Source organism: Eulemur rufifrons, chromosome 4, assembly GCF_041146395.1.
Source record: "Eulemur rufifrons isolate Redbay chromosome 4, OSU_ERuf_1, whole genome shotgun sequence".
NCBI classification, from domain to species: Eukaryota; Metazoa; Chordata; class Mammalia; order Primates; family Lemuridae; genus Eulemur; species Eulemur rufifrons.
Genome location: NC_090986.1, coordinates 84,248,567 through 84,365,308, shown reverse-complemented (window position 1 = coordinate 84,365,308; position 116,742 = coordinate 84,248,567). Strand labels below are relative to the sequence as shown.

The 116,742-nt window shown below is 63.1% G+C and overlaps 1 protein-coding gene across 1 annotated transcript; it reads left to right on the top strand.

Annotated features, from left to right (window-relative positions):
* The first annotated feature begins 591 nt into the window (after positions 1-591).
* RASA3 (RAS p21 protein activator 3) lies at positions 592-88,486 on the top strand. The gene is made up of 24 exons (XM_069467493.1): positions 592-623; positions 25,920-26,037; positions 37,005-37,108; positions 52,650-52,744; positions 57,218-57,294; positions 62,618-62,698; positions 63,395-63,467; positions 66,518-66,594; positions 68,269-68,373; positions 69,354-69,510; positions 70,200-70,348; positions 70,915-71,029; positions 71,937-72,011; positions 72,752-72,875; positions 73,767-73,873; positions 75,349-75,426; positions 76,575-76,652; positions 77,469-77,542; positions 79,796-79,902; positions 80,372-80,454; positions 83,575-83,783; positions 84,384-84,487; positions 86,978-87,161; positions 88,360-88,486. The coding sequence occupies exons 2-24, from the start codon at positions 25,961-25,963 to the stop codon at positions 88,433-88,435; spliced, it is 2,409 nt and encodes an 802-aa protein (XP_069323594.1). The 5' UTR covers positions 592-623; positions 25,920-25,960; the 3' UTR covers positions 88,436-88,486.
* Positions 88,487-116,742: the final 28,256 nt, after the last annotated feature.

Genomic DNA, 116,742 nt, shown 5'->3' with positions numbered 1-116,742 from the left:
CAGCCCCCGCGCCCGTCCCCCCAGCGCCCGGACCCCGGCCACTCCCGGTCCCCAACCCCAGCCACTCCCCGCCAACCCCACGGCCACAGCCCCCGCCCCGCGGCCACTGCCCTCACCCCCAGCGCCCGGACCCCGGCCGTCCCCAGCGCCCTGCTCCCCTCCGGGTCCCCTAACCTCCCGGCCCCCAAGTCCCCACTCTGCGCCCAGCCCCCAGGTCCCCTCCGCACCCGGCCCCAAGTCCCCACTCTGCGCCCAGCCCCCACGTCTCCTCCGCACCCGGCCCCCAAGTCCCCACTCTGCGCCCAGCCCCCAGGTCCCCTCCGCACCCGGCCCCAAGTCCCCTTCGTGGGGCGCCGCCCGGGCTGGCCCTTCGGATCCCGCCCCCGGGCCTGGGCCAATCGGGAGCTGGGCCCTCCGTAGGCGGGGCTGCTGGCCGGCCGGTGGGCGGGCCCCGGTGGGCGGGCCCGTGGGCGGGCCCGTGGGCGGGGCCATGGGCGGCAGGCGGGCGCGGGCGGCTGCGGCCGGCGCAGGGGGCGAGGCGCCGCGGGCCGGCTGGCGGGCGCGCAGCATGGCGGTGGAGGAAGAGGGGCTCCGGGTCTTCCAGAGCGTGAAGATCAAGATCGGTGAGTGCCCGCGGGGCCGGCGCGGGCGGGGGGTCTCGCGGCTGGGACGCCCCGGCCGCCCTCCCCGCGCGCGCCCCTGACCCTAAGCCTACGCGCTGCGGGGCGCGGCGGGCGACGGCGCTCGCGGAGAGCGGGCGGGCGGGCGGGGCGGTGGGTCCCCTGCGCGGGGCGTCTGTTCCTGTGTCTGTGCGCGCGGGACTGCGCGCGTCTCCGCTGGGGCGCTTGCACTCGGGTGTCCAGCCCGCCGGCACGGGGTCTCCGCGTCTGCCCTGTGGGAGTGTGGGGCCTTCTGCTCGGTCGCCAGGCGCGGCTGGCCGGGGGGATGCGCGCGCGTGTGCGTGTGTCTGCGTGTGCACGTGTCTGTGTGCGTGTGCGCGCGTGTCTGCGTGTGCACGTGTCTGCGCGCGCGTGTGCGGCGAGCGCTCCTGCGGGCCGGGGGCCTCCGGAGCCGCCAGCGCCAGCCCCTTCCTGAGAACCGGCCGCGGAGCCGTGGCCTTTCTCCCGGGCTGCGGAGCTGGGGAGGGAGAGGAAATGCGGTTGTGAACCGGGCTCCAGAGGAGTTCCTGGAGACAGAGGCTGCGTCTGGACTTCATGGTTTATCTGGAGGGACGTGCTTTTCCCCAGTTGTTTGATCTGGAGAGAGCGATGTCCTCCCCCTCCCCCAAGCAAGGTCCTTTCCCGAGTGACTGTTGCGCATGAGGCCCCCAGTGTGCCGGAGGAGAGCCCGTCAGTGCCGGGGAGGGCGCTGGGGACCCGGACCGCGGAACTGCCCCACATCCTGGGGTATTCCCATGTGAAGAAAGGCCTCCGGGAACAGGCACCAGGGACTGTTGGAGAGTCAGTTGTTGATGACATTCGATGCCGCCTGAGGAATTCCAGCTACCCTCAATCAGCGAGTTGTTTCCTGTCGGCTTTATTTGGGTTTACAGATCATCGCTGAGACACTGTTTTGATATTTGGCTCAGAAGCGCTGCAGATAGGATGTGGCAGCCCTTCAGCTCTGAGCAGTGGGCGGGGAGGATCTCGCTTGTTTATGTGGTTGAAATGTGTTGTCACTTTCAGACCAGGAAAGCCAGCCTTGCGCTCTGCCTGAGTGTCTCCGAGGGTCAGCTGGCCGCAGTTTACTTTCAGCCCCATCCCTTGGCTCAATGAATTATTCCGGTGAGGTGTGAGGAATGCTGTGCTTCCTTAATCAGGGGACCCGCGGGACCGTGGGCAGGGTGTGGCCACGATCCTGCAGGTGCAGGTGGGTCTCAGGCTCTGAGGTTTCAGACCAGCACAGCCAGCCTCAGCACCGCAGGCCCAGCGCTGTTTTAGGGGAAGAGTCACTTCTTGCCAGACAGCATAGGAAGCGGAGTGGAGGGAGCAGCTTCACCGGCCTTCCAGGGTGCTCAGCCCGACATCCTGCGTTCTTGGGAGGGTCTGTCACCAACACTCCCAGAGGAGGCTGGTGGAAAGAAGGAGGTTTGAAGAAGCTGCTTGATTAGGCTGTTTTCACTCCGCCCCCTCTGTGCTCCACTTTGAACAAGCGAGGAGGACTAGCTCAGCTGAGGCTTAGACCTCTAATCCAGCGTGGGGACTGGTATTATCTGAACCTTTAACCCCGCTCCCCCAGCGTTTAGGGGCCACAGTAAGGCGCAAATGCCCATGCACCAGCTGCACGACTCCCTGGCCGGGGCTCTGGCTCGGAGAGGCCCGAGTCTCTCCCCTCCGGGGGTGTTTGCCTGCAGGGCTGGCTGCAGGAGGGACGTCTGTGTCCCCTTCTGTAGCTGGGAGCAGCAGGGAGCACAGCAGTGCACACAGAAAGGCAGGACCCCCTCCGAGTTTGAGCAGAGAATGGTGCAGGGTGTGCTGTTCCTGGAGACCCAAAGTTGGTCTGTGGGTGAGCTGGTTTGGGGTTTAGTCTCCTTTAACTGTCCCACCCTCCTGACACCTCGGGCCCAGAGGGAAAGCCTGTCTGTAGGACAGAATCGGAGGATGCCCAGGGCACAGTAGGTGGAGCGCTGAGCTCCTGTGAAGTCTGGCCCTGCCTTGCCCGCTCCGGAGGCAGACAAGACAGTAGCGCTTAGTTGCCTTGAGGGCAAATGTGCGTTAATCAGACACTGCACAGTCTCCTCTCCTGGTCACTCACCTCGCCCAGCTCCAGGCTGGCCAGCTGTGCGCCTGAGTCTGCGGGTGACCGGGGCGAGCGTCTTCCCCTCTTAACCTCGTTTTTCCATTTGCAGGCAGTTCCTGTCTGCTGTCTGGTGGGAACTTACAGGGCTTGTTGTTCAGGCTTAGGTCAGTGCCTACCCTTCACGCCCAGAAAAAGAAAGATTCTCCCTAAAGTTATGCCATAAGTAATATGCTACTATTGCTAAGAAAAAAAGGCACAGCATTGTTGGGGGCTTGGAAGGTTTTTTTAAAGATGTGTGGGAGGGGTATTGGCCTTTTTCTTTTCTTTTCTTTTTTTTTTTGAGACAGAGTCTTGCTCTGTCACCTGGGCTAGAGTGCAGTGGTGTCAGCTTAGCTCACAGCAACCTCAAACTCCTGGGCTCAAGCGATCCTCCTGCCTCAGCCTCCCGAGTAGCTGGGACTACAGGCATGCGCCACCATGCCCGGCTAATTTTTTCTATTTTTAGTAGAGACGGTGTCTTGCTCTTGCTCAGGCTGGTCTCGAACTCCTATAATTCTTAAATAGTTTTGGAAGGTATATGGGTACTTGGTCTCATTTGGAGGCTGAAGTTGGAATGAGTGGGGAGAATCTCTTCCTCTTCCCTCCCTCTTTCTTTTTCCTTCCACCTTTTGCAAATGAGATAATACAGAAGAAAGAGATAGTTCTGTACACTGAAAAATCTTCCACGTTGTGTATCTTTGGTAACAGTTACGACTTTTTACAGTAGCCAGTGTACTGTGACTGAGCACACACTTCCTGTGCGATCGCTGTCTGAGGAAGTGTGCGGCTCTGACTTCCCATGAGTCAGGCCGGGACGAACCCCAGCGAGGGCACTTCTGCCGGCAGCGTCTGGCCGCCCTCCCCAGCCCTGCCCTGCGGTGCTGTTTCCCTTCCCACAGTGTTTACCGCTTGTTTTCAAAGTGTGATCTTATCTCGATAAATGTGTTCGATAAAGAGCAATACACAAAGGTGTTTCTCTTAATCTATAAAAAATAAAAAAATCCCAGCCTTGCATTCTAGGTTGAGAAAAGTCCTCTGGAACTCTTGAGACTTTGCTCATTTGCCGTCATGGTGTGGGTGGCCGGCGGCCCTGCGTCATGGGAGCCAGGCTCTGCTCCCGAGTCCTTGCTGTCCGGCCTCCTGGGCTCTCCCCCCACCCTTTCTTCGTCCTCGATGTCAGCACTGGCTGCTCCACTGGGCTCTCACGTTCCTTTGCGGCAAGATCAGAACTTGTCCACGTAGAAGGGCTGTGGCCATCGGGGTCCAACGTGGGACCTCAGCGCTGACAGCGTTTGCAGACCTCTGGGCGGCCCCTCCAGCCTCTCGCTCTCCGATCGCAGACGGACTCTCTCCAGAAGCAGGAGGGGCCGCGTGAGAAGGGAGCGGGGACAGTTGCAGTGTGGGGTGTGCAGGCGTCTCTGGACTGCACCCCTGGGCCATTTGGGTGCCCGGAGAGGCTGGCAGCTCCCCTCCTGGCCCTGGCCCTGCTGCAGGTGTGATGGTTGACACTTGTGTCAACTTTTGGTTGAGGGATCTCACCTGATTTCCTCCTCCCGGGGGGAAGGAGCTGCCGTCATGGGATGTTGTAGGCGTCAAATTGGGTGGTGGCCCTAAGTGTGGAGAATCATCTGGTTAAAAAGTTAAAATACTTATCATAGGACGGTCTTCACGGGGCTAAGGCTGACCTCAAATAAGAGAAACATTTTGTGGGTGTACGGGAGTGACATCAGTGACGTCCTGGCTTTTCCTGCGTGTCTGTCCAGCCGCGTAAGGAAGGCCCTGCTGGCCACAAACGGCCCTCGGCATCGGGGATCCTAGACTTTCCTAGTGCTAAAATTAACTTGGCTATTCTCTTAACCGAGTGCAGCTAAGCTGTCTGTGCTATTTTTAACTCCTGAAGACTAATGTGGGTAGCTGGGCTGTACCTGGGATCCCGGGTGGGTCTGCCGGGCGTGTGGGGGCCGGGAGGGATCCAGCTCTCATGCGGGTAGTTTTCATGTTTTATTTGCGGTCTCACAAGTCCATGACATTCAGGCTGAGGAATGAGACTCGTAGGACTTAACCTGGCTGGAGCTGCCCAGCCTGTGGGAGCCACGCTGGGATCTGAACCCTCGTGTGTGTCGCCGGCGTTCCCGTCCTTACCCCAACCCTGTCGGTTCAGAGGGCTCTTTCCTTTCTCCGTGACCCTGGACTTGAACGGGAGGCGGATCGTGGAGGGCTGGAAAGGGGAGACTTGGGACTTGAGGGCCACGAGGCAGTCGGTGAACAGGGAGGAAGGGGCCGCTGGTGGGTGGGCATTGGCCTTGGAGGTCCCAGACACGCGCTCCGACCAGTGTGGGCTGGGACAGAAGTCAGAGGGGAGAGGACTTGGGAAGACGTGGTCTTGGGGTCGATGGCCAGCCGTGCAGCCTCCGGACACGTTCGAGGGTCCCGGCAGGCAGACCCCGCCAGGGTGCTCGCCCGTGGGCAGTGCGGGCTTTGGGCCTGCGCTGGAGAGAGGGGGCGTCCGAGAAAGGGGAGAATCCCCTCGGTGGGCTGGCGGGAAAGGTGGCCGGGGCGGCCAGTGGTGCGTGTGGGCAGCCTCTGGGCTCCAGGTGGGCGGGAGGGGGCCTTCAGGGGGGCCACGTGGGGACTCGGACGTCACGTCCTCGCAGGTGCCGGTGGCCGGTGGCCCGGAGGGTGCGAGGCGAGACAGCAATTGGGAGATCACGGGTGGGGAGGCCGTCATGCCTCTGTCTGGGCCCCCGCCGCCGCCGCCGGCCAGAGTGGCAGTCTGTGCTTGCGCAGCCAAGCGCGAGCCGCACAGCCAGATGCCCGGCTCCGACCGGAGGCAAGGACGGCGAGCAGGAAGTCGCCGCGCAGCACCGGCCAGCGGCTAAGTGAGCAAAGCAAAGCAGGTGCCGCCAGACAGAGTGATTGTGTTGTGGGGCGTCCACACGTGACTGCTCCGTGGCTGGGGAGGAGTGGCCGCCCAGGCCAGACCACGTGACGTGCAGGAAGCGTGGGGTCTGGCCAGAAAGAAAAGCAAAATGCCAGGACTGCATCTGATGTCGGCCCTGAAAGAATCCCAGCACACAGGTAAGTTCGTGCCGATTCAGAAGCAAAGACCCACAGGCGTCCGCCCCTGGTGTCCGCTGGGAGAGTGTGGGAGCGCGCGTGGGGACAGCCGGGGACAAACCGGGCGGGAGCGGTCTGTTCCGCCAACGGCGGCGCGTCTGTCGTGCGTAGACATGGCGTCCTGCGTAGACGTACTGTCGTGCGTCGATGAGCCGCCGTGCGCCGACGTGGCATCGTGCGCAGACGTGGCGTCGTGCGCCGACATGGCGTCATGCGTAGGCGTGCCGTCGTGCGGAGACGTGCCGTCGTGCGCCAACATGGCGTCCTGCGTCGATGTGGCGTCGTGCGTAGACATGGCGTCGTGAGCCGACGTGGCATCCTGCGTCGACGTGCCGTTGTGCGCCCACATGGCGTCCTGCGGAGACGTGCTGTCGTGCGCCGACGTCGCGTGGCGCGGAGACATGGCGTCCTGCGTCGACGTGGCGTCGTGCGCCGACGTGGCGTCGTGCGGAGACATGGCGTCCTGCGTCGACGTGGCGTCCTGCGTCGACGTGGCGTCGTGTGCCGACGTGGCGTCCTGCGTCGACGTGGCGTCTCGCGGCTGTGCGGGTGAGTGAGAGGAACAAAGAGCTCGGAAATCCCAGCTTCAAAAACGGAGAGCGCCGCGTACGGCGGAGGACGCCCGGGCCAGAGCGGACATGGCCTCCCCGCGGAAGGCGGCGCGTGAGTGGGCGCCGGCGTGTTGCGGGCCGGGGTCCCCGCCTGGCGCGGGACGGGGGAGGCTCCGGTCACGCCGTCTGCGGCGGACGGTCGGGTTCCCGCAGGCGGGAGGCAGAGTCCGGGTGACGGGGCTTTGCCGTGTCCTGGGGCCCCAGGGCCGGTTCTCACCCCGGGGTTATTACGTCAAACTCAGGGCCCCCCTCGGGGAAGCAGAGTGTGTGGGAGACTTGGTTTGTGTATATTTTATCAGAAAGTGATTCCTTCTCCTGTCAGAGTCTCTGCGTGGAGGGCGGTTCCAGTTTTCAGGTACACTCGAGCCTCACCCTTGGGACCGTCACCAGGATTTAAGGCTCCATTTGACGCCTCTGGGACAGCCGGTGTCCTGACGGTCTAGACGCGGCTGGGCTCCTGCGTCTCCAGCCCGAGCGCCCTCAGGTGTGGGGGCGCCTCCTCTCCGGGGGCAGAGGTCAGCGCTGCGCCCCAGGTCGGCCGGGGACGCTCCTGTGCCCTTCCTTCCTCCCAGGGTTCTCTCCGTGTCACCCGAATCATTCTCAAGACGGGAAGGGTTGCCCGACCTTGGACCTGATTGCAGAAGGGACGAAACTCCAAAGGCAGATTAAGGCCGGTGTCTTCCTCCCACTTAGGGGACTCGGAGTGGGTCTCTAGTGACGCCTTTCCTGCCCGCGTCCAGGCCCTGCTCGGGGCCTCCACGGGGCCCCCTCACCGGCCGCAAAGACCCGTCCGTGGGCGCCAGGACGGGCCCAGGTCAGGAGCCCCCGGCCGGGAGCCCCCGTCTCTCCCTGTGCCCGCCTGGTGCAAGAGGGTCCCGGGACGGCTCGAGGCTTCCCTGGGAAAGTTGCAGAGTTTGAGGTGCCTTGTGTGTCCCCCGGAGCCTGGTTTGGACCCCGCGGTTCCGTGAGCTGTGCCGAGCGGGAGGCCCGCGTGTGAGCGGGCTCGGCCGGCGTCTGGGCTGGTGTCTGCGTCTGTTTGGGGCCGTTGCCTTTTGTGTTCAGCGGCGACTCGGCGCCCCCCGCGCAGCCAAGCCCCCCGTCGCTGAGGGCCGTCCGCACCCCTTCTTCTCTGTAGCTTTCTGCGCTTTGCTTTTCCCTTCTCAGGAAGAAAATTTCACTTTCCTTTTTAGCGCTTGCGGTTTTTCTTTATGGTTCTGGAAGTTACTAGAACAGCTAATTTAATTTGCTTTGATTTTGTGTACCTCCCCCGCACTCCCCTCCACCAGAATCGGTCACTGCTCGGGGGCCCAGACACGCCATGCGAACAGCATGTGGCTCTTGCAGGGCGAGGCCACGCCACCGCTGGTCACCACCATGCGCAGGACAGATTTTGTTTAGGAGACGGAGTCTTGTGGCGTCGCCCAGGCTGGGGCGCGATCACAGCTCGCGGGGCCCCCACGCCGGGGCTTGGGCTGCGCTGTTGGCTGGGACTGCCCGTGTGAGCCCCCCGCCCGGCCAACACTTCCGACTCCCCCAGTCTGAGGCTCCCAGGAGCAAAGAGACTGTCGGAGTCGCACCTGCGGCAGGAGTCTCCGCACGGCCAGTGCCGAAGCCGGCGTTTGGCTGTAGGGACCTGGCACCGCGTTGCCGTGAGTGCTGACGCCGTCCCGGCCCAGGCGCTCCTGTGGGGAGCAAGGAATGGCCTGTCCTGGGTGTGTCATCGAGTCACTTCCGCACACGGAGATGTCCAGCCCCCATCAGAGGCCCCGTCCTTCTTAGCGTTCCTTTAGGCGCCACGCTTGCGGGGCCCGTTCAGCAGAGCGGCAGACGGCGCGTGAGCCTGTGGTCCTTGCTCACAGCAGGGACGGCGCACAGTGTCCAGGCCTGACCCGCCAGAGACCGACCTGAACCACCTGGAACACCTGAGCATCCCCCGAGACAGCTGCAGGCCAGGGCCGGGGGCCACTCCGGGTGACAGAGCTCGTGCTCTGCACTCAGCGCCTGCCCCCCCCCCCCCCCCCCCCCCCCCCCCCCGCACCTGGAGGTTCCCGCCTGTTGGTGGGGCGAGGCCACCCTCCCCGCCAAGTCCAGGTGCTGCGGGCGGCCCCCGGGGGAGGGGCAGGCAGTTCAACCCTGGCATTTGGGGGTTCAGCACCCCACGCCTCCTGGCGGCTGCCTTATTTGGGCCCAGGCTAAGCTGGGCCTTCCCGAGGCGAGTGGAGCGGATGCAGGGCTGTCAGCAGAGACCCAGCCTGGGCTCTCGGAGGGCTGGGCGGGCTGCTCTGGCAGGCCTGGCTGTCCCATGGCCGTTGGGAGGAGGGCTCTGCGGGGAATTGCTGATCCCTCAGGCTGCAGCTGGCAGGCACGGTGGCCTGGGCTGGGGCCGACCCCCCGGGGCCGCCAGGCTGGAGCAGCTTGGGAGGGCTCTGCCGCCAGGCCCGGGAAGTCGCCGCTCTCTCGGACTGACCTCCAGGACTCCTGCTGCGCAGATTCTGGGGTTCGTGGGGCGATTGCTCGAGGGAGGGGCCTCCACCTGCTGGGAGGGCTGGTTATGTGGGTGGACGCAGCCCCCCAGCCCCCTGCAGGCAGAGGAGCCCCTGCTGTGCACGCCGGTTGCAATGGCGTCATGGCAGCTGTGGCGGTTTGGGGTGTTTACTGTGCCGGGCTGAGCCTGACGGGCAGCAGGCTCTGCCCACGTGATGTTCACGTGGAAAACTCGCCCACCCGGGGCAGCGTGTGCAGGGACCGCCCTGGGCCTCGTGTCCCCAGCTCTTGCAGAGGAGTGAAGTGTCGGTCTCTCCCGGGACCGGGTGGTCCAGCCGAACCCGCGAGGAGGGTTCAGGGTGAGGAAGGGCCTCGTCTTGTGACACGGTTGTGCACACAGAAACGCACACGCGCGCACACATGCCCTTGCAGCGTCGCCGCTGGGACAGACGCCTGAGGGAGGCCCCTGCCGGCTCCCGCTGACTTTCCCGTCAGCCGAGACTCTGGCGGGAGAAATGGGCCGGTCCGAGCTGAGAAGGATGCGCAGAGTTTAAAAATTGTTCCCGTTTCTCAAGCAGCTCTTACATTTTTCTTCTCTCCACCTGACACGCTGAGGCTGGGAACACGCCCCGCATGACCCCGGGAGGCACCTGGCGTCTGCGAGCCCTGGCGCTGCGCGACCCGGCCCGTGTCCCCGCTGTGTCACACCTGCCTTTGCACAGCTGGCCGTCTGTCCCCACGGCCCTTCCTGATGTTTGCTATTTTGTAAGTGTAAGAAATTCTCATTCTTAGGGCCACAACTTTTCTCTTATAGCTCATTGTTTCCCACCTGTCCTCTCAGGGGGCTGCGTGACGGGTGGAGTCCCCGATCCGTGACCTGCTGGGGAGCCCGAGACCAGCCCCGGCGCCACCGGCCGTGCCACTTGGAAACCGTGCCGGAGTTCAAGTGGGGGCGTCATTCCGGGGATAAACGTGAATCCTCTCAGATCTGTGTGCGAAGAAAACCTCAGAAAACGCTGGTGGTCAAGCTGTGACGAGTGGGAATACCAGGTTCCCTCTCCCCAGACGCAGGGAGTGGGGGCAGGACGGAGAGTCCCCACCGCCGCCGCCTCCGAGCAGGCTCCTGGGTTTCTGTGTGGGGCCTGCTTGGTGCCAACCGTGACATGGCCGCCTCCCTGCCCTGCAGCATCCCAGGGGACCCTGTCCTCTCCCGCCATGGCGGGTGCATGGCTTCTGCTTTTCCCTGGTTCTGGTGGTTCCACAGCGATTCCATCAAGGAGCCGCGGGGGGAGGTGATGTCCCGAAGGCCTTGGGGTGGTTTCCTGAGTCCCAGCTGGCCACGTCTGGGGCCTGTGGCATTCCTTTCTCTGCTCATCACTTCCTGCGGCCGCGGGCAGTGCTTGGACCCAGGAATGTGCCTGTGTGGATCCTCAGCGGAAATAACGGCCGTGTGGAGAGAAAAATACTTTTCTGTTTTGCCTGGGAACTTTCATTTTGAACTTTGTTTTGTTTTATGAAGTACGTCTCTGTGTTTCCTTCGGGGAAGCCTTTTCTGCCGTCCTAGTACCCTTCCTGGGCCCCAGAAACCTTCAGTGGAGAGAGTGGGGCCGGGCGTGCAGGGGGAGAGGGCACGGAAATGTCTCGTCCAGAGTAAATGTCCCTGATTTCTCCTCTCCAGACCCTCGTTCTGGCCCCTCCCCGGCGCTCCGCTGGCTCCCACCCCAGGCCGGGTGCCGCGGGCCTCGGGGCCTTGTGCACGTGTCGTAAGAACCTTGGTGTTTTCACAGCCGGACGCAGGTGCCGACTGTCGGCAGAGAAGGCTGGCGGGGCAGCCTGGTCGGTTAAGGCCAGCACAGACTGTGGACGGCCGCAGTGAGCCGCTCCCCAGAGCTAGTCCAGGCTTCAGTGGCACCGTGGCTTAAAAGTGGTGGCAGCATTGTTTTTCCAGTGAAATATTTCAGAACTATTTCAGATACTTTTCTATGGATCTGGTCTGGGAAGTGTCGTGAGGCTTGTAAACACGGTGTGCAGTGCGGTTTTGATTCTCCGTGTTCGGGTTCAGGGTACAGTTAGGATGGGACACAGTCCAGAGGCACTATGGGATAGATAACCTTTCAAGGTCACCAAGGAAAAGGCAGAGACATTCGGTTTTCCTTGATGTGTGCATCACAAACGCTGGTTCATAGAGTAAAGCTGTTTTTGATGCTTCCCCTCCTGGGTGTGCGGAGGCGGCGGTGGCTGTGTGGGTGGACACACCGGCAGGAGCCTCCCGGCCGGAGACCAGGCACGAGAGGTCCACGGTGAGAGGGAAACGTAGCCCTCGCCTTCCAAGGCTTTGCAGACTGAAGGAAAACTAAGACACATTCACCACGGGGTCGTATATTATGACAGTAACAACAGGAATGTTGACGTCCCTTGCAGGGGTGAGCTCTGCGCTGTGCTGAGAAAGGCTGAGATAACCTGGCCTGCCGGTCACCGCACAGGTGCTTCGTGTGTGTGTGTGTGTGTGTGTGTGTGGCTGCTCACCCCCCCCACCCCCCCACACACAGCTTGCTTCTGTTCACCCAGGGCGGGTACTTAGGTGGATACACTCACACACACACACACACACACACACACGCACACACACACCTGGGGGAGGTGGGGTGGGTGGGGTAGGTGCTGTTCAGCACCTGCCTGGCGCCTCCTGCCCCAAACGCCAGGGGTCCCAGGGCCGATGCCCTTGTGTAAGGGCGTTCCTGGACGACACAGTTTGGGGAGAGAAGACATTTGGAGACGCCTGTCGGGCACCCGTGAGCACCGAGGGTGTCTGGCCGCAGCTCACCGCACCTGTGCGAAGGTGCAGCACGACAGCCACGTGCTGGGGCAGAGAGCAGGTGGGGCTCGTGCACGTTGGCTGAGGACACTCCAGGGGCACCGACTGCGGAGGTGCTGCCTGGGAGTCTGGGGTGTGGGGCTGAGAGACAGGCACGAGGGACCACGGTCCACACCAGCTTACCAGCTGTGTGACCTCGGGCAGGTTACTCAACCTCTCTGTGCTCAATTTTGTTTTGTTTTGTTTTGTTTTTTTGAGACAAGTTCTCCCTGCGTTGCCCAGGCTGGACTGCGGTGGCTGATCACAGGTGTGATCACGGCTCACGGTAGCCGTGAACTCCTGGGCTCTGGCCGTCCTTCTGCCTCAGCCTCCTGAGTAGCTGGGACCACAGGCAGGTGCTGGGGTGGCCGGGAGGCGCGTGTGGAGGGAGGTGTCGTGCCTGGCGCAGAGCACGCTTGCCTGGCTATTCCCACAGGCCGAGCATCCGCGCCTGAAGTGCCCGGGACCAGAAGTGCTTCAGATTCCGGAACATTCATGTGGCGCTGACCGGTCAGATCCTGGTGGCAGGTCCGGCGCCCTCCAGCGCGGCCGAGAGGGCAGGGCCCACCCCAGCCCCCAGCTCCGCGGCCGTTTCCGCGACTGGCAGGAAAGACGCCTTGAGCTGTGGCTACACGGGGCGGGGAGGGCCGGCCCCGGCGCCAGCCCCCAGGCCCAGGGTTCCCGCCTGCCCGTCAGGGCCACAGCAGCCGCCGAGGGGACCCCGCAACGTCCCGGCCCGCACTGCAGGTGGGCCCTGCGCACACGCGTGCTGGTCAGTGTGTTTGGGTTTCTTCCGGCGTGCTCGTCGTGACTGTAAAGTGAAATATTAACCAGGAGGAACGATCTCATGCAAATGTGGCTTTACACGGACCGGCGGCCAGGAGGGTGGGCCGCTGCCGTGTCAGGCTGTTTCCCCGCGGGAGGCGGCCGGGGCCGAGCTGTCTGGCTTCTGCGCCCGTCGTCACTCGCGGCTTTTAGTGTAGTGACGACACGTTGGAGCCTGCGCACGGGGGACACTGGACAGCAGTGCCACCATGGGGCGTGGGCCGAGCCGGCAGCTGGAGCTGGTTCTCCTGTGCCAGCGGCGACCCTCTCGTCCTGGCGTCCCGTGGTCTCTCTGTGCCGGGTCTCGTGTGACAGGAAGTGGGCAACGAGGGATCAGTTGACCGCCTTGTGAGCTGCAGGAGGCCATCTTGTGACCAGCCCCTGCGCGCTAGGACAAGCCCGTCTGACCCACGCCGCCGGCCGCTCCAACCCCGGCGCCCTTGGCGCGAAGGTTCTGTTTCATTTGCTGACTTGCATCCAGCCCGACCTACGCCCGGCGGGCGGTGCCAGCACGTGGGGCAGGGAGGACGTCGGACCTGCAGGTTTGCGCCGAAACGTGCCCAGGTGTCGTTAATAGGGAAGAGCGGACAGAGGTTGGTAAAGAGTGAAGAAAAACAAGCTGCTTTTACAGCAAATTAAACCCATAACAGTGTTCGACTGCTTTGGGCCTGTGCGGTGTCAGGGCCAGACGAGCGTGAGGGGCTACTGGTTTGCAGGTGCGTGAGGGTCTGGGCCCACGTCGCACGGCTCGGCGAGCCAGGGCTGGTGTTTACGCGCCGGAGCTCGTGTGGCTGCCAGAGCTGGGCCTCGGGGGGCATCTGCTGATTAATTGCCGTCTCCCCTCCCCCTCCTCACCCCCAGTGTGCAAGGCTGAGATATCCCAGAGTTGTGTCCGAGACAGTTTTGGACTCAAGTCTAATAAAGGAAACCCCAGGGTAGAAAGTTAGCACGTGACAAGAAGAAATTCATTTTAAGCTCCGCAGATAAATGTGTGGTTTGTAGTATCGCATGTCGGCCTGTGGAGGGCGGGGGCTGCCCCCCTCGTCCAGGGGTCCCCGGCGCTGGGCGCAGACTCCGCTGGGCCCTGCTGCGTGCTGGATGACGACTCGCGGGCAGGTTCGTGGACAGGGCACACGCCAACAAACTCCGGTGTCAGCTGTTTTACGAGCTTGGAATTTAGGTGACAGATGCTGCCAATCTGGCTTTATTAGCACGTTAGTCAAAAGCAGCTTGGTTGTTCCAGACGAACTCAGCCGTGGCCTGCGTGGCACTCGAGACCCGTCCCCCACTCCACAGACACGGCAGCGCCGCGTGCTGGGCCGTCTCGGGGCACAGGGGTGTCTGCCTGTGTGCTGGGCCCACCCAGGAGCCGTGGTCCCTGCAGTCTCCGTGGGGGCAGGTGCCCAGGCCCGAGGCTGTGTCCCAGGACGGAGGGGGACGTGCCTCAGCACAGGCTTGATTCAGCCACACGGTCCCTGGAACACAGCCCGTGGGGAGGGGGCAGCGGGGGTTCTGGCTGAGTGCCCCTCGGTGGGGCCCTGCCATGCCCCGGACCCTGCCCAGGTTGGGAGAGCTTCCTGCCCACTCCGGCCGCCTGCGCCAGGGTGGCCTGGGCTTCTCTGCTGCCCGGAGGCCTCACTGCCGACCCGGGCTCCTCCCACCCTCCCTGTCCCTGCCTCCTCTGGCTCTGGGTTTGCTCCCTGCGGGGCAGGGCTGCTTCTCTGCTGCGGGTTATCCCTGGACCCCTTTGAGCCGAGAGCTGAGCCCGCAGCTGTCCCTGGGACCCTGGCATTCTCAGTCCGGGGTCTGGGAGCCCTGGCCGTGGGAGCGAGGCCTCTGTCCGGCTACGCGGAGTCCGGGTGTGCCGGGCAGGCAGCAGGCAGGGCACAGGTGCCCACCGGCCCGTCCGCTGTGCCGCACCCCTGCCCACGGCTCTCGCAGTGGGGCCGCCACCCGCGGCACCTCCGTCACCCGGGAGTTGTGAAGTGCAGGTGTCAGGGTCCTGCCCCAGAACACGCATCGGTGGCTCTGGGCTGGGGCTGGAGGCGTCGGTTCGGCAGGCCCCGCGGGGCTCGGCACGGCTGCCGAGGAGAACCCTGGTAAGTGTAAAGCGCCCGTGCTCTCAGAGCAGAGCTTTCCGAACCCACGTCCCGCGCAGGCTCCGGGCTGGAGTGCGGATCCGCCCGCCGGGGTCCTGGGCTGGACTCTCCGTGTGCTGTGCCGCCATCCTGTGGAACACGTGTTCCTGGAAAGGACTGGGGCGCAGCCACAGGGAGTGACGGGGTGATTTCCTTCCCAGTGTGAAGAGGAAAAACCCAGTTGAGTGGCGTGTGCCGCAAGGTCCAATTTCAGTAAGAAAGTTCCGGGCTCCCTCCCGTACGCAAGGACCTTTGCCTGAGAAAGGCTGGTGGTGAACACGCCAGAGGGTCTGCGCCAGGGCCGGCGGGCGAAGGCGGGAGGGACGGTCGGCCTTTCCCACCAGCAGCCACAGGGAGTAACTGCTGCAGGGAGCAGAGATCTCTTTGTGATTACAACGTTTTAAAACACAGAAAATGGGTTTTCTTTAAAATAAGACTTTTAATTTTAAACATACTCAGAGTTTTCTAAAAGGGACGCGGTTTATAGTTCACTTGCGATGGATTATCTGCCTGCTGTGGACCTGGCGGGGGGACAGGTGATCTTGTAGCGTGTGGCACAGTTCGGACCCGGCTGGTTTGGGAGTTAAACCAACACCGGTTAACTAGTGAAGTAACTGTGGTGATCACTCACCAGACAGATACTGAGCGCTCACTCTGGAGAGGGAGGCGCCCAATCGGAGTGGGATTTGTGAGTGAATTTGTAAATTTAAGCTAAATAAAATGGGCATTTATGCACAAGTTCTGAATTACATTGTCTCATTTTACATTTAAACTTAATTGACAAAAGTGCCTTTGTTATTACACATAATAATTTGGTTCTGTCAATATTTACCATAAAGGAAGGAATTGTTGGCAGAAGAGAAATTAGACCTGACATTTTAATTTAAAATAAATTAAATGCATCTCAGATGCTGTTACATTTGTAACTGTTTCTATTTAATCATAAACGTAACGCATGCTTTGTAGAAACTTTGGAAAAGCCAATTTGCATCTTCAAGCAGAGGAAAAGTGACTCATCCCCCTCCTGGGAGGTTTGTCTGTCCGCACTTCTGTTCCCCGCTCGTTCTCATGTCAGGTGTGCGTGTGCACTCGTGTGCGGTGTTAGACACACATGCATGAACATACATACGTCATCCTCAAAAATCACACCCAGGCTTTTACGTGTCACTGAGAGTTCTTTGCGAGGCTGCGGCGCGCTGTGGGTGCGGGCGCCCGGGTTTCTCCCAGCCCGACCCCGGCCTCCCCTCCCGTCCGGGCACCGTGGGGTCGGGCTGTCCTGCTCTGCCGCCCCCGTCTGCGCCCAGGGCCGGTGGGAGGCGCCCGGGTGTCGGACTCTCCCGTGGCTGGACGTGGTGTCTTTGCCCTGTGTCATGTGACCACGCTGAACACCGGTCTTTCATAAGCTCTGGGCTCGGCTGCCGCAGGGGTCAGCCGAGCGGTGGGTGCACAGGTGTCTCAGGCGTTTGGTGGCCGCTGGGGACGAGGCTGGAGCGCGTGGGAGTGGCGGGGCTTGGCCACCTTGCGTGGAGGTCGTCCTTCAGGCCCTGGCCACCCCCACCAGGAGGGCCTGAGCCCTCGTTCCCGGGTGGCGCCGACCGGCGGGGCCTGCCCTGCGTGGGCGCAGGACGCGGTCTCCGTCCCCGTGGGTCCTGGGGCAGGTGGATGAAAGAGCGTGTTCGTGGCCCCGCACGGAGGCCGGACCACGCGGTGGCCACTCCGCCCCGTGCAGGGGTCTGTCACGGCGGGGGACGCACGGGGACCGACGCCGCCCGGGCATGCGCGCTGGGAGCCTGACGTGCCTCTCGGCTGCCCAGTCCCGAGCCGTCACTGAGCAGGGAAAACCAAAGCCGCCGTGTGCCGTTTCCCCTGTTTTGAGAGATCGCATCTCCGGGCGGTGCGGGATCTCGGCTGTGGGTCCCTGGAGGGGACAGTGACCGCGGACGCTCTTTGTGGCCGGCCCCCCCTTGTGCCGCTGCGCCTGCCATGGCCGCCCCTCTGGGCCGCTGCCCTGACCACGGGGTCTGGCGAAGGGGCCCGTTTCTGCCGCCTGGAGGTTCTGCCCGGAAGGACCCCAGGGGCGGCGGCTGTGGGCGCGGTGCCTGTGCCGCGGGGGCTGCGGCGGCCCGTGTCCCGTGGGCGCAGCGTGTGCTCCGAGCTGTGCCCGCCGGGGACCTGGCGCGAGGCTGGGGCTGCGGGGCGGGGGGCGGCCGGGGGAGCCAGTGCGCGCTGAGTTTCTTCTTTGGGTGATGAAAATTCTTTGGAATTGACGATGATGGTCGTTCAACTCTGTGAATATACTAAGAGGATGAGTTAACTGTATGGTATGTGAATTATATGTCAATAAAAAATGATGATTGCAAAAAAATCCCCCAGTTATTCACCTTCTCCGGATGATAGGGAGCCAGTTCCTTATTTGAAAACCCAGTAAATTCGGGGGAGAATCAAGTGTTTCCCTGACTTCCTTGTGGGAGCTTCACCGGTGGGTCACAGGGCGGCACCTTCTCATCATAGGGCGGTTCCAGCCTGTACCTGAGAGTGAGGGAAGAACCAGAACAGCACCGTCTTCCAGCCCCTGATGGATTGACAGGTACGAGCACGTGCTGCGTGGCCTCACACGGCATGTGAGAACAGGCAGAGCTGGTGGGTGGTCGTGGGGCTCCGAGGCGTGCGGAGCCTGGGGCAGGAAGGGACGACGGGATGCTGGAGGCCTGGGGCCCCCGAGCCGTGGTCTTGGCGACCCTTACACTGCCGTGCACGTGTGTCAGAATTCACTGGGCTGTATTTACTGAATGTATGTTACAGCCCAACCAAAGGTGTAAATAAAAATAATAAAATTAAATATAAACTCCCCCAAAAGTATTTATTGACACCCTTTCCTGCTCCAAGCAAGGATGCCGGCGGAGCGTGGCGCCTGTGCCGTGAGCAGTCGCGGTTGCCAGCACCGGCCTCCGCGGATGCCCGGGTAACCACTTTAAAAAAAAAAGCTGTAAAATACACACGACGTAAAATTCACTGTTCTAGCAATTCTGACGTGCACATTTACCGGCAGTCCGTGCTCGCGCACGGTTTCGCAGCCGTCTTCTCTCTCTCCACGCGGGACTCTGTGACGCCCCAGAAGAGCAGCCTGTGCCCTTCGATCACCCCATCCCCCCCCCCCCTGCAGCCACTAACCACACGTCACACGTCTGCCAGTTCACGTGTTCGTAGACGTTGGATCGTTTCCACCTTTGAGTGTTGTGAGCCTTCGACTGTGTTTTTGTGTGAATTCCTGCTTTCAGTTCTTGTGAGATATGCCTGGGAGTGGTATTGCTGGACCACATGGTAGCTCTGTTTAAATTGCCGACTAGCAGAACAGAAGGGAACCGGTCACCTCCCCTCCAGTGACAAGGATTCTCACCCGTCCACAGCCACGTCTCCGTGGAGGAGCCTCAAGATCCAGACGTCACTGTCAGTCCACAGCACAAGGAACGTTGGGGAACTAGGACCTCCCCAAATGCACAGAACAAGGTGTCAGAGAACAGCCCAAGAGTGGTGGAGACGTGTGATCTCTCAGACAAAGAATTCAAAACAGCTGTTTTAAGGAAGCCCAGCAAACTTCAATAAAACATAGAGAATCAATTCTGAAATTTATCAGAGAAATTTAACATGCAAATTGAAATAATAATAAAAAACCCCAGAAATCCTGGACTTGAAAAACCCGAAGACTCCACTAAAAACTCTTAGAACTGATGGACAAACTCAGTAAGGTTGCAGGATACAAAGTCACATACGAAAGCCAGGAGCGTTTCTCTATGCTAACAGCAAACAATGTGAACAAGAAATCAAGAAAGCAACCTCATTTATAATCGCTACAAAGACATAGCTAGGAACAAATATGACCAAAGCGGTGAAAGATTGCTACAAGGAAAACTATAAAATACCGATGAAAGAAATTGAAGAGGAAACAAAAAAACGGGCAGATGCCCTAAGCCCTTGGACTGGAGGTTGATGCTGTCGAAACGCCGCGGCACCCAGAGCCGCGTGCTGAACCCGCCGAGGAGCCGCCAGGCTGTTCCCGCCGCGTCACAACTTGCCGGCCGCACACGGCGGCTCCAGCCTCCACACACGCCGCCAGGACTCGCTACTTTCCTTCCAAATTACAGCCACCCCGTGGGGGTGAGGTGGGACCTCATTGTGCTTTCGATTTCCCTTTTTCTAATGACCAGTAAAGTTGTCAATTTGTATACTTTCTTGGGAGAAATGTCTGTTCAGGCCCTTTGGCCATTTGTAAATTGGATGATTTGTCTCTGTGTTGCGGAGCTGCAAGAGCCCTGTATGTGTTCCGGTGCCAGACCCTCACCAGACACGCAGTTTGCACGAGTCTTCTGCCACTCTGGTGGTGACTTCCCTACTCGGCCTGGCCATGCCTGAGACTTCTGCTAAGACCTCAAGAGCTGCCGTCTGTTCCTCTCCGGGCACACAGGCTTCCTGTTGTCACGAGGAAAGGAGAAGAGGACTCAGCTGACAGTGGGGGGGCCGCCCAGCTCTGTGGGGTCCTGGTGCTGCGCTCAGGGGCCACTTCCCGCCCAGGGCCCCCGCGCTTGGCCGCGGTCGCGCCACTGGTGTGCGGGGCGGCTGGACGGCTCTCGCCTGCCTCCTGTGCTGCTCCCTGGCCTCTGGCTGCCAAGAGCAAGGCAGAGGAGCACGGGATTGTGGTGGTCTGCAAGGAGGGAGCGGCCTGTCCGCTTCCTGCAAGTGGGCGCGGACTGCGGGGGCCCCCGGCCACGTCGGCCTCCTCACAGGTGCCGTGGCAGGCGCTGCCTGTGCGTGTTCACAGACGTCACGCTCACGCCTGTGGGAGCGCACGTGGACAGAGAGTCTCACGGCAGGCTGACCGCAGGCTCCCTGCCTTCCCCCTCGGGGAGACCCCAGAGGTCCAAGACCACAGAGCGCACAGCCTGAGAAACGAGGCCTGTTGTGCAATCGGCCAACGGCAGGGGTGACAAGTTGCATGTGAGAAGTTCAGGCTTTGGTCGGGACGGCCTCTCAGGGTCCCCTCTGGCCCCAGAGTAACAGGAAAGATGTCTGATCCCACGCGAGCATTTTAATCATGGGCTGGGGACACTTTATGGTGTATCTAAAAGCATTTAGGCAGTTTTCCCCGTGAGTCAGATGAAGTCTTTCTAGAATTCAGTGTTTTTTTAGGTGTCTGAAGGGCAGGTTCTGAGGAAGAAAACGATTTTTCTAATCTTTTGTGAACATCCAAGAAATTTTCTTCCCCCAGTTCAAGCCAGGGCCGGTTCAGAGAACGGCGTGGGGAAGGGAGGAGAAGCAGCGGTGCCCACGTACGGCGGGCGGGAGGCGCAGGGTGCAGCGTGCGCTGGGGGTTTCTGAGAAGCAAACCGCGGTGTCCGAGGAGAAGGTTTCTCCCCCCAGGTCGGGAGCGCCGTGTCGCGTTCTTGCTGCTGACCGCCAGGAGTCCCTGCAGCCCCTCCCGAACTCCGTGTTTTCCAGATTGTCTTTCTTTCTGGACTCCAAAATGACAGTTAGTGCAAGATATGAAGACGTTTTTGCTGTTCACGTACAGAAACAGCAGGTCCTAAATCGGCCGTGACTCGGCCGTGGCCTTCTCACCAGGAAGGGCCTGTGGGGAGGTGCGTGGACCCCGCGGCGCCGGGCGAGGGCTCAGCCCCCGCGGGACCCGCCGGTGCGGGGTGTGCTCAGTCAGTCGGCCACTGCCGGAGAAGTCAGGATTTTGACAACAGATGATTCTGCTCCCCGTGGCTGTGGCTCCGGGCGGGGCCGGCTGGTGGGGACTTTCTGCTGGGACCCGCCCCCTGTCTCGGGAGGAGGGAGAGGACGGAGGAGGGTGGGCATGAGACGGGAACCCCGCAGGAGGAGCTCTTGGCAACGCAGAGGGTGAGAAACACAAACGTCCCATTTTCACCTGTCTGCCTGGCGAGGACCCACAGTTCCGTGGCCCAGCACGAGCCCAGGGTACGGGGCGCAGTGTGGCGTGAGTGCAGATTGCTGTGATACTACGGGAGCGGTTGGCAATGTGATCAATGTGTATGAAAAGTACGAGTTACCTCTTCTGCCAGAAATTCCGGTTCAAGGCCTTCAGTGTTTATCATACAGAGATGGAACCTGTGTCTGTGTGCACCGTGGAGCACTTACAGCCATGAGAACGAGTTAATTGCTTTTGCAACATTCGGGATGGAGCTGGAGACCATCGTCCTAAGCGAAGTGTCACAGGGATGGAAACACACGCACCACACGTGCTCACTGTTGATGTGGAACCGACCGGTCGGCACTCGCGCACAGGCGGAAGTGAAACCAGGCGGGAGTCGTGCAGGTGGGGGCGGGGATGAAGTCACACCTGACGGCACAGCGATCCCCAGCTGCGTGACGGGCGCACTTGTGACTTTGACTCGAGCAGTACAGAAGCAAACACGTGACCAGAACATTCGTGCCCCCGTAATATTCTGAAATAAAAAAAAAAAGAAGTTGAATCGGCACAAAGCAAGTCACTGCAGTGTTCTGGCCGATGCAAAAGGCAGAATGGCCAGGCGCCGTCACGGGGGCTGAGCGGCGGCGTCGCTCAGTGAGCTGTGCCGTCGGGAAACGGGCTGTTCTCAACACCCCGTGGTCTCAGCGTCGTCTTAAGTGTTCTCCACACAAGGTTGGGCCAGTTACGCCTGCCGACGGGGCCGGTCCCAGCGTCATCGTGATGTCGTAAGGGACATTCTGTGGGGTGAAGATATTTAGAATCAAGCTATAAAAAATAGGTGAGACAATTACAGGACAGAATGACAGTGTCAGATCCTCCACAATGCCAACAGCAGAGATGGCCGGGAGGTGAGGGACCCGTGTGTCCCCAGCCCTTCGTCTTTCACAGCAGATTATTATTATTATTATTTTTTGAGACAGAGTCTCACTCTGTTGCCTGGGCTAGAGTGAGTGCCGTGGCGTCAGCCTAGCTCACAGCAACCTCAAACTCCTGAGCTCAAGGGATCCTCCTGTCTCAGCCTCCCGAGTAGCTGGGACTACAGGCTTGCGCCACCATGCCCGGCTAATTTTTTCTATATATATATTTTAGTTGGCCAGATAATTTCTATTTTTAGTGGAGATGGGGTCTGGCTCTTGCTCAGGCTGGTCTCGAACTGCTGACCTCAAGCGATCCTCCTGCCTCGGCCTTCCAGAGTGCTGGGATTACAGGCGTGAGCCACTGCGCCCGGTCTTCACAGCAGATTTTACATTGACAAGCCCAGGGACAGCAGTGAGACTGTCATTTGAGGGTGTGACACTTGCTGGAAGAACAAGGAGCAGAACTCGGTGGCTGTGGCCATTTCTGGAGGGCCGGTGGGGGCTCCAGGGAGACCCGTGTTTTCATCCTGGACCACTACAGCTGGAGGTTTTCTGCGATGCATTCCTGGGGCTACACAGACATGTTTACATAGTAAAAACATTTCGTAGGGAAACCTACACAAGCAGGATGTTCCCACCCCCTACCCCTCCACGTGAGGGTCTGCGCCGGAGTCAGGTCAGGGCCCAGAACCCCTCGACTCTTCCCGAGAAAAAGGGAACTGTTGTTCGTGCCCAGCCCTGACGACGCCAGGGGAAGCAGAGGGTCTCGCTCACACACCGGCACCTCTGCGCCTGCCGCGGGGAGGCCCGTCCCGCTCCAGGGCGGCGGGCGGGTAAATGCAGAGTCTCCCACGCTGGGCGTCGCGAGGAGCAAGCCTGTGCCCTGTGCTGGTGGTGGGGGGGGGCTCGGCCTGTTCCCTCCAGAGACGGTTTCTTTATCTGCCTGGTCTTTTGCCAGAAATGGTAACTGCCTGGGGCTGTTGCCAACATCACTTCCCCCCTGTTTTGCCATCATAAAAAAAAATAAAGGTGGACATTTCTGTACTCACAGTAAAGGCACAGTCGGGAACAGACAGCAGCTCGAGCTGCGGGGACGGGGAGGCCGGTGGCCCTGGCGCTGCCAGCGGCTCGGCCCCGGGGGCAGCTCGGCAGTCCCTCGAGGGGGTGGGCGCTGAGCTGCCTGTGACCTGCGGCCCCACTCCCACGCGCAGTCGAGAGAAGTGAAAGCAGGTTCACCCCGAAACCTGCGCACGGAGGCCACGGCGGCGCTGTTCTCACTGGCCGGGAGCTGGAAACGGCGCAGACGCCGCCCGCGCTGAAGGAATGAGCAAATTGCGCTGCGTTCGCACAAGGGAGCGTGAACCGGCTGGGAAAAGGCTGATGTGTGATTCCTGCCCCAGCGTGGACGAACCGTGACGACGCCGTGCTCAGTGGAAGAAGCCGGTCACAGAAGGCCACACGCAGCATTAATGCTGTATGACTCCATCTGTATGAATGTCCGGAGCAGGCGACTCCACGGGGACAGAAAGCAGACCAGAGTCCAGGGCCTGGGGGAGGGGGCGCGGCAGGACCCCACTCGGGGGCAGGGCCTAGGGGAGGGGGCGTGGCAGGGCCTGGGGAGGGGGCGTGGCAGGACCCCACTCGGGGGCAGGGCCTAGGGGAGGGGGCGTGGCAGGACCCCACTCGGGGGCAGGGCCTAGGGGAGGGGGCGTGGCAGGACCCCACTCTAGGGGGCAGGGCCTAGGGGAGGGGGCGTGGCAGGACCCCACTCTAGGGGGCAGGGCCTGGGGGAGGGGGCGCGGCAGGACCCCACTCGTGGGGGCAGGGCCTGGGGGAGGGGGCGCGGCAGGACCCCACTCTCGGGGGCTTGTGCTACAGGGTGGGGTGTTGCCTAGGCCTGAGAATATGCTGAACGCCATGAGTTGTGTGGTGTGCAAATACTCTCCCAATCCACACACACACACACACACACACACGTGTTCTCAACACGTTTATTGCAGGCTGTGCGCACGTGTGGGGCTGGTGTCCGCGGTGGGGCCAGCCCAGGCACCTCCCCATGTCCGGCTGCCTCCTGGCCACGGCTGGGAGGTGTCCAGGCTGGGCCCGCGTGGACCGTTGGGCCAGACTGCGTCTGTCTCTCTCCGAGCTTCCCGGGCCCCCCAGGTTGCTGTCCAGCTGCTCAGGGATCCCAGCCTCACTGCCCTTGGGTGCAGGGAGGGCAGCTTTTACTCAAATCCTCCTCCTCAGGCTTCTGGAAGCTTCTGCTGTATCCTCACCTCAGTTTTCTGCAGCTTCTTCTTAACCTCAGAACACTCCTACCATCTCTGTCTTGTGTGTTCTCTACTCTGCTACCTTGAAATTCTCATTCCCACCCCTTTAATGATAACCTGTTAGAAATTGCTGTGCAGTGATCCAAAAACAAAGCCTAAAACAGCAGGAGGCTTGGGGGACCCTGTGGGAGGGGGAGGAAGCAGAGTCCTCACGGGGGTTTTATTACTTACGAGTCAAGTTGCTTAGTAATTGCGATGTCACACACGGTGACATTTTCAATCCCTATTTATTGATATTTCTCACGCGTCTTCTCTCCTTTGCGTTCCAGATGCTTGTTCGTTGATTTTCGTAGCCAGGTACCATTGCACCTGTGAGAATTCGCCTGGGAGTTTGCGCATGCAAATCTGGCAAGTGCCAGCCGCAAACCAGGGGGCGCAGAGTGTGGCTCTCTGGGGGCTTCGTGGCACTCCCGACCCTCTCCCTTCTGTGGGGGTTCACACTTTCCGAGGGACACAGACTATTTCAGGCGACGCAGACCCGTGCTGTGGGAGCTCGCGTGGGGGGAGCGCGCGGGCTGGGCTGACACCCAGGGCTGCGCCGGGCGTGTGTGGTCCGTGCGGCGTGAGCAGAAACCCTGCCCGGGGTGCCCGGCACCGAGTTGGGTTGTCAGAAAACAAAGCCAATCGCACAGTGGTGTTTTTTTTTTTTTTTAAATCTAGAGGCATGTTAATCGTTTACATTCCAAAGCAGCATCCATTCATCACGTGGCCCCTGCAGGCATGTTTCAGGCGTGTGCGTGTGAACATGACACACACGGCCCGCTGTCCCGGTGAGCAGTCACAGCAGCATCACTGACACGTAGCGTTTGAAATGCGCCGAAACCTCGCTCGGGCGTCACACGTTTCGCTCGCCCGTCTAGGTGTGGCCACTCGCGACTCTACGCCCGATCGGGAGAAAGCGGAGGCCCCGGGAGGCCACGCGGCGTGTGCCGTCGCCGGGCGCGGGTGCTGGGCCTGCTCCGGTCTCTGCTCACTCTCGGTCCGCGATGCCGGGCGGCCGCTGGGGCTCGCTGGTGCTTCCAGCAGGGGGCGCTGGCAGCGGGGCTTTGCCGCGACCTCTGGACAGACCCAGCCGAGTGTGGGGCCGTGACGTCGCGGGCACTTGGCGGGGCCAGCGGGCACCGGCTGCCTGGACACTCCCTGCGTCGTCTGCACGCGTGTTTGGACGCTTCCCGGCGACTGCAGGAAGGGGCTTGCGGGAGGGAGAGGGACCCTGGCCAGGACCCCCCAGGGCTGCCCTCCCCGCCGGCAGGTGGCTCTGAGCCTGGAATAGCTGGAGCCCCGGTTCCATCTCGTTGGTGAGGAGCAGCCTGCTCTTTAGTCACTGCCCCGACTGTCACCCGGTGCTGCAAAATCCAAGATAAAAGGGACCCGGGGGACGAGCAGAGAAGCGGCAGGTAGAAAATGCACACGAGCGTTGCTCGGCCTGCTCCCCCGTGGTGCCCCGAGGACGCTGCGCTGGGTGACACCCGCAGGACAGGAGGGGACGGTGGTGCCGGGCTGGGCGGGGGGCTGGGCTCGGGCTGGGCGGGAAGGTCGGGAGAGGACGGTGGTGACGGCTGTGCGGAGACAGGCGCACCTGGCGCTGCTGAACTTACGCTCAGAAACGGGTGAGGCGGCCAACTTCATGTGACGTGTATTTTACCACACTCAAAAAATTAAAGGGCCTAATGTGGGTAGAAACTCCAAGGCAGACAGGTCCCCGCTTTGCTCCCTCTGTCCTAGAGGTTGGCGTGTTAGTTTGCGTGTTAGTTTGCGTGTCAGCGGCACGTGTGGTGTTCGGGAGAACCCAGGCTGCCTGTGGCGCGGTGAGCGTGGGGTGGTGGGAGCAGGCGCAGCCCTGTGACGTGAGCCTGGCGTTTGGACACGGGTCTGACTGGCAGGGCGACCAGACGCTTCCCTGCTAACGATGACATGTGTTTCCTTTGCTTTTTAGGTGAAGCCAAAAACCTTCCCTCCTACCCGGGGCCAAACAAGATGAGGGACTGTTACTGCACCGTGAACCTCGACCAGGAGGAGGTTTTCAGGACCAAAATCGTGGAAAAGTCGCTCTGGTAATGTCCCCTCACCTTTCTGACACTGGTACGGTTTTCCTCTCCTGTGTGGGAAGGATCCTGCCCACGCGTGTGTCTCGCCATTTTCCACGTTGCCGTGTCTGAGCGTGGAAGGGGAAGCGCTTGCCGGGCTCCGGCTTGCGGGACAGCGGGGGTCCCGCTCCGTCCGGGTGTGGCCTCTGACCACCCTGACTCCAGGGCTCCCTCACCCTCCTTCACCCTCACCCTCCTCGCCCTCCTCACCCTCACCCTCCTCGCCCTCGCCCTCCTCACCTTCGCCCTCCTCACCTTCGCCCTCCTCACCCTTGCCCTCCTCACCCTCACCCTCCTCGCCCTCCTCACCCTCGCCCTCCTCTCCCCCACCCTCCTCACCCTCGCCCTCCTCACCCTCACCCCTGTCACCCTCCTCACCCTCATCCTCCTCGCCCTCGCCCTCCTCGCCCTCACCCTCCTCACCCTCACCCCTGTCACCCTCCTCACCCTCACCCTCCTCGCCCTCACCCTCCTCACCCTCCTCACCCTCGCCCTCCTCTCCCCCACCCTCCTCACCCTCGCCCTCCTCACCCTCACCCTCCTCACCCTCGCCCTCCTCGCCCTCACCCTCCTCGCCCTCCTCACCCTCGCCCTCCTCTCCCCCACCCTCCTCACCCTCATCCTCCTCGCCCTCACCCTCCTCACCCTCGCCCTCCTCGCCCTCACCCTCCTCGCCCTCCTCACCCTCGCCCTCCTCTCCCCCACCCTCCTCACCCTCATCCTCCTCGCCCTCCTCACCCTCGCCCTCCTCTCCCCCACCCTCCTCACCCTCGCCCTCCTCACCCTCACCCCTGTCACCCTCCTCACCCTCACCCTCCTCGCCCTCCTCACCCTCGCCCTCACCCTCATTTTGGTTCAAGACCCTCGTCTTAAAGTCGGTGAGTTTGTGTACACCGGGGCTGCTCCCCTTTGGCTTGTGGAGACGGATGCTGACCCCGGGGTGTCCGTGGTGGCACTGACGTTTCCACTAAGCTCTGGAGGTGCTGGAATCCTCACTGGACGGGCGCAGGCTCGGCCACGCAGGGAGGCGACAGTGTGTGCCGGGCAGGAGAGGAGCAGAGGGAGCTGTGCCGTGGAGGCGTGTCGGGAGGCGGGGTGGGATCCGTGGCTGGTGTCAGGGCGGGGCTGGCGTCTTGTGAGAGCCGTTTACGGTGAAGTGGCGGCCGGGTCAAATAAGACATCTCTGCGCAGCTGGTGCCCGACCTGCAGGGCTAGAATCGTGGGCTGTGTGATTTCACCAAACAGCTCTGTTGACTCAGAGAACGTTTTTAGCAGATGAATTACATCCTTGCATATTGCGGCTTCTCAGAGGGACGGAACACCTTTTTCTTCTTTCTTCTTTAAAAAGAGATGGGGTCTCACTGTGTTGTCCCGGCTGGGCTGCAGCAGCCCAATCACGTAACAGCTCCCGGCAGCCTGAAGCCTCCCCGCCTCAGCCTCCCTGAGTGCCGGGACTACAGGCGTGAGCCCCCGCGCCCGGCCCGAGCAACACGCTCCGATGCCTCAGTGAATTCAACTCTGGAAAACTGCTGGGCTCCCCTGCCCTGCTGGGTCTGCGCTGTGGCTGCTCTGGAGCTTCCGGTTCCCTCCAGGACGGCCTCCCACGGCCCGAGTAGTATCGTCGTTTGCGTTACTTTAATGCATCCTCCAGGATCTCTGAAATAGTCTGTCAAAGATAATTAAAGCCTGAGGAGTGTGGCCAGGGTCCAGCCTGGCTTTGCGGGGTGTCTGTCCGGGCTGCGTGAGGACGCTGGGGGGTGCGCGTCCTACTCAAGGAAGACGGAAGAAGTGTGGCTGTGCCCCTGGGGTTACTTCCGGCTTCGCTTGAGCAGAAGCCTCCATTTCCACGGTCTGCGACCCGCTGTGTCTGCAAGGCCGGGGCTCCCAGGCCTGCGGGGTCCGTCCTGGGAGGGGCCTCTCCGGGGAGGCGAGGAAGGGCCTAGGTGCCTCGGGCAGTTTGGAAGTGGGAGTCTCGGGCTCTGTGTGGGCCTAGGGCGCACGGCCCCCGGCAGGAAGGGGCCGCGGCAGGTGCGCAGTGGGGTCGGCGGTCGGCACCGCCGGCGCGTAGGGGTCCGGAGGCCGGGTGGCTGGAACAGGCCAGGCCACTTAGCAAGCTTAGTTACTTTTGTGTATTAATTTATTCATTAGTTCAGTGATTACTTAATTTACTGCCTGCTTGTCTGATGGGCCAGATAAGGAGGGGTGCCATCCCCAGGAAGTTGCGCAGAGAAAGGGATAAATTCACACACGTTTTCGAGAGCCTAAGGCGTCTGGGTGCACGTGGCCTTTTGTGCCGGCCGCGTGGCGCTGTGGGCCCTGCCGTGCCACTGCCGTGTGGGGCAGAAGGTAAGAAAACCCGTCTCCACTGGTGCCCACACGTGAGACCCAGAGGGGCTCCGCACGAGCTTGCAGCCTGAGTCCACACCATGCCTGTGGCCCGGAGCCCTGGACCGTGTGTGTGCCCTGTGTGGGAAGTTAAGTCTTAAAAAGTATCTGTTGGACACAAGTGGAGGCCTCAGTGTGAATCAGAACACTCCATGTCCCACCGGTGTGCGTCTGTCTGCCTGCAGTGGCTTCTCGGGATGCGGGTGGGGAGGGAGGCCGGGGTGCAGCAGGGCCAGAGCTGAGCCCCACCGTCCTGGGGGCCGCGCGGGTAGCGCATGGTGCCCACCCAGCACCCAGGCGTGCTCTCCCGGTGCGTCGTGCTGACGCGGGGCCGAGGCGGGGGGCGAGGCCTGCAGCGCAGTCCCACCCAGCCGCGCCTGCTTCTCTCCACGTCCTGTGTCCGTGGAGGACCTGGCTCTACTTGCCAACATTTCGAAACAGGCGGCCCCACCCGTCCCGGGCCACAGCCATTCTGGGCCACAGGGGGCCGTGCAGCCCCTGCTAGAGCCGGCCTGGGACTGCGGGCCCCCCGGGGGCAGCTCCTGCCGTCCAGCCTGGGCCCCCCGCGTCGCCGGCACTTCTCCATCCAGCGCTGTGCGGGTGACGGCGGTGGTTTCTCCCGCGCGGTCGCCCCTTCTCTGGGGGCCGCTGCCACGAGGGTGAGGGCTCAGCTGTCCTTGGCTGCGCCTGCTGCCCAAGCCTGGGAACGGCCGGTCCGCAGCTCCCCGCCCGGATGTTGGGAAACAGGAGCTGAGTCAGGGCCGCGGTGCTCGCGGCCAGGCGGTGCGGGGGGCGGGCAGACGCGGGGCGGGGGGCGGGCAGACGCGGTGCTCGCGGGCAGACGCGGGGCGGGGGGCGGCCAGGCGGTGCGGGGGGGCGAGCAGACGCGGTGCTCGCGGCCAGGCGGTGCGGGGGGCGGGCAGACGCGGGGCGGGGGGCGGCCAGGCGGTGCGGGGGGCGGGCAGACGCGGTGCTCGCGGCCAGGCGGTGCGGGGGGCGGGCAGACGCGGGGCGGGGGGCGGCCAGGCGGTGCGGGGGGGCGAGCAGACGCGGGGCGGTGCGGGGGGCGGCCAGGCGGTGCGGGGGGGCGAGCAGACGCGGGGCGGTGCGGGGGGGGGGCGAGCAGACGCGGGGCGGGGGGCGGCCAAGGCGGTGCGGGGGGCGGGCAGACGCGGGGAGGGGGGGCGGGCAGACGCGGGGGGGGGGGGCGGGCCAAGCGCACCGCCCCGCGCCCTCTCGCGGCTCCGCGTGCGGTGGACGTTTCCCCTGACGCCAGCTCTGTGTTCTGCAGGAGGCTCTTTCCTTTTCCCTGTGAAAGTTCACTGGAGCCTGTGACGCTTCGCTTGAGCTGCTCGGGTCGTCGCGGGGGAGTCACTGAGGCGGATGGCGCCGCGCGTTGGCTTCCTCGCGCCGGACGGCGGTGTTATCGGTCCGCTCGGGCAGCGTTTCTCTCGGTCTTGGGAGACGGCTCTGGAGCCCAGGGCTGCGGCCGGGCCGCCGGGGCGGCGCCTTCCCCGGGCCAGACAGAGCCGGCGGCCCGGGGACCCCCGAGTTGGCGGCCCGGGGACACCCGAGTTGGAGCCGCCGACGGGCGGGGCGCCCCGCGCTGTGCGGCCCGAGAGAAGGTGTAGTCTTTGCGGACACGCGGGGCGTCCGCACGTCCCCCTCCATTCTCTCCGGGGACAGACGCGCAGACGCCCCTGCGGACGGGGCCCCGCCGCCCCGGCTGTGGGGTCAGTTGGGACCCTGTGTCCGCGCTCAGCTGCTCGGGACGACCCTGCTAACTAATTTGTGGTGCTTTTAGTGAGAAAGATATTCCTTATGTGCTGTGAATTGATAATTTCCTTCAATTTGCAACAGAAATCCAAAAGTTCCCGGTGGGTTAATATCCCGCACATGAAGGGAACATGAAAAGGTGGGTGTTCTCGTAGAAGGTGGGCCCCGGGGATGTCAAGAGAAGAGGAAACTTAACACTGCGCATAAACATACGATGTTCGGCTTCACCAATGACTTAAACATTGCAAATTGAAGCAGATTTTTTTTTTTGCCATCAGTTTAGCAAAGTTTAAAAATAGTAATCAGCCTCCGTATGGTCGGGTGCGAATTGGCCCAGGCTCTCTGGAGGGTTCCACGGCTTCGTGTGCCCGCGGGCTCAGCACAGCGCGGGTTCTCCGCCCTGGCGCCGTCGGACGACTGTGCCGCGGTCCGCGCACCGGCACGTGTCCTGCCGCGGCGGCGGAGTGGGGGGGGCCCGCGGCGGGACACACGCGGCGGCGGAGTGGGGGGGACCCGCGGCGGGACACACGGCGGCGGGGGGGGGGGGGGGGACCCGCGGCGGGACCGCTGGCCACTGACGTCCGAGGCGGTTATGTGGAAAGTGGCCCACAGCAGGATCCTAAAGGAAAAAGCTGACCGTGTATCAGGATATATGATATAATCCTGCTTTTATTTTAGAATATATGTATCTCTATTTCATATCTTCTATATTTGTAATGTAAATATTTAATATTGTAAACATGTTTATAGTATGTATATTTATGTTATGAATATATTTATATTTTACGTATTTTAAATATATAAATACGATTTTACATTTTATTCTACTTTATGTCTTTAGGGAAAAACTCTGGGAGAATATATCTTAGAATGTTAATTCTAGATTTCACTTTCTGACTTTTTATGTATTTTAAAATTTTGGTTTTTTAAAAATAGCTTTTTGAACTACAATTCACAAACCACACGATCCACCCATTAACATGCACGATTCAGTGGTTTCCAGTGTGTTCACAGAGTTTGGCCATCACCACAGTCAGCCTAGAACACTTTCCTGTCCCCAGGAGGAAAGAAACCCCTGCCCTTCGGCAGCCGCTGTCCCTGTGGCCTCCCTGCTTCCGGCATTTCCTGCGTGGTGCCCGCGTGGCTCTGTGTCTGGGTCCTCTCCCCTGCCGCGGTGTCCCCGGGCTGTGCTGCGTCCCGGCAGGTGTGGTCTCTGTTCCTTCTCGCAGCTGAGACGGCTGCGGCGATGGGCAGGCCACCTGTGTCCGTCTGTCGGTCGTGGGCATGTGGGTCGTCCCTGCTCTGGGCTGCCGGGACGATGACATGGGCAAGCACAGGTGCCGTGTGGACACATGGACTCACCTGAGTGCTGGGGCGGGGTCGCTGGGCCACGTGTGTTTGCCGCATTGCGGGGCGGGGGTGTGCACCATGGCTTTCTTCCCGCACTGTTGCTGCTCACGGCTGCCCGGCGTCCCACCACGCACATCCACCCATCTGGGCACAGCCGGACTCCTCCTCTGTGTTTTCACTCTTAAAAACCATTTCTTGTTTTTAAGATGAAAAGAAGCATTTTTTTCTATAAATGTGTCTTGTTTTAAAGCAAACAAAATTCAGATTATAAAGGAGGTAAAAAACGCAGGAAAATTGTAAAACTTTGCACATAATTCCAGTTATGGATCAATTTACGGTGAAAACTACTATCTTACTGAGATACAGGTGCTAACGTTCTGGCTACTGAGGAACTGAATTCCACCTAGGATTTAATTTTAATCCCTTTAGACACAAATGGCTGGGCTGGCCGGTGGGGTGGGCGGAGGAGGGTCGGGAGGGCGGGTCTGCGGACAGGCGGTCCGTGGCTGTGCGCACAGCGGGGCCCAGCTTCGCGCCCTGGGGACTTGTTTTCCCTCCGGGTGTGTGGGTGGGAGACACGGTGTCGAAACACACAGCTCGCCGGGGCTGAGTGAGTCACTCGATGCTCATGGCAGCCGTGGGGCGTTTGCGGGCACCTGCCACAGGTCTGAGAGCCGAAGCTGCCCGGGCCCTCTGGCCCCGCTCCCTCCTCCTAGGTGGCCGGGCAGGGGCTCAGGGCTGTTGTTTTGCCCCCTCGCCGCTCTGAGCGGGCGCATGAGGAAGTGAAGAAAACATACGCTCAGGAGGCGACTTGCATTCACCTCCGACCCTCCCGGACCCCGTCTGCCGGGCCCTGTCTCCTGGGACGACAGGAACACGTGTGTCCACACGGCATCTCCCGCCTCCGCCCGGAGCCCAGGGAATGGGCTGTGCCTGCAGGGTTGGGTGTGGGTTTAGTCCATGGCCTCATTCTCAGAGATTGTTAATTGTCTGGGAAAGGTAGCAAGATGCCCCAGCAACTTCTCTGAGTTTTCTTTTGGGGTATTTTGCATTCTTCCAGAAGTTTCTCCAGGGCTCTCTGGCCACGGTGAGGTGGGCCTTGGGTTTCGGGCAGGCTCTGTCAGGGTCACTGCCGGGGGAGGCTCCTTCCTTGGGGACTCCACTCTCCCCGGAGCTGCCCTTCTTGCTGTCCCACCTGCCGCGGGGCCTTTGCACCGGCCGCCCTGCCGAGCGGCCTTCCCCACCCTCCTGCTTAAATCTCTCCAAAGTCGGTGACCCTGCTCTGTGGTGACCCTATTCCACGTTCCTCATCGTGTGACACTCTGTCTCTGGGTGCAGCCGCTGCCCCTCCCGCTGCCGGCCCACCCGGCTCCAAGATGACGCAGGTTAAATAGGGACTTAACTTTATTAGTTTAAATTCAAGTTTAACATTAAAATATAAAAACTATGTGAAATAGGGAGAAAAAGCGCTGAAGCAGGCCATTGGATCCACTGGGAACCCACGTCAGAGTGCAGAGCACAGCGCCCCCTCCCTCCCACGTCTGAGCCACAGTTGTGGCTCCAGGGCTCAGCCGCTAGGGCAGAAACCGCACACGGATCAGCACGCGGCCGCGCGGAGGGAGGCCAGGTGCGCTCGGTGGGCTGGTCGTCTCCGCACTGCGTTCCGGGAAGGGCCCACCTGGGAGCCGGCGGAGGGTGGGTGCGCGGCCCCGTCCTCCGGGGCAGGAACGAGGTTTCTGAGGCTGTTTCCTGAGGCGTCCCTGGGGGGCTGGAGGGAGCATCTTGCCCCCTGGAGTTGGGGTCCTGTGGGGAGTCCCGGGGCTGTCGGGTAGGGAGGGCTGCGTGGTGCCCTCAGCGAGCAGGCCGGGAGCAGGGCCTGGGCCCTGGGACGTCTCCTGCCGGGCGTCACCAGCGCGGGCGGGTGTCCCCCAGGTGCTCGTCCGGAGAGGCCGAGGGGAGCGCCTGGCCCGGGAGGGACCCTGGTGGCTAAACTGCGGCGCCGGGCTGGCCCACCCTGGAGGGCCGTGGTCAGCTGTGGCTGCTGCTCTGGTGCTGCCTCCGGGTGGAGGCATGAGGCGGAGCTGAACACGGTGCGGAGGGACACTTCTGTCCCCCGCGTGTGACCCGGGGCCCCACTTAGCCCTTCAGCGCCTCGGTTTCCCTCCCTGTGCTTTGGGGGCGGTGATAGTGTGTTGCGAGGTCAAGTGCCGTGTGCCCAGCACTCGTGTGTGGCTTGTGCTTGCCGCCATCCTCCTCCTGCACCTCACACATCCCTCACGCATCACACACACATCGCACACGCGTGCATGCGTCGCACACGCAGTTGACCCTGCTCCCCATCCCCTCCCATGGCGTTCCCCAGGCGAGGCCAGCACGGACCAGGCGGTGGGTCCTGGGTGTGTGCAGTGGGGACCTGCCCGGCGAGGGAGGCAGCGGGACACCGTCTCCCTGGACAGGTGGCCAGGTGACACCGCAAGGCCGTGGGCAGCTGTGCGGCCGCCGTGGCGTCGTGGCGCGTCCACCTGCGCCCAGCGTGGGCCGCTCGTTCCCGCGCATCTCAGCGCTCTGGGGCTGTCGTCCTGGCGTCTGCCCGTCTCGGGGGTTCGACTTCCCTCCTCTGGTTGCACGTCTGAGCTGAGGCCCGCGCCGTTTACGTGCCCGCCCAACTCCGGGCGAGGGGCCGCGGTGAGGCCGCGCGGGGGCTCGGGCCCTTGGACCTCAGAGCTCTGCCCCGGAGCCAGCCAGGAGGACCGGGACTCAGAGACTCCAGGCTGGTTTCTGACACGTTCCGGCACCGCGGCGCCGTGGCGCCTCAGTGTTGCTGCCCCTGAGAGCTGGCGCGGGGACAGGAAAACCCAAGTGTCCTGTGAGTTGTTATTAAGTAGTAACGTGACCCCGTTCGCGCTTTGTGGTTCTCTGAGGCCGACGCCTCCGCGCTGGGGTCTCGTGGGCACGGATGTGGGTGACCGGGGTCCCCACTTGCTCACAGTCCCTGTTCTGGGTTTTCCTGTGGGTCGAGGATGAGGCCTGTAGCGCCCTGTCCCCCTCCAGAGTGACACGGGTCAGGCTCTGCCTGGGAGCGTGCGTGAGCCATGCGCGGGAGAACGTGCGTGAGCCCATGCGCGGGAGAACGTGCGTGAGCCCATGCGCGGGAGAACGTGCGTGAGCCCATGCGCGGGGGAACGTGTGCCCCGCAGTTCGTCTCAGCACCGTGAGCTGACACGGGGTGGGGCTGGGGCCAGGCCTGGCTCCTGGTCACCAGAGCCGTGCACTGAGGGCCGAGGGGCGTGTGCACACGGGGCTGCGCCTTGGCGTGTGTGTGGGCACCGCTGCGCACACACGGACACACGCACTCCCGCTCCCACTGTTCCCTCCAGAGCCTCAGGGTGTCCTGGAGACTGTGCCGTGGACCGTCACGGTGTTTTAAGGCTCTTATTGCGGAGAGAGCCACCGGGAAGCGAGGTGGTGGGCCTGGCGTGCAGGGCGTGGGCAGAGCTGGGGGGGCGTTTCCTCCCGGTGGGTCTGTCAGGCCTGGTGCAGGCGGGTCAGGCGGCTTCGTCTGAGCAGAGAGGAGACGCTCCACGAGAGAGTATGTTGAAAAGAAATGTGATTTTATAATAAGTGTTTGTTCTTTTCTGGAGATGAGGTCTCACTCTGTCACCCAGGCTGGAGTGCAGTGGCTGTTCACAGGCGGGATCATAGCTGGGACTGCAGGTGCCACCACCGTGCCCTGCTAAACCTGTTGAGCTGGGACGCTGTCACTGGGAAGTCTGGGCATTCTGCTTCCGTCAAAAGATAAAATAACATTCCTTGTTGCATGTAAACGCAAACTTCTCTGTATCCAAGGTGCTCAAAACACAGTCTAAGCATTTTAGGTCTCCCTTTGAAGATTTTGTTTTCATTACAAAGAAGTGGTTTTCTCAGTAAACTTTACCCATTCTCTGAGCAAATTATAAAAATTATGAAATCAGTGAGATCCAAATGAACGTTGTCTGCCCTCAAGGCCGGTCTGAGAGCGGAGGCCGGTGCCGGTGGGCTGCCTGGCTGCCCCTTCTAGCGCCCAGGGGGCAGCAGGGGCCAGGCCTCACCTGTGTCTCCTGGTCCCATTTGCATTCCTGGTGGCATTTCTCACGGGCTCATTGGCCATTTGTCATCTTGGTGATACATCTGTTCAAACCTTTTGCCTACTTTAAAATTGAATTGTCATCCTGTTGTCAAGTTGTAAGAGTTCTTTATGTATTTCGGATACAAGCCCTTTATCAGATAACTGATCTGCAAATACTTTTTTCAGTGTATGTTTTCATTTTCTCAATGGTGTGTTTTAAAGCATAAAAGTTTTTAATGTTTTTAATTTTGATGAAGTCTGGTTCACCATTTTTTTTCTTTTAGCAATTGTGCTTTTGGTGTCCTATCCAAGAAATCTTTACCTAATTCTCAGGTACGGATTTATTTCTGTGTTTTCTTCTGAGAGGCTCGTAGTTCCAGCCTGACGTCTAGGTGCGTGCTCTGTTTGAGTTAATTTCGTGTTGGGGGAAGTCAGTGTCCACAGCCGCCGCCTGGCATGGAGACGCCCCCGCGGCCAGCCCGTTCTCTCCTGCCGCGTCTGACCGAGCGAGGGCTGCCGCTTTGCCTCCTGCAGGAACGACTCGCGTGTGTCCTGCTCGGGCCTCGCTGTGGATGTGCACGCCTGATTGTCTCTTGCTGTAGGTGCGTGTGAGCTGCAGTCCCCGCTGGATCCCTAAGCAGCTGATCGGGTCCGGTGTGGTGGCATTTGGCACAGTGACCCAGCCTCTCCTTTCCCGGCCCGTGTGGCCCGAGAACAACAGGGAGGTTTGTCTGACGAGAAATCCCACTGGCTCTGTGCGTCTCGACGAGGGTTTGCAGTTTGTTTTAAGTCCCCCTCTGTGCTGTGCTGCATCTGGGGTGACTCGCGCGTGGGTGGGGTGCGCTGTGCTCTCTGCCCGCGGCGGCGAGGGTGGCCGCTCAGTCAGGGCTTGGCTCTGGATTTCTGGGGGGAAGAAGCTTGTGTGGAACAGGCACACTGTGTTTTACTTTCAATGCAGAGTGAGCCGCCGCCTCCCCCACACCAGCCACCTCCAAGGCATCGTGAGGGTCCTGGGGTGACCCAGTGGAAACCGTTTGTCCATGGGCACCGTCGGCATTGAGGTCTCTGGTTGTCCTGCACTGCCGAGTGCAGAAACTCGCTCGTTCAGCCCCAGGGCCGTCGAGTGGGCGCCGGGCGAGTCCACAGAGGCGTTTTGCAGTCTGCTTGCCGGTCCGTTTCCACCCCGATCGAGAAGCTGCGGTTTCGTGTCTCACGTGTGAACTGCAGCGCAGTGTGTTTTTATGGCATGTGTGAAAATAAGATCACGCATGTGCCTGCAGCCTGCCCCCTAACACTGTGCCTCTGCTTGTCTGCACAGCCCCTTCTATGGAGAAGACTTTTACTGTGAGATTCCTCGGAGTTTCCGTCACCTGTCGTTCTACATTTTTGATAGAGACGTCTTCCGGCGGGATTCCATCATAGGTAGGTACCTGGGCAGATGTTCTCTTCCCTTTTCTGCCACTCCCGCACAGGGTCTCATCCTGGCGGAGGCAGGCGTCTCCCCCCCGCACCCCTGTCTGTGCTGCATCTGAGGGGATGTTGGCATGGCGGCCTAGAGCCTCCCTGGGGGCACCGCACGGGGGCTGCAGCCCTCGCGGCTCAGTTGTGCCTGTGCCTGGCACAGCAGCCGGCCTGGCCGCGGTGGTCCCGCGTCTCCCTGCACCAGTGAGCTTCACACCCAAGAGCTCACGTCAGAAAACAGAACACGCCTCCCAAGGGCTCGCCGGGCCGTCTGCAGAGGGGCCTTTGCGGCCCGTGGGGCCCCTCCCTCCTTGCGACCAGGCGCCCTTCCCCGACTGCTGTGTGTGCTCCCCGGTGCGGATGAGGGAAGAACCAGAGGGTTGGGGCCCAGGCAGGTCTGTGTCAGAGTCCCGATGAGCCGCTGATATCTCTGAGCCTCAGTTTCCCTCTGGTGTTAAAGGGGCGGCAACACCATCCCTTTCCTGGGAAGATGACGTGTGAGGGGCAGCAGGGGGTCCTGGTGGGGCAGGCCCACGGCGGCTCCCGCTTGGTGCTCACGTCAAGGCCGTGTCATCCGGACCACCTGCGGTGCCGTCGCCAGGAGCCAACATCGGGTGACGGCTGGAGGCTTTGTTTCTAGATGCACAGCAGGACCCGCTGTGAGGCAGGACCCTCTGTCACAGACCAGGCATGAGGCTGCACATCGGCCACGGCCTGCTGGGACTCGCCCGAGAACGAGGGAGGGAGCAGGGCCGTGCAGGGCCAGGGCCCCCCGCTCGGGAGCATGATGTAGACCCGGGACCAGAGGATGCGCCCTGGGGACGAGGCCTCTGCTGCCTGGGCCGCCACAGCTGTGCCAGACACCACGGTGGCAGAGGCGCCTTGTCCCCCTGTGGCTGCTGGAATCCAGTCCGGGTCGGCGTTCTGATGAGGACCCGAAAGAGGATGGGGGACACTGCTGCCCACGAGGGGACACGCCCAGGGCCGGGCAGAGGCAGCCGGACGCCTCAGCAGAGGGGCCCAGGGTGTAGGAAGCCAATAAGAGATGGGGGCACTGCTTGCTAGGGGCCACCGCCCTCACACTCCTCAGGCTCAGGCCTCACACTCGTTCCTCACACTCACCCCTCACACCTGCCTCACACTTTCTTCTCACAACAGCTCCTCATGCCCACCTCGCACTCGCTCCTCACACCTGCCTCACACTCGTTCCTCACACCCTCCTCACACTGCCCCCACTCGCTCCTCATACCTGCCTCCCACTCACTTCTGGCACCTACCTCACACTCGGTCCTCGTCCCTGCCTCATACTCGCTCCTCACACTCGCCTCACACCTGACCTCACTGTGCTCCTCACACTCCTCACTTCTCGTGCTCGGCCACACACTGCGGCCCACCCGCCGTGTCTCAGCTCCAGCCCTCCCTGCTTCGCTGTGCGGAGCTTGCCGGCCTCTGACCTGAGGGCCACCTGCTCGCTCCGTCTGTGTGTGTCCCAGTGTTTGTGAGCTGCTTGTGGACAGGATTTGCTCATGTTGTGCACTGTCCAGAAGGGTGCTTGGCACATGGCGGGTGTGTTGAGGGAAGGCATCAGGACCTGAGTAAGCGTGTGCGTACGTACCAACACGTGCGTGCAGTCTTAATGTAAGCATGGAAAGAAAGCGGGAAATTGAGAGACCAGACGTGCCTGTACTTCTCAACACCATCACACCCGTCTTGTTTTGTAAATTAGCGTCATTCTGCGAATATTTGTTGAGTGCCAGTTGTCCTAGAGCAGTGGTTCCCAGCCTTTGTGGCACCAGGGACTGGTTTCATGGGAGACAGTTTATCCACGGACTGGGGGTTGGGGGGGGTTTTGGGATGATTCAAGCACATTACATTTATTCTGCAGTCACACCTCTCTGCCAGTGATAATCTGTGTTTGCAACCGCTGCCCGCATCAGCTCCACCGCAGATCGTCAGGCATCAGATTCTCTGGAGGAGCCCGACACCGAGATCCCTCGCCGAGATCCCTCGCGCACGCAGTTTACGGGCTTCTGTGAGAATCTGATGCCCCCGCTGATCCGCCCCGAGGCAGAGTTTATGCAGTGATGTGAGCCATGGGGACGGCTGCAAATGCAGATGAGGCTTCCCTTGACCGCTGCTCACCCCTGCTCTGTGGCCTGGGTCCTGACGGGCCACGGACGGGTAGTGGTCCGCAGCTCCTGCTCCGACAGGTGTGTTCTTTGTCTTCCCTCCTGTTCGTGGAGACGGTTTTGCTCCGTTGTAATCAGTGTGCGTGTGATCTGAAAGCTCGCTCTGTCTTGCATTCGTCTTAAACCTCCTCCTCGCGCACACCTCAGCATCAGCTCGCCGCGGGGTGTGGAAGCACGTCGGCCTCGCAGCCGCACTGTCGCCGTGACCGTGGGGCACCTGAGGTCCACCTGCGAGCCCAAGCACCTAAAATCCAGCCTGTCCCTCAGGTGCCTGGTGGTTTGTGGGTGTGAGCACGGCACGGGATGAGCCTTCTACTTCGTAATTTGAGTGCAGCTGACGGTACTGACGCAGCACGAGGGAAAGAAAACTCGTGAAATAGGTTTGTGTGCGAATGGTCTGGGATAAGCTGCTGTCTGTGCTCAGCTCGTGTCCTGGGCGTGCGGGACAGTCCGCATGACAGCCAGGGGAGAGCAGCGTCACCCTGGCCAGGCTCCCGCTATGCCTGGTGTGGAGCTACTCGTGGCTGGCGGTGCCCTGAGCCCAGAGGCTTTGGGCCGGGCAGCGCATCAGCTGGCCTTAAAGGACGGCAGAGGGCGGCACTGGCCACACGGCTCCCGCTGCGCAGCCCTGGGACACGTCTACTGATTTTTCAGAAGCACCTGGAGAATCCTCATTTTTCATTATTAGCAACACACTTTTAAAAATTAAAAGCTTACGTGGGCCAAACAAGGTGCATCAGAGGGCACCCAGTTTGAGGCCTCTGGGTCGAGGTTTCCAGGACCAAACACCAGCGCTCCAGAAGGTTCCAGGGGTGTTTCTGCAGCGCTGCAGAGGTACGACAGGCTGCAGCCCGTCTGGGCATCCGTGGCCTGAGCCCTTTCCTGAGCAGGCTGTGGGTGTCTGCCTAGGGGACTGCACCTCGCTCTGGTGTGCACGCTGCCCTGTCCCATGTCACCCCTGCACCCCCCTCTGGTGTGCACCTGCCCGGCCCCGCGTCACCCCTGTACCCCGCTCTGGTGTGCACGCTGCCCGGCCCCGTGTCACCCCTGCACCTCGCTCTGGTGTGCACACTGCCTGGCACCGTGTCACCCCTGCACCCTGCTCTGGTGTGCACGCTGCCCGGCCCCGCGTCACCCCTGCGCCCCGCTCCGGTGTGCACGCTGCCCGGCCCTGTGTCACCCCTGCACCCGCTCTGGTGTGCACACTGCCCTGCCCCGCGTCACCCCTGCACCCGCTCTGGTGTGCACGCTGCCCTGTCCCGTGTCACCCCTGCGCCCCGCTCCAGTGTGCACGCTGCCCGGCCCTGTGTCACCCCTGCACCCGCTCTGGTGTGCACGCTGCCCGGCCCCGCGTCACCCCTGCACCCTGCTCTGGTGTGCACCTGCCCGGCCCTGTGTCACCCCTGCACCCGCTCTGGTGTGCACGCTGCCCGGCCCCGCGTCACCCCTGCACCCTGCTCTGGTGTGCACACTGCCCTGTCCCATGTCACCCCTGCACCCTGCTCTGGTGTGCACCTGCCCGGCCCCGTGTCACCCCTGCACCCTGCTCTGGTGTGCACACTGCCCTGTCCCATGTCACCCCTGCACCCTGCTCTGGTGTGCACGCTGCCCGGCCCCGTGTCACCCCTGCACCCTGCTCTGGTGTGCACGCTGCCCGACCCCGTGTCACCCCTGCGCCCTGCTCTGGTGTGCACCTGCCCGGCCCCGTGTCACCCCTGCGCCCCGCTCTGGTGTGCACGCTGCCCTGTCCCGCGTCACCCCTGCACCCTGCTCTGGTGTGCACCTGCCCGGCCCCGTGTCACCCCTGCACTCCCCTGCATGCATCCCGTGCTCGTTGTGCGTGCTGCGTCCTGTCTGTGCCCGTGGATGTCGCTCGTTCTGCTGTTCGACAGTGGGTTGGGGGGTGCTGGAGAGCAGCTGCCGGAGGAGCAGATCTTTCTTCCCAGCTCTGCCCTCCGTTTGGGCAAAGATCAGGGAACACCCACACCTGCCCTTGTTAGCAGTCTCCGCCCACTGGTGAGCGTTACTGGGTGGAGACAGGCAAGAGAGGGAGAGAATGATGTTCCTCGGCTCAAACAAGCAGCCTGTGTCTGTAGCCGGCCCAGATGGGGGCCGTGCCAAGACAAGCCAGTGTGGGATTTGAAGATGACCATGGTCTGTCATCCAAGCCCTTGGCGTGGGAGACGCCCTGGGCAGGTGCGTGTCCTGGTGGCCAGGGCAGTGGTGTGGAGACCCCAGGTAGTGATCGGTCCTGGCCTCATCTGCCGTCTTTCACGCACCTGAGCTGTGCTGGATGGCCGTGCTCTGAGAAGGGGTCGCTTCCCCTCGGGGACTTGGCGTGGTGGTTCCTGTGGTCTCTGGAGGGCATGGGGTCTGGGCTTTTCCCTGGCAGGGTTTGCTCGAGGCTTCACATTTGTGCTGAGACACCGCAGGTGGCGTTGGATGCCCACAGATGCACAGCCCAGGAAGACCTCAGGGGTGCTGGCGGGATTCTGTCCCTCCTCAGCTGCTCACCTTCCCTTCTGCACGTGGCTCCTGGCGTCAGTCACCTTTGTGTTTGCGTCTGTGTTTGAATGTGTCCTGGTCACAAGTGTGTTGTGACTTGCGAGTGGGTGTGTGCCCACCTGCAGACACGGTCCCCTCCTTGGTGACCTGTGAGCCAGGCGCACAGCCTGTGTTCAGTGGGCAGTGCGTGTAGGCGGTGTCCCTGCCTGGGCCAGCACTTGCCAACAGTCGATGGTGTCGCCCAGACCTCGGCCCTCCACTGGAGGGGTGCTCTAAGTGGGGGTGCACGCTGAGGTCCTGGACACGGTCTCTCAGAGATGTGGAGTGCCCCCTCAGGGGTACAGGAGGTGCTCTCTCAGTCTGGGAGGGTGCTCTCTGAGGGGAGGGTGCTCTCTGAGGGGAGGGTGCTCTCTGAGGGGAGGGTGCTCTCTGAGGGGGGGTGCTCTCTGAGGGGAGGGTGCTCTCTGAGGGGAGGGTGCTCTCTGAGGGGAGGGTGCTCTCTGAGGGGGGGTCCTCTCTGAGGGGAGGGTGCTCTCTGAGGGGGGGTCCTCTCTGAGGGGGTTCCTCTCTGAGGGGGGGTCCTCTCTGAGGGGGGGTCCTCTCTGAGGGGGGGTCCTCTCTGAGGGGAGGGTGCTCTCTGAGGGGGGGTCCTCTCTGAGGGGGGGTCCTCTCTGAGGGGGTTCCTCTCTGAGGGGAGGGTGCTCTCTGAGGGGGGGTCCTCTCTGAGGGGGTTCCTCTCTGAGGGGAGGGTGCTCTCTGAGGGGGGGTCCTCTCTGAGGGGGGGTCCTCTCTGAGGGGGTTCCTCTCTGAGGGGAGGGTCCTCTCTGAGGGGGGGTCCTCTCTGAGGGGGTTCCTCTCTGAGGGGAGGGTGCTCTCTGAGGGGGGGTCCTCTCTGAGGGGGGGTCCTCTCTGAGGGGGTTCCTCTCTGAGGGGAGGGTGGTCTCTGAGGGGAGGGTGCTCTCTGAGGGGAGGGTCCTCTCTGAGGGGAGGGTGCTCTCTGAGGGGAGGGTGCTCTCTGAGGGGAGGGTGCTCTCTGAGGGGGGGTGCTCTCTAAGGGGAGGGTGCTCTCTGAGGGGAGGGTGCTCTCTGATGGGGGTCCTCTCTGAGAGGTGGGTCCTCTCAGGGGTGGGTCCGCTCTGAGGAGTGGGTGCTCTCTGAGGTGTGGACGCTGTCTGAAGTTTGGGGCACTCTGTCAGGTTTGGGGGTGTGCTCTGAGGGGTGGGTGCTCTCTGAGGAGTGGGTGCTCTATGAGGGGCGGGTCCTCTCTGAGGAGTGGGTGCTCTATGAGGGGCGGGTCCTCTCTGAGGAGTGGGTGCTCTCTGAGGTGTGGGGTCCTCTCTGAAGTTTGGGGCACTCTGTCAGGTTTGGGGGTGCACTCTGAGGGGAGGGTGCTCTCTGACGGGTGGGTGCTCTCTGAGGGGTGGGTGCTGTCTGAGGAGTGGGTGCTCTCTGAGGAATGGGTGCTCTCTGAGGGGGTTCCTCTCTGAGGAGTGGGTGCTGTCTGAGGAGTGGGTGCTCTCTGAGGGGTGGGTGCTGTCTGAGGAATGGGTGCTCTCTGAGGTGTGGGGTGCTCTCTGAGGAGTGGGGTGCTCTCTGAAGTTTGGGGCACTCTGTCAGGTTTGGGGGTGTGCTCTGAGGAGAGGGTGCTCTCTGAGGGGTGGGTGCTGAGGGGTGGGTGCTGTCTGAGGAGTGGGTGCTCTCTGAGGTGTGGGGTGCTCTCTGAGGAGTGGGGTGCTCTCTGAAGTTTGGGGCACTCTGTCAGGTTTGGGGGTGCTCTCTGAGGGGTGGGTGCTGTCTGAGGGGTGGGTCCTCTCTGAAGTTTGGGGTGCTCTGTCAGGTTTGGGGGTGCGCTCTCAGAGGTGTCAGCATTCCAGCGGGGACCCCTGAGGAGAATGAGGGCCAACTCAGATACGGATGCTGTGTCCCTGGAGAGAGACCTCCAAGAACCTTCCTCCTGCGCCGGCAAGAGCGCGGTGTAGCTGCCGCCAGGGTGGCTCAGGTGGGGGCTGTGAGCACCGGCCGTCCCCCGGCCCCTCCGAGCGCCTCTGTGTGCAGGTGGGCAGCTGTGGCGCAGCAGGGACCCCACACGGCCGGGGTCTGCCCAACGTGTAGTAGCAGTTCCAGAGGTGAGAAGAGGCGAAATCAAATGCAGTAGAAACTCATGGGTCTTTTTAAGGAAAAGAGCAAAAGGCCAAACCTAGAGAAATGAGACCTCCTGCTAACCTTGGGAGACACAGCCTGTGCACATCGGACATACCAAGAAAATGTGAAATGTTTAAAAATAAAACCGTGGCCTGCGTCACCACGCCTGCGAATTCACAATGCCTCGTACTGTGTAACACACCAAGAGTGTGTTTTTTCCCCAAAGTCGTCTTCGCTGGTGTATTTTGAGCTTGATTTGATGGAATCGCTAAAAATGAAGGCAGCTGAAACAGACTGTGAATCGGCTCACTCTGAAGGTCAGCTGAGTGTCTGGGTGGGCCCTTTCCTGTGAAACTTGGGGTTTGGGGTGTGTATTTTAAACTGGGAGTTGCAGTTTTAAGGTTGTTTGTGCTCAGATTGCCAGGCAGCCCCTGGGGCCCCTGGGGCCACGTGAGTTGCCGGGTGACGCAACCTGCCTGGGGGAAGCGCTGGCTCTGTCCCCACGTCCCTGGATTTGTGAAAAGGAACAGCGCCCTGGACCAGAGTTTCGGGGGAGTTTCAAACTGTAAAACGTGTTGAAAACAATTGTGAGGAGCTTTTGCTTTCTGAGCTGAACTGACTTGTTGGAAATCATTGGACAAGAGGGGTAACCTGTTTCCTAAAATACTATCCGCTGACTTCTGTTAGGAATTCAACATCTTGCCCCCTGCACGGCCAATGTTAGGTCAAGGACTTTTTAAAAATGTTTTCCACACTGAGAGCTCCTGAGGTTTCTTAACCAAAGGAACGTGCGTCTGCCGCGGGAAGCCCCTGCTCGTGTTCTCCGTGGTGCTGGACGTGGAGATGGGGAAGCCAAACGTGGCGCAGTGGTAGCTCTCTGAGCCTCAGGCTGTAGCGTCCTGTGGCAGCTCTGCTCTGCCTGGGGGCAGAGGCATTTGGGGCGTTTGGCCCTGTGGGACGTGCACTCGCGTGAGGCCTCCTCTGCCTCCCGGGCAGCTGCGCACTCTTGGGGCGCTGGGCCCAGCGCCTGCCTGGGCTGCTCAGAGGCCGCTCTGGAGAAGGCCACGCTGCCAACAAGGGTGTTTCCGCCCAGACCTCAGTCGATCTCCCACAGCTCCGAGCAGTGGGCCCCACATGGACCCGCTCCTGCCCCATCTCTGTGGTGATTTTCCTGCAGCCTCCGGAGCCCTCAGTGGAAGGTCGGCCTCCTGCCGGGCTCCACGCTGTCTCGTCTCAGACTATGCTGGCTGCTGCGGCCTGGGCCCTCGGCTTGTGCTTCAGCGCCCACGAGTACCCTCTTCTTTCCAGCGCCCCAGGCCTCCCCCACTTCCTGTGTGGGCCGTGCTTGCCAGGCCCCGGGCACGGCCCCAACCCCCTTCCTTCACTGCAGGCCACCTGCCCCGTCCTGCATGTGAGCCGCCATCATCTGTCCCATTCTACAGCCCATCCTGGAGTCCTGATGCACCTGCCACGAAGTTCAAGCACAGTTGGGGCCAGAAGTGGCCTATTGCGGGGTCTCTGAAGCATGTGGCACGGTGTCGTAGCACAAGAGGTCACCAGTGGTGGCAGAATGACAGTTTCTGAAAATGCCTCCACACGCTACATTTATTCCATTTTAGAGAGTTGAGCTGTTTTATAGATCATCTCGTGTTTGAAAAACCCTTTTCTGGGGCTACACTTCCACTTTAGAGTCCAATTTATACAAAAGATGAAATTGCCAAGTTTGGGGCCCCACCACCTGATTTGGCCTGGAGAAGGAAGTCTGTACTCCCTGGAGTGGCATTCAAGACCTTTAATAATCTGACCCAAAGTGTTCTGGACTTAACCTCTCAAATTCCATGATGGCCTTTCTCTGTCTCGTAACCACGCCCACGTGTGCCTTCACACCTGTGCAGAGCCACACACGTGCACCGTGCAGGCACAGCTTCCACCTGATGTTCTGCCCGTGTGCCCTCATCGTAACTCTAGAGGCCTCTTAAGTTTAGCATCTGCTTCTGAAACCTGACCAGTCCTTCGGTGACTAGGGCGGTGCTGTGGGTCCTCTGCACCGCACTTCTGGGGAGTGTGTTAAAACCCAGGCCCCCAGGCCCTCATCCAGGCCTTTCTCCAAGGGCCGGGCCTGGAATTCTCCAGTTCGATTAGGTCCGCAGGTGATTGTTACAGTTGGAAGGAAAGCAACACGTCCCGAACGCTCAGTGAGCCAGGCTCCAGGCTGGGCATGTTCGCGGGCCCAAACGCATGCCGTTTAATCTTCCCATTCATTCTCAGAGACAGACACTGGGCTCAGAGAGCTTAAGACACTCGACCGAGGGTGCATAGCTGCCGGGCGGTGAGCTGAGGAGACAGACATCTCCTGGTACGTTGGGAAAGAAGCGAGCACCAGTGTTTTCAGAGCAGCGCGAGAAGAGAGGTGTGAGCAGAGCAGTGTGGGAAGACAGGTGCATGCACACATGTGAGTAGAGCAGTGCGGGAAGAACTATTCGTCCACAGGAGTGAGCACAGTGGTGTGAGAAAAAGGTGCATCTACAGGTGAGAATAGCAGAGTCCATCATGCACATCACCATCCACCGTGACCATCTGCCATCACCATCATCATCCACCATCACCACCACCATCACCATCACCATCATCATCCACCATCACCATCACCATCACCATCCACCATCCACCATCATGATCACCATCCACCATCACCATCACCATCAACATTCCACCATCCACCATCACCATCCACCATCACCATCACCATCATCTACCATCACCATCACCCTCATCATCCACCATCACCATCCACCATCCACCATCACCATCACCATCACCATCCACCATCACCATCACCATCCACCATCACCATCCACCATCACCATCACCATCACCATCCACCATCACCATCACCATCCACCATCACCATCACCATCACCCTCACCATCTACCATCACCATCATCATCCACCGTCACCATCACCATCCACCATCACCATCACCATCACCATCACCCTCATCATCCACCATCACCCTCACCATCCACCATCACCCTCACCATCCACCATCACCATCCACTATCACCATCACCCTCACCATCCACCATCACCCTCACCATCCACCATCACCATCTACCATCACCATCACCATCCACCATCACCATCACCATCCACCATCACCATCACCATCCACCATCACCATCCACTATCACCATCACCCTCACCATCCACCATCACCATCACCATCCACCATCACCATCTACCATCACCATCACCATCCACCATCACCATCACCATCCACCATCACCATCCACTATCACCATCACCCTCACCATCCACCATCACCCTCACCATCCACCATCACCATCCACCATCACCATCACCATCCACCATCACCATCACCATCCACCATCCACCATCACCATCACCATCATCTACCATCACCATCATCTACCATCACCATCCACCATCACCATCACCCTCACCATCCACCATCACCATCACCATCCACCATCACCATCACCATCATCTACCATCACCATCCACCATCACCATCACCCTCATCATCCACCATCACCATCACCATCCACCATCACCCTCATCATCTACCATCACCATCCACCATCCACCATCACCACCACCACCACCATCACCCTCATCATCTACCATCATCCTTATCATCCACCATCACCATCACTATCCACCATCACCCTCATCATCTACCATCACCATCACCATCACCATTATCTACCATCACCATCTACCATCCACCATCACCATCACCCTCATCATCCACCATGTACTATCCAGTATCACCATTCTGGGGAATAGGAGCTGGACATCTTTTGGGACTGTTGTTCAGTCTACCAACTGGTCATTCTTAGAAACTTCTGTGATTTAAACAGAAATAACCAGAGTGTGTTCAGGAAGTACATGGATATGGATCTCATGGGGACTCAATCACATTTGACTGCACTTTAGGATGGATTTGTGATAGGAGCTTCTGCCCAGAGATGAGATTGCAGAGGAACGTGTGTGCGTTGCTGTGTGGAGGTGGGTTAACCGGCCGACTCTCAGGGTCTTGCTGGCGCTGGGCCTCTGTAGAGGTCCCATGTGACGGTAGCACCCGCCTGCTCAGAGCCCACACGGGCTCCTCCCTGCCCTTGGGATGATGCCCAAACGCTCCGCGTGGCATCATAGTTCTTCGTGATGGGCTCTGGGGAAGGGGCCCTTCTTCCTCTCCTCCGCCCTGGGCACAGCTCCAGTGCTAATGGCAGTTTTCCCTCTTGCCCCCTGGGCCGGGCGCCGCCTCCTCCACTCCCACTGCCACACCCACTCCATGGCTCCGGTCTGCGGGCGCAGGTGGTCTCCCCTCTCCGCTGGCCCGGGCGGGCCTCCACTCAGTGTGCGTGCCTCCCAGAGCTTACCCTGGAGCAGGTGTGCGTCTGGGGGCCCGGGAGGGGGGCTGCGCGTGTCTCCTTGCTGCGTCCTGGCACCCAGCAGGTGCTCGAAGGGAGAGGGCAAGGGCGCCTGGAAAGGCAGGAGGGGGTGGAGCCTGGACCGTGTGGCTGGGTGTCCGCATGTTGCCACGTTGACAGGGGAACTAGACACGAGGATGCAGTGTGACCTCAGTGGTCCGCGCAGGCCGTGCGCCAGAGCGAAGAGGCATTTGATCAGTTCTTGGAGGTTGGTGAGAATTTTGAGTGGTGACCCTAAGAAAAAAGAAATGTAAGAAAGTGTTTGCACATTTTAATCAGAGAACAGAATCAAATTAGTTCTGAGGTTATTTTCTCTCAAAATAATCCAATGAGGTGCTTATTACTCATTCTGTTTAAGGCACCTGCTATTTTTAAAGATGACCAGCCCCGTGGTGACTTGGGGTTCTTGGCAGCTTTGTAATGACACGGTTGGGCTCAGCTGCTCTCACCAGCGTTTTTAAAGCCGTAAAAACAAGTGGCTTCCTGCTCTCCAGTAGTGATTTAAAGTCATGACTAGTAATTATGTTGTTACCAGGAATAAAAGAGCAAGTTCTAAGAAATAACTCTCTGTCGTGGAAATGAGTGGTGCTGCCGGCTGGCTGCTGGGCGGTGCTGCTCTTGCGGTTTCCTGCTTTCTAATCTGGGATCACCCGCCCTGAGAAGTCCCACCTGCCCCCAGGTTTCCTCTGATGCAGCCACGCCTGTGCCCTCGGCTGCAAGTTCCAGTCCGGGCCGAGGGCGCAGCAGCAGGTGGCAGTGGGAGATGCAGGCATGTCCGCAGGGGACAGGCGTGTGCCAGGGGGTTGGGGACAGATGGGCGCAGCCCCCGAGACAGCGGCAGCGGGAGCCCTCAGCCTGGTGGAAGGGGCAGTTCGGAAACCCGGGAAACAGCCGACGTGTGCAGAGGGCGCAGTGCCCGGGACAGGCAAGGGCCGGGGAGCTGAAAGCCCTGACCCTACCCCGTCCCGCCCCGTCTGCCACCAATGTCTCCGGTGGCTGAATCCGGGCCAACCCTGGGTCCAGAACCGCAGGGCAGCCCCCCAGGATGGAGCAGGTGGACAAGGCCGAAGGGAGGGTCCCAGTCCCTCCGGGAGGAGGAGCTCGAGCCGGGGGTCCCTGTGCGAATGCTGCTCCGGCCAGGGCTCCGGCCAGGGGCCTGGTGGGGGCCTGGGCAGCCTCCTCCCGCCCTCCCTGGTGGCCCACCGTCCTCCCACGCGTCCCTCCGCCCAGGCCTAGCGGCTTCCCGGGGTCTCCTCGCGGGGGCGGGTGCAGTGGGGCCTTCGTGTGTGAATCAGGTTGTTGAAATGCAGTTCTCGTGTGGTGAAGCCCACCTTCGTTAGCAGGAGAGGGCGCTGGGTCTTAACCAGCGTATACAGTTGTGTAAACAGCCGCACCGTTAAGAGCGTTTCCATCGCTCCAGACATCCCTCGGGCCGCTGCAGAGGGTCCTGCCCCAGCCGCGCGCCTGGTCCCACGGCTGTGGCTTTTCCAGGCCACAAGAGGCGACCCACGCGGGGGTCCTTCGCTCTGCGGCGCGACACGGCCCCTTCCGGGGCGGCTGCTCCCCGCGGCTGCCTCGGTTCCACCTGCCCACGCACCGCGGTGCAGCCACCCGCTTGGCGGCTGTCTGGCTGTTGATGATTTTTAGCAGTTATGAATAAAGCAGCTAACAACATCCTCACATCGGCCCTTGTGTTGACAAGCGTTTGTTTCTTACTCGCGGATGGACACCTGGGAGTGAGGCTGCCGCGTCCCGTCGCCAGAAACTACCGAACAGTGTTCCCAGGTGACGGCGCGGTTCTGAGTTCTTTCCAGCAGCGTGCCCTCAGCAGCAGTTGGCGTTGTCGGCTGTTATTTTTAATTAAATTTTGCCATTCTGATGGGTGTGCGCTGTCTCTTGTGTTTTTAGTGCGTGTCCATGGCGTTGAGCATCTTTTTGTACGCTTGTTCATCGTTGTCTTTTCTTGGGTAAATCGTTCAGATCTTTTGCCCTTTTAATTGGCGTGTTTCCTTCTTACTGAGTTTTAAAATTTCTCTCTATATATTCTGAATACAAGCCCATCAGGCAGATGTTTTGCAAATATTTTCTTCCAGTTTGTGACTTTTCATTTTTTTACTATTGTTTTTTGAAGAGCAGAATTTTTAATTTTGATGTAATCTAGTTTGTTAGATTATTTACTTTTCTGATTTGTACTTTTGGTGTCCTAAGGAATTTTTTGTATCCCAAGGTTGTGACATTTTTCTCCTGAAAAGCTTATGGTTTTAGCTGCTATATTAGGAGCTATGAACTATTTCAAGTTAATTTTTGCTTCATAGCAGGTCTTAAGTCAGTAGTGTGAGATTGAAAACTTTGTTCTTTTTTTTTTTTTTTTTTTTTTTTTTTTGTTGAGACAGAGTCTCACTTTGTTGCCCAGGCTAGAGTGAGTGCCGTGGCGTTAGTTTAGCTCACAGCAACCTCAGACTCCTCGGCTTAAGCGATCCTACTGCCTCAGCCTCCCGAGTAGCTGGGACTACAGGCATGCGCCACTATGCCCGGCTAATTTTTTCTATATAGATTTTTAGTTGTCCATATAATGTCTTTCTATTTTTAGTAGAGACGGGGTCTCGCTCAGGCTGGTCTCGAACTCCTGACCTTGAGCGATCCACCCGCCTCGGCCTCCCAGAGTGCTAGGATTACAGGCGTGAGCCACCGCGCCCGGCCGAAAACTTTGTTCTTATCCAAACTTGTTTTGCTATTCTAAGTCTTTTGAATTGCTGGGGTTTTTTTTTGTTTTTTGTTTTTTTTTGAGACAAGGTCTCTCTCCGTCACCCTGGCTAGAGTGCGGTGACGTCATCGTAGCTCACTACAGCCTCTAACTCCTGGGCTCAAGCGATCCTCCTGCTTCAGCCTCCCGAGTAGCTGGGACTACAGGCGCACTCCAGACCCCAGATAATTTTTCTATTTTTACTAAAGACGGAGTCTCCTTGTACTCAGGCTGGTCTCAAACTCCTGGCCTCAAGTGATCCTCCCACCTCTGCCTCCCAGAGTGCTGGGATTACAGGCGTGAGCCACCGCGCCCGGCCTGCTGTATATGTTTTGAATCAGCTTTTCAATTTCCAAAGCATTCTCACAGGAATTTTGATTGGCGTTACATTGATCTATAGATAATTTGGGGGAGAATTAACATCTTCACAAAATCGAGTCTCTGATCTGTGGCGTGGTGTATCTTTCCACGTGCTTAGGTCTTCTTTAATTTCTTCCTTCAGTGTTTTGTGATTTTAGCTGACATATCTTGCACATTTAAAAGAATTTATTCCCCTATCTTTTATGTTTTTAATGGAAGGGGCAGAGTAGCCCAGAGCCCGGTGCCCTGTGAGGGGGCGTGTGTTTGCCGCCCGCCCCGAGTGCTTTTCTGGAACGAGGGAATGTACTGGTGGGTGTGGAAGGGTGACCCGTGCGTATTTCAGTACTGGGAATCTGCACGGTGGACGCACACCACACAAATGTGCGTGCGTGTGTGTTCGCGTGTGTGTGCGTTGTTGACACTCCACTAAGCCTGTGTAAGGGGCACGAAACTGTTCAGAGCGGACGTCCCCAAACTTTGGGGCCCATGCCTGGGGTTCTGCTTTCCTCCCTCTGGGTGGGGCAGGGGTCTCCAGGCAGCTCATCGATCCCCTTTCAGAGACACCGGTCCCAAGGCCAGACCACCTCTGTGGCTCGTTCCGGCTGTATCTTCACTGCCCGTCCTGCTGGGAATAGCTCAGGCGCTCGCATGAGCTGTGGTGACCGCTGCCCGTGAACACACACATGTACACACATGCAGGCACACACACATGCGCACACGTGTTCTAAGCTGTAGCTCATACAGGTACACACACGTTTCCATTAAATCCTCGTAAAAACTCTGCAAGGTGAGTTCTGCCCCCGTCTGCCTTCTGAAGGACGGACGTCCTGGCGCAGAAGGGCCGTGACCAGCGCCTGCGCTCAGGACTTGTCCCTCCCCGTCTCCCCCCTCAGCTCCCGCCGCTCACGCAGGTGACATTCTGACACTCGAGGGGCGAGATGCTAATTCCTGAGGGGTGTGAGTGGGGTGTGACGTGGGGCCTTCCTGGGAGGGGACTGTCCGTCTCGAACTGAACCGTTTGGCGCAGGCGGCGGTGACGATGCAGCCGGGCAGGGCGGAGGATTTGTTCCCTGGGTGAACCTTTCCCTCTGCCCGTGTGTCGCAGGGAAGGTGGCCATCCGGAAGGAGGACTTGCAGAAGTACCACAACAGGGACACCTGGTTCCAGCTGCAGCACGTGGACGCCGACTCGGAAGTGCAGGTGAGAGCCCGGCGGGGCCCCGGGAAGGCGGAGCCCCGGGAAGGCGGAGCCCCGGGAAGGCGGGGGGGGGGGGGGGGGGGGGGGGGCGGGGGGGGGCCGGGAAGGCGGGGGGCCCCGGGAAGGCGAGAGCCCCGGGAAGGGGACGGGCTCCGTTGGTGGAAACAGCCATACAGGCTCTCGGGCGTAACAGAGAACAGTGATGGCAAATTGTGTGTTTGTGCGCAGAGACTTACGTACAGGCTCACTGATTTTGTTTGCTGCGTTGGCTTCTGCCGCACTTGGTCCTGCACGCTGGGGCAGCTTCACAGATACAGGAGGTGGGAATGGGCGGCCCTGGTGCAGACGATGAGGGCCCAGGTGGGCGCGCAGAGCTCTGGAGCCTGCCAGGTACCCTGAAATAGGTGCTTCTCGAGGCTTTGCCTGGGATGTCTTCGGAAGCAGCTCTGGGGGTCAGCGAGGCGGGGACCGTGCCTGCATGTCCAGGGCAATCTGGGGTCAGAGGTCCAGACCCTCATCCTCTGCGCCTTTCTAAGGCGAAGGCCAGGGCATTGGGTCGCGCACACCCCGAACATACCCCAAACAAGGGTGGTCCGCAGCCTGGGGAGGTGGGGGCCTCGCAGAAGTGAAGCAGCTGCACCAGGACGGGCCTGGGTGGCCCTGGGGGACTCCCCATGTGCGGCACGCTTGGCGAACTCTGCCTGGGGGAGAGCGCTGGCGGGCGCCCCATGCGCCGCGGCATCGGCAGGGGCCGTGATTGCCGACAGAGCCCGTGGCTGTCCTCGGGGCCGGAGAGCGGGTTCTCGCCGTGAGATGGCCGAGGACACAGGGCCCTGCTCTGAGGGACATGGAGACTCCTGCCCAGAAGGACGAGGTTTCAGACGTGCCGTGAAACTGCGCACGGCCCACGGAGGCCCGGCCGCTCTGTTTTCTCCCCACGGTGTGTTCCCGGATTTAGGTCGAGCTTATCAGTAGGTGTAGCTTTTCCTATTTGTTGCCTTTTATTTTTTTTACTTATTTGATTTTGAAATGGTCACAGAGTCCTGGGAAGTCACAAAAATCGTGCGTGACTGCAGATCTGTGCTCTGCTATTGGATGTCAGGACCACAGCGCGGGAGGGGCTGGGCCCTTCCCCCGTCTTTGCATGACCGGCACGCGGTCCCGGCAGGACGCCATGTTTGTACGATGCACAGACTGTAGTCAGATTCCACCAGTTTACATGCACACGTGTGTGTTCTACTTGATTTATTTTTCCAATTTTTTTATCGTAGTAAAATACACGTATCATAACATTTGCCCTTTTACCCATTTTTAAGTGTCCACTTTAGTGGCGCAGGATTAAATACATCCGTTCTGTTGCTCAGCCGTCACCACCATCTGTCTCCGGGACTCCGCTCCTCCTGCAAAACCGAAACTCTGTCCCCATTAAACACCACCCTGCCCGGCCCGGCGGCCACCGTCCCACCCTATCTGTGCTCAGCTTGCTGGGGACCTCCTGTAGTGGGACCGCGACCAGGTCCTTGGTCCTTTCACTCAGTGTGGTGCGTGGTTCACCCACGTCGTGGCACGTTCCAGAACTTCCCTGCTTTCGAGGCTGAGTGATAGTCCAACGTGTTCAGCATGGTGGACATCGGAGTTGCCTCTGCCTTTGGCTGTTGGGATTTCCTGTGCAACTTAGCACGTGTGTGGATTGCGTGACCAGCTCCACATCAAGGTTCGGAACCGTTTCCTCACCATGGCGTGTAAATAGGAACACGCATGTTGATCTCACGGCTGGCGGCATATTCCATAATTAATGCCGGAAGGCAGCTCGTGTGCCCGTGGACTGATTTCATCCTCCAGGCCCCTCTTCCTGTGACCTGGGAATTTGTGAGCGAGGACAGCCCGCTGCAGGCTGTGTCTGGGTGGGGAGGAGGAGTTGGCGCCTACTGAATGCGCGCTGGCCCAGGCGGGCTGCACGGACGCCCTGCTTAGGGGTCTCTCGGAAGTTGCCCGCCGTAGGGTGGCCGGGGCAGGGCGGGGCGGGGCGGCTCCGGCAGACTCAGCCTGGCCGTGGGAGCTGCAGCCACGCTCCCTCCCCACAGCGCTGGTTTTGAAATCTCACAGGGACAGCTTGTGAGTCAGGCCGAGCGTGCGGTGCAGCTCCCTGACTTCACCTGCGTCAGGCAGGAAAGCCACGTGTCAGGAAAGACAGTGTCTCCGGACCGGCCAGCGCGAGGGCCCAGTGAGGGACAGGCTGGGAAAGGGCAGTTGAGACAATGTCTCACGTCCTCCCGGAATCGGTGTCTGTAAAGGTCTTTGGTCAGTCGCTTCATCGCAGTCACCCTGCCCCTCCCCGGCCGAGGCAGTGAGCAGCGGTCAGGCTGGCAGCAGGTTCCGCCTCCCAGTGTGGACGAAGCCGAGTTCTGAGTCGTGGCAGGTGCCGGTGGCTGAGCCCTGTTTTCACAAACTGGGTATTAGCATGACCACGTGCTCAGGAGAGGGCAAACCCGGGCACCCGCCAGCCCCCTGAGAGACACCACGCGTGTCCACGGCACACCCGTGGCTGGACGTGGAGGGCCGGCCTGTCCACAGAGCATCTGGGAATTCGCACAGCTCAGAGGGTCTCCCACGCTCACGCAGTGGCCACACGGCCGCAGCCCACACCTGGCTTTTAAATCTTTCTGAGGGTTTCAGGAGAGGCGGGCGAGCTCGGGCCTCCCCGCGTTCCCACCTGTCTCTCTCCCCGAGCGCCCGTTTCCTCCGTGACGTCTCGGGCTCTTTCCTCTCCGCCCAGTCAGCGGTGCCAGGCCCAGCCTCTCCCGGGCGGCCCCTCAGCACCAGGACACGCCGGAGGGCAGCCTTCCCCGGTGGGGTCTGCGTCTGGCCCGCACGGGGGCCCTGGCGCCCCGCACCTCGCACGCGGGGCCTCCCTGAGAAACAGAGACGGGGCCTTCTCTGCTTTTCTTTTTTTAATTAATCACTTCATTTTCTGCGCAGCCGAGCGTCACAGGAGACCTGAGTGGAGGATGCAGGGAGCTCACAGCCGCTCTGGCCCTGCCCTGCTGACAGTCGCTGCCCACCGAGGCCACGGCTCGCGTGGGGGTCTCGTGCTGTGCGCCCGGCGTGTGGCGGCCCCGTGGGTACCACGCCCAGGGGGCTCCTGTCCTCTCCAGCTGCGGCTTTTCTGTTCTGCTCTCTGCCAGTCTGGCCAAAGCTATCAATCTTATTGATCTTTTCAAAGAGTCTGATTTTGGTTTTGATTTTTTTGTATTGGTTTCCTATTTTTAATTTCACTGATTTCTGTTCCACTTTTTGTTCTTTTTCTTCCACTTACTTTGGATTTAATGTGCCCTTTTTTCCCAGTTTCCTGCAATGGAAGTTTGGATTGTTGACTTTGGATCCTTCCTCTGTTCCAATCCGTGTGTTCAAGGCTCCAAATCCCTCTCCCGCTGCGCCCGGCTCATCTCACACTTCGACGAGTTGCACTTTCTCTGTTATATCAAAATATTTAAAACCCCCCCTTGAGCCTTCTTTGAGCCGTGTGTTGTTTAGAAGCATGTTGTTCAGTCTCCGCGCATCTGAGGGTTTTCCAGATGCCTGTTGCTGGTTTCTGTTTGCGCCACCCCGGATGGGACCCGCGCGTGGCTGGGCGCGTGTGTTGACCGGCTGTGAAGTTTGCATTCAGCCCAGGGCCGCGGGGAGGGACCTAGAAGGCCACCAGGCGGCCGCGGGCAGGAAGGCCAGGCCCAGGCACGTGGGCCGAGGCACAGAGCGGGGCCCCTCTCGCCCGCGCTGCCGGCAGCGCAGACCCTGCGCGGGGGTGGACCAGCTTCTCGCTCAGGACACCGGGTGACCTCGGTCATGCGGCGCACGGTGCCCTTGGCTCTGGTGTTCCCGTGGTAGCACTTGGTGTCTGCCTGTCTGTCGCTCACGTCCCCTGTGGTGGAGAAAGTCCCTGAGGACAGACCACCGTGTCTGTTTCTGGCTGGGGCAGTGCCGGCCCTTGCGTTGAGTTGTCAGGGGCTCAGGAGAGCCGGGTGGGCATTTCGCCCCGTCCCCCCAGGCCTCCCGTGTCGCGGGCGTGGCGGGCTGTGGGGACAGCATCCATGCAGGGCCCCGTGAGGCCAGCGGGGCCTGCGGTGGCCTTTGGGAGCTTGGTGATCCCTGGGGCCCCGCCAGCAGGGGAGCAGCGTGGGTCTGCTCTGAGCAGGGCCGGCTGTCGTGGGAAATCGTGGGCTCATGTTCACCGTGCCACGTACTCACCGGAACCCCCACCACCGCTGAGGGGCCGGCAGGCGCTTATGATTCCAGCAGGCGCAGCGGGCGGGCGGCGTTCCCGGCTGGCGCGGGGCGCAGAGCCCCAGAGGGAAGGCCGGTCGCGCCCCTCGTCGAGGATCAGAGCCCAGCGGCCTGGTGTTCCCATCGCGCCTCTCAGCTTCCCCGCCAGCAGCCGGTGCGCGTCCCAGCCTGACACTCTGTCCTTGTGTCCTGCAGGGCCAGGTCCACCTGGAGCTGAGGCTGAGCGAGGTCATCACGGACACGGGTGTCGTCTGCCACAAGCTGGCCACGCGGTAAGGCCTTTTCCGCTGCAGCTGATCTGCCCTGATGACACCTCTGACTCCCGGGAAGCACGGCAGGTTGTTTTTAAGCAAACATCAGAATTTTCAGACTTGGTGGAAGTCATCCCCAAGATGATATTGTTTTTAGAAGTTCCAGAACATTCTTTTTAATATTCTCAACAAAGCAGATGTTACCCGTAGTGGTGCTGTTTGGGGCTTTTACAAACAGGCACAGTTGCTCAGTGCCACACTCGGCGGTGGTTGGTGAGGCCCTCCTGGCCTAGACACGTGGGGGCAGGTCAGGTGGCTTGACCTCTGGTCTCCTGCCGAGCCCAGAGCTCCTAGCCCGATGCTTGGGGGCATGTGTGAGAGAGCGCAGGTGTGCACAGGGTGCAGTGTGCACGGGGTGTGGTGTGCACCGGGCTTGGGTGTGCACTGGGCTGGGGTGTGCACGGGGCTCAGTGTGCACTGGGCTTGGGTGTGCACTGGGCTTGGGTGTGCACAGGACTCAGTGTGCACCGGGCTCAGTGCCAGGGCTTGGGTGTGCACCGGGCTCGGGTGTGCACAGGGCTCACTGTGCACGGGGTGTGGGGTACACGGGGTGTGGGGTGCACGGGGTGAGGGCTGCACATGCTCTGGAATTGGCCTCAGCACTTCATGGTGGGGTTCTCAGCCCTTCGGGGTGGCAGCCCCGTGAGATGATTCACAGGAAGTGGGGGACCCCCAGGAGACGCACAGACGAGCACAGACCATATTGTACATGTGTTGAGGGCCGGCCCAGCCGTGGCCTTCGGCGCATGCACCGGCTGAGGCCTGCCCTCGGGGACACGTCCCTACATACCCGGGCAGGGCTGCACTTCCCGCCTTGCGCAGCCGTGCTGTGGCTGGCGTCATTCCTGCTGGTCTCTGCAGAAACGTCAGCGCCTCCTCTGCCCAGCGAGAAGAGCGTGAAGCCTTGGGAGGTGCCAGCGCAGCCGGGGCATGGCTCTGCGCCTCCTGCCCTCTTGGCCCATCCCTGTGGCTTCCCGTCCCATGGCCCAAGCTGTGCTCATGGCCCCCAAGCCCTCCGCCTCCGCCCACGCGTGTCCTCCCTCCCTGAGCGCTGTGGGTGCCCAGCGACCCTACTGGCAGCATAAACCACAGAAACGGGCTCCCCCACAGTCTGGTGGCTAGGAGCCCGAAAGCCCGCTGGGCCATGCCTCAGCTGCAGCCCCCAGACTTCTGGGGTCCCTGGAGCGCAGTTCTGTGTCCAGGCCTTTCCTCGTTGCTGCCCCAGGGCAGGCCGCCCACGTGTGCGTGAAGTCTCTTCCCTGTGCTTTCCTGGTCATCGTCCATACTCAGAGCCACTGTTCCCCATCTCTGGTGACACCGGGTTGCTGGGCTCTCCAGCTGGCACAGGGTGGGGCGCTGTCAGCTGTAGCTGCCTTGGGTGCTCTGCCTCTGTCCTTGCTGGGCTCACAGCAACCCCGGGCGGCGTCCGTCTTTTTGGGAGACGGTTTGGGCGTATAAATGACCCTGACAGCGTCAAGGCACAGAGAACCAAAATAAAGTTAGATTTACAACTCAGTGGTGTCGTCACTGCTACCGGAGCCGCCCAGCAGGTGGCTTGTCTGTGTCTTGCCGGGGGCCGTGGAGCGATGACTTCTCCCACAGCACACAGGTGCCGAGCGGGCCTGGCACAGGCGGGAAGCAGGGCACGTCCAGGGAGGTTTAATGGGTGTAGGGCTGGTTCCAGCCCAGGGACTGCAGCTCCTTGGGGGTCAGAGGAGCAGAAGCGACAGCACTGAGCTGGGAGAGCCCACGAGGGAGGTGCTGCCGGGGGAGTTGGGCGGTTCGGACGCACCCTGTGGCGCAGACAGGCCAGGAGCTGGATGCAGACGCCAGGGCGCTCCCTGGACACAGCCTGTGCTGTGACGTGGCGGCTAAAACTCAGGAGGTGCGCTGCTGCCTGGGGCAGTGAGGACAGAGGCAGAAGCCGTCAGAGGTGGCCGGGTCTGGGCCCATGTCCTCAGCAGCAGGGACATTCCCAGGCTGTTCCGGCCCCTCATTAAGAGCAGGGGATGGGGCTGCTCTGCTCCTGCCATGCAGGTCCATCCAGGCTCCGCGAGAGTGTCTTGGAAGCCCAGAGCCTTCCTCTCCTAACTCATCGCTCAGACCAGACCTGGGTTCATGGGCAGCCTCACTCGGCTCCTCCTCCTCCAGGGCCAGCACAGCCTCCAGTGAAAACAAGTCTTTCCTCACTGCCTGTCCCCAGCCATCACCTTGTCTGTCTGTCCATCCCCCCATCTACCCATTGACCCATCCACCCATTATCCCCCATCATCCATCCATCCTTCCACCTGTCCATCCATCCTTCACTCATCCATCCATCATCCACCTGTCATCCATCCTCCATCCTTACACCCATCCATCCATCCTTCACTCATCCATCCATCATCCACCCATCATCCATCCTCCATCCATCCATCCTTTACTCATCCATCCATCATCCACCATCCACCCATCATCCATCCTCCATCCATCCTTACACCCATCATCCATCCTCCATCCACCCATCATCCATCCTCCATCCATCCTTACACCCATCCATCCATCCTTCACTCATCCATCCATCATCCACCCATCATCCATCCTCCATCCATCCTTACACCCATCCATCCATCCTTCACTCATCCATCCATCATCCACCCATCCTCCATCATCCACCCATCCTTCCACCCATCCATCCATCCTTACACCCATCATCCATCCTCCATCCATCCATCCTTTACTCATCCATCCATCATCCACCATCGACCCATCATCCATCCTCCATCCATCCTTACACCCATCCATCCATCCTTCACTCATCCATCCACCATCCACCCATCATCCATCCTCCATCCATCCATCCTTCACTCATCCATCCATTATCCATCCTCCATCCATCCTTCCACCCATCCATCCATCCATCATCCACCCATCATCCACCCTCCATCCATCCTTACACCCATCCATCCATCCATCCTTCACTCATCCATCCATCATCCACCCATCATCCATCCTCCATCCATCCATCCTTTACTCATCCATCCATCATCCACCATCCACCCATCATCCATCCTCCATCCATCATCCACCCATCATCCATCCTCCACCCATCATCCACCCCTTCTGCACATAGCACAGGCTTTGGAGACAGTCACAGTTGGACTTGAACCCTGGCCATGTGCACTTGGGAAAGTAAAGTCATCTGTGAATCTCAGTTTCTTCATTGATAAAATGAGATAATAACTTGCAGCACTTTCTGATGCTTTAATGTTTTATTGATCAGACGTTTCTGGGTCTGGGATACGTTATGCAAACGTATATTGGGCTCATTTTGCCAGGCCTGTGGGGAAGGTGTCTGCAGGGCTATTACTCTATGAGGCTGTTAGTCTGTGACCATTTTTAAAGGTTATATTAAACATCAAAACCTATAAATGTTAAAATAAATACAACGTATTGTGCTTCTTGCACTTTAAATTCCAGATTAGTTGGCTGTGTTGGTCCCTGTGTTGGTGTGTTTCTAAGTTTGGGGTGTGAGATGCTCCTGTGAGGGCAGAGTGGCGTCTCCTCCTCCTGTGTCTGCGGGCCCTGTCCTGCGTGGGCTGCTCCCGCACGGCGGGGGTGGGCCCGCTTCCAAGCGCGGGGGCTGCTCCGAGGGGCCCACCAGGCTTCCCTCCCCGCCTGTGCGTTTTGCGCCAAATGGCCAGGGTGTGGGTGTCTCCTTTTGCTCCGAGATACTTTCCTGTGACACAGCCAGGGCCAGGGCGGTGCGGGGGACGCATGAGTGGAGGGAGGAGGAGACCAGAGACTAACTGAATGTCTGAGAGGAGAACAGAAATATCCCAGAAAGTAGCGGGAGAGAGAGAGAGATCGAAAAAGACTGGGTTAAGCCAGCGGGAAGAAGGGATCCATCTGGGAGGCCCAACCGCATCCAGCAGGATTTCTGGAAGAAAAACTGGCGCAAAAGTGGAGAGAGGAAGAAATTCCAGGGAAGCTCCCCAGCGTGGGAGCGGCACGGCCCACCCGTGCTGCGGATGGGAGACAAACGCCTACGTAGAATGTTCCGTAAGATGCTCAGAGAGGGGCCCGAGGGCCTCCAGGAGGGCCGTGGCTGTGGGCGCACCCGCTGGGATGCGGGAGAGACTCGGAAGCTCAGACTTGGGCAGGAGCGATTCTCCGTCTCTAGAAACCTGCCGCAGGACTCCTGCCTGTGCCCTGGCGGGAGGACAGACGCTGGGGTCCTCTCGCCCCCACACAAGTGACCAACGGAACATCCGTGTGCACGAGCCCCTCGGACGCTGGGCTCTGGGCGTAGCCGTGTCCCTCGGAGGGAAGCAAAGGAGCCGACCTCCCACGCGCAGCCTCCCCGGGAGGCAGGTCCCGCCACGGTGGGAGAGGCTCTCTCGGAGCCCGGCGGGTCGGGGAGACCGAGGGCATCGTGGGTGAGTCTGAGGAGCGGCCCTCCCAGAGCGGCAGGAGTCGGCGCGCAGACACACACACACACACACACACACACGCATGGCAGGAGCCGCCACGCGCCGCGGAGCTTCGGAGCAGCGGTGGGACACGTCCCCCGGGGCCCACGGAATTCACGACGTCCAGCCGCCACTGGGAACGCGACGCTGTGACCCAGGCCTGCAGAAAGGGCTCTCGGCAGGAACAGCCCGGGGGCGGCACGGCGGTGGGACTGGCAGACGGGACGTCCCCGCAGCTGTGCCACGATTCCAGAATTTAAGGCGAACGCGACCCGCCCAGGGGTGGGAATCCGAGAACGAGTAAAGTCTGCGACCGGACAGGGCTGTGCGACACGCTGGGGCCGCGAGGGTGGCGGTTCCTGCTGCCTGTGAGCCCTTGACTTGTCCGGGCCTCAGTTTCCCTGTCTGTGAAATGGGACAGAGTCGTTCCTGCTTCCGAGATGCCGCAGGAGAGCCAGGCAGGCGCGCAGAGGCCAGAGCAGCGCCGGGCGTGGGAAGCCGGGGCCTCGCAGCGCTGCCGTTGGGTTAGGGCACCGTGCTGGGACCCGCAGGCGGGGCCTCCCCCGCTGGGCTGCCCACCCTGGAGCCAAACCCACCTGCGCAGCCCCCGCCACATGCGCCCGTCACCACCCAGTGGGCGGGGCTCCAGGAAGCCGGAGCCAGGACAGAGGCCTGTCCCAGCCGGCTGGCCTGTGGCCCCCGTCCCCCTGACCTCTGGCCTTGCCTGTGACCTGCGTCACCCCTGACCTCTGCCCTCACCTGTGGCCCCTGTCCCCCTGACCTCTGCCCTTGCCTGTGACCTGTACCCCTGACCTCTGCCTTTGTTTCCCCAGCGTCGTCGAGTGCCAAGGCCTCCCCATCGTGAACGGGCAGTGTGACCCTTACGCCACGGTGACACTGGCAGGACCACTCAGGCAAGTCGCCCCCTTGGCCGGTCCCGGGTGGGGCGGGCCCCAAGCAGCTGGCGCCCGTGTAGGCCACAGGGGGTGTGTCCGATCCAGCTCCCTCCTTTGCTCTGCTGCTCTGCAGCTGTGTGAAAAGAAAGCCTTTGTGTCCCTTGTGTCCTCACGTGTCCTCATGTGTCCTCACGCTGGGTGTCTGGCTCAGCGAAGGCCCCTGGTTTGCACACACGCAGCTCGAGACAGAAACGTTTATGAGCTAAATAAGGCAGCAAGTTCCCTGTGCATCTGAGAGCTCAGTTTTTTGTGTGTTTTTGAGACAGAGTCTCACTCTGTTGCCCAGGCTAGCGTGAGTGCCGTGGCGTCAGCCCAGCTCACAGCAACCTCAAACTCCTGGGCTCAAGCGATCCTTCTGCCTCAGCCTCCCGAGTACCTGGGACTACAGGCATGCACCACCATGCCCGGCTAATTTTTTCTCTCTATATTTTTAGCTGTCCAGCTAATTTCTTTCTATTTTTAGTAGAGACGGGGTCTTGCTCTTGCTCAGGCTGGTCTTGAACTCCTGACCTCGAGTGATCCTCCCTCCTCAGCCTCCCAGAGTGCTAGGATTATAGGCATGAGCCACCGCGCCCGGCCCGAGAGCTGGGTTTTGAGACCGAGAGATTTGGCGTCAAGGGTGTGTTTAACCCTGACTCTCCTGTCTTGCGACAGGTCAGAAGCGAAGAAGACAAAAGTGAAAAAGAAGACCAACAACCCCCAGTTTGACGAGGTGTTTTACTTTGAGGTTGGTATCACGGCGCCTTGGCGTGAGTCTCCGGGAGCCGTTTCGGGAGAGGCGCTGGCAGCCCTGGGGTCCGGACCCACTTGGCTCTCCGGGAACCTCCTTCCTGTCCCCAGAGAGAAAGGCCCAGGTTTGAGTTCAAAGCTGACAGGTCGATGCCTTCCAGACGGTCGGGACTTTGGGGTTTTGCTTGTTCGGTGTCGGGTCTTTGGTTTTGGGGCTGCCCCCCGCCCCCCAGGCCTTGGTGAGCAGGGTGGGGGCTTGTCACCAGCAACAGTGAGGGGCACGATTCAGACACGAGGTTGCCCGGCTGAACGTGAGACACGGCGATTAGTGAGCGGCAGGTGCGAGGGCTGAGCCTCTAGAGCAGGGCATGCCAGGCTGGGCAGGCGCGAGGCCCCGTCTCTGCTAAAAATAGACAAACTAGCTGGGCATGGTGGCGCCTGTGTCCCAGCGACGCGGGAGGCCGAGGCGGGAGGCTCCCCTGAGCCCAGGAGCTGGAGGCTGTGGTGAGCTGTGGGGACACCACTGCCCCGGCCTGTGCGACAGAGCGAGACCCTGTCTCAAGAAAATAGTAAAAGAGAACAGCGCGAGTAAGCCGAGCTGTGCAGTGTGTGCACACGTCACGTCACGTGTGCTCCCGTCCGTGACGCCCTCCTGGCTGTGTGACCTGTGCCAGGTCCAGGGGGCGACTCCAGAGCCTGCTGCCGGACGGCAGAGGGCCGGCCAGCCGTGGCTGCCTGGGGGCGGGAAGCCCGGCGGTGGGGCCACGCGTGTGTGCAGGGGTCGAGGCTGCAGGGGAGGTGGGGCGGGATGGGGGCTTCTGCGTGGAACGGGCCTGGCGCCTGAATCCCACACACGTCCGCCCTCCGTCCCGCAGGAAGTCCTCACCGCACAGCCGGCGAGGATGGTTTGTACTGGAGTGGGGTGAGCAGCCCGCCTCGCGGGTCAGAGGTGGAGAAGGGTCGGTGACGTGCGTCGGGCTGCCTGGAAGGGCTGGGTGGGGAGCAGGTCTCCCCGGGGCCTCAGTCTGCTCCGGCGTCCGCGTCCACCTCCGCGTTGTGCGCGGCCGGGATGGGGCTGTTTCTGTTGCATTTTGAGAGAATGTGGGTCCCAACCGACTAGATTAACGAATGGCTCGCAGACACGCGTGACAGCGGCGTCCTCCCGGACGGCCTGGAGCTTGCTGACCGGCCGGCGCCGTGGGCCGAGCTGTTTGGAGTCCGCGTCCTGTCACGCCGCCAGCTCCACCCTGCGTAGCAGCCACCGGGCCCTCCTGCGGGTCCCCGTGTCCTCGGGCTTCACTCGGCGGCGGGAAGGGGGAGTGCCGGCCCGGCCGTGGGCAGACAGCGCCTTCTGCGGGGCGAACCCAGGGAGAGACGGACGTTCTGTGTCCGTGGGAAGCAGCTTCCAGAACGGTTTCTTCCAGGAAAACACGTAGACGGGTCTAAAAGTCCCTGAAATATCTAAGTGAAGTCATTTTAAGCTCTCAGAGCTGCCTTCATTCACTGGACGGACGTGTTGGACGCCTGCTCTGTGCTGCTGAGGGAGGGACGACGGGAAGGAACAGACAAGCCCCGGGGCCGCCACGCTGAGCAGATGAGCCCTGTGGTAGCACCTCGGGCTGCTGTGCAGAGCGGGTGTCAGGCAGCGAGCTGGGGCCTTCCTGGAGGGGGTGGCATTTCAGAAACAGCCGCAGGTGAGGGCCCGATGAGGAAGCTGCCACGCGTGCTCTGCTGAGAGGCGGGGGCTCGCCCGGCAACCCAGGCAGGGAAGGGCACGCTGAGGGTGGGGTCCCTTGGGGAGGAAGGTGTGGGCCTGGGGGCTGGAGGCAGCGGCCGGGACAGGCCTGAGCGGGGCTCAGGGCTTTGGAGGCAGAACGGACAGGAGCCGGTGGGGTCAGACGGCCCCTGCCGGGAGCAGGCTTTGCTGGGGTGGGGACGGGGTCGGGGGGCGCCTGCAGCTGCAGAACTGGGGGACGGAGCTGCCCCGGGGCCGCCTCAGTCACCAGAGCTGTGTGTTGCTGGTGTCTGGCTGGAAAGTCAAAGCTCAGAGTTTAGGCCATTTAAGCGGCGTGACGTAGGGTCAAATTCTGGATTAGAACTCTGAGCTAAAACCTCCCTCTTTTTCTTTCTTAATTTCTTCTTTTGTTTTATTTTTTGAGAGAGGGTCTTGCTCTGTCGCCCAGGCCGGAGTACAGTGGCGTGACAGCCCCCTGCAGCCTGGGACTACTGGGCTCAGGTGATGCTCCTGCCTTGGCCTCCCAAAGCGCTGGGACTACGGGAACTTCCAAATTAACATCCCCCCCCCCCGCTGCTCCCCTGAGATGGGGCCGTGGGGGAGGCCAGGCAGCAGGGAGCCCTCCTGTCCCCACGGGGTGGCCTCGCGCCTGCTCGGGCACCTGGCCCTGCGGATGGCCAGGAGGGGATTCGAAGGAGCACTTCTGTGACACAGGAGCCGAGCTGGGCGCTGCCCGGGGCCCTGTTGGCATCGGGGCAGGGCGGGGGGTTCCAGCCCTTTTTATATTTTAAGGAACTCGTGGTCCCTAGACTGGCAGGAGGAGCACGGCAGTGTTTGGTCTTTCGGTCTTCTCACCCCTCCCCAGACGCCAGGGCACAGCTGGGCTGGTCGTGGGTGGCCCAGTGTCTCCTGCAGGGCGGGGCCTGAGACACTCACTGACCCGGGGCTGGGGCCGTCGGGGGCAGTGGCGGCCTCTGTCCTCCCCGCGGTGGGTCAGGGGCAAGGGCAGCAGGGCCAGCCAGGCAAGGAGTCCAGGGACAGCTCAGGTACCCAGGGCCTTGGCCAGCCGCGGCCTTGGGGTGTGTTCCCGCCTGCCCCGAGGAGACTCTGGGTCTTCCCCGCAGGGGTGCTGTGAGTGGGCGGTGCCGGCACCCCCAAACTCAGGCACTCATGAGACGAGGCCCAGATCCCAATCCCACCTCCGCTTCCCGCCGGGTGGGTGGGGTCCGTGGCGCCGGCTCCTTCCCCAGGCCCGCTGGAGGCCGCCCCTGCCCAGCCGCGTGGTCTGAGCGCTTCTCTCCCTCCGCTGCCAGGTGACCAGACCCTGTAGCTACAGCAAGAAGTCCCACTTCGACTTCGAGGAGGAGGACGTGGACAAGCTTGAAATCAGGTGAGTAAGAAAACCAGGCTCAGGCTGCTGCTTGGCGGTTTCAGTCTGGACTCGCCTCTGTTGCCCGTTTGCTTTCGTTTCTAGAAACGGGCACGGGCAGAATGGGTCTCCACGCTGCTGGCGACTCTGACACCAGGATGTTAGACGCTGTGGTTGAGGCGAGTGTTGGCCGTAAATGGCCCAGTCGTCTGGAGCGCGGCTGGACGGAGATGACGGCCCAGAGGGCAGGCTCGGGCTTAGGTTCACTTCGCAGCGGGCAGTGAGGGTCCGAACCCGCCTGCCACTCGCGCCTGGAGGCTCCGCCCACTGGGAACCTCTGGGGCCGCGGCGCAGACACACACTGGTCACCGCAGCTTTTAGGGCCTTGCTGTAGGGCCCCGCGAGCGTGGTCTGGCAGCCTGCGCAGCGCCGGCCCCCACTGAGCGGGAGGCTGATGGCGCCTCTGTGAGCGCCTGTTCCCGCGGGAGACCAGGCCGGACGCCGGCGAAACCGCCTGCCTCTGGCCCTGCGCTCACCTTCCCTGCCTGGTCTTCGCCTTTATTTCCTCCTCATGAAAGGGAGGACCAGCGCCCAGGCGGCTCCGCAGCCCCAGAGCTCGGGGCAGTGGGGTGAGTGCGCAGCAGGGGTCCCGCAGCCGGGCAGGGCAGGCCCACGCGTGGGAGCCTCGGGGCTTCCTCTAGGCCAGGTGTCCGCGGTGCAGCCGCTCTCGCTGGGGTTTGCACAGACAACAGACGGACCCGGCTTCTCCACTGTCCTCTCCATGGCGAAGCCCGGCTGCCGCGGCGCGGTTAGACCTGCCTGCGCGGGGTTTTCGGCCCCGTGGGTAACGGCTGGCGAAGCCGTGACGCTCGGTCACCCGCCCTGCCGGCCGGCCCACACTGCGTCTGTCAGATACAGTCCACGGCCGCGAGTCTGGGCGACGCTGAGCATGCCCTGCAGAAGACGGGGTTCGTGAGGCCCCTGCCGAGCGGACGCCAGCAGGCTCCTTGGAACGCTGGCACGCACTGTCCACGCAGAGCCGCACGCCGTGCTGTGGTGTGCGGGTGTTCGCGACCCAGCCACGGTGCCCGTGGGTGCTGGCCCCGGACCGGGATTCACACTGGTGGTTCATACCAATGGGGGGAGGGCTTCCAAGTGCAGGGAGGAGCAGCGTTCAGGGGCACCAGGTTTTCATCAGGTGGGAGCAGGGAGCGCCTGGCTGTTACAGGGGCACCTGTGCGGCGGCCTGCTGCCTTCATCGTCCTGGGCTGGCTGCAGGCCGGTCTGGGCATAGCCGAGAGGTGCACCCGCAGGGTCCCAGCGTGGCCAGCTCACCGCCCAGGGCGGGCAGGGCAGCTTCCCCTAAGGGAAGACGGTGCCGACCCAGAGTGGCAGCAGCTACTTGACATCCCGGTGCATATAGCAGGGCCCGGTGGGTCCCTCCCGCTGCTGCGCTGGGGGGCTGCATCCTGGGGGTCTCGGCCCCTCCAGACCTTGGGCACAGGCTCTGCTTCTGGTTCCGCATCTGTTCCCTGCACCCAGGAGATGAAGTCTTTGTCCCAGAGCCGCGGGACGGTTTAACGTGCTCAGTCTAGAGCTCACTGAAGCTGGCTGGGCAGGAGCTGCAGGCTCCGTCGGTGCCAGGCCCCGCCCGGCCTGCCCGTTGGTGAGATCTGTGTGTTGCTGTCCTTTCAGAGTTGATCTCTGGAATGCCAGTAACTTGAAGTTTGGAGACGAGTTCCTGGGAGAACTGCGGATTCCGCTGAAGGTGCTGCGTCAGTCCGGCTCCCACAAGGCCTGGTAAGGGGCAGCGTGCGGCTCACGGGGACGTCCCAGCCAGCGCGAGCCGCCCCCAGGCAGCCAGGACACAGTGTGCTGGCCCTCGGCCGCTCACCGGTGCCCGCAGCTCTGCCTGGGTGAGAGGGGAGGTGTGAGGAGCCCACCGCAGGGAAGGAAGCAAGGGTGGCAATGGCCTTGGACCCTGAATCGGCCGGGGCCTGCTTGCCGGGGGCTGTGCCCAGGGCCACTCCCGGGACGCTGTGATTTGGGGCAGTTCTCCGTTATGCCTCTGAACGTGAGGGGCGTCGGCTCTGCCTTGGAACCCACTCAAGGACGGGGGTCCTGCAGTTCCGGTGCCTACTTCTTGTTTTCTCTGGGTGGTCGGCGTTGGCATCGGCGCTAGGCCTCCGTTCTGTGTCTCGATGAGTCACACGTCTCCTAGCAGACCCACCGTGTAAGCACAAGTGCCCTGGAGGTTGCTCTGTGTCACCTGCCTGTGCGCCAGGGCAGTTTCTATCGCCGGGAACTTGTGGGCTCCGTGAAGATGGTGCTGGCGTGCGCCCCCAAATCGGTCGGGTTTCCTGCTCACGCTCAGCAAGCCCCTGGCCTGCCTGGCCCACCCGCACAAGGTCACCGTCCCCTCTGATGTCAGAAGCCACCCACAGCCAGTTAAAGTAGCTTCAGCTCTGTCCTGTGTTTGCTCGACTTGTCAGGGTCATCTTCAAGGTACCATGACAAGCAGCAGAGTCTCCCCGACCCGGCACCGCGGGTGGACCACCCGCCTCCCCCGCGCCGTTCCCCACCAGCTCCTACCCCTGTGGGATTCAGGCCAGCCCCGTAGGAAACCTGTGCTGGGGCAGGTGACCAGACCCTGCCGGTGTCCTGCAGGGTGGCCCCGTGACCCCCGCCACCGCCCCTGGCCCGAGGCAGACAGCGCCTGAGGAGCCCGGCTCCCTGGAGGGTGCTGCCGCCCACGCGGCCTTCCACGTGTCCCCCCCCAGGTACTTCCTTCAGCCCCGGGACAACGGCGGTAAGAGCCTGAAGCCGGACGATCTGGGGTCCCTGCGGCTGAACGTGGTGTACACGGAAGACCACGTGTTTTCCTCCGACTATTACAGCCCTCTGCGGGAGCTGCTGCTCAAGTCTGCGGACGTGGAGGTGTGTGCCCGGGCGCGCGGCCTGTCTGGCACCCAAAGGTCTGGGTGTGGGGGACAGGTGCCCCCCTGCCCCCCTGCCCCCCCCCGTCAGGCCCCCCCCCATCAGGCCCCGCCCCTCCCCGTTACCCTGTGCCCCCTCCCCATCAGGCTCCGCCCCACCCTGCAGCCCCGCCCACTGCTCTGCCCTGTCCCCTGCGGCCCCGCCCCTGTCAGGCCCCACCCCACCCACTGCTGGGCGCTGGCCCCTGGGGCCCCGTCCTGTGGTCCCGCCCACTGCTGCGCCCTGGCCCGTGTCAGGCCCCGCCCCATCCTGTGGTCCCGCCCACTGCTGGGCGCTGGCCCCTGGGGCCCCGTCCTGTGGTCCCGCCCACTGCTGCGCCCTGGCCCGTGTCAGGCCCCGCCCCGTCCTGTGGTCCCGCCCACTGCTGGGCCCTGGCCCCTACGGCCCCGCCGCTGCCTGCCGGTCCGCCTGCCCCATGCGGTGGGGTGGGAGCCACCCGTGCAGCGAATGGCGGGCCGGCCCTTTGCTGGGCTCTGTCCTTGGCTGCGCGCTGGGCGGGCTGCGGGCCTGGGCTGGCGGGGAGCGTGGCCGCGGGGCGAGCGCGCGGGAGCCTCCTCGTGGCTCTCGTCACCGCGGTGAGGCCGGGCCAGCCGCCGCCACCGTGCTGACCGCCCGCCCTGCCCCGCCAGCCCGTGTCCGCGTCGGCGGCCCACATCCTGGGCGAGGTGTGCCGGGAGAAGCAGGAGGCGGCCGTCCCGCTGGCGCGGCTCCTCCTGCACGCGGGCAGGGTGGTGGCCTTCGTCAGCGCCATCGCCAGCGCCGAGGTGCAGAGGACGCAGTGAGTGTGGGCCGGGCCGTGTCGCGATTACCTGCGGACAGTCCCCGGGTCTCTAGAAAGCACCGTTTCTCCGGGGAGGCCCGAGGGGATGGGTGCGCAGGGCCGGGGCTCGAGGGACAGCTGGAGTCCCCGCCGCGGCACGTGGGGCCCCACTCTGAGAGCCCACGTCCTGGGGTCCAGGGTGACGGGGGTGCTGTGTCCTCGGGACCTGCGGGCTGCTCTGCGACAGCTGTGATCCCGAAGGGTCCGGCAGGTGCCCGCTGTGGCTGGCAGCGAGGCGTTTGCTTCTCTGCTGCACATACACTGCCTGGGCCTTGGTGCGCCGAGTGCTAATTCTCTGCAAAGTCGCTTCAGAGAGGGGCAAGGGGACCGGTGGAAGGGGCCTGCACGCGTCCCGGGCGCTGGCTGGCCGGGTGGTGCTGCTGTGCCGGCCTTGTAGGTTCGGCTCCTGGGAAGCTCCTGAAACAGACCCGTCCGCGTCCCGTGGTGGGTGTTCGGGGACGGGCTCCGCCCCCGCGAGGGCTTTGAGGTCATGGGAGACAAATGTCCCCGATGCTGTTTCCCAGGGACCCCAACACCATCTTCCGAGGAAACTCGCTGACGTCCAAGTGCATCGACGAGACCATGAAGCTGGCGGGCATGCACTACCTGCACGTCACGCTGAGGCCGGCCATCGAGGAGGTGAGTCGCCCGCCGCCCCGCCCACCCGCGCGCTGGCCGGGGCAGGCTCGGGGCTGTCCAGCCTGCAGGGACCTGTGGGTTCCACGTCAACTTCACCTGTCACCTCCCTGCAGGGACGTCCTTTTAGTAGCTTTTGTGGAGAGGACACTATTGTGTATTCTAGAATCTTCCTCATTTTCTCAAATTGAAAAAAAAAATACCTAAGAAAAACCCATTATTCTGCTAAAGGCAGGACATGCAACAAAAACCTGGTTTTTCCCAGGACACCCTCTCTCCCCACACACTTCTGGGTTCCCGAGTCCTCGCGCCTGGAGCTGCGTGACTTCCACCAGCCCAGGTCTGGGCACTTGTCCCTGCGAGGGGCACCGACGGCCCGACACTCGGGCCGCGCACGTCCCTTTCACGAGGCCCAGCGTCCCCGTCAGACCCTCACTGGGGTGCTGTTCAGGCCTCATTCCCCAGAACAGTTCCGCAAAAAACAAGCTTTCTGTAAACGTGAGAAAATTTAAAATAATAACATCTTGGTTTTACCTGTGGGCAAAGTCAGGGCAACACTGTGAAGGGAAAGTATTAGCAAACCCCACGAAGCCTCGTCCCTCATGGACTGATGCAGGCCTCTCTCGAGGGGGGTCCCGCGTGTCTGCCGGCCGCGGGGGCCGTTTTCCCGCCTGACGTTTCACTTGTCCTTCCGGCGGCCTGTGGGTGGGCACCCGGGTGTCTCCCCTGCAGCCAGGCCCGGGGCCTGGCAGCCTCGCAGGGCCCGCTCGGTGCTGGCGCCGGGGTGGGGAGCCACGCGGCAGCTTTCTGAACGAGCGCAGTCTCCGTCCCTGGGAGGCCAGGCCTCCGCGCCCACCCGCCTGGCCCCGGGGCCCACCTTTCAGAGCCCTGTTCTAACCGCCGCTTCCAGATATGCCAGAGCCACAAGTCTTGTGAGATCGACCCCGTGAAGTTAAAAGACGGAGAAAACCTCGAGAACAACATGGTAAGTTCTGTTTCGTTCAGGACGCTGTCCAAAGCCAGGCGCCTATCTGGGGGCTTTTCAGCCTGTGGCCGTGTGGACGCTGTTTCGCCCCAGGGCCCTGGCTCAGCCGGGAGGACGGGCGGGAACGTTTGCCTGGAGACTGGACTGCTGTCACCTGTGCTGGCCTCAGCCCCAGCGTTCTGCCTCCTCCCAGAGGCCCCCTCCTGCCCCCGTGCCGCCCCGGTCTGCTCTGCCCATTCTCCGTCCTCTCAGCAAGCCGGGCACTTCGGGCTGCTCTGGGAACTGAGTCCTATTCTTGAAAACAGCAAAGCTCCTTAATGCTGAGCGTTCTCCCAACACTTCAGTCTTTTTACGTGATTTCCTCGTACAAATCACGCTGGGTTGGGTTGTACCTTTAAGTAGAAGAGTAGTTCTTGGCTTCGGGTAGGCGCATGCTAGTGAGTTTGAATTCTGCACTCAGTTCACGGGTCGGGGAGAGAGGCGGGACCCTGTGCTCCCCAGACAGCAGAGAGTCGTCGTCACACCACGCGCACGACTGCAGCCGTTCAGCACGTTTGAAGGGGGCTGGCTTTTTTAACCTCTCACAAGAGTATCTTGCGCTGCCTCAGCACTGAGTCTGCCCTGACGGAGCAGACTTGCTCCCTCCCTGGGCACAGAGCTGGCGCTCAGCGCGGCCAACACGGTAGCCTCAGGGGGAGCCCGGGTCCCATGTGCGCTGGCGGGTCTGTGTCCTGCTGCAGGAGAACCTGCGGCAGTATGTGGACCACATCTTCCACGCCATCACCACGTCGGGGGTGAGCTGCCCCACGGTCATGTGCGACATCTTCTTTTCCCTCCGAGAGGCGGCCGCCAAGCGCTTCCAAGGTGAGTGTCCGTGGAGACGCGCGCTGGTGAGAAATGACTGCAGAGCCCCCTCGGCCCCCCGCGACCCCCGGCACTCCCGCCCGCTGCCGAGCGCCTGGCAGCCATAGGACCGTTGCACCCCAACTCGTGACCGCGGTTGGCCCCCGCCCTGGACCAGGGAGGCAGCCGGCCGGGCTTCCTTGGGAGGAAGGTCGGCCCTCCTGGCCTGGGCTCTGCTCAGGAAACCGCCAGCCGCCAGCGGGTGCTCCCTGCAGCTGACCACGGCTGGGCAAGGTGCTGGGTCCTGAACGCTGCACCGGGGCATTTTCACGGAGATGATGGTGCCGTGGGTAGGGCTTTCCTCTGTTGAGCACCTAGAGCTGGGGTTCCCATGACCTGGAACCCTGCTTCCGAATCCTGCGGACGGCTCAGGAGCCGGGCAGGGCATGTCCCCCTGGAAGAAGCGCCCGGCCCCTGTAGGGACACGGGCTCTGAAGCCACTTCTCTGAGGCTCAACGAGTGTCTTCTCCTTCCGCTCCTCCCTTCCCGGGCAGCCTGTGGACGGGCCTGGGTGTGTCCTGCTGGCGCTGGCACAGCCGCGAGAGCCCCCAGGCAGCCCCGCGCCCTGCACAGCCCTGGGCCCGGCGTGTCGCAGCCTGGACGTCCCGCCATGCCCTCTCGTCCGGCAAGCAGAGCTGCCCTGGCCTACGGCTGCCCGGCCCTGGGCAGCAGGGGGGAGTCCCAGGCTGAGCAGTGGCCCAGGGAGGCAGGTTCCCCCAGCCCAGCTCCGCTTTGGAACAAGATGGAATAAACAGCTCCCGTCCTCACACCCCAGAGGACAGCGAAACACGCAGGACGAGGCCCCAGCACCGGCCTGCGCAGATGGGAAGGGCGGTTCTGTCTCTGGTGCAGATGACCCGGACGTGAGGTACACCGCCGTGAGCAGCTTCATCTTCCTGCGGTTCTTCGCCCCGGCCATCCTGTCCCCCAACCTCTTCCAGCTCACGCCACACCACACGGTGAGTGAGCCAGCCCCGCCCAGTCGCCCTGGTAACCAGCCCATCCTGCTAACGAGCCTGTCCTCCTAAACCAGCCAATCCTGCTAACCAGCTCGTTCTCCTAAACCAGCCAGCCCCCCATAAACCAGCCAGTCCCCTAAACCAGCCAGTCCCCTAAACCAGCCAGACCCCTAAACCAGCCTTCCCCCCTAAACCAGCCAGTCCCTTAAACCAGCCTTCCCCCCTAAACCAGCCAGTCCCCCTAAACCAGCCTTCCCCCCTAAAGCAGCCTTCCCCCCTAAACCAGCCAGCCCCCCATAAACCAGCCAGTCCCCTAAATCAGCCAGTCCCTCCAAACCAGCCAGACCCCCCTAAACCAGCCTTCCCCCCTAAACCAGCCAGTCCCCCTAAACCAGCCTTCCCCCCTAAACCAGCCTTCCCCCCAAACCAGCCAGTCCCTCCAAACCAGCCAGTCCCCTAAACCAGCCAGTCCCCCTAAACCAGCCTTCCCCCCTAAACCAGCCAGTCCCCCTAAACCAGCCTACCCCGCAAACCAGCCAGTCCCTTAAACCAGCCAGTCCCCCCTAACCCAGCCGGCTCTCCTAAGGTGTTGGGACTCCGCTGTTCTGGCTGCTGCGGTGCTGAGGGGAGGCGGACGCAATATGCCTGGCCCTGGCGGTCTGTCACTGGTGGGCTCCCCGAGCTCTCTATGTGTTGGTCTGCCTGACCACTGCGCCCCTGACCACTGCGCCCCTGACCACTGCGCCCCTGACCACTGCGCCGTGGGAGGGTCAACAGTGTCACAGACACGCTGGGGGATCTGACCAGGGCCGTGTGTGCTGGTCACTGTGCTCCCTCCCTCCCTGTGGAGAACGCGGTGCACGTATGACCTCGCGTGTGTTTGCTCACTGTCCTGTCAGCAGACACTTGCCAGGCGCCTGCTGTGTGCCAGGCCCCCCAGTCCTGGGGAGGGGATGTTCTGTGGGGACGCATGTCACCACACGTCAGCAGATCAGTGTGCCCGGCGTGGCAGAGCTGGGAGGACGGCCCATGCCTCGTCGGTTGTGGGTTAAACCCCCCAAGCTGTGTGAAGCGGGGTGGGGGGGCAGCTCAGGGGCCCAGAGAGACTCGGGGCCCAGCGCAGGGACCCAGGGAGACACAGGGTGGGCCGGGCCGACCCCACGTGGCGCACCTGACGTTGAGACGCTGCTTTTGCACGGTGGCCGAGAGGCCTGAGTACAGCCGGGTCCGAGCTCCCGTGGGCAGCCAACGGCACCGCGTGGGAAGGCAGGTGCGGGTCTCCGGGCAGAGCCTGCGGCTGTAGCTGCCGCGCCATGGCAGAGGCCTTCCAGATCGTTCATCGTCTTCCCAGAGCTTGTGCACACGCCGTGGCGGCTCCCAGGCCATGTTTGTTTTGTCCCCGCGTCACGCTGGGACCAATCGCAGCCTCTGCAGACCCGGAGCCGAGCTCACGTGGCCCTTCTCCCGCCCGACAGGACCCGCAGACGTCCAGGACCCTGACCCTCATCTCCAAGACCATCCAGACCCTGGGCAGCCTGTCCAAGTCCAAGTCCGTAAGTCTGACGCCGTCCTCGCTCCTCTCGTGAAGCACGCTGACCTCTCTCTCTCCAGGAGCTACCACTAGTGGCCCTCACACTCGGGCACCTTTAGGACATCGTAAGGACAAAGAACAAAAGGGCAAACTTGCACCAAATCTCCTCCAACCAGCTTAAGACATAGAACATTCTGGAGCCTTCCAGGCGCGTCTGTGCCCTCTGGAATTGTCATTCTTTGCCTTTCGACAGTGCGTGCACACTGCTCACCCGCGGGGGCCTGAGGTGGCCGGGCCTCAGTGCTGTCGTGGGTGGGCCCCACTCCTGTGCGTGACTCGCCACTGGCGGTTTGAGGAGGGCGATGCTGAGGCCAGCGGTCCCGGTGGGGGTACGCGTGGGGGCCCAGGCTGGCTCTGCGCCCTGCGCTGTCTGGGCGGCCGAGACTGTCCAAGTTGCCCCTGGCAGTTCTGTCTGGAAAGGGCTGGTCAGTGACCCGCAGCAGCCCCTCCCCGGCCCCTGTGCTCTGAGCTTGGCGGGGCCTCCCACACGGGTCAGGCCGCGGGGACCCGGGTCCCACGTGGAGAAGGGTGGTCCCTTGAGGAGCCTCCGGATTCTGCAGAGCAGCCGACAGAAGGTGCACACGCTCACGGGCAGGCAGGGTGCTGATGGCCGTCCGCAGCCCGGCCCGGTGTGTGTGGGCTGGACGCTGTGCCAGGCCCGGGGCCTGCACCAAGCCCACCACGTTGCCTGCCCAGGAAACCGCTCCGTGAGAGCAGCCGTGGCTTGGAGCCGGCCCGGGCGCGGCAGCTCTGCGAGGGGCCCCGCCTCCCCATGCCCCGCTCGGGCGGCCCTGGCGCCTCACAGGTGGGCGGTGGGCTCCATCAGCTCTGCCGCCCGGCCTGCGACCCCAGCCTCGTCTGGGCAGCCACACCTGCCCCAGGGACCACGGGGAGGAAACCGAGTCGTCGGTGGCTCCCAGTCCGACTCCTTTCCACACACACCTGGGCTCACCCCTGGGCCAGGGCCGGCCCCGTGGGCTCCGGCGGTTTCTGAGTCTCACTGTAACTATCGCGGCTCAGGCTCGGCGTACGCAGTTGGCGCCTCTGGCCTTCTGGGTTGGGCCACGGGCCGGCGCTGGCAACCCTCACCACGTGGCGGTCTCGTTGCAGGCCAGTTTCAAGGAGTCGTACATGGCCACGTTCTACGAATTCTTCAATGAGCAGAAATACGCGGATGCCGTGAAAAACGTAAGTGTCGCCATAGACTGACACCGCTCGCTGCCCCGTCACGCTGGGCTGGGAGACAGGGCTGCCCCTTTCAGCTGGGGTGAAATCCGCACGACACAAAGTGGACATGAAGGCCCGAAACGCCTCAGTGCCTCAGTCGCTCCCGGCGCTGCCCACGCGCCCCTCTGCGGGTCCAGGACGCCCCGGCCACGGGGTTGCTCAGCTCTCCTTGGCTCCGCCCCGTGGCCCTCACGCTCGGTGTCTGAGCCCCTCCCCTCCGGCCACCTGTGCGGGGCACCTGCGTGTGTCACGGCCGTGCCGACGCCACGCCTCAGCTGTGGCGCCCTGGCCACGGTTACGGGAAAACTCTGCACCCAGAGCTTTGCCCTTCTCTGCTGCTGAGACACAGCCCCGAGCGCCGCTGTGTGGGGACCGCGGACCCTGCGCCCCGGGGAGGGAGGGGAGCGGCCCAGTGGCCCTCTGCTGGTGGGAGGGTGCCCGCGAGTCCGGGCAGTTGGGCTGGCGGGGAGGCCCCACTCGCCAAAACCCGCCACCCCCGGCGACCGGCTCTGGGGACCAAGGGAGAGTCCTGCTCCATCCCCTGCGAGTGGCAGGTGGATTTCCAGGTGTGACCTGAAGCCTGGCCTCACCGAGGGCGCCTCACACCAGGGGGCACAGCAGGAGGCCGCGCAGTCTCCACAGGGCGACCCCTCCCCAAGTCGTGCTTGGAGGAGACGCAGGGTCCCAGCCGTCACCACTCGGGAGAATGGGTGTTCGGGGGGGGGGGGGGGGGGGGGTGGCTGCCCCGCTAATGGCCCAACTGCTTTCCCGCCTCAGTTCCTGGATCTGATCTCGTCCTCGGGGAGAAGAGACCCCAAGAGCGTGGAGCAGCCCCTCCTGCTCAAGGAAGGGTAAGCTGGCGCCCGCTGCGGCCAGAGGGAGAGGCGGGTGGGTGCAGCCCATCGAGGCACGGCAGCTCCAGGTCGGGGCAGCCCGGGGCTGTGGGGCTCTGGCTGGAGACGCCTCCCCGTGTCCCTTCCCCTCTGGGGTGCCGTGGCTTCCGCAGACCCCGCCCAGTGGAGAAGTGCCTGGGGGCGGCTGGACGGCCCCAGGGTGGGAATCCCGGTGCACGGCCCAGCCACACCCACCTCCTGGTGCCGCCTCCTCCCCACACTCCCAGGGGTTTCCTCGCAGGAGGCTGGGGGCGCAGGGGCGCGGTGGGGGCGGCCTTGGGCACCCGCCCTGCGGGCTCGGCTCGGTTCCTCCGCGGAGCGCTCTAGGCTCGGTTCCTCCGCGGAGCGCTCTAGTCTTTGGCGGTGGACGTGATAGCGCAGGCGCAGCGTCTCCTCCTCCAACCTCCTGGCCCGTCCCTCCCTGCGTAGCTTCGCAGGTCTCCCGGCCGTCCGGGGCGGGGTGGGCTCCGCCCGCGTGGTTCATCTCGCACCGGCTGCCACGTCAGCGGTGGACACGCCCTGATCGTAGCGCTCTGTCTTTACTGATTTTTTTCATGTCACCTTCTAACGCATCCAAATCTTGGCCAATAACACGTGATCTGCACATTAAATAAATTTGCAACTCTCAAAGCAACACGTGTTCACCCTCCAGTCCCCAGAGTAAGGCAGTGCTCCCAGGCGCTTGCGAACCTCAGTTCCAGAGACAGGGACACATTCTGGGCGTGACCAGCCAGTGCAGGGGCTTGGCCCTCCCGGGCCCCAGGAACATAGGTGAAGCTCCACTAGCTCTTCCCAGCGACGATTACACTCAATTCATGCTAAGGCTGTGGTCCACTAAGACCCTCAAGTGTCCAGGCCCTGAATCGAGGCTCCTCCTCCTGCACCTCGAGTCTGTTGTGTCCCCAAGCAGAGTGTCTACAGCGTCATCCCCAGGGCTTGAGTCCGTCACCGGGGCCCTCGTCCCTCGGGCCCTGCTGTTGTGCACAGCGTGGGTGCTCCCTGTCCTGCTTCCGGGGACCGATGGGCTCCGCTTCAGCTGGAGGCTGTGCACCGCTCCGCCATGTTGGTTCCCAGCGGGGAGCCGCCCCTGGTGGCTGAGGCGGGACCGACCTCACGCGAGTGGTGCACGGTGCTCTGCCCGGAGAAGAGCCAAGCAGCCCTGCTCCACCGGCACAGCTGCCAAGTTCTAGGAATTTACATAAAGCGTCATATATTTAAGCCCAAGAAAATGGCATTTTTTGTAAAATCCTATAACCAAACACATTTACTATGAGACTTTCCACTCTCTAATTTGACCTTTTATGAATCATGATCGAACCCTCAGACGAGCTCCCGGCCCCTCCTGGTGCGTGGCGGAGCCTGCCCGCCCTCCCCGCCGGCTCCCACCGTGCGGATCCCTGGGGCTCACGGTGCCGGGGCGTCCACTTGCCGTGAGCTCTGCTTCCCGCTCCCTGTGGCTGCTCCTCCCAGCGTGGTTCTCTGGCCCACGTCCTGGCGTATTGTCATCTCCTGAAATCCCCCTGGTTTTCGGTTCCTCAGTGCATCTGTCCACGTTCATGTGCTCTAAAGTGACGTGTGCACCTCGTCACCCCGGGCGGCCACCTTCCCCACCCAGCGCCTCTGCGCGGCTCTTCGCCGCCTCCTCCCGCCGCTCACTCTGCCCGGCCACTTCCTCCTGGTGCTATGCGGCTGGTTCCGGCCAAGGAGGACGAGGATGGCCGTGTCTCGAGCCCCCTGCGGGCTCCTGCTTCCTGGGACTGGGCGGAGAACCTCGGCCGCGTGCCTCACGCCAGCACGGCTCTTCCGCACACGGAAATGGAGTTGTGGAGATCCCCCCGGTCTCTGCCCCTCACGCCCTTGATGGACACGGGCCCGGATGCTCTGCCCACACGGGAGGGCTGGCCCTGCGGGAGGCGGCTCCCTGGGGGACTGGGGCCTGTGCGTCCTCCGTCCCAGCCCCTCGCCTTCCGCTGCACGCGGAAGGCCAGTGTGGGGTGGCGGAGTTGGGGGTCTGATAAATCCGCTGCCTTCACCGACCCGTAGCTCAGAGCTGAGGCGGAAGGAGGGTGCTTTCCCAGAGGACGGGCGCTGGCTGTCACTGGGTGTCACAGACACGGAACGTGGGAGTCTGTTTTGAGTCTGCGCCGTGGGGGCAGGGAGGGTGATGTCCGCACTCCAGGAGCCTCGTGGACCGTGTGTTCTTCACAACAGGTTCATGATTAAGAGGGCGCAAGGGAGAAAGCGCTTTGGGATGAAGAATTTTAAGAAGAGATGGTTTCGCCTGACGAACCACGAATTCACTTACCAGAAAAGCAAAGGTAACTTGGGCCTCGCCTGAGCCCCGAGGGGCCGGCAGCTGCGTTCTGCCAGAGCCGGCAGGGAGGAATGGTCTGTCCTGGGTGGGCAGACGCCCCGGACGGGGGAGCCCGAGACTCCTCTGCCCCAGGATGGGCAGGAAGCTCAGTCCTCAGAACCCGCCACAAACACAGAGCTGACGAGGCCACAAGGTCCTTCTCGTCCGCGGGCTTGGCCTGTGGCGCTTGGCGTGGGGGTGTGCGTGCCGCCTTGGCAGCTGTGCTGGGAGAGGTTTCCTCCGCCGCGCAGGCGTGGCCCGTGCTCTGCTGACCGCCATGCTGCGGGTTCGAGAGGGCGGCCGGGACGCACGGCGTCGGTCCTGCCTGGAGAGCGTGGGAGGCCGGGGTGCCGCGTGTCTGGGCACCCACAGGCCAGGGCCCCGTGGCCGCCGGGTGGAGGCCGCACGCTCACGGCCGCCCGGCTCTGCCGCAGGAGACCCGCCGCTGTGCAGCATCCCCATCGAGAACATCCTGGCGGTGGAGAGGCTGGAGGAGGAGTCCTTCAAGATGAAAAACGTGAGTGCGGCGCCCCCGGGTCTCGTGTCCCCGGCCCGTTCCCAGGCGCCCCGGGTTTTGTGTCCAGACCTGTCCCGAGGCAGTGGCTCTCCCTGCCAGGGTCCCCGGGCAGAACCTGCTTCTCCCCCCGGCCCCCCGGCAGCCCCGGGGTCAGGACCCCTGTCAGGGAGCCCGGAAGCAGGCGGGGACGCTGGGCTCTTCCTGGAGCTTTGTTTATCCTGATGTGATTTTGAGCTTGCAGAGAACTTAGAGGCACGGCCGGGGATTGCCCCGTGCGCTTCCCGCCCCGTGGGCTTCCCGCCCCGTGCGCTCCCCGCCCCCGTGCGCTCCCCGCCCCGTGCGCTCCCCGCCCCGTGCGCTCCCCGCCCCCGTGCGCTCCCCGCCCCCGTGCGCTCCCCGCCCCCGTGCGCTCCCCGGCCCCGTGTTCGCCGTCCTCCTCTGCCCCATGCGCAGCGTGTGTAGCCGTGCAAACACTGCGTGTCTCCTACAGCCCGGCGCTCTCCCACAGAGCCCCAGCGTGGCGGCCCGACCGGCCCGTCTGGCTCTGGGGCTGCACACGCAGGAACCCGCGTGCGTGTCTGCGTGTCCAGCTGTGCGCAGGACACGTTTCACAGCTGCTGGTTCCTGGACGGGCCTGTGTCTGTGGTCCCCACTCGCGGGCGTCCCTCGGCCCGGGTGGCTCGTGGCCTGGGCATTCGGGGCACCCGGGCCGTGCCAGCGCTGCGCAGATGTCCCCGGGTGTGGCTGGTGCGGCGGCCGTGGCCTTTCCCATGCACCAGCGAGATGCCGTGTCCCCTCAAACGCCGGCTGCCGGTGACTTTCGACTCCAGCTTCCTCCTCTCCCCGTTTGTTTTCACGGCTGCCGTGACTCGCAGACCCCTTGGGTCGGCGGCTGGAGTCGCGCCAGGTGCAGGCTGTCGGGATCCGGCCTGGGAATCGCAGCCTGTAGGTGGGTCCTCGGTCCCCCGGGGGGCCGCGGCCGTGTCTGCGCGGGGGTTGCTCTGCCGCGCCGAGGCCGGACCCTGGCCCCGCTGACACCCAGACGCTGCCGTTGGCTTTGGGTCCCTGACTCCGCTTGTGTCAGGGCGCGGTGAGCCCACTGGGCTGTGACGTCCAGCTTGGGGTCCTCCTGCTGTCACCAGCGCGAGGGCGGTCACGGCGTCCCGGGGGCTGATCCGCGAGTGCCGTCTCGGGAGTCCCAGCTCTGCCTGAGGGCGCCCGGCGGAGCTCCGCGAGGCAGTGGGGGGCGGGGAGCGGCGTCCGTCCCACTCCACGGCCTTGGGGACAGCTGGGGTGACCGAGGCAGCCGTGCAGGGACGCCGGGCTCCCCCGGGTTGGCTCTTTCCATCAGGAACCCGGACATCCATGTCCTGCTTCTCCCGGGGTTGGGGGTTTTACTCCCGTTTGACCTGCTGAATGTTTCCTGTATGTCGTTTCAGCAGATGCGTTTCATTTAGTGACTTGGGGTCTTTCTTAGAGCTTTGTTACAGCTGAGGCTGTGATTAGTAAGTGAAAAGTAACAGTTAAAGATTAAAATCCTTGGTCTTCTGGCTTTAAGGCAGCGTCCCGGACATGCGGCCCGGGCAGCTGTGGGCTCTCTGCCCCACCGGGGACCAGGACCGACCCCGGGATGTGCCCAGGGCGACCTGAGGGGCTGCTGGGCAGCCAGGACACGTGGGGGTGGATGTGGCATTTCCCCGGCTCCGCGCCCTCCGCCCCGCCGGGAGGCTGGCAGGCCAGGCCCACTGGTCCGTGGTGGAGCCGTCTGGCCCCGCGTGGACGCGCCTGGCCAGGCAGCTGCGTCCCTCACGCCGTGTGTCCTGGACGCAGCAAGAGGCCCTGAGTTAGGTTTTGAGTGACCCCTGGTTCCTGCCGTCCTCGGAGCCCCGTGCCGGTGTCTGGTCGAGGTGGGCGTTGTTCTGAAGGCCTCGCTGTGCAGAGCCGGTGCGAGGGGCCGGGCAGGCGGTGGCCAGACCCCCTCCATGGGGCTTTGCAGCCCTGCACAGGTCCGCGTGCGGTCTGAGACGGTGCGCACGCATGCGCGGGGCAGGGGCGGCTCCTGGCCTGTGAATGAGACCCCAGCTGCTCGCCCGGAAACCTGGAGTAGCCCCTTCCCGGCTCCGCGGAGGGATCTGTTCCCCGGGGAGGGGTTGTGTTCCCCGCGGAGGGGTTCTGTTCCCCGCGGAGGGGTTCTGTTCCCCGCGGAGGGATCTGTTCCCCGGGCAGGGGTTCTGTTCCCGCGGAGGGATCTATTCCCCTTGAAGGGGCCTGTTTCCCGGCGAGGGGGTCTGTTCTCCGGAGAGGGGCCTGTTCCTCGGAGAGGGGCCTGTTCCTCGTGGTGGAGCCCCCCGGCTGGGCCGAGAGTGTGACCCCCCCCCACTCACCCTACCTTCTGGTGCGGCCTGGCCTGTGCCGTTGGGAGTCCTGGATCCCTCTGATCTCAGGATTTGTGTCTCCCGCCTGGGGCGCCCTCTGCCCCCCACCCTCTTTCTCCACCTCATTTCCTCTTGGCCTACTGGAGCCAGCTGGGGACCCCGCACGTGCTCTCCCCGCCCCCACGCCCCCTGCACTTTGTGCTCCCTCTGTCTGTTGTGCTGGCGGGACGTTCACAAGGTCAGGGACTCAAGCCACACAGTGTCCCAGGACCTAGGAGGTACCTGGCACTCAGTCGCGTTTGTTGACTATTAGGTGGAACCGGTGGGGGCCCTGGGAAGCCTCATGAGGACGGAACACCTGGCTGGAGGAGGGCGGAGCAGAGGCCCGCGGGGGCTGGGAACAGGAAGGTGGGCAGGGCCAGCTCCAGAGCCTCTTGCACAGCGGCCCATCCTGGCTCAGAAAACAGGGAGACCCAAAGGAGCAAGCCCCACGCATGTGTGACACCTGTGGTCAGCTCCAGGGTGCCGTGGGGACACTGCCCGCCTCTGCTCCGGGAGTGGAGACCCATGGCCCCAGGACAAGACGTGCCCGGCCAGGCGCCCCGCACTCCAGCCTGGCCGCTCCCGGCGCCTCCCGCCCCAGACCCTGGGGCCACAGCCTCAGCCCCTCTGAGGGTCGGGTGAGCAGGGCCCCTGCCTGCTGCACTGGCCGTGTGGCCCGCCTGAGCGTGCCCCGCACCCGCAGATGTTCCAGGTGGTCCAGCCCGAGCGCGCGCTGTACATCCAGGCCAACAACTGCGTGGAGGCCAAGGACTGGATCGACATCCTCACCAAAGTGAGCCAGTGCAACCAGAAGCGGCTGAGCGTCTTCCACCCGTCCGCCTACCTGAACGGCCACTGGCTGTGCTGCAGGGCCTCCTCGGACACGGCCGCGGGCTGCACGCCCTGCACCGGGTAGGTCTGCGCGGCTACGCCCAGCGGAGGCATGTGGTCACGCCGGCGGGTGTGTCTGAGGGCCCAGCTGGGCCCTGACGGCAGGCTGCACGCGGCCAGGGCTGTTCCTTCTGCGTTGGCCAAGGAGCCTCCAGCCCGGAAGCCCCTGGGTCTGAGCTCTCGAGGCTCCTCCTGAGCCCCTGCGGTGGGGCTGTCCTTGGGGGAGTGGGTGGGCTCGGTGCAGAGAGGAGCCCGGGGTGCTGTCTGTTTCTCTGAGAGGGGCCTGGGAGGACTCCACCTCCCGGAAGCTGCTTCCTGCCCACGGGCACGTCCCTGCACACTCCCTGGTGGCCGTTGTCTGCCTGGTGGCGTCAGCCAGGCCTCCCTCGGTCCCCGAGGGCCTGGGGTCACCTCGGCCAGTCTAGGAAGGAGGCCTGGGTGCCTGGCCTTGCCCAGTTATGCCCATGAGACGCTTGTGCGTATGACGGGGACGCAGTGACGAGCTCGTGTGACAAGTGTGTGCTCAGTGCTCAGCCATCATGCAGTCCCCGGAGCTTAGCACATGGACTGGAGAGTACTGTTTAAACCAGTTTTATTTTTCTGTCCCCACTGTTTGGACAGGGGCCTCCCGGCCAACATCCAGCTGGACATCGACGGGGACCGTGAGACGGAGCGGATCTACTCCCTCTTCCACACGTACATGGCCAGGCTGGAGCAGATGCAGGGTGAGCCCGCGGGTGCCCGGCCGGGTCCTGGCTCCTGCGTCCTGCGGGCCGTTGGCGGGCGTGTCTGGCCCCGACAGGCGGGACGGCCTTTTGCGGGGCAGGAAGCTCTGTGGGGAAGAATACTTTGATGACGGGTTCTGCAGATAGTGTTCAGATGGAACTTAACTTTTCGTCGTCCTCTGCACTGCCGAGCTCTTTATAAGACCCTGTGGGTAACGTTTATACTTGCAGACGTGCATGCGTATGTGGACACGTGTGAGGGTGCAGGGGTGTGCGCACACGCCCGCTGTCTCCAGGCACATTGCGTGTTTCAAATACATACGCAGCCTCTTCGTCCTCGACATTTCTTCGTTTTGTGGAACTAGCAGGGACAAGCTCTGTGGGGCAGAGCACTGGACAGGGAGCAGCGGTTGGAGGTCCGTAACTCGGGGGCAGACGCAGGAAGGGCCCACGGGGGCGGGCCGCGGTGCCGTGGATGCATCGAGCTCTGGAGATCTCGGTGACCCCTCAGAGGTGACCCGACAGTGCCCCTGGGCCCCCCAGAGTGGGAAACAGCGGAACATGCCTGGAGGTGGCCTGTCGGGTTCTCCTGCTCTGACCCGCAAGTGCCAGGTGTGCCTTGGCCTGGAAACCCCACGCGAGTCCTGCTCCGTGTGCGTACAGCCGCCCGTCTGAGCACGGCCACGCCGTCCTCTGGGCCCCTCCCGCTCTGGGTGTGCACAGGTGCCAGGCACACACATGCACAGCCATGTACACGTGTATTCAGCCAGCCATTTTTGTGCACACGTGTATACATGCTTGTACACGTGTGAAGCAAACACATATGCACTTGAACACAACACATGCTCACACGTGCACGCTTGTGTGCACACATGTACTTAGATGTGTGTATGCATGGGTCACCCCACACATGTAGCATCTTCTCTGCAAGCTAGCAAGTCGTGCATCCTCTCTGGGTCTGAGGCTCCAGGGCACCACGCCGGCTGCTTGGGCCTCAAGGGCGCAGAGACAGTGGAGCAGGGTGGGGCCGGCCTCTTCCCGGCCCCTGAGAGCAGTGACCAAACAGGAGGACACGAGCCTTGGAGAGGTGAGGCCACCACGTAAGAGCAGGTTTGGGAACGAGGCCAACCAGACTCTCCACCCGCTCCCAGCTCCTGCACCGGGGCCTGGGGCTGGCCCTGTACCGCTGTGCCCTGCACCTGCACTGCGGGCTGCTCTGCCTCGGCCTGGGATGCGCTCCTGCCTTGGGAAGGCTGGCCCCTGTTCACCCTGGAAGTCCCTTCCTCCTGGGAGCACTGACCTCCCCAGCCAGCAGCCTGGGTTCATTTTCGTCATTGCAGTTATAATCTTCTCTCCTTCATTCTCAACATGCTGTGGCCTTCGGGGAACAGAGCCCAGGGCTCTGTCCCAGGGCCTGGCACAGAGGGGTGCTCAGCATCTGTGTGCTGGTCAGATGTGTGGACGGATGGATGATGGGTGGGTGGGGGGTGGATGGATGATGGATGGTGGGTGGATGGATGGACGGACGGATGGATGGATGATGGGTGGGTGGATGGATGGGTGTGTGGGTTGGGGACCGGTAGACAGACAGATGGACAGGTGCGTGGATAGACAGCCAGATGGACAGGTGCGTGGATAGACAGCCAGATGGACAGGTGGGTGAATGGACAGATGGATGGACAGGTGAGCAGATGGACAGGTGAGTGGACGGACAGGCGGATGGACAGGTGGGTGGGTGTGGGAGGGGCAAAGGGATGATAGTGGACGCATGGAAATGCTCTCACACTCAGTCCTCTCCCAGTAAGGAGCCCTCCTGGTGGCACGGGTCTGTGGACACTGGCTTGGCTGGACGCCTGGTGAGGTTCCCTCTCAGGGCCCGAGCCCTTCGGCAGCGTCAGGCTTGCAGTCTCCGAGCTTTCTTGGTGCAGACAGTTCTCACTTCTTCAAGATGCTGCACTTGAATTAGCCAAACTCCACCTCCCAACACGCCCCACCGGGTCTGCTCCGCCCACATCCAGTCCTCTTCCCTGTAGGTGCTGCGCCACAGGCGCTGTGCAGGGAAGGTGGGCAGTGTCTGTCCCCCGCGTGCCACGTGGCCTGGCCTCTGCGCTGGCCGACCTTTGGGCCCTGGCTCGTTCTGAATGTTACCTGGAGTTTGGGGACAGACTGAGGGCCGGGGGCAGCGGGCCCCGCAGAGCGTCGGCCAGCGCGCTCCCGTTTCCAGCTCTCCTCGGGCTTCCCAGGTTCCCTCAGGGCAGGACTCGCCTCCCGCGGCAGGGGCCTGGGAATCTGCCCGCGCCTGTGAGCACACGGTCAGCCTTGCTGGAGGCTGCTCTGGGAGGACGTGCGCCGTGAGAGGGACATTTGGGAGGATGTCCCGGGACGTGCGCCGCAAGAGGGACACCGGGTCGTGCAGACGCAGGGACGGGCGGTGGCACCGGGCCCCAGGCTCCCGGAGGCACTGACCTCCCCGCCCTGCCTGGTCCGCAGAGGCCTGTGGGAGCAAGTCCGTGTACGACGGCCCCGAGCAGGAGGAGTACTCCACCTTCGTCATCGACGACCCCCAGGAGACATACAAGACGCTGAAGCAGGTCATCGCCGGGGTCGGGGCCCTGGAGCAGGAGCACGCCCAGTACAGGAGGGACAAGTTCAAGAAGACAAAATACGGAAGCCAGTGAGTCGGCTCCCAGGCTGGTCCCCGGCCACGGGCCTGGAAGGTCTCAGCGGGGGAGGGGCCGGCCCACCCCCACCCCCAGCCCCAGGGTGCGTCCCCCGACCAGGAGAGCCCCAGATGTGCCGGCCACGTGCCTGGCGCGGGTCCCTCCTTCAGAGCAGGCACCTGACTGTTCTCCAGCCCCTTTGCCGTCCTGGCCTCAGTTGCCTGAGGTCTCGGGCCCAGGCCTTGTCCTGCACGCCCCGCCGTCTCCCCACCACGGCTGGACTGGCCGTTCGTGTCTCGGGAGGGGGTGCTGGGGCGCGCAGAGACGTCGGCCGGGGAGCGGCCGCAGGCTGCAGGGCAGGCAGGGCACCCGCGCGAGCTGCTGCTCCGTGGGCCCGAGGGTTGCAGGATCCTCATGAGTCATTGGGAGGCTGAGTACGTAAGGTGCTGGAATAGTCCTTGGCCGGAGTGAGCAGGTGCCCAGGGACCACCTGGGTGGAGCCCACCTTGGATGGGGCGGGCGAGCCCAGGGAGCCTGTGTAGCCGGCATCCTCCCGTTCCTCCCTCCTCCCCCTGCCCCTCCTTCCCTCCTCACCCCACCCCCAGGGAGGCTGTGGTGTGACCTGGGGAGGGCAGGGGTGGAGCCCGGGACGGCGGCAGGTCCCCAGGTCCCCGGCTGGACAGGCTGCCCCTGGGGCCACGTGTGAGCCCCTCCTGGGTGAGGGCCCCGTCCGTGCCCCAGACGTGTCTGTTCCTCGCTCCTCCCCCACCCGCACCGCCAAGTCCCACCGTAGACACCCTCTGGGGAGAGACACGCTCACCTTCTAGAAACGCCGCCTTGCTGACACCGAGCGTGAGGCTGGCGGGTTGGAGACGCACGTGCTTCTCGCAGCAGGCGGGCGCCGCGGTTACCGAGCACCCGCGACGTGCCAGGCGCTGTCCCGGGCACAGCACAGAGGGAGCCGTGCCCTGGAGCTCACGCTCCACACGTGTGCACAGCCCCCCCCACATGCCACATGTGTGTACACACACGTGCTCCACACTTGCACGCATGGCCTACGTGTGTGCACAACAGTCGAGGGCCGCCGTGGGCACGTCCAGAGGGGCTCCTGGCAGCTGCGCTCTCCCTTCGTGTTGCTGTGTCTGCTGCAGCGAAGCGTGGAAGGACCGTGGGGACGCCGGGGGCGGGACTCACTCTCTCTTCTCCCGCCAGGGAGCACCCGATCGGGGACAAGAGCTTCCAGAGCTACATCAGGCAGCAGCCGGAGACCTCCGCACATTCCATTTGAAGCTTCGCCCGCGTGGGGAGGAGCCGTGTTGCCCCCTCCCTGGGGACCAGCAGCCGCGTCGCTTGACGGAGAAGCTGCCCGCAGAGCCCGGACTCCCCCGACCAGCCTTCCGGGAGGTGCGGGTGCTGGTTTTTATCCTGCTGACCCAGCGGTCGGCCAGACGGTGGCGCCGTGGGCGTCGCTAGCCGCAGCTGGGCGTCCCCGGGGAGCCCACGCCGCCCTCTGCTGCAGAGCATGTGCTTCTGTCCGCCTGCACCGCGCCGCCCGCAGTTCCGCACGGGGCTCCCGACCCCGCCACGCGCCGGACGCCGGCTGCCCGGCCGGCCTTGGGTGCGGTTTTGCTCCTGGCAGAAGGGTCAGCTTTGCGCTGGACACGCAGAGCCGCACGGAAGTCCCGCCCGAGGGTGCTCTGGGAGTGGGGGTCCCGCTGCAGAGGGGCCGCGGGGGCCGTGGGCTCCGCTCCGCCTGGTGTCCTGCGCCCCAGCTCCAGCACACGCCGTTTTGATGGGGTTTAAAGCAGCCACGCGTTTTTCAAGCTGTTTTTCTCAGTGTTTCTAAAGGACCATTTTGAATTAGCTGTTTGATAGGAAGTAGCTGGTGACACCAAGGCGGCACCTGTGGAGGAGAGCCTGCCACGGGCCGCAGCCCCCGTGTGTCTCAGCACAAGGGTCCTCAGAGAGGGCCACGCAGGGAGGACGGCCGCGTGTGCGTGTGGGCGGCGGCCCGCGGGTGTCTGGCCTGCGTCTCTGTGCACCCGAGGGCCGCTTTCCCCGGCGTGGGGGACCCAGAACGGCGGGTAGTCCCCTGGCTCCCTCCCGCGCTGCGTCCTCGCGGGTGCAGACGGTGCTGGGAGGCGCGTGAGTCCTCAGCGCCGAGTCCCTGTGCCCGTTCCTCCCCGTCCCTGCTGGGAAATACGGTCGTTCGGGCTCAGTCCCAATGGCAGGTAGTAATGTCACTTGTCACAGAGTAGTGGAGGAAAGTGTAAAAGGTCAACTTGGGGACGCAGCTGTGAGGCTGTGCTGTGCGGCGGCTTTCAACATGGGTTTGTAACCTCACGTCTGTTTATAAAATACTAATGTTTTGCAATGTATTTTACTGGCCAATTAAAACAGATACTTTATTCTTTCTGAGGACTGGTGTGCTCTTGAGGGGCGCCCTGGTGGTCTCACCTGTGGGGGTGGGGTGCCAGGCACGGGGCGCCGGATGACACTGGTCTGATGACAGTGACTTTCCAGTGACAGGTGACATCCCTCTGATGGCAGGTGGTGTCTCTGGTAACGGGTGACACCTCTGACAACAGGTGACATCTCTCTGATGATAGGTGACATCCCTCTGGTGACAGTGACATTCCAGTGACGGGTGACATCCGTCTGATGACAGGTGGTGTCTCTGGTGATGGGTGACACCTCTGATGACAGGTGACATATCTCTGACAGGTGACATCTCTGGTGGCAGGTGGTGTCTGTGGTACGGGTGACACCTGATGACAGGTGACACCCCCCTGGTGACAGGTGGTGTCGCTGGCAGGCGGTGTGACCCGGGGTCTGGGCGGGAGCCTGGCCATGCCCGCAGGACGGCAGCGGGTCTGGCACGCGGGGGCCGTGGCGCGTGCGGCTCCGGAGTGTCGGGAGACGGCCCCCACCGTGCTGCGTCCCCGAGCTCGGGGGCACCGGGCCAGACGCTTCCCGGGCACACGCAGGCGTGCGGTGGGCAGGGCCTGGGCGCGAGGGTGGGCTGCGGCTGCACCGGCAGGCGGGGCTCAGGGCCAGGAAGGTGCCGTCCAGGCCCCCCGGGCCCCCCTGCCTGTCCCGGGCCGGGGGCTGCTGTGGGTGGTGGGTGAACCCCCGGGCGGGGCCCCCGCTGCCTGCGAGGCTGGCCGGGCCGCTGGGTGCTGAGCTCCCGCAGCAGGCCCGGGGGCCCCCCAGCGCCAGAGCGGCACGGCCGAGGCGGACCCCGCTGGGTGGAGGAGGCAGGACCCGCCTGCTTCCGGTGACCTGGGGGTCATTGCAGAGAGAGGGCTGCTCCCCTTCCTCTCGGCTGTGGCAGTCAGGCGTCTGGTTGGCCCAGGCGCCTCTGGGCCTCGGTCTCTGGAGCGGCCACCGCGAGTTGCTGGTTCCCGGGGCAGAGGCTGCTGCCCCCCTGGGTGCTTGGCACGTGACCTGAGGCCTCCCAGGTGCAAAGCAGACCCCAGAGAGGGCAGGGAGCCGGGCTGGTTTGGGGGGCCCTTCTGCCTCCCCTGAATGCGGCGAGCCCCGCGTGGCAAGCTGGCACTCGGGATGGGCGGGGCCGGGCTCTGGCCTCCCCCTTCTTCCTGAAGGAGCAGCCAGGACGCCAAGGCAAGGCCCCAGCGGGAGGGCGGCGGCGTCCCCTGGGCAGGGCTGGGCTGGGCGCGCCCCACCCTCATCTCCAGCCTCCCACACGCTCCTTCCGCACCAGAGTCCACGTGTGGAAGGCGGCGCCCAGGCCACGTGGAACCTGCAGGAACGTGGGCTGCTTCTCACGTGGTTTAGTTCCTGGGACACTCAGTGGGGGGCTCTCGGACAGCGGGGGCCTCGGTGGGGGCCTCGGGGGTTCTGCTGGGCTGTGTCACGCCCTCAGATTCACGCGGGACCCCAGGACCTCCGGGCTGCCTGTATGTGCAGCAGGAGGGGGTGATTCAGGTAAAATGAGGTCACCAGGGTGGGCCCTGGGCCAGTCGGGCTGTCGTCCTCCTGAGTAGAGATGGCCACACGGACACGCTGGACAGCACGTGAGGACACAGGGGACGTGTCCCCCCTCCAGGAGAGAGGCCCCAGGGGGACCCAGCCCTGCTGACCCCCAACTCGGACGTGTGGCCCCCGGAATGTGAGAACGAACTGTTGTTCAACCACAGCCGCGGCCTTCGTCCCCCCGCCCACAGCGTGAGCACTTGGGACGAGCGGTGGCTGCCCTGTCAGCGCCGTCACGCCCGCCTGCCCGGGGAGCCTCCCCACGCTGGTGCAGGCCACATCCTGCGTGCTGCGGGGCGCGGAGCGGGGGGCACCGGGCACCGCCCTCCTGCACCCTCCCTTCCCCCGAGCTCGCCCCCGAAACCAGGGAAAGAGTCTCAGATCCAAGAAGAGCCCGGCGGCAGGGAGGGCGCCCACGTGTGGCTGGCGTCCGCGTTGCGGGGCCTGGCTGGGTGGCCGCCCACCCGCCCCGCAGGAGACGCTGGCCAGGCCCACGAAGGAAACACAGACCCACACCCCAGACCCCGGCCTGCGTGAAAAGCCACGCTGGGCCGGGACCTGGCCAACCTTTGACCTCCGACCTTGCAGTGATGTCACAGCAGCCCCATGGCAACAGGGGGTCCCCCGGGCGCAGTCTGGGCCACTCTCGCAGAGCAGAGACCGCGAGCCGGGCAGCCATGAGCCGCAGCTGAGGCTGTGCTGGGAGCCGGCGCCCGCTTGCCCGCGCTCAGGATGGACAAAGACGCGGCCACACACAGGAGGCACCGGCCCGGCCCCGGGGCCCTGCCCGCAGGAGCCGCCCCCGGCCACCCCCGGACGGCCAGCGAGGTGGCCGAGCTCCAGCGGAGCAGGAGTGTGGGCGGCCTGCACCAGAAGGGCGACCCTCCCAGCTGCCTCCGGAAGCCCCACAAGGAGCCGGGTAGGGGCTGGCCCGGCGCCGGAATGTTCTGGGTCCACATGGGTCGAGCCCACGGAGGCCGGCTGGGAGGGTCCTCTGCCCGCAGGCGGCAGAGCAGCAGGGCCGACGGCGCAGGGAGGGCCGGGGCCTGGGGACGTGGCCGCCCGTTCACAGGGAGGCCTGGTCCAGGCACAGCCGCGGGGACCGTCCGCGCAGCTCTGGGTGCCTGCGGTCACGCGTGACGCTGACCTGGCTTCGACACGGTGGACGTGCGGGCCTACAGCTCCCATCACACCGGCTCCGCCACGCCAGGACTTGCCTGAACACGCCACGCGGGACCTGGGGGCGCCCAGGGATGGCTGCGTGCGATGTCCCGGTCGCACTTGGAGTGTCGGCGCACACACGTCCCAGAGCCTGAGGCCTGGGTGGGCTGAGAGACCGCGGCGCTGGCTCCGTCGGCACCTGCCCGGGGTCGGCACGCCGCGGGGGGGCATGCCGTCCGCTCCCCGAGTCCTGGGACAGCGTGAAGACCAAAGACGAGCTGTCTGGGAGCCGTGAGCCGCTGGGGGGCTGCACCCCCTGCCCCGGGCTCCCATGAGACGAGCAGAGTTCTCGAAGGAAGCAAGGACCCGAATGCTGCTCAGGGGTGGTCTGAGCAGGTCCCAGAGCCTTGGCCTCCCCAGACGGCGCGGGAGGGGCCGCCGCCCGCCCTGCCCGGCCCGCAGACGCCCACACCGCACGGGTCTCCCCGGCCCTGGGACCCTCCGCACGGGGCCTGGACGTGTTCCAGGAGCCGGTTCCCCAAGTGCGGCCACCCAGGCGGCTGAGGTGCTGCGTCGGCGTCCCTGCTGTGACACAGGAGACCAGGCTCACTGAGGACACACGGAGGGTGCTCTGGAGGGGGACAGCAAGAGCAGCTCTGAGAGCCCGGGTTCCGGAACCTGCTGTGGGCCTGGCCCTGAGCCCACTCGGCCCCCGGCACCCGTTCGTCCTGCGACGCCTCCAACTGTGACCTCCGGGGCCTCATACCAGCCTCCCCGTGGGCAGCCCCGTGGGCAGCTGCTGGTCTCACCTCCTGGGACCCCCGGAGCTGCTCCCTGCTGAGGTCCCCACGCCTGGGCCTGGAGCGGAGCTGGACGAAAGGCCCGGGGAGGCGGATCCCACCCCCACATTCTGCCAGGAAGTGCCCTGGGCAGGGCTGCAAACTGCTCCCGACCCTCCGGCTCCGCAGCCCCCGGGCAAGGTCCAGGAGCCTCCCCGGGACCCTCGGGACAAAGACCCTCGCTGGCTCTTTCTGGGAAAAGGACCACTAGAAACACCTGGCAACGCCCCCAGAGGAGCCAGGAGGAGTCCGTGACCGGAGGATTCTCTGGACGAGCGAGTGGTTTCAGGACCCGGGCGGGGCCTCGCCCACCTCCTGCTCTGCTGCCTCCGGCCGGTCGCACCAGGCCAGACCCGAGGTCACCGGTCACCGTGCTCTCCGGGTCACTGGGGCGCACGGCGCCGTGGGGCTGCGCTGTGGAACATGCCGGAGCCACAGACGCGGGGGCCGAGTAGCAGGGCACGGGTGGGGCGGGCAAGCTCGCTTCAGCCGTGCACCATGCTGGCGACGGCGGCCGCGGGGCTGGTGCGCTGACCCCTCTGTCCTTCCTTCCCAGAGTCTGAGGATCCAGGGAAAGAGCCGCGGAGCAACGCGGAAGATGCCGGCTGGTAAGCGCCGGGGCCTGGCGCGGCCCTGGAAACACAAGGCGCACAAGGCCGTGCGTGCCAGAGACCTGGGCGGGGCCTGGAGGGGCCGGGGGTCCTGCGAAGACCCCACCCAAGGGCTCGACGGGGGTTGGGCACATATCGGAGAAGGGCCGTGTCAGGGCGGAGCCCTCCTGGGGACAGGCACTGTTGGCTGTCACGAGGGACGGCTCCGGTGGCCTTGGGGAGGGCGGGCGCCCACCTGCTCACGCCCCTTCCCCTGCCCCGGCCGTGTTTGCCCAGCACCCTCCCGCCATCTCGGAGGACGTGTTGGCCATCGAGGCACCAGGAATTTTCTCAGACCGATTCGCAGCACAGGGGCCACTCGCCCGGTTCGCAAACGGCTCCCCTGTGCGCGGCCAAGGAGGGACCTGGCCCAGAGTCTCCCCGGTGCAGTTGGTGGATGAGCGTTAGGGGCCCCGTGTCCGAGGACGGTGTCTGAGGCCAGCCTGGCGCAGCCTCCTGGGAGAGCCCGCGGGCAGGCCCGGCGGGGACCTCCATGCGCCACGCGGCAGTGAGCTCGCTGTGGCGAAGTCGGGCGGCAGCCCCCAGAGCCATCGCTGGGGGGTCCTGCCGTCCTCCCCATGCGGCCGCCCCCTGCACACCGGCCGGTGTGAGTAGCGGCAGGGCCAGGCCCCGCCCCGCCGGCGACTGTCACTGCCCGTCCCCACCTCGCGGGGGCACCGGGAGTCTGCCGCGAGGGTGGCCACGTCCCCCCAGAGCCAGCTCTGACCCGCCTTCTGTGCCAGCCCGGCCTGGCCGTGCACAGCCTGGTTGCCAGGGCAGCGGGGGGCGATGCAGGGCGGGCTCCTCCCACCCAGACGTGGCTGCAGCGGCAGCGGGGCCAGGCCGGCCTGCCGGGGCCGCTCCTCTGCCCGGCGAGGCCCCCCAGCACACAGCCCCGGGGCCCCGTGTCCGTGTGGCACAAGTGACGCCTTTTCCAAACCAGCGTTCCCGCGTCTTGTGCAGCCCGGGGAACGCGGAGGAAGACGCGGCAGAGAAGGAGGAGGGTGGCCTTGGACGGGCGGACCCCGCGGCGGGAAGAACGGAACCGGAGGCCGAGAAGGGAGGCTCGGAGGCCAGCACCACAGGGGAGCCGCGGGGCGAGCGCTGCCACCGCGGGGAGGCCGAGGTCAGGTCGCGCCCGAGCGTGGCAGTTTTGTCCCCTGCCCGGGAGTCCTGCCTCTGTTTACCTGGTTGGTGTCTTTGGGCTTTCAGGAGCAGGAGTCCATGGAGCTGAACGACCTGGAGAAAGAGGTACGCGCTCTCCGCCGCGGGAACAGAAGTGAGTCCCACGGGCCGCGAGGCTGCCGTGGGCTGTGGCCGGGGCCGTCTCCGTGGCGCCGTGCCTTAGCGCTGGACCGAGCCCCACCCCAGAAGGGGCCCCCGCTCTGCTCCCCCATGCAGACAGCAGCGTCCTCACCCAGCTTGCCGGACGGGTGGCCACCAGCAGGGTGTGGGGCCTGGGCAGAGGGGACCTCGGTGTGACCGTGGCCCGGAAGAACCCCCAGAGCCCGCACCCTGGGGTGTGGCACAGACAGGCCAGTGCGGGGTGGGTCCCCAGGCGCTCGAGGAGGGAAGGCGGCTTTGTTCCCCTCCACGCCTCGTGCAGGGGGCAGGGTGGAGCTGGGCGCCTCCGCCAGGCTGTCGCCCAGACGGTCCCGGCTTTGGTTCGGGGCCCTGGGAGCCCCTCACCCTCCCAAACACTTCCCTGGAGTTGACCACAGGGCTGCCACTGGGTGGGGACACGGTCCGGGCAGCCCAGGTGCCCAGTCGGAGGCCCAGGAGGGCGGCGGAGCCGCGGGGCGCTCACATCTCGGTGGGAGTCTTGACCACCCGGTGCAGGGCGCGGCCCCGCAGGCCGGTGGGCGCGGAGTCCAGGTGCTGCCCTGCCGAGCAGGTCTGGGGTGAAGGGGCCGCCCCGGCTCTGGGCACGGCCCCGTCACCCGGGAGCCCTGGTCCTCGGGGCGAAGGCAGAGGACGCCCTCGGCTGTCAGGGCCCTGGCGGGAGGGCAGGAGAGGGGGGTGAGAGGGCCGAGTCCTCCTCCCACGGCCCCTCATGGTGCGCACGCCACCAGCGCTGAGCCCGGTCACCCGGGAGCCCCCATGAAGCACTGCACTGTCCGGTGGTCCGTGTGGCATCCCCAGGCCGGGCTGCCCCAGGGCCACTGCCCCCCGGCATTCTGCGTTCCCCCTCGCCCACGCGTGCCCGCCGCCCACCACTGTGGTTTCCATTCACAGAAGCCGTCTGCGTTTGTGGAGATCGATCTGCGGGACCGCGCGGAGGAGGTAAAGACAAGACCCTCACGCGCGCGAAGTCACGCCACCCGCCGGGAAGGGGCCTGCGTTCTCCAGGCCGGGCCTGAGAGGCCTTTCCGGGAACTTGCCCTGTGACAGGCGTGTGCTGCGGGCAGGGCAGAGGCCTGGGGCCACGGCTCCTGGAGGGGCCACTGGGGTCGAGGGTGGGCCTTGGGCGGGGCACACCTCGCCTCCTCCTCACCCTCTCGCCTCCTCCTCACCCTCCGTCCTCCTTATCCTCCCGCGTCCTCCTCACCCTCCCGCCTCCTCCTCACCCTCCGTCCTCCTCACCCTCCCGCCTCCTCCTCACCTTCCGTCCTCCTCACCCTCCCGCCTCCTCCTCACCCTCCGTCCTCCTCACCCTCCCGCCTCCTCCTCACCTTCCGTCCTCCTCACCCTCCCGCCTCCTCCTCACCCTCCGTCCTCCTTATCCTCCCGCGTCCTCCTCACCCTCCCGCCTCCTCCTCACCCTCCGTCCTCCTCACCCTCCCGCCTCCTCCTCACCTTCCGTCCTCCTCACCCTCCCGCCTCCTCCTCACCCTCTGTCCTCCTTATCGTCCCGAGTCCTCCTCACCCTCCCGCCTCCTCCTCACCCTCCGTCCTCCTCACCCTCCCGCCTCCTCCTCACCCTCCGTCCTCCTCACCCTCCTGCCTCCTCCTCACCCTCCAGCCTCCTCCTCACCCTCCCGCCTCCTCCTCACCCTCCGTCCTCCTTATCCTCCCGCGTCCTCCTCACCCTCCCGCCTCCTCCTCACCTTCCGTCCTCCTCACCCTCCCGCCTCCTCCTCACCCTCTGTCCTCCTTATCGTCCCGAGTCCTCCTCACCCTCCCGCCTCCTCCTCACCCTCCGTCCTCCTCACCCTCCCGCCTCCTCCTCACCCTCCGTCCTCCTCACCCTCCTGCCTCCTCCTCACCCTCCAGCCTCCTCCTCACCCTCCCGCCTCCTCCTCACCCTCCGTCCTCCTTATCCTCCCGCGTCCTCCTCACCCTCCCGCCTCCTCCTCACCTTCCGTCCTCCTCACCCTCCCGCCTCCTCCTCACCCTCCGTCCTCCTTATCGTCCCGAGTCCTCCTCACCCTCCCGCCTCCTCCTCACCCTCCGTCCTCCTCACCCTCCCGCCTCCTCCTCACCCTCCGTCCTCCTCACCCTCCTGCCTCCTCCTCACCCTCCGTCCTCCTTATCCTCCCGCGTCCTCCTCACCCTCCTGCCTCCTCCTCACCCTCCGTCCTCCTCACCCTCCCGCCTCCTCCTCACCCTCCAGCCTCCTCCTCACCCTCCTGCCTCCTCCTCACCCTCCGTCCTCCTTATCCTCCCGCGTCCTCCTCACCCTCCTGCCTCCTCCTCACCCTCCGTCCTCCTCACCCTCCCGCCTCCTCCTCACCCTCCAGCCTCCTCCTCACCCTCCCGCCTCCTCCTCACCCTCCGTCCTCCTTATCCTCCCGCGTCCTCCTCACCCTCCCGCCTCCTCCTCACCCTCCGTCCTCCTCACCCTCCCGCCTCCTCCTCACCCTCCGTCCTCCTCACCCTCCTGCCTCCTCCTCACCCTCCGTCCTCCTTATCCTCCCGCGTCCTCCTCACCCTCCTGCCTCCTCCTCACCCTCCGTCCTCCTCACCCTCCCGCCTCCTCCTCACCCTCCAGCCTCCTCCTCACCCTCCCGCCTCCTCCTCACCCTCCGTCCTCCTTATCCTCCCGCGTCCTCCTCACCCTCCTGCCTCCTCCTCACCCTCCGTCCTCCTCACCCTCCCGCGTCCTCCTCACCCTCCGTCCTCCTCACCCTCCCGCCTCCTCCTCACCCTCCAGCCTCCTCCTCACCCTCCTGCCTCCTCCTCACCCTCCGGCCTCCTCACCCTCCCGCCGCCTCCTCACCCTCCCGCCTCCTCCTCACCCTCCGTCCTCCTTATCCTCCCGCGTCCTCCTCACTCTCCCGCCTCCTTCTCACCCTCGTGTCTTCCTCACCCTCCCGCCTCCTCCTCACCCTCGACTCCTCCTCACCCTCGCCTCCTCCTCACCCTCCCGCCTCCTCCTCACCCTCCCGCGTCCTCCTCACCCTCCGTCCTCCTCACCCTCCCGCGTCCTCCTCACCCTCCGTCCTCCTCGCCCTCGCCTCCTCCTCGCCCTCCAGCCTCCTCACCCTCCCGCCTCCTCCTCACCCTCCCGCCTCCTCACCCTCCCGCCTCCTCCTCACCCTCCCGCCTCCTCCTCACCCTCCCGCCTCCTCCTCACCCTCCCGCCTCCTCCTCACCCTCCCGCCTCCTCCTCACCCTCGCCTCCTCCTCACCCTCCCGCCTCCTCCTCACCCTCCCGCCTCCTCCTCACCCTCCCGCCTCCTCACCCTCGCCTCCTCCTCACCGTCCCGCCTCCTCCTCACCCTCGCCTCCTCCTCACCCTCCCGTACTCCAACCTGCGCACACTCCAGCACCACCAGAGATGCCAGGGCCCAGGCCAACCTCAGGGTGTCTGGGAGGGCCCCCCGGACCTCCTGTGGGGTCACGTTGGGGTGGGCGTTGGGTGACCTGGTCTTGGTTGATGAATGGCTCTGCCAGTAAATGTGATAACCATTCTTACCTGTCTGTGCCTCAGTTTGCTCCTCTGTAAAATGGGGATCATCGTAGTAACTGCACTCCAGGGTGGTTTTGTAAAGCTCTCAGAATAGCCTCACACTCAGAACACCTGAGTATTGTCATTGTCATTGCCATGATCACTGCCACACCACCATCATCAACACGTCACCATCGCCGCCTCCACCATTGTACCCATCATTATTGTCATCATCATCACCATCATAACCATCATCACCACCATCGTCATCACCATCATAACCATCATCACCATCATCATCACCATCATCATCGCCATCACAACCATCATCACCACCATCATCATCACCATCATCATCACCATCACAACCATCGTCACCACCATCTTAACCATCATCACCACCATCATCATCACCATCATCACCACCATCACAACCATCATCACCATCATCATCACCATCATCACCACCATCATCATCACCATCATCACCACCATCATCATCACCATCATCACCACCATCACAACCATCATCACCATCATCATCACCATCATCACCACCATCATCATCACCATCATCATCACCATCATCACCACCATCGTCATCACCATCATCATCACCATCATAACCATCATCACCACCATCGTCATCACCATCATAACCATCATCACCACCATCACAACCATCATCACCACCATCATCATCACCATCACCACCATCATCATCATTATCTAAAAAGAAGAGGTTGACCTGGCGGCTTGTCTGGGGCCTTCCAACACAGATATCTGGGTGTCTTCCCCCATTCCTTAGCTGTAGCAAGCAGTCATCATTTTGGAGGTTTCTTAAAGTTCTTTCTTGGCAAGTTTAGGCTTCTGCCTGGGGTCGGTTATTTTGCAGATACCTCTTTTGCCCTAAGGTGGAGAGAGCTGGTTGTTACTGCCCCACGAGGCCACTCCTGGGGTACGTGGGTTCTGCGGAGTCCAGGAGGGTCAGCCAGGGTAGAGTGGGAAGGATCAGGCTACGTGTCCCAGTCTGCAGTCTGGGGCCAGGGAGGCCCACGTCAAGGGTGCAGTTCCTTGGTCAGGGCCCCCTAACTTGAAATTTCCACTCAGCAGAGCCCTGTCTGGTGGGAGGTCATCTGGGGCTGTCTCCACACCCCATCTCCGCGCCCCCATCTCCGCGCCCCCATCTCCGCGCCCCCATCTCCATGCCCTGTCTCTGCGCCCCCATCTCCGCACCCCATCTCCGCGCCCCCATCTCCGCGCCCCCATCTCCGCACCCCATCTCCGCGCCCCCATCTCCGCGCCCCCATCTCCGCGCCCCCATCTCCATGCCCTGTCTCTGCGCCCCCATCTCCGCACCCCATCTCCGCGCCCCCATCTCCGCGCCCCCATCTCCGCACCCCCATCTCCACACTCCATCTCCACGCCCCCGTCTCCGCGCCCCCGTCTCCACGCCCCCGTCTCCGCGCCCCCATCTCCGCACCCTATCTCCGCGCCCCCATCTCCATGCCCTGTCTCCGTGCCCCCATCTCTGCGCCCCATCTGTACACCCCATCTCCACACCCTGTTTCCATCTCTGTGCCCCCGTCTCCACGCCCCGTCTCTGCACCCCTGATCCTCTGACGGGTCGCAGGTCTGGCCCCGGCACCTGCGGTTGATGCCTGTCCTGCCACTCCCCACAGGTGGCCACCTGTGCCACGATGGAAGAGAAGCGGTCCCGGATGGACACAGGGGACATGTCAGAGGACGAGTGAGTGACGCTGGCTGGGTCACGCTGGGGGGGCGGGAATGTTTCCTCCACCACTTCTGGAGGCCTCCGCGCGCCTGTGCCTCCCTCTGCTCCCCAGTAGCCTGTGGAGACAGAGCGTTTGCCGGGGCTGGAGGGGCTGAGGGGACAGCAGGCTGTGGCCTTCTGGGGGCCGAGCCGCCTTCCCAGCACCCCCCGCCCCAGAGCAGGCGCGGCCCACCCGTCGGCCAGCAGAGGACCAGGTGCGGGAAGGAGACGTGGCCGGGGGTGCGGCCTCCGTTTGCTTTCTGGCTGCGGAGGCCACGGACTTGGGCCCTGTGGGCAGTGGGGGCTGCGACGTGGCCACTGTCGTGGTCAGGCAGGTCCCTCGCACAGCGGGGTCGGGCCCGCCTGGGCCTGCCAGGTTGGGAGGACGTGTGTCCGGCCGGCTCTCTCCCCGCCGGGCAGACGCCGTGTGGACCGGCGAAGCCCCAAGACTTCCCGGGGCCCTGAGGCCTCAGCTGGGAGGAGGGACCTCGGGAGCAGGCCGGACCCTCACCTCCGGACCACCGAGGGTCCAGGGATCCGTTTTGTTTTGTTTTAAACAATACAGAGAAATATAAGGAAGAACACTGCCGTGATCCAAATTCCCACCACTCAGAATTAGTAGCTATATTAGTATTTTGACTTATTACAGATTTTTTAAGTTTTATGTCTTATTTATTTTTATTTTTTTAGAGACTGGGTCTTTGTCACCCAGGCTGGAGTGCAGTGGCGTCATCACAGCTCACTGCAGCCTTGAACTCCTGGGCTCAAGCATCCTCCTGCCTCAGCCTCCCGAGTGGCTGGGACCACAGGCTCACGCCCCCATGTCTGGCTAATTTTTAAATTTTTTGTACAGATGGGGTCTTGCTCTGTTGCCCAGGCTGGTCTCAAATTTCTGAGCTCAAGCAATCCTCCCGCCTCGGCCTCCCAAAGTGCTGGGATCACAGGGGTGAGCCCCGCCCCCGACTGGCCTATTTATTACAGGTTTTTTTTTTAAAAGGAAAATTGCTCTATTGAATCTGTAAAACTGATACACGCTCATTTCAAATAACTGAAACAATGTAGGTGAGCACAACACAGAGGAAAGTCTTAAACTCGCCCCAAATCCCACCTCTTGAAGGTGGGCCGGGGCAGCGGGTGGTCTCCGCGTCTCAGAGCAAGGGCTGACGTGCCGTTGCCAGGCGGCCTCGTGACGCCGGGCCCGTCCCCAGGGGCGTCTCCTTGGACGGGCGGCCTGAGCGCGTACAGCGTGGAGCTGCTTGGCTATTATTGATGAATTGTTGTTGCTATGATACTATTACGGCATTACCGTCTGCTCAGATTTTTATGTCATGGGGGAGAAGTTCTGTGAGGTGGTTTATTCCCTCCCACCTGAGAGGTTCCCTGACCGCGTCCCTAACGTCACCAGGTCACACGAGCTTTTCCGGGGACGGCAGAGTGTGTGTCACACTCCCGCACTGGGCCTGGGCAGTGGTTCTCCGCCGCGGGGAGCTGTGTTGTTCTCATGCTTCCTGGGGGTGGGTTTGCCACGTGGCTCGGAGCTTGGGGGCTTTGTGCTCCACCCGCCCCGCGACTCAGCTGGCCCGGAGAACTGGCCAGGTGGGGCTGGCACCGCGGGACCTGTCCTGGGCCCCTGGAGGCTGCCTGGGGCCCGGTGTGGGCCTGGCCTGACGGATGCCTGGGCCGCCCACCCCCCGGGACCCACAACCGCGGGGCTCCTCCGACCCGATGAGGTTTCTCTCCCGGGCCTTGGCGGGGCGGCCCAGACGGTGGCCCGGGCCCCCGGCGGGATTGGCGTGTGCCGCCCCGTCGGGCAGCCTTGGCACCGAGCCCTGGGCGCCCCGCGGACGTGCGGGAGTGGGCGCAGGAGTCAGAGGGCACCTCGGGCGCTGGGGCGGGGGCTGCTCTAGAGCGCGTGGCCGCGGCCGGGACCCTTGCTCACCCCTCACGCCCCACCCCCGGCAGGACACGGACCAGCTGGGTGTGCTGCATCCCGTACACGGCCAAGAGGAGGGCGAAGGACAGCGCGTAGCCGCCGGGGCAGGTACGGGCTGGGAGAAGAGGGTGTGGCGGGGACAGCAGGCAGGGTGTCCGGGTGCCGCCGCCCACTTGCCCCAGAGCCTCCCCCTCGCCAGGCCCTGAGGCCCCGTTTCCTTGTCCCGGGACACCAGGCGGCGCGAGGCGCAGACCACGCGGCCTCCACGCGAAGACCCTGCCCTGCCCCGAGCCAGGCCTGAGGCGGCCGAGCAGCCGGCGTGAGCCCCGCGAAAAACCGCTGCCCGTAAAGCCGCTGCCCGCTGTCCTTGGGAGACACAATAAATGCGTTAGGGGAACAGGCTCTTCCTCTCTGGCCAGCTCCCGGCTCCAGCCCCTCCCCTCTGGCTGGGGCGTGTGGGGGTCACAGGGGCGGCTCAGCCGGGTGGTGACGGGCACACAGCCCCCCGCGGCGCCCGGGAACACAGTGCCGGTCGGAGGGCACATGCAGGAGGGCCGAGGGGCCGCCGGGTCACCGAGGGTCCTCCAGAACCGGGAGCAGAGCGGGTACGGCGGGCACAGAGGGGCTGTGGTGAGGACAGAAATTGCAGCCCTGGTGTGGTGATCCGCCTTTGCGGGAGCCACACGCCCCCGGCCCAGAGGAGGAGGAGGGTCCCCAGTGGGTGTGGGGCTGCGGAGCCCACGGCTCTGGCTGGGCCGGGTGAAGCCACGTCCTTCCCGCCAGGCCGGCGCTGGGTGGGCTCTGTGCACAGCGACAGCCGCAGGCCCGGCCGGTGCCGCCTGGAGGTCTCACCCGGGAGAGATGCCGGGCGCTGGAGCCCGCGCCGGTCGGACCTTGGTCCCTGAGGGCCCGGGAGCCGGGGCATCGCTGAGCGCCATGGGGGTGGTGCGCAGGGCCCCGACTGCGAACCAGGCCACTCGGAGGAAGGGCGGCGGCAGAGAAGGCGCAGGAAGAGGGCACGGACGGGCTTTGCGGCACCTGGTTTAACCCGCGTAGCCAGGACCGACGGCCGCGGGCCGAGGGGCCGAGGATTTGCAATTTCATCCTGACCACGTGCCCGGCCTCACTCCCGCACACTGTTCCACCAGCACCCGCCACAGAGCTCTCCCACACATCCTCACGTGCACACAGCACATGCGTGCACACACGGGCACCCGCAGCAGAGCTCTCCCATGCATCTTCACGCGCACACAGCACACAGCACACGCGTGCACACACGGGCACCCGCCGCAGAGCTCTCCCACGCATCCTCACGTGCACACAGCACACAGCACACACGTGCACACACGGGCACCCGCGGCAGGGCACGGGCAGGCAACCTGTGGCATGTCCGAGACGGGGGAGTCCCTGAGACCCCCAGAGGTCCGACGCGGGTCTGGGCTGTTCCGACGGCGCCGGCAGGTCTGTGCCTGGGTGCAGACGCAGTGGCTGGGCCCCGCGCCGCCCGTCCAGGCCGACAAAGGGGAGGCCACCGACGCCCCCTGTCGGTCAGGACCCCTGAAGGAAGTGCCCCCAGTCTCCCCCAGGTCCTCATTTCCCGACACTGTCTTGGGACCGGTGCTCCCTGCTGTCCACACCGTGAGCTGCCGCCTCGCGACGGCCATGCGCCGGGCCCCGATGTGCCCACCGCGCCGGCCAGACCCACCCGAGGGTCTGCCCACCATCCCTGGCTGCCAGGAAGGAGGTTTGAACTCGGCCACTGCTCTCTGGCTGTGTCCCCAGCTACAAAGACACCCTGAGAAGCTTCCAGAAAAGAGCTGGTTTGTCCCCTTGGCCGGGCTGGAGGAGGCGTCTCCCTGGGCTTGGTGGAGGGAGCGTCGGCCGAGCCACTAGGACGGGAGGCCCTGCCCCTCGCCCACGTGGGTAGCCCGGTGGTGACCGGTTTAAACTGGGAACCTCCCAGAACCTACACACGTTGGACTGCTCCGAACCAGTTTCCTCAAAGCTCAGGGTGATTCTGTCCCTTCTGTCCCTGCTGCTCCCACCCCTGTGCTCCCGGGCCCTCCCCGGGCAGGGGGTTCCCACGGAGCAGGTGCCCTCTGTGGGGTGGGGACTCCCCAGCGAGGAAGGGGCTCGTCCCACCCGGGTGCTGCCAGGGGTGCCTGACAGTCGGGCAGCCGCGGGTCTGGGGTCTGGGGGTCTGGGCCGGGGGTCTGGGGTCTGGGGGTCTGGGCCGGGGGTCTGGGGTCTGGGGGTCTGGGCCGGGGGTCTGGGAGTCTGGGCCGGGGGTCTGGGGTCTGGGGGTCTGGGCCGGGGGTCTGGGCTCTGGAGGTCTGGGGTTTGGGGCTGGGCCGGGGATCTGGGGTCTGGGGCTGGGCTGGGGGTCTGGGGCTGGGCCGGGGGTCTGGGGTCTGGGGGTCTGGGGCTGGGCTGGGGGTCTGGGGCTGGTCTGGGGTCTGGGGCTGGGCCGGGGGTCTGAGGTTTGGGGGTCTGGGGCTGGTCTGGGGCTGGGCCGGGGGTCTGGGGTCTGGGGGTCTGGGGCTGGGCCGGGGGTCTGGGGTCTGGGGGTCTGGGGCTGGGGTCTGGGGGTCTGGGGCTGGGCCGCGGGTCTGGGGTCTGGGGGTCTAGGGCAGGGCCGGGGGTCTGGGGGTCTAGGGCAGGGCCGGGGGTCTGGGGTCTGGGGCTGGGCCGCAGGTCTGGGGTCTGGGGTCTGGGGTCTGGGGTCTGGGGTCTGGGGGTCTGGGGCTGGGGGCTGGGGGCTGGGGTCTGGGGTCTGGGCCGGGGGTCTGGGGTCTGGGGGTCTGGGGTCTGGGGGTCTGGGGCTGGGCCGGGGGTCTGGGGTCTGGGGGTCTGGGGCTGGGGGCTGGGGTCTGGGGTCTGGGGCTGGGCCGGGGGTCTGGGGTCTGGGGCTGGGCCGGGGGTCTGGGGTCTGGGGGTCTGGGGGTCTGGGGCTGGGGGCTGGGGTCTGGGGGGCTGGGGTCTGGGGTCTGGGGCTGGGGGCTGGGGTCTGGGGTCTGGGGCTGGGCCGCAGGTCTGGGGTCTGGGGCTGGGCCGGGCGCACTGGGGCTGGAGCACATGTCCCTGGGCAGTGGCCGTCAGCAGCAGGGTGGTCGGCAGGTGGGCCGAGCCCCATGTCCTGGCGGGCATGAGACGGGCCGGGGGACCGTGGGCACCGGGAGACACCCACCGGCAGCAGGAGCAGCACCCACACAGGTTCACTCCGTGCCCCAAAGGCAGCAGGGCCCTCGGGGGCACAGAAGCTGCCCCTGCACAGGTGCCTGCACCGTCAGGGCAGGTGGGTCGGGCGGTGGGGCTGGAGCTGGTGGAGCGGCCGGCGGGGCCAAGGGCGGGCAGGGGCCAAGGGCGGGCGGGGGCCAAGGGCGGGCGGGGGCCAAGGGCGGGCGGGGCCAAGGGCGGGCGGGGCCAAGGGCGGGCGGGGCCAAGGGCGGGCAGGGGCCAAGGGCGGGGCGGGGCCAAGGGCGGGGCGGGGCCAAGGGCGGGGCGGGGCCAAGGGCGGGGCGGGGCCAAGGGCCGGCGGGGCCAAGGGCCGGCGGGGCCAAGGGCGGGGCGGGGCCAAGGGCGGGGCGGGGCCAAGGGCCGGCGGGGCCAAGGGCGGGGCGGGGCCAAGGGCGGGCGGGGCCAAGGGCGGGGCGGGGCCAAGGGCGGGGCGGGGCCAAGGGCGGGGCGGGGCCAAGGGCGGGCAGGGGCCAAGGGCCGGCGGGGCCAAGGGCGGGCGGGGCCAAGGGCCGGCAGGGGCCAAGGGCGCGCAGGGGCCAAGGGCGCGCAGGGGCCAAGGGCGCGCAGGGGCCAAGGGCGGGCACCTCCTGCAGAGGCCAGCGGGTCATCCAGGCTCAGGGAGAGGGAGCTGGTGCCTGGCTAGGGGGGCGTCTCCAGCCTCCCCTGCTCTGCCCCTCCCCCCTGACACCGAGGGCCCTGTCCTGGAGCCCACTCGGCCCGTGGGGGCGCTGACAGAGCCCTGTGGCTTTGTGAGAGGGGCCAGTGGCCCCAGCCTGACGCAGTGTCCTCCGTGGTTCCTGTGGCCCTGCCTACACAGACCCGGGAGGTGGGGGGCAACAGGCTCAGCCTGGAGCCCGCCCTGCAGGGCACAGCTGCCACGGCCGGAGCAGCTCCAGCCCACCTGCGGTAGGTGAGGTGGACACGGCAGCCTGGACCGTCTCCTGACGTGCGGACTGTCACACGTGGAGCCCCCGTGCACGGCCGTGTCCGCAGGTGGAGCTGCACGCGGACAGCCACACACAGGTGGTTCCCATGAGGCTGGGGTCGCAGGGCACCACGACCTTTTACCTTTCCCAAGTCTGGCTACATCGCGAGCCTCCGTCCAGCGTCCTCCACGGCCTCGCCGGCCGCGCGCTGGGCACAGTTCTCAGTGCTGCGCACCCGGCGAGGGGAGGGAATCTGGCTTGGGGGCCTCGTTCTGGGGGCACAGACAGGAGACGCTCCGTGCATCTAACTTATCCACATGGACTCTCATAAAAATTACCACATTTTGGAAACGTCCGAGGACCCCGGCTCCCAGGCAGCCCCCCTGGAGGTGGCCGAGGCTGTTGTGGCCCCAGGAGGTCGGCCCTGGGGTCCGTCTGTGGGCTGAGGACGGAGGCTGGAGACCGTCCGCGGCAGGTGGGCAGCACAGAGGTGGGCGGGGCGCAGCTGGGATGTGCCCCCGGAGGGCGTCTGGGGCACCAGGGCCGAGGTAAAGAGGCGCCCGCCCGGCCTTGCATTTGTGGCTACGTCACTCGGTGGGCGCTGGGCTCTGCAGGCCCGGCCTGGCGGCTGCACGCGGCTGGCACCACCGCGCGGTGGGCCTGGGCCAAGTCCCAGCTGCTCTGCTTTCTGTCCCGGAGTCGGGACCTCCCAGACCGTCAGCGTCAGCGGAGACAGGGCCTGGCACTGCCGCCGCTGCAGACAATCACCGGCGGGCCACAGCGCACACGTGTGGCTGCACCGACACGTGGGGACTCACGTGGACCCCAGCTGGGTGCCCCGCCCACCTTGGGGACCCCACGGGGCACGGCCCCGCCTGGGCTGTGGGAAAAGCCCTCGCAGCACACGCGGCCCTGGGCAGGGGCTGTGTGGAATCCGCCCCCGTGGTCCTTCCCACGCGACCTGCACACGAACACGAGGCGAAAACAAAGCTCACGTGGACACCGAGGCTGCCGGGCCCTGCGCCCCCAGGGACGCTGCGGTGGGCCACAGGGGGACAGGTGGTGGCAGCCAGCGCAGGGGTGCAGGGCTTCCCTGGGGGGCTGAGGGCCTCTCGGGCTGCCAGGCTTCACGGGGCCCCGAGCCCAGGCAGGGGGAGCCCGGGGGCCCCTGCGTGGGAAGAGACCCTCCAGCCAGGCCGCAGGGGGCACCTGGAAAGGTGGTCAGGGATGACCCGAAGGGACCCTAACTGGAAACCGGGTGAGAGCCTCTGACCCACCCCTGTGTGGCGCCCGGGTGAACCCCTGGACAGAGCTGTGGGCAGACACCCCTCCCTGTGCCCTGGGCCCACAGTGCCCTTGCTAAGGGTGCCCGGGCCCCCCCGCCCCCCGGGAGGAGTGGAGTGTCCTGACACCCTGGGATGGGCAGGGAGCACCCACTCCCCAGAGGGAGCACAGAGGGGCCCTGGGGCAGGGAGGGAGGACTCACTCCACAGAGGGAGCACGGAGGGACCCTGGGGCAGGGAGGGAGCACCCACTCCCCAGAGGGAGCACGGAGGGGCCCTGGGGCAGGGAGGGAGGACACACTGCACAGAGGGAGCACAGAGGGGCCCTGGGGCAGGGAGGGAGCACCCACTCCCCAGAGGGAGCACGGAGGGGCCCTGGGGCAGGGAGGGAGGACTCACTCCACAGAGGGAGCACGGAGGGGCCCTGGGGCAGGGAGGGAGGATCCTGGGGCAGGGAGGGAGGACACACTGCACAGAGGGAGCACAGGGGGACCCTGGGGCAGGGAGGGAGGACTCATTCAGAGGGAGCACTAGGGCGCCCTGGGGGAAGGGAGGGAGGACTCATTCCACAGAGGGGAACAAACTTTAAAACTGGTTTCATGGTTTTTTTTAATCTAAGAAATCTTTGCGTCAGAAAAAAGATTTTCTCCTGTGTTTTTCTGCAGAAGTTTTCTAGTTTCACAGTTTGCATCTAAGTCTCTAACCCATTCTGAATTACTTCGCGTGGAGTGTATGAGACAGAGGTCAACTTTTTCCCATAAAGGAATCCAGTGGACCCAACACTGTTGAAAAGATCTTTTTCGAGGTAACATGCTCAGATTTAACTTTTCGACACATAGTGTAAGCCCTTTGCGATAAGATTATGAAAGCGACAGTGAGGAACATGGTTACAGGGCACGTTCTAAACTCTTGCAGAGTCGCTGGTGGGGGGACAATTTGTTTCACTGCAATAAGCTCATGATGCAACAAAATAAAACAGCCAAAAACTTTCTTTTCCCATTGGATAGTCACGCACCTTTGAAAAAAATTAATTTATCATATTTGCGTGGGTCCATTTCCTTTTTTTTTTTTTTTTTTTTTTTGAGACAGAGTCTTATTCTGTTGCCCGGGCTAGAGTGAGTACTGTGGCGTCAGCCTAGCTCACAGCAACCTCAAACTCCTGGGCTCAAGCGATCCTCCTGCCTCAGCCTCCCGAGTAGCTGGGACTACAGGAATGCGCCACTGTACCCAGATAATTTTATATATACATTTTTAGTCATCCTGATAATTTCTTTCTATTTTTAGTAGAGATGGGGTCTTGCTTTTGCTCAGGCTGGTCTCTAATTCCTGAGCTCAAACGATTCACCCGCCTTGGCCTCCCAGAGTGTAGGATTACAGGCGTGAGCCACCGCGCCTGGCCCAGACGGGAGTCTTGAATGTGGTTGGTCACACGGATCTACACGTGTGGTAGCATGTCACAGAATCACTGCACGAAGACATGCTCAAAACAAAAACTAGCGAAGCCCGAGCAAGCGCCCTGGTCTCGTGAGCTGCGCTGTGCTGGGTCCGTTTCCTGGTGTGGACGGTTCGCCGAGTTGTGCCAGAGCCACCGGTGGGCTGTGGGACCCTCTGGACTGTTCTGCAACTTCTTGTGAAGCTATAATTAGTTCAAAGGCAACACTACAAACACCAAATATTTAGAAAAAAACTTGACAGAGATACACGAGGCCTGGGGGCTGCAGGCCGAGAGGCAGCCGTGGGCGGAGTCGGGGGCGACGCAGAGCCCACCGAGGACGCCGGCTCCCCAGAGCGGGCTCTAGAGGCAGCACCGCCCCAGCCAGAGTCCCGGCCTGTGTTCTTCGGGCAGAAATCAGAGAGCTAATTCCAAAGCTCGTGGAAATGACAAGGACTGGGAGAGGCCAAAGCAGGTGACGGCGGCGAAGGTCTCGGGCAGCGGCGGAGGCTCCTCGAGCTGAGTGCGAGGCTGCGCCTGGAGGACTAACCGGGTGCACCTGTGGCTGCGGGGACATCGGTGCTGGGGGGCACCCGGGAGGGACAGGAGCGCGTGGCCTCGAGGCCAGGACAGCAGGGGACGTGGGAGGAGAAACAATGACGGCGCTTCCGGCCCGGGCAGGTGGGAGAGTGACCGGTCTCGCCCCGTCTCCGTCCTCGCCTGGGAAGACCAGCTTGTCATCAGCGTTATTAGTGTGGAACAGACTTTAATTTCAGGCGCTACATGCGGCCTGTGGACCCCACATCACAGTCTGCACGTCCTCGCGACGGGAGGACCACGAGGGCTCCGCGAGGAACGGCGGGGGCAGCCGGCGGGTGCCGAGGCCTCCCTGCCTGGGTCCGGCCGGGCCGCGCTCACGGCCGGGGGGCGCAGGGCTCAGCCTCCAGCTTGACCCTCCCTTTTGCGTAAGGAGTCGGGGGCTGAGATTTTTATTTTCCTTTGCGCAAGCATGAAAAAGAACGAAGTTGGGGAATTTAACTGACTTGATCTTAAAGCTTATTATAAGGCAAGCGACAGTGATTGAGAGTAAAATGTCACCATGGTAATAAGCAAACAGATTAATGGGACAGAACAGAGGCCCAGAAATAAGTTCACACACGTGTGCAGAGTGGCGGCGGACACGGGCCGCGACAGCTCCGCGGGGGACGGTCTCCCACTACCGGCGCGGGATCCACACACAGCACAAACCGGCGGTAACCCTGCCTCTCAGCACCTGCAAGAGTTAACTTGAAATGGATCATAAATCTGAATGTGTGAACTAAAATAATAAAACTTCTACGCCGGGCGCGGTGGCTCACACCTGTAACCCTGGCACTCTGGGAGGCCGAGGCGGGTGGATCGCTCAAGGTCAGGAGTTCGAGACCAGCCTGAGCAAGAGCGAGACCCTATCTCTACTTAAAAAAAAAAAAAAAAAAGTTCTCCCTCCCATCTTCCCCTCAGCCCTCTTCTAAAGAAATAAAACTTCTAGAAGGAATATAAGATAAAGTGATAGTGACCTTCAGTTTGGAAAAGATGTCTTAAATAGGACACAGAAAGTTCAAACTGCATGGGAAAAAACTAAATTTTGTCAGTTTAACACTTTGCCCTCCAAGAGAAAATGCACAGACAAGCGCCAAGCAGGGGAAACATTGGTAACATTCCACAAAGGACTTTTACCTGGAATGTGTAAATTCCATTAAAGAGTAGGCAAAATATCTGAATGGACATTTCACCAAAGGCGACATACGAATGGCAGAGAAGCACACACAAAAAGATGCCGAGTGTCATTTAGTCTTAGGGAAATGCAAATTGAGACCATCGTGAGCTATAGCTACAAACCCCCCAGAACGGCTGAAAAAAAGCCCGCCGGTGCCGGGTGTTGGCAAGACGGAGAAGCGGCTGGACACGCCAGCGGCTGGCAGGACCCTGGAGCTGCAGAACCGCGTTACACGTGGTCTGGCAGCTTCTCACGACGTCACGGGGAGCCGCGTCCGTTCTGGGAATGTCGGGGCCGGCTGACACAGCCGTGGTGCAGCTCTGTCTGCGCCTGCCCGGTGCCCACCAACAGGTGACGAACAGATCCCGGCACGGCCGTGCAGCAGAACGCGGCCCAGGTTAGGAAGGGCTGCCGTGCCGGTGACCCCAGAGCCTTACCCGAGTGCACCAGCCGGGCGGTGGACCCATGCGCTGCGTCGTCGCGTTTGGAATCGCAAGCCGTCTGCGCTCGGCTCCCTGGCTGAGACCCTGGGGTCCTCCCCGCGGCGGGCGGCCTTAGGCGCGGGGCACCACGTCCCAGGACCGGCCCAGGCGGGGCCCGGCGTAGAGCCCGTGGCGTCAGGCCCTTCGCTGGGGCGCTCTGTCACCGCACTGTGAGACGGTGCCACGGGCCGGGGCAGTCAGTCACTAGCCAGGCCGGACACCCCGCAGGTGGCCCGGGCGGGAGCAGGGCGTGGGCGCCCGGGCCGGGCGGGGGCTGCTGTCGGGGTCCCGAGGCCCCCGGGGGCCGAGGGCTCCCACCTCGGAAGGTGGGCAGCCCCGAAGGGGAGGCGCGGCCCACCAGGACCCGCCTCGCTCGGCAGCCGCCGTGCGGGCACTGAGAGAAATCTGTTAGCCACGGCGGCCGCGGTTTGCTCCTGTGCCTGATCACCGCCGCACACACTACTCTCCTGTGAGAGCCGCCGAGGCCTGGTGGGCCGACCCGGATCCCGCAAGAGAAGCGTGTGGGCCGGGGGCCTGCTGAGCCCGCGTGGCACAGGAGCGCCAGGCACTGCCGCGGTGTGCGTGGCTCCCGGGGCCTCGGGGAGAGCAGGCGCGAAAGCACCAGGAAGGCCCTGCGCACCCAGGACTCCTCTCCACTGCGCACGCCGCCCACGCGCCCCCTTCCCGCCGCGGCCACAGCCCCGACTGGCCGAGGGCAGAGTCGGCCTCGCGCCTCCAGCGGGACGCGGTTCCGTCAGAGGCGCCTGCTGTGCGGGGAGAAGGAGCCCACAGGCCGCGGCGTCTGTGAACGTGGCCGGCGGAGACTCAGGCCGCTCTGGGAATCCTGATGGGGACACAGGGCATGGGGGGCGTCCGGACCCCAGGAGGCTGCTGGCCGCACAACCCGGCAGCCCAGGGAGGGTCACACGGACGCAAGTGACGACAGGCGTCTGCACGGACCGTGTGATCTCGCCCCAGACGTTCTCACGGCCGACTCTCACCCCTCAGCCTCCACAGGCCCGAAACCGCCCGTCCTGCCTGGGGCAGACGGGACACGTCAGCCTGAGCCCTCGGAGCCAGGCGAGGCCTCCAGCAACAGGGGGCTGCTCGGACCACGGAGACGCCAAGACGGTGCTTGGGGGGTTTGTAGCCTCTTCACCCCCCGCCCCCTGGGCTTGGGAACCCTGCTCGGTGACGTGCCCAGTGCTGGTGACAGCTCTCGCCTGGCCGTCGCCGCTGTGTGTGCGGAGCTGCCTCACGGCTGCAGCTGCCCCTGCTCTGCTGGGCCTGGGGGACAAGGACAGTCACCCCAGAAGGCTGCCTGCCCCTCCCTGGCTGTGCTGGGCGTCTGCACGTGTCCTGAGCAGGGACAGGCGCCGCGGCCGCGCCAAGCGTCTCTCCAGCCTCCTCTCTTGGCGGAGCCGCGGCTCTGGCTGGCACGGCCGGACCGGCTTCCCCGCAGAGGCACAGCCCTGGACTCCCGCCCAGGCAAGCCTGTGGTGGCCTCGGCGGCCGGCCCTCCCCCGCTGGCCCCGGTGGAGGGGCACGGTGACCCAGGACACGGCGCCCGTGTCGGCACCAGAGGCCACGGGGAGAAACGGACCCTGGCGGGAGCAGAAACACGGCCTGGCGGGAGGCCGAGGCCCTCAGAGCTCTCGCAAAGTGCGGCCTCCGCGTTCCGGCGTGAGGATGCACGGTCGTGGCAGCTTATGCTGTTCTCTGAGTCAGCACAGACGTCCGAGACCCCCTGCGAGGTGGGAAGGCTTTGCTTCTGTTGCACGAAGGGGAAACTGAGGCTGCGAGAGGGGCAGTGCCCGCCCTGGTCTCACGGCTACGTCAGTGAGTCCCGAACCCCCCACAGGCTTGACGACCGGCGTCTGTGGGTGGGGAGGGCCAGGTCCCTGTGGTCCCCGTGGGGCCAGACACCCCTCCCCCTCCCAGGACTCTGCGGGCCGGCGAGTGTTCCGTCCACCTGTGCGCCGGACGGGGCAGTTCAGGGGCCCAGGCGCCGTCTGCGGGGCCTCCCCACGTGCCCGGCCACGTCCGCGGCAGGAGCCCGCGGGGTCCCACCCCACTCCTGCCAACAGAAGGCTCCTGCGCACTTTCTTCTCCAGCCTCGGCCCTGTAAAGGGCTGTGAAGACCAAGCCCAGCCCCACAGCCAGGAATGCAGCCCCTCCCCAGACGGACCCCCCAGCTGTGCTCACCAGGACCCCGGGGGCTCGCCTGGCGGCCTGAGCTGTGCTGAGTGTGCCGCTGGCCGCAGGACGTGCTAAGTAACCACCGCCAAGAACGATAAACAAAATTCCATTTCTCCTCTAAATTCTCTGGGCCACATTTAGGGTTAACATTTCAAAACATCTGGAGGAACACGGTGGTTTTTCTTCCAAGAATCCCGGTGGCGTTTTGTGGGTGACCGCAGAGCTTGGGCTGCATTCTTCTCTGAGCGCAACCGGCCCTGGGCCTTGCGCAACTGGGGCGGACGTGGTCCGGGCCGCGGGGTGTTCTCGAGAGACTCGCTGGGCGTCCTCCCAGGACATCGGCAGACCTGGACGTGGACGGCGTTTTGTCCAGAGAGGCCAGCGCTACGGCGTAGCGGCCTCGAGCCAGGGCTCCGCGGCGGCCTGAGCGTGATCCTGCGCTTGGCCCCGGGAGCTGGACGTCTGGCACACGCAGAGTGACCGAACCTTCTCACTTAGTCATAGTTACCGGCTGTTCCTGGTCTCTTGGAGCAGGGCTGGCTGCAACATGCCGGGCAGCTCCCACGGGCAGCGGTGTGTCCAGCAGAGGAGACGCCACGCGTGGCGGGGGGACGGGGCAAGGCCTCGCGCAGGCAGGAGGCCGGGCAGGCGGGGAGAGGAAGCCCCGGGTTGAGCTTCGGAGGGCAAGTCCCAGACTTACAGAATCCGACCTGGGGGACGGAAGAGGGTGAAGGGAGGGTGGGCTGGAGACAGAATGACCCGGGGTGACCAGAGCCCTCCAGGCGGCCCCAAAGGCCTGGCCGTTCTGCAGCCGCGCCACCGAGCCACGACCCGCACGCAGTGGCGCCCGTCCCGTCAGCCCAGGCCGAAGGCTGCTCTGGCCAGGGCTCCTCACACCTGCCAGCGCAACCACGGTGCCTGCACTCCGACCACGTGCTCCACTCAGGGCCTGGTGTCCTTCCCCAGGGAGGCCCGCGGGGGCTGCGGTGGTCCCCACAGGTGAGCGGAGCCACATTTTGTCAGACACATTGGAAAGCCGGAAACAGCAGTAGTGCCAGGAGATCCGAGGTCTGAGTAGACAGACAGAGAAGGTCAGATCTCTCCAGAGTCGCGGGACAGACTGGCCAGGTGGGGGCTCCGGCAGCCCTCGGCCTCTGGGCTGACGGGCCCGGGCGGCCGCGCCTGCCGCAGAGAACACGAACATGAACCGTCCGGGGAGGGAAAGTGGAACGTTTGCTTCATGAACCGAAATCCCCTCAGTAACTTGCCCCTGCCAGTGTAAAGGTAGGTTCATTCGTAAATATACTCGTACAATACTCTCTTTAAACGTATTTTTCGGGTGAAACTCACAAAAGCAACCAACAGTTTTGAAATGTGCAGTTCTTGGCACTTTGTGCATTCACGATGGCACAGCCACTGCCTCGCTTGAGTTTCAAAACACTGTTGTCGCCCAGAAAAGCACCTGGTACCCAGTAAATAACTCCTCACTCCCCTTCTCCCAGCCCAGTCCGCTTTCCGTCTCTGCGGATTTGTCTGTTTGGGATGTTGCATATCTGAGGAATGGCGCAATGCGTGAGCTTCTGTGTCCACCTGTTTGCAGTGAGAACAGTGTTCTCGAGGGTCAGCGAAGGTGTAGCATGAATCAGTCTTTCATTCCTGTCTACAGCGGGTGCCGTTCCGTCGTGTGGCTGTAGCAGTTCATGCATACGTTCATCTGTCTCTGGACATGTGGGTGGTTTCCGCCTTTGCCTGTTGGGAATAACGTGGGTGCAAACATCTGTGTCGAGTGTCCGTGGGACACGTTTTCGCTTCTCCTGGGTCTCCACCTAGGAGCAGAACGCTGGGTCATTTTCGGGGAACCACCAACTGTTCCCACAGCAACTCTCCACTTACAGCCCCACTAGTAACGTACGTGGGCGCCCATTTCTTCACATTCTTGCCCTTTTCCACTTAAGAAAAATTGCAGCCATCTTCGTGGGTATGAAGTGGCATTTCACTGTGGTTTTGATTTGCATTAATGACTAATGATGTTGAACGATGTTTTCATGTGCCTGTTGGCCATTGGTGTATCTTCTTTGGAGAAATACCTAGTCAGGTCTTTTGCCCATTTTGAAATTGGGTTGTTTGTCTTTTTGTTGTTGAGTTGCTAGAGGTTCTTTATACATTCTGGATACTAACCCTTATCAGATACATGTTTTGCAAGTATTTTCTCCCAGGTCATAGGTTGTCTTTTCACTTTCTTGAGAAGACCCTTTAATGCACAAAAGTTCTTAGTTTTTATGTTGTCTGATGTATCAATTTTTTTATTTTGTTGTCCATGCTTTTGGTGTCAAAGCTAAGAATCCTTCAACACATCCAAAGTCATGAATATTTATCCTTATTCTCTTCTACTAGTTTTATAGTTTTAGCTCTTATATTAAAATTAAGGACATTGATCCATTTGAGTTGAGTTTTGTATTGATTATGTAGAGTAAGGTGGGGTCTAACTTCATGCTTTTTCCTGTGGCTGTCCGGTCATCTCAGAACTGTGTGTTGAGGAGCCTGCTCTTTCCCCAATGCATGATCTTGGCATCCTCATAAAAATCACTGGGCCTAGATGTTTGGGTCTATTGCAAACCTCTCAGTTTAATTCCATTGTTCTATGTACATGTCTGTCCATGGTACTGAGGCCAGTACCATACTGTTTTGTTTTTTTGGTTTTTTTTTTTGAGACAGAGTCTCACTCTGTTGCCCAGGCTAGAGTGAGTGCCGTGGCATCAGCCTAGCTCACAGCAACCTCAAACTCCTGAGCTCAAGGGATCCTCCTGTCTCAGCCTCCCGAGTAGCTGGGACTACAGGCATGCACCACCATGCCCGGCTAATTTTTTCTATATATATTTTTAGCTGTCCATATAATTTCTTTCTATTTTTAGTAGAGATGGGGTCTCGCTCTTGCTCAGGCTGGTCTCGAACTCCTGAGCTCAAACGATCCGCCCACCTCGGCCTCCCAGAGTCATACTGTTTTGATTACTGGAGCTTCGTAATAAGTTTTAAAATTGAGAAGTGTGAAGTATCTGCTGTGGTCTGAATGTTTGTGTCCCCCTCAAAATTCATGTG

Excerpts from the sequence above, each read along its gene's own strand:
- RASA3 (XM_069467493.1), top strand. The coding sequence starts at position 25,961 with ATGAGGGACTGTTACTGCACCGTGAACCTCGACCAGGAGGAGGTTTTC. Across the intron at positions 75,427-76,574 it reads GCCTGTCCAAGTCCAAGTCC|GCCAGTTTCAAGGAGTCGTA; the intron begins GTAAGTCTGACG and ends GTCTCGTTGCAG. Across the intron at positions 83,784-84,383 it reads GGCTGCACGCCCTGCACCGG|GGGCCTCCCGGCCAACATCC; the intron begins GTAGGTCTGCGC and ends CTGTTTGGACAG.